This window comes from Notamacropus eugenii, chromosome 4 (genome assembly GCF_028372415.1).
Source record: "Notamacropus eugenii isolate mMacEug1 chromosome 4, mMacEug1.pri_v2, whole genome shotgun sequence".
NCBI classification, from domain to species: Eukaryota; Metazoa; Chordata; class Mammalia; order Diprotodontia; family Macropodidae; genus Notamacropus; species Notamacropus eugenii.
The window spans coordinates 77125645-77267119 of NC_092875.1; the positions used below are offsets into that span (position 1 = coordinate 77125645).

Sequence of the window (141475 nt, forward strand, 5' to 3'; positions counted from 1 at the left end):
AAGCCTTGGGTTGCCTTCCTTTCCAGGCTCATCCCCTAACACTGCCCATCCAGATGGAAGCCTCTGACCAACGCCCTTTGCTCACGATGCTCTGGACTTCTTCCCCGTCTTAGGGGTGCCAGCCCTTCCCAGCTAACATCTTTCCAGGAAGACTCCAGCCAAGGAAGACTTGATGTTTCAGTATGGTCTTATCTTAGAAATCATCTCTCAGATTACTTCCTGCTCTAAAATACCATCCTACCATACCTAACGCCCTGTAATAAGGCCTAATTCTGTAACACTTTACAATTTTCCTCATCCTAACAGTCTTTCTAAGTCTTTATTATTAACCCCATTTTTATAGATCAAGAAACCAGGCTTCCAGAGATGAAGTACCTTGTCCCATTATCCTGTTTTGGGCCATCCCATCCCATCCCTCTTTCCTCTAGCTTCCCCCTCCTCCAGCTCTGTCTCTCCTTGTCCTTGCCAGCAAGCTTGTCTATTTTGAGGGCTTTTGAACTCTCCTTGAACAGGTTTCCCTGTTTCAAGGAGGAAGGCCTCCATGGGTGAGACCTTGGGGGGAGGGAGGCTAAACTGACCACTTCCTGTCTATAGGGGGTGTTGGAGGGAAAGCAGCTCTGCATGTGGAGTCATCTTGTTTCCATTTCTATAGCATCTCTAGCATTTCCCTCCTCACCCTAACATACTAACACCTCTGACTACCCTAATTTAGGCTCTCATTTCTCATTTAGACAGGAGTCTAAATGAGTCCCAATTAGTTAGCCTCCATTCTCTTCCTTGTCTCACACATCTTCCACATGGTGGTCAACATTTTTCTAATATAGAAGTGCATGGTGGTTGTGATTATATTGGGTGGGGTCCCAAATATTACCAGGAGAAATAGCATAAAGAGTCTCTTCAGAAATGTGGCTGGATAAGGAGGTAGGCTGGTGATGCACCGAGAGAGAGGGGTGACTGGGGGGTTGCTAGAGAAAGGATTCCAAACACATTGGGTAGAACCCTATGGACAGACAAGAATCACAAAGGATGAGAAATCGTGTACCTCTACTACTGTAGACAGTACCCACCTCAGTGCAGTCACAGAGCAAGGAAGGTTTGTGTTTGACCATGTCACTACCCTACTCAAAAACCTTCAGGGGCTCCCTATTGCTGTGAATATAAAATACAAACGCCTCCTCTGCATTGCACAAAAAGCTCTCTACAACATGGTCCCAACCTACCTTTCCAGAAAGTATATATCCTCACCCTTGAGATACTCTGCTCCTGTCAAAATGACCTTTTGGCTATTTCTAGAGTGCAGTTCCTCCACTTCTGTGCCTTGGAACAGGGTGATCCCATGCTTGAAATGTCTTCCCAGTTGTTAGAAACTTTAACTTGCTTCAAGGCTCATCTTAGGTACTACACCTTACAGGAAGCCTTTCCTAATCTTCCAAATTGGGACCACTCTTTCCCTCCCCCAAGAACTTTGTGTACTTCTCTGTACACATGTTGTATCCCCAAGCAAAAGTAAGATCCTTGAAGGCAGGTGTTGTTTCATTTTCCACTTTGTAGTCCCAGGGCCTATAGCTTAGTTGAATCCAGCAACTGTTTATTAAGCACCTACTGTATGCCAGGCTCTGTATTAGGTGCTGGGGATATAAAGGCAAAAAAAAAAAGTCCCTGCCCTCAAGCAGTTTACTCTCATAGAATTATTGCACCACAGATAAATTGGTCAATAGCAAATGTGCCAGAGGCAAAACTTCCTGAATTTAAGGATGGCTACTTCTCTCTTGACCCATAGAAACAGAGGTCATCCAGCCTTAACTCCTTTGCTGATTCCAAGCCTGAGATCCCCCTGACATCATAAATCACACTCTTTTTCTCCAGACTCTGAGGAAGAGGTTGTCCTTCTCTTGGCCAAGACCAACCCCTCTACTTGTACCCTAGAGCCTCAACTTTCTCTTCTCTTGCTCTCTTCTTAACTGTCTACATTCCAGACTCATCATTCAACTGAAACTGCTCTCTCCAAAGTTACTAATGATCTTCTGGATAATCTTTTCTCTCTACGTTTCTGTGACACTATTCACTTCTGGGTCTCCTCCTACCTATCTGACTGTTCCTTCTCAGTTTCCTTTGCTGGCGTTTTATCCAGATCCCTCCACATCACTAACTGTGATGATTCCCTAGGGTTTTCCCTCTCCATTCCTTTATTTGGTGATCTCCTCAGCTTCCATGGATTCAATGATCATTTCTATGCTGATGATTCTCAAATCTCCTTATCCAGTCCTAACCGCTTTTCTGACAACCAGGCCTTCCTCTATAACTGCCTATGAAGACTTCCCCAACTGCATAATCACAGTAGACAGCTTAAACTCAACATGTCGAAAACTGAATCCATCATCTTTTCCCCAAAACACTCCCCTCCTCTTAACTTTCCTACTGTGTGAAGACTTCCACAATCTTCCTAGCCACCCAGGCTTGAAACACAGGTGTCATCCCTGACCTCCTCACTATTTCTCACTCCCAATATCCAATGTTATCAAGACCTATCATACCTTCATAACATCTATTGAATTATATATGTTCCCTTCTGTCCTTTGAAGCTGCCACCATACTCACAGTGGCAGTAGCCTGCTGGTTGGTATTCCTTCCACAAGTTCCATTCATTCAGTTCATCCTCTACTCAGGTATTAAAGTGATCTCCTGCTAACACTCTCCTCCCTACTCCAACTTCAGTGACACCTTGTCATCTCTAGGAGCAAACATAAAATCCTCTATTATTCAAAACCCTTCAGAACTTGTCCCCTTCTTAAACTATCTGTCACCCCACCCCCCACTATGTACTCTACAATCCAAGGACATTGACTTCCTTCTTGTTCCTTGAACAAAGAACTCCATCTCTTAACTGAGCCTTTTCTTTGGCTGTCCTCCATACATGGAATGTTCTCCTTCCTCACCTCTACCTCCTAGCTTCTTTCAAGTCACAGCTAAAATCCTACCTTTTACAGGAAGACTTTCCCAGTTTCCTCTTAATTCTAGCACCTTCCCTCAGCTGATTATTTCCAATTTAACCGACATATAGCTTGTTTCTACAGTTATTTGTGTCTTGTCTCCTTCACTGGACTTTGAGGTCCTTGAGAGCAGGGATTTTTTTTTTGTCTTTCTTAGCATAGCATCCGGCACATTGTTGTTGAGTCATTTTTCAGCTGTATCCAACTCTTAGTGACCCCATTTGGGGTTTTCTTAGCAAAGATACTGGAGTGATTTGCCACTTCCTTCCCTAGTTCATTTTAACGATGAGGAAACTGAGGCAAACAGGGTCAAGTGACTTGCTCAGGGGCACACAGCAAGTAGGTGTTGGATGTTCAGTTTGAACTCAGGAAAATGAGTCTTCTTGACTCCACACCTGGCACTCTATGCACTGTCACCTAGATGCCCCAGAATTCCCATTCCCAGAATACCCCAACAAGTAGTCCCCCAGACTTCGGTACATAATAGGCACTTAATAAATGCTTACTGAGTGATTAGATCCTGAACCTTCTCATCCTGCCCCACCCAAAATCTCTAATCTCTGTCAAATGATTCCTTCTCTGTTGTTTATAAATATGCAGCCTCCCACAGCAAAAAACAAAGCAAAACAAAACAAAAAACCCCAGAACCTTCACTTGCCATCAAGTTATCATTCTAGTAGCAATATATACTTTTCCCTAGCCAAACTTTAAGAGTGACTACATTCCCTGTCTTCAGTACCCAACCTCCTTCTCACTTTTCAATCCCTTGCAGTTAGACCATTGATCCCACCCTTTGTTAGAAATCCCTTTCTTCAAGATAACAACAATAATAGCTAACTTTTATACAGTGCTTTAAGATTTGCTAAGCACCTTGGAAATGTTATCTCATCTGATCTCACAATAGCCCTTGGAAGTAGGTGATATTATTATCCCTATTTTACAGATGAAGAAACTGAGACCCAAAGAAATTAAGTGACTTGCCCAGGGTCACACAGCTAGCAAGGATCTCAGGTCACATTTGAACTGAAGTCTTCCTGACTCCAGCTCCAGCTAGTTGTCAAAGGTATCTTAAACCATGAATTCTTGACCTTTTTGTGTGTGCCTCATGGAGCCCCCTTTGGCAGTCTGGTGACACCTAAGAATCCCTTTTCAGAATGTTTTAAAATGAATGAAATAAAAATATAGGCTTACAAAAGAAGCCAATAATGAAATACAGTTACCCAAATGTTTTAAAAATAAGTGCATGGACTCCAGGTTAAGATTCCCACTCTTAAATGTTAATCCAGTGAATGGCCTTTTCACAGACCTTATTCTTGTGGATTCCTTCTTCTTGTTTATCTGATGACAATGGTCACCACTCCCTCCTCCTGGATAATCTCTCCTTTCTGGGTTTTCAACTCTCCTGTCCTTCTTCTTATCTGTCTGAATACTCGTCTCCTTTGCTGGATCATCATCCATGTCCTTCTGTGTTGGGAACTGTCCAGGGTAATTTTCTCTTGTCCCTATACTTTCCTTAGGTGATGTCATCAGCTCCCATAGGTAAAACTATCATCTCTACACAAACAGCATCCCACAGTCCCTCATTACCAACTAACTGCTAGACAGACATCTCCATGTAGATGTCCCATGGGTATCTCAAACTCAACATGTCCAAAATGGAATTCATTATTTTTACCCTTACCCCTGCTTCTCTTCTTATCTTTCTTGCTTCTGTTGAGGGCACCATCATCCTTCAAGTCACCTGGGTTTACAATGTGGGCAGTCAACCTTGCCCTTCCCTTCTCGCTCACCAGTCAGTGACTGAGGCTGGTAGAACAGCACTCCCGTCTGGCACATTTCTCCACTCATCCTCATTCAGGTCCCACAAGACCTCTCTCCTGGACTGTATACTGCAAAAGCCTTTTCCATTCTCCAATCTATCATCCATGCAAGCTGCTAAATTGATACACCTAAAGCATAGGTCTGCTCATGTCACTCCTTGGATCACAAAGCTCCAGTGGCTTTCATATTGTCTCTAGGATAAAATGTAAAATCCTGTGATAGGCATTTGACTTTCTTTGAAATTTGGCTCCAACCTATCTCTCCAGACAGATTTCACACCACTGCCCTTCACCCATTAAGTAGTTTCCAGCCCAGTTTGCTTGCTTACTCTTCCCTGCTCATGAGATTTCATTTCCTGACTGTCTCTTTGTGCAGACTATTCATCTCCAGGGCCAGGAATTCTCTCCTTCCTTCTCTTCTCCCTTTTGGAGTCTCAAGGCTAGGCATATACCTCAAAGAGGTCAAAGACAGAAAGATCCTATATACACCAAAATAATCATACCATCACTTTTTGTGGTACCAAAGAACTGGAAACAAAGTAGAGATGCCCAGAGATTGGCTAAATTAATTTTAGTATATAAAAGCAATGAAATAGTATTGCATGGTTAAAAAGATGACTATGAAGAATTCAGAGAAGCATGACAAAACTTATATGAACTGATGCAAGTGGGCAGAACCTAAAGAGGCCACCCCCCCCTCCCCAAATATGTGTAACTTTAACAGCCAAATTTGGAACTGGGGAAAATATTGGAAAAGGCATTCCCCTCCCTTCTCTGCAGAAGTGGGTGACTATGGGTGTGGAACATTGCTGTCATTCTTTGTCACTGTGGTTAGTTTTGCTGGACAGCTTTTATAATCTTTTTTTATTCTTAGTTAACAAGGGATGGCTTGCTTCTGAGGTTAGGGATAGGTTTGGAAATGAACACAGCATTAAAATGCATCAATAAATTATTTTAAAAAGTATACTAAATTGTGTTGTCTTGGGCTGTGCCCCTTTCTGGACCTCTCAGTTTCCCCATCTGTACAATGAGAGGGTCAGGAGTGATCTCAAAAACCCTTTCTAGCTTGAAATTCTAGGAGCAGCACTGGGAGAGCAGCTTAGGGGCGGGGCTGGGGGGGGGGGGAAGGCTGGGGGCGGGGCCGGGGCCCGAGCGGGCCGCCTGCCAGACGGCCGGGCTCGCTGCCGGACCCTGAGTCACGCCGCCGTGACTCACTAGCCGCCCGGCCCCGCCCCCCGCCCGCGGGCCGCCGCAGCAGCCAACAAACACCGCGTTGCCTGGCAACGCGGAGGCCGCGCCGCCGGCCAGCCGGACCCCGCCCAGCCCAGCCCAGCCAGCCCGGCCCAGCCCCGCCCCGCCCCGCCCGGGCCGACCCAGCCTCGGAAGCTGGGACTCTGGGAGCAGACAGGGCGCGGAGCTGGCTCTCGCTCCGCTTCCAGCTGCAGCCCTCCAGACTGTCGGTACTCTAGCTTAAGACAGATACACGCACACAAGAGCGGCCGAGATTAACCCAGAGGGAAAGGTAGCGGGGAGGAGCGTGAGAGCCACGCGGAGACAGCCTTGTCACTAGTAGAAGGCAGAAGCCCCGCTGGGTCAGAGGCAGCCCCCAGGAGGGGGAGTTCGCAGGTACAAAGTGAGAGGAGGGCAGAGGCCGGAGAGATTTCGGGATTTCGGGCTAGAATTCAGCATGCAGTCAGCGAGCGCACACCATGGAGGGCCTGCCCTGAAAGCCACACCGGGCCCAGCATGTGTTCGGAATTCCAGTTCTGCTCTGTGTCTCTTCCCCTCCTCCGGCCTTGGTTCTTCTCCTGTAACTTAAAAATGAGAGCAGGTTGTACTAGATGATTCCTAAGGTCCCTTTCAGCCAAGTTATATTGGATAATAAATCATTGATATGTATAAAGCAGCTTAAGATTTATCTTCACAACAGTCCTGACACCTGGAGAGAAGTGATTAGCCTAAGGTGGCAAACTGAGAACTGTTAAAGACCTTAGTTTAACAGGGCCAAGGCCTCCCCCTGCATGGGGGCCATCTCCAGCGGTCCTTATCTATATCTGGCCATTGGACCCAGGTGGCCCTGGAGGAGAAAAGTGACGCTGGTGACTTGCTATAGCCCTCCCTCACAAGAGCCCAAGGTCACACAAATCTTCTGTCTCCCAGTCTCCCACCCTTTCCATTCCACCACAATCTGTGGTGCTGGGGTTGCAGTTGGGTACTTTGAGAGGAGGATTTTCTCCACCGTAACCTTGGGGTCGGAGAGATACAACAGATATGGGGACAGAAAGTTTAAGGGAGAGACCAGCCTTGGGAAGGAATGTCATATGGGAAGCATGAGGAGTGGGAAAAGAACTTTGGGCAAGGTGGAACTTGTTTCTAGGGACATGTAGTGTTCCCTAGGTGAGACTTTTTGCTCTGCACCCTTCTTTCTCACTCATTTCTGGAGGGGGGAGGGGAAAGGGGGAAAGAGAGGAGAAGGGCCAAACTATAGCAAGAAGAAGATGGGCAGAGGAATAAAAAAGGATGTTCCCTTCATGTTGGGCCCTAGCCCACCTGTTCCCCTTCCCTCTCCCCTCCCAGTGTGGCAGCAGCCACTGTGCCCTTCTGGATGGTTTGAGGAACATGGGGACCTGAGAGCACTGACCTAGAGCCGAAAATAGTGCTTCAAACATAGTGATGCTGAATAAATGGTCATTGACCATGGTATATAGCTGAAGAGCAAGTCCTGGCTGGAAGTCCCCCCTTGGATATAAACTGTGTAACCCTGGGTAAAATCATTTAACCTATGACTCCAGGCAACTTGGAAGAGAAATGCTGGCCTGCTTTGAAACTTGCTTAGCCAAGAGCTCTCTAAATCAATGAAACCATAGCTCTGGTCCTTGTGTAGCCTATCCCTTTCACTAGACAAATGGGGAAACTAAGGCCCTGAGATCACATAGGCATTGTGTGGCTTCAAGACCACATGTGGCCCTCTAGGTCCTCAAGTGTGGCCCTTTGACTGAATGCAAACGTCACAGAATAAATTCCCTTAATAAAAGGATTTGTTTTGTAAAACTTGGACTCAGTAAAAAGGCCACATCCAAGGATCTAGAGGGCAGGTTCTGTACACCTGTAACCAGTCAACTGGCATTTTTCCCATGAGGTCAGGTTGTTCCTGGGTAAGGGATACAGATGAAAAGCAGTCCTCCTAATGACTGCCTTGGGCCTTTGATGAAAGAGAAGGGCTCTGCCTTATTCTGGTGAGCTCTTATCACATTGGAGAGATGAGAGAACCATGCAGGTGAAGGAAATATGTGTATTAAGTACAGGAACAAAGGGAGGAACTTACCGAGAGGTCACAGTCAGAAAGGGAAAAGATCTTTGCTTTAGCTGGGGAGAGCAAGGAAGGGTTTGCATGAGAGACTGGCCTAGAGTTAGACCTCGCTGGAGAGGTAGAATCAAAGGAAGAGGGTTCCACAGAAGCCCGACCACAAACTTGTGCAGAAGAACGAAGATAGTGATGGGCCTGTTTAGTCACTCACTGTGCCATGGATGCTACCAGTGATATAAGTGTATGTGGGTAAAGCTCCCCTCTGAAACTCATATTGGTTGTGTGACCTCATGGAGCAAGTGAGTTCACTGCAGTGCACCAGGCAACTCATTCTCTAAGACTCTTGCAGTTCTAATCCAAGGTCTGACCCCTTTATACATATCCATATACATATCCATATAGAGTTCATAGCATATGTGCCAGCACCTGTCGGCACCCAGGTCTATGAGGAAGGTTTTGAGTGTGTTGTCTCTAGCACTTTCCTCCTCACTACATATGTCAGGAAGGTCTTTCTTTCTGGTAGGATGGGTGTCAAGTGGAGAAGAATCCCAGCAGATAAGGACTGCCACCGTTGGGTCATTCTAAAAGGGGATCCCAGTATCCCATAATAGTCAAAATAATGAGCTAGATCCACCCTTCCAGCCTTAGTCATCAGGGAGGAATGTGTCCAATGTGGGCTGGGTGTGGACTGGCCACATAGGCCCTTCAGTCTGGCTAGTGAAATCCAATTACCTAGAAAGGACAATGTTGCACTGGGAGTTGGTGACACTGGGAAGGTTAGGCAGAGTCTCAGATCCTAATGCTAAAGTAGCATTTGACCTGGCTCCATTTCCAGTCACTGAAAAATTCTTCTCTAGCTAGCTACTCTGGGAAATATTGAGGCAGTAAAATTTGAGGAGTATCTAGGGATTAGGGAAGGCAGAGAACAGAGAGGAAACCTAACATTATTGGGTCCTGCCCAATCACCCCCTTCATCATCTCTGATAATCCCAAACCCAGAGCAAATTGACCTCTGGGGTATGCCTTCCAGAATTGCTCCTGGCCCACTTTTAGGATTGACTTAAGCCTCTAAGTCATCAAGGCCAGAGCTGTTTCTTATCTCGGGACAGGGGTTCCTTGGACAGTGGTGACTGATGGGCAGAAGAATCATCTGAGGAAACTGACCTCTGAGCTTCTCAGTTAATGGTCCTCCTAATTACATACCTTCAAAACCTTTCCCTGAGTTTACAGAAGGGAGGGAAAGGAAAGGACAGAGAAGTCTGAAGTAGGAAGGAAGATGGAGAGAAGGATAGGAAAGACAGAGGGAAGAGAGAAGGGAACTCAGAGCAAAGAGCTGGGAGGAGACCTTGGCTTTTGTCACTCTCCTCATTCTGGTTTGGAGCAAGCCCTCTCTCTCTCTCTCTCTCTCTCTCTCTGTACATTTATAGTTAGTAACTGGCTGCCTGCCTTTCTAAGCTCTCCCAGTCTCTCTGTCTCTCCCCTCCACCCTCTTTGATCCCATATGGCTGGGTAGGCCTGGGAGCCGATGCTGTCTGGGTTGGGGGGGAGGGCACAAGGAAGGCTGTGATTTTTTACCTCTTCTCTCAGTTAAAGAGGCAACAGGAAGTGAGGGTACTGTCAGTAGCCAGATGTTTGGGAGCCAGGAAGCTAGAAAAAGCCACAGAGGGATCTTGGGGTGGCCAAGCCGGAGCCTTTGACTAGGGAAGCAGCAGTGGGGGAGCGAGCTTGGGGATAAGGACCGAAGCCCAATAAACCCCTTTGTTCTGGTCTGAAGCTCTGCCCCCAAATATTAGACCCTCCCCAAATCCCCTGCCCAATTCTTTTCCCCCTCCTCCAAGACTGTCCCTTCCATTACCCATCTGGCCCCTGGAGAGAACAGAGTCTGCACCCACATCTGTTCCTGTCTCTTCCCCAGCTCTGTCCCTATGGTCCTCTTTCTGTTGTCTGTCTCTGTCCTCAGCTCTCTTTCCACCTCTGTCTCTGTCAATCAATGCCCAATGCCTTAGCAGTATAGTCTCCTCACTTGGTGGGGGTGGGAGAAGGGGCTGAGGTTGGATCAGGGCCCCCTCCCGGGCCCCCCAACCCGGCCAGACTGGCCTCGCCTGCCATTGTTTACTGCTGCCTAGCTCCAAGGAAACTTAACCCGACACAGTAATTTTATTTGGGAACTTCCAGTGGTTGCTATGGTAACCCCTAGTGACGTCACAGGGGCTGAGATCCTGGGGGGAGATGGGGTAGAAGACCCCAGAAGGGCCCTTAGTTAACTCTGTATGTACCAGTCTCTGGGCTCTGCCTGAGATGGCAGCTGGGCCAACAGATGTGCTACCCAGATGTGGTTCTGGAAGTTCTATGAATCTTCATAGATTTTCCCTAACCTCCTTAACCTGGGAAGTACCTTCTGGTAGCAGCTGGGACTTCCCCCTTCTGATGGCCCCAGACCATTGCAGTGGTATCTTGGTAACTTTTGGGGCAGGAACCGTCTGTCAATGAGTATTCTGGGTGGTTGTGAGTCAGCAGGCAGGGCGGGTGGGTGGTGTGATGTGCAGGCATGGCAGGGGTGGGGGGCACTGAGCCCTATTCTCTCCTGACTCACCCTATGCCCTTGGTTAACGCCTAGCCACTGCCCTTCCTAGGAGAGTCTTTGGGCCTGACCACTGGGAATCTCATCAAAGATCCACTAGGCGCAGGACTGGGTGGGTAGGGACTGGGGCTACACTGGGGCTTACCTACTACCCCTTTATATGTCCCCTCATTACATTGAGGCTAGGTTCTGAAATTCTGTCCCAGACCACCAAGGAAGTTTGGATGAATAGGTAAAACACTAGCTATCAGTCCAAAGAAACCTCAAGGTAAGGCGGGAAGAATCTGGAGCCCTCTGCCCCTATCCAGTGCCTCTGGTTCCTAGGGGGAACAGTGAGTGAGCCAGACCCTTTTTCTTGTACTCAGAGATTCCAAGCCCAGGGGTGGGGAAGCATAGGCCCAAGCATTTCCCGGATGTGGGGAGAGGCTGGGGATCCCAGAGTAGATCCATAACATGACTGGTTACCGGGACAACAGGCAGGCATGGGCCCCTTGGCATGGAGAAAACCAAGGCTGTCAAGGCAGTGGGGGTGGCCAGGGAGGCCAGGCTGCAGTGCCTTCAGACTGGGCCACGGGCCCATTGCTGCTGCTCAGAGCAGTGATAACCACAGTGACGTAGGTCCACCAAGCTGACTTCCTAAACCCCAGTCTGTTTGATGTCTCTGTATGCAACGTTGCCATGGGGCCCGGCAGGTCTGTGTGTGGGGTGTGTGTATGTATGTGTGTGAGATGTGGTGTCTGAGTTCTGACCTGACACTCAAAGAGAGATGAGGGGATCCTTGGGACCAAGGAGTGTTGGAGTCCCCTTTGATTTATCCCTCTCTTCCTGGAGTCTCAGCTGATGGCCTAGTGATAGCCAGTATACTAAATATGGTGATTCCTGGTGATTGCCAGTATCATGGTTGGGGGTGGGCTGGGATGTAGGACAGAATGGCCACATATGGGGCACAGGGGTGGTGGGGTGGTGGTGGTGATGATGGAGGCAGAGAGGCTGTGAAGTGTTGGAAGTTATCCAGCATGGAGAGGTTCTGTAGGGTGAGCAAGGTTTAGCTAGTTTGAAGCTCAAACACCTTTGTGTTTGCAGTTTGTGCCTCTAATCTGCAGAGTTCATGCACTGGGGGAAGGAGGGTGGTTCTAGATGGGGAGTGAGGAAATGGCAATGTAGTCCATAGGGACTCCATAGGGACTCCAGGATGAAGAGGGGGATGGGGGAGAAAATAAGGGGAGCAGGTGAGAGGTGGGGCAGGTATGCCCTTGAGCCAGGACCCCACCCTGAGTTGGGGAATTCTGTGCCATTTTCATTCTTCCCTTGGGCTCCTGGAGGCTGGATCTGCTCCTCATCATGCCCCAACCTGTTGGGCACTGCCTACCAGGCATAGTCACTTGCCCTGGGCCACCATGGCAGAGAGCACATGAGGGTGTTCATCTGGACCCCAAACCATCCCATTCCAGGGCTCCCCTTTATGAAGGGGCTGCAGAATTCAGTTTGTGGGGAGGATGGAGCCTATCAGGTAGGTAGGATGCGAGTAAGCTCGATGTCATGAGAGCTCCAGAAGAAAGCCTGCATACATACGCTGGGAAAAGGGTTAGGCAGAGGTGACCAAGGCCATATCCTTCCCCACCAGGGACTATGGTGGTCTCACTCAAGGGCCATGATCTAAGTCCCCCATTTCTTACAGCGATATGGTATCTCCACCCTCCCCTCCCATACAATTTTCAATTGTTGATTCCTACAGTTTGGAGGGGAAAGGGAAAGAGAAGGGGAGTAGAATCTATATTGATCATAGCTGCCTTTCATTTCAACTTCTCTTAAGCTGTTCCCCTTCCCCCCACCATTAATCCCCAGGGTCCTCTAACCCCTCCTAGGCCACTCCTTCTGCAGGAACCACTTTGGGCACTGTTCCTAGGCTCCCAGAGATGAGTAAGGTAAGCTGATGGGTATGTGCTGTACTTCTTTTCTCTTGAGGATTCTGAATGTCCCTCCCCTGCCCTTAAGGCTCCCACCCCTACCTACCAATCACCAATCTGAGTAACTTGGCTTCCCCTAAACAATGGTCCCCCACTACCTGCAGGATAGGACACAAGGCTCTTGGAAGGCCTTCCCAGTACCAAGCTTGTGGCTTGTGAACATTCTACAGGCTCTGGGAATGAGGGGGTAGACAAACATCAGTGGGCTAACACAGAGATAGCTCTTGCTCTCCAGAAGCCAGGGTGTATAACTGGGAGAAAAGAGAGGGAGAAACTATTGAAACAGAATAAGAGGGAAAAGGGAATAATACCAGGACCAGGTCTCACCAAGGCTTAGAATGGTATCATCCAAAAAGCATTTGAAGAACTATGTTTGGAGCCAGAGGACCTGGCTCCGTTAATGACAACTTCTACAGGGCACTAAAGTTGTCCTCTGGTACCTTATGGAGACAAGGAGGTGACCCTGACCCTTGAGAGCTGAGTTGGCAGGGATATTCAGTTGTATTTCTATGAGTGAGTACAGGTCTGGTGGTGGACCATCGTCTGAAGAAAGCTTAGCTAAATATGGAGAATGTCATCCAAATGTTGGCTGGAGGATAATGACTTTCTGGGTCACGAAGCAGTTTCCATCTGCATTGGTGGAGGAAGGACAGAATCGCGGAGTTATTCAAGAAGACTTTGGCCTGAGACCACTTCATTCCTTGGGGCCTCAGTTTCCTCATCTGTAAAATGAGAGGGTTAGGACAAGCTGGCCATTAAAGTCTCTTCCACTTCTAGATTTATGATCCTCACCTTGTAAAATATCAGGTTGGATAAGAGGCTGAAGACTCATTGGGACAGGTCAATGAGGAAAGGCTCAGTTGCCCTACAAAATTTATCTATAGATCTTACAAAAGGCTTCTGTCCACCATGCCCTGGTGACCTTTGGAATCCTCAGCCCAGGACAGACAGCACCTCTTGGAAGAGCAGGGAAACATGGATTTCATAAATTGCCAGGGAAGAGTATGTCAGGGTTAAGAAAGGAGCAGCACCACCTACCCCTAGAATCAACCATACCCATCCCCAAGTGGCAGGCCCTGAGGTCCAAGGCAGTGAAAGATACAGGCTGAGGAAAAGGCGGATATGGAAAGAGTTGGGGGAAGGAGAGAGTTGGAGGCAGGGAAAGAAACAGGGAAGGTTCAAATTAAAAGAGAGTAATTGGGACGGGGATGGGCCCGGAGATAGAGTTTGTGGCATGGATAACAAAAACAGAAAGAGGCTATGGGCAGTGACAGGGGCTGCAAAGGCAGGGGAAGAGTTGGGAGTGACAGAATTATCCACAGGTGAGTGGGCAAGGAGGGCCAAGGGCAGGGCTGGTGACAGAGGTAGCCGTTGGAGTTAGGGATATGGAGGGAGCTGGCACTCAGGGACTGGGAGAGAGACATGGAGTAAAAACGGTGATAGTTTTAGAGCTGACTGAGGCGAAGGCAGAAACAGAGGCAGGGAAAAGTTGGTGCCGGGGTTGGAGTTGGATTCAGGGCAGGTGAAGACATCGACGGGGAGGGGACTGACTTCGGAAGCGAGTTAGGGATGGGCGATGAGAGCAGGACGGAGCTGGCCACAAGGCTCGAGGCGAGGGTCCGGGGTTGGGCCGTGGGCCCGAGGGCGCGGTACAGCGGAGGCAGGAGGCGGGCTCGGCTCTGGGTCCCCAGGACAGTGGCGGCGGCCCCGCCCCTGCTGTCCCGCCCCCACCCCTCCCTCCCGGCTCCCTCCTTCTCCCTCTCCCCGGCGGTAATGAGGAGGGAGGAGACGGCGAAGGTTTTAAAAAGGATTTCTCCTTCGAGCCGGACAGCCAGTGACTAGGGTGGGGACCAGGCGGTCGGCCTGCCCCCTTTTGCCCCCGGCCCGTCCGCCTGCTACTTTGTCCGTCCGCTCCCGGAGCTCGGAGGCTCGGCCCGGTAAGTGGAAGAGGGAGCGGTCGTCACTACTTTTCCCGGGACTGAGTTCTTGGCGGGAGGAGCGGGCTACAGGCCGGGTCCGGCCAGGCCAAGGAGGCCCGGTGGGGCAAAGGTGGGAATGGGAGCGGGCGGGGGGTGGCTGCCCCGGGAAGGGTGTGGGTCCCCTGGAGGGCGGCGGGCAGGGAAAGGAAGGGCGATATGTCCGGGTCGCCCTCAACTGCTTTGGGCGCTCTCCCTAGCCCAACGCCTCCGCCCCTGGCACGGTCCTCAGTCCCGGGCTGGCACGGAGACTGCGGGGGAGGAGGGCATGGGCGCGGGCGCCTGAAGCCAAGTCTCCCCCGTCTGCTTAGCGGGACAGGCTGCGTGGTCCGCCAGTCCTAGAACCCTGGCCGGGGCCCTGGAGACAGAAGAGACCCCGGCGCGGCGCGCGCCCCTCAGACAGCTTGGGGTTCTTCTGGGGGCCACCCAGGCGCCGGAAGCACTGGTCCCCTCCCCCATCCACGGCCCCAACTCCTTTCAAGTTCTTTAAGGGCCGCCCCACCCAGCCGGGACTGGTTGTGAGAAGGGGCAGACGTTGCGCAAAAGCCTTGGGGCAGGAATCTGGGGGTGGGGGGATGTGCTCGTGAGGGTGTAGGGAGATTCCATCCTGGGCATTCCTCTGGGTTCCTCTGAGGATCTGGTGTGGGGAGGGAGGGAAGGGGTGTCAGTGCTGTCCTGAGCATTCCCTCTCCCATTTCTAGCTGGAGCTCTCTTGCCACAGGACTCTCCCCCTCCCCCCAACACACACACACACACACACACACACACACACACACACACACACACACACACACACACACACACACACAACCTGGAGTTGAGTCTATCTGTGCTGTAATTCTGTCTATCTGTGTGACTAGGCACTAGGGGTCAGGTAGGGGGGCTCAAGGAATGTTGGCTCTGATACAAGCTTGAGAGGGAGGGGGCGGTGAATCTTAAGCCAAATTTCCCCTCATTCAACATGGACTTAAGATTCTGGATCACTTATACCTTGAATGGGTGTCTTGGGTTTTCCTGAGGTGGGAGTGGTAAAAATGCTCTCAGGCCACAGCTTGGGTGTGGTCTATCAAAGACCACCCATTGACACCTCCCTAGTCAACTTGACCCAAATCCTCAACTTCTAAGAGGTCAGGATTGAGAGCAATCTGCATAGTCCGGACATATTGTGATGTAGTTCTCCTCAACCCCATATGCCCGAGACAATTTGTAGAAGGAAACATTTCCTTTCAGGGTGTTGTGTAGTGATAAGAGCACTGGATTTGGAGTCCAGAGACCTGGATTCGAATCCCTATTCTGACAGTATAGCTGTCTGACCTTGAATTTAGAAACTGAACTTCTTTGAGCTCGTTTCTCCATCTGCAAAGGGAGGATGAGAATACATGTGCCACCTAAGTGTCCAAGGCCATAGGGAAGTGTAGGAGGGTGTATGCCCTAAAGGCCCCAAACTGGGGAGCGCTCTTGCCCCTGGCTCCCCTCAGCATGGTGTCTTCTATCTTGCAGGTGTCCCAATGGGGGCCAGAGACAGGGTTTAAGATGACACACCTGTGCTGTTAGGAACCTTGCTCTTCCCTCTTCTCTAGGGAGGGAAGTGACTGGTTCAAGGTCATGAAGGAAGGACCTGCCTCATATGTCCAGGAAGATGACTCTACAGCTGGAGCTCCAACACCAGCTTAGTCCTTGAGTACAGATTGTGGAGAAGCTGGGGGAGGGAAGAGGGTTGAGGCCAAGATTTCTATTCCCATGTGGTCCACTTATCTTCACATAGGAAAGAACTCTAATCCATGACCCTAAACTAGATCTTCTAACCTTGGCCCCAGACTGATTGCTAACCCTGGCACATGACAAATCCATCCTTGTTTAAAATAGGACCCTGGTGTGAGAGTCTGGATGGCTCCATTCAGTACATCACTGGAGGGGCCACCACTCTGAGCTAGTATCCTGCTGGTGAGGGTGCTGGAGGGCACTTGGGGGCAAGGACATATGGCTGTGTCTATAGGGATAAATAACTCAGCTTTGGGTCTTGAGGTGGGGGTGGAGGCCCCCAGGTTGTCTTAACTCCTCTCCCCAACCCTAGTTCCCAAGTCCCCAGATTCCCCCCCTCTGCCTGTTCTCCCAGAAGGAAAAGCAACTTTTCCTGTCTGGGCTCTGAGGCAGGGGGAGGGTGCTGGGGCACCTCTCCTTGATTTAAAGACACAGCTTTCTGGATCCCACACTGAGGATTCTCATACTTCGGAGTATGTAGGCCTGGGATCCAGGCTCGGGCCTTCCTGCTTCCCCCCTCTGCTGGCCCCCTTGAGGTTTGCTCTGCTCCCCGCTGCCCTGCTCTCACCACACCCCCAATCCCCTGTTCAGAAGCTCCCGATTTACAGGGTCAGCCCTAGGGAAACTCTGCCAGGCTCCTGACACACACAGGACATATACATGAATGGGCAAGTCCTCAGGGGTGGGGTCTGCATGGACCTAATTTCCTTTGGTGCACATTTCTCTGAACATTGACACTAAGATCATCAACCTTAGGGGGCAGCTCTGGACACCTTGGGGCCCACCCGATGCCTGTCACAACTGGAGACCAGATGTTCTGAGATGGATACAGCTGCAATGCCCGCCTCCCCCATCCCTCCCCCTCCCCAGCCTGTGGATTAATTGGCTTCTTTGGTACAGGGAGTGGAGGAGGGGATGCTGTCTACCCTTCCATCCACCCTGGGGGTAATAGACTTTTGTAGATCTCAAAGCATGCTTTGAACAAAACCACACCCCAGAGCCTTTTTTAAATGTCTTCTATAAAGTTGGTGAGATGGTGAACCCTCTCTCTTTATCAAACCCTTGTTGTGGCATGCACAAAAGGATGCTGGGTGGGAGTGGGGGAGGCATTTCTCAGGGCCATCCCAGACCTAGTGTGCCCTGAACCTTATTCTTTACTAAAGACTACACCAGGCCATCTCTTTCCCCTGAAGTTGAAATTCTCTTGCCCCACTGGGAACCACTTACCACTAACCCCATCCTTCTGATATATAGTCTTCCTTTTCCCAGGTGAATTTATCTCGATGTCCATGCTTGGCTTTGTCCTGAATTCACTATGTAATATTTTCTCGTCTTGGGGTTCTCCACCTGTAAAGTAGAAAGTATGCAGTAAGCTGATGGATGGGAAAATGCACCGAGTGCCAAGGCTCGGGTCTTCTTTAGCCTTTCTAGCCCAGGGTTTCCCCATTTTCCCTCTCTGGAGAAGCTAAATGGATTTCTAATCTTCCTACAGTCAAAGATGATGCTTCTCGAAGTCGGGAATCCTAGGTAGTAGTTAGTGGAGGTGAGAAAGGCTTGGTATCCTTGGGTAGAAGTAGAGGCTGAGGCCCTATGGACTCTAGGACCTTGGTTGGGGGCTATCACCCTAACATGATGTTGGGAACTAATATCACCTTGAGTGTGGTCATTTTAAGCAGTCTTGCGGTCATTCCTGGGCAAAGATGGCATCAGATTTCTTAAGATGTCCAGACTTAGCACTGACACTTGGAGGGTTCCCCCAGCATGTAAACGGTGGCATTCGTTCTTTAGGAAAACCTGCCTTTCCAGACAGAATTGTCCATGTATTTCTGGGAGCTGCAGAGATTTCCTGGTGGAAGGAGGCCCAAGGGATGGGGTTTTAGGGCATCAGGGTTCTGAGGAAGCTTACAGACCTGGTTTTATCTAGTGGCACAGGCTTAAGGAACTGCCCCACCCCAGGCTTGGATCTTAGAACCAAGTTCAAAAAATTGTAATTCTTGACTTAGGGAAAGCGGGAGTGGGGTGTAACTGACTACTTCTCTGGCTCAGGAAAATCCTCCTAGAGCTCCTGCCCTGAAATTTGACTGGAAAGACAGGGAATGGGACCTTTATATGACAGCAAAGCAAGAAATATGCTAGACCCTGAGATCTCCAGCTGTTTATCATAGGCTAGAGTGACAATGAAGAGGGTGGGTCAGAGGGAGAAGTCCCTCTCCCTGGGGAATCAAATTTAGGCCTGTCCTGGGCTTATCGTAGCACATAGGGATGAGGGGGTGGAGATTTGTTCGCTCTTCCAAAGGAACCTCGTTTTGTTGCCTCACCAAGAGATTAGGAGGGTGGAGTAGATGCAGTGGGAACTGTGGCTTTGCCTGGTTTTCCTATTTATACAGTGATTCAGACCCCAAGGTGACTCCCCCCCACCAAAAAAAAAAAAAAAAGACCCTCTAGTAACTGTAGCCTGGGTGCAAGCCAGCAGAGAGGCCCTCAGGTAAGCCTTCCTCTGCCTTTGACTTAGGCAGGTTTCCCTGTTGGGAGATCACCCATTCTGGCTCTTACTCTCCAGCATGACAGCCTTCTCCAGTGGAGCTGGCTAGGCCCCACCTTGGGGGAGGAGGGGGCCACTGCTTCACCAGCTGGCCAGTGGGAGGGAGGCTGAGGGGGATGATTTCCAGTCAGAGGCCCCATTCTAAAGGGAAGGGTAATGGTTGGGGAAATAGCCCCAGGAGGGTTCCCCTTGTTAGATCTGCTGTGTGGGCCCCAGCTCCTGCTTTGTGGTGTCTCTGCTGAGGATCTAAGCCCATTAGTCTGAAGCGTTAGTGACAGGCCTGGCCTTGTGGCCCAAGCCCAGGCAGCCAAGCTGAGGCGGGGTGGAGCCTGGATGGTTTGGTATTTTCCAATCCAGCCTAGGGAGTGGGTGGAAAGTATGTGGGGACAGGGTTTGGAGGCAGCGCTGGAAGCTGCCCCTGATTCATCCTTGGGAGTCTGAGTAGGGGGAACTTTGAATGTGCCTTTGTAGATATCTGTCTTGCAGTCACTCCTGTGTCCTGCCTTCTCTCTCCAGACTTTCCTGGGAGCTTCATTTAAATTGTTCTTCCTTTTAGACTGGGCTGGTCACCTCCAAGCCGTTCCCATACCCTTGCCTTGGGTCTCCACCTGCCTATTTGCTGGGCCTAGGGCCTAAACAGAGACAAGTGTCCTGTCCCTATCTCACTGGACCAGGGTCAAGGTCACTGAGGTCTAGTGAAGCAGGCCTATGTGGCGTAGGGAGCTTTGGAGGAGAAGGCTGTCTTATCTGCTGGGACAGGGTGGGCCTTGGCCAGGTTCATGGCTGTGTGCAGGGGAAACCCCACAGGAAACGGGCCGGGCCAGATGGCCGCCCTTCCCGTTCTGTTCTGTTCCCCAGGACACCAATGTGCTGCCTCACTTCCGGAGGCAGCTTGGGGCAGGGCGGGTGCTGGGAGGCAGGAGGCAGGAAGCTGGGGAGTCTCTGTTTCCAGCCCATTCCTGGCTGGACTAAACTTTGCCCACCTCCTTTAATACTCATCTTGGGTAAAGAAGTGACCTGGGTTGTTGGTGTCTTAAGGTGGAGAGTAAAGGCCACTGGGTATCTTTTCCCAAATACCAGTCCTATTTGGGACCCATTGGATCTGTTGCTCCTTGCTCTCTGGAGCTGCTCCCTAAGGGTGCCCTACTGGCTTTAGGCATGGCTAGCAAGGAGAGGACCTCTCCCAGCTGGAGAGGTTAGGAAAGGAGTATCATTGAATATGAGTCTCCCAAAAAGGACCATGCTCCACCAGGGAGAGGGTTAAGGCCCAGCCGTGGGGCCATGACAGAAGCTGGGGGGAGGCCCTGGTGGTTTCCTCCTCTTTGGGCTTCTAGGAAACGGCGCCAGCTGGTGTGAGATCACTTCCTCACCCTGCCTGCCTGCCGCCCGACTTCTCTTCCTCTCTCCCTAGCCCTGTTTGGCCTGCCCAGCTGGAGGGAGAATGTCTTCCTTCTGTTGGGGATCTTTACCCATTGAGGCTGGGGGCTAGGACTTCAGGGGAGAGTGGAAGGGAAAGCTGGTATCCAGGACTTCGGGAACTCTAGGTCCTTCCAGTCTCCCAAGGCATGACCCTTCCCCTGCCCAACTTTCATCAGAGGTCAGTGGTTTTCTGTTCTTTCCACCAGCTGCTTCTGCACATCTGATTTTCTTTGCCTGCAGAGGGGGAGCTTTATCCAGATGTGTACCTCTGGAAGAATTCCTTGGCCCCTGCTTTGGATCTTGAATTACTAGAACCAGAGGAACTTCCCACCCCTAACTGCCCAAGCTCCTGCCTAGGGAAAGGACTCCATCCCAGACTAGGGACTGGGATATTTAGGCTGGCAGAGAGCATTCCTTCTGGACCCAAGAGGGAAAGATCACAGGATCATAGAGCTATAGCTCGAAGGGACCTTAGAAGGCCTCTGGTCTAATCCTCTAATTTTACAGATGAGGAAACCGGAGCCCTGAGAGGGTGCGGAGGGCAGGAGGAAGGCTGATACTGCCCTGTATTGTGGGGATCTGAGTTGAATGGTTAATACATTTTTTCCTTCTTTTTCACTGTCTTTGTTCTCTCTTCCCTAGGTGTGAGCTTCCTCGACAGTCCTGGACCCAGCACCCCTGAGCCTTGGCCGGCTGGGGTTCCTGGGGATGGGATTTGATTACTGCCACAAATCACATTGCCAGGGATTTCCAACTGACCACTGGCCCTGCTGCTGGAGCTGCCAGATCCACTGCTAGTGTGTGCGTGTGGGTGCATGTTTGTGGGGCGATGGAGCCCAAAGGAGTGGGCACCCTGGCCCAGCCTGGCCTGAGGAGCAGGACTTAGCTGCCTTGTGAACAGAGTTAGCATCATATTGTGTTCACAGTGGCTAAGTTCCGCCCCCCTTGCCCCCCTACCCTTGGCCACTTTGCTCTTCATCCAGTCTGTCTCACTGGGCTCTGCCTCCTGTGCCTACTGAGCTGAAACACAGTTGCTTTGTATAAACTGGCTCAGTTCAGCAGGAACAGGAGTCTGGCCCTCTTCTGGAGACACCTGCCCTCTGACCCTGAGAGCGGGGGAGGCTGGAAGGGCCCCCAGGTCCAGTGTTGAGATGGAGGGTACCTCCAGCTCCTGCAGGAGTGCTGACTTTATAGCTTTGTGTCTCTGGTTTCCAAAGGGATCTGAGGACTGCCTTGGCAGCTTCGCGCCTTTGTGACCAGAAGAAGATGACTTGGCTGGAGCTAAGGGAATGCAGAGTCCTTCTCTGCAGCATTTCAGCAAGCTCACCTGTCTTCCTAATTCCTACTCTCTCCAACGCTTCCAATTTAGATGAGAGACTCTCATCCTGACCTTTCCCCTAAGCCATCAGGAAGGGACAGCACTTGCCTTAGTTTTTCTTTCCATCCCAAATCTTAGGCCTAGCACTCATCTCCTTTCCTTGCTCAGGGTTGGCAAGTCACTCAAGAAGAAATAATTCCAGACCACTGCCCCAAGACTGTTAACTTGGGCACTTAGCAACATAGAGTGAGGCTGTCCTAACCCAAATGGCCCTCCAAGTTACCTGGTCTGTGTGGAGTCGTTCCCCCCCCCCCCCCCCCCCCCCAGCAGAGGCCCTGTATGAGGTTGGAGCTCAGGAGCCCATTTCTCTGCCTCTTAAAGTAAGTGTCTGCTGGTGAGGCCCAGGGCTTCTCCCCTGACCCCTCCTCTTCTAAGGCATTTCCACCAACTTTGCCCTCTAGGGACAGAGGGGAAGGGGTAAGGTATAGGCTGTGCTCCTGGGGGTAAAGGGACAATGGTTACAAAAGCTTCTCTCTTCAACCAAGTTACTCCCAAGTTCCAAGAGCTGCAGCTCCATGGAGGCTGGGATGGATTCCTACAGCCCCACTGCCTCCCTATCCCTGCCAGTTGCAATGGAGGATGGATTTCGGACTCTCCCCTCTCTCCATCCTTGAAGTGCATATCATAATAGTACCTTCCTCTCCTCTGAGTGTGTACATGGGACAAAGGCAGGAAGGAGTCTGAGCTATTCTTCTCCGGCCAATGGTTCCTGTTGTAAGAGATGGGCTTACTTTGCCTCTCTGTAAATTGGGATTTAGACCATAATTACTGGAGTAATCAGTCTGGGATGCCAGCTGAGCCTCCTGAGTGAACCATCATTCCCATCCAAGCATGGAGGAGGGGCTGAAAATGTATGTAGGAAAGTGAGGAATGAATGAACCTTCCACTACAGGGCTCGACAACTAACAGACACACACAGGCAGGAAAGGGGAATGCTGCATCCCCTCTAAACCCAAGCTCCAATTAAAGTTGACTCAAGCTCTGGCCTGACATCTCAGGAAGGTTTGGATTCTGTCATTCCTTTGAATTCTCAGTCCTTTCTTACTGAGCTGGGGTCTCCATAACCTAGGGTTCAGTCTCCCTTCAGATATGCCCTTGGTGGGTCTGGGGGGCCGAGAGATTGAAGGCACTAGGGGATAGGGAATCTGGGGGAGCTGCATGGTATGAGGGAACCAGGAGGAGGAAGGAGCTGGTAGATTGAGGGGGCTGGGACAGGTAAGGGATTAAAGAATTGAGGGAATAAAGGGGATGAGAAAGGAGGGGGCAGGAAGTTGGAAGAAATAGGGGGACCTAGTACCTGCAGGGACAAGGGATGAGGTTGAGGAGGATGGAGAAGTATGCTGGGTGTTGCAGAGGAGTTTGCTGTTGAGGGGATGTGAGGGAGAGCTGTTGATAGAAGGGATGTGGGGGACAGGTGGAAGATGGGGCACAGAGATTGGGATAGAAGAGGTGTAGGGGGCAGGTAATAGAGGGACAGGTGATGAGGGAAGGGTGGACAGGTGACAGTGATAGAGGGGATGTGAGGACATGATAGATGGGACGGTGGATTGGGGACAGGTGACTGATGGATGGGATGAGGGGCAGGTGATAGAGGGGATGGGGGGGCAGGTGATAGAGGGACGGGGGAGGGCAGCGCTCCCCGGCCCCGCCCTCGCACTAGGGGCAGGCGCCGACGCTGGGTGAACCCTACCTGCAGCCAGCGCTCCCATAGCCGCTCGCGGAGGAGGCGGCGGCCTCCGCTCCCGGTCCTGACGGACGGCTCGGCAGGCCAATGCCAGTGCGGCCCGCACCGCCCCCCGCCTCACCCGAGGATGTGGCGGCGGCCGGCGCCTTTGCGGTCGCGGTGTCTGCGCGCCCCCTGGCGGCTTCGCACGGGAGGCACACCGACGAGGCGCCCCCTGGCGGCCACGCCCACGTGTCCCTCTCATGTTACCCCGTGACACGGCACCTCTCCTCGTGGTGCACCCCAACACCCGTACTTCCACAGCGCCCCCTGGCGACTACGTGTCCAAAGACGGATAGAGCCCCTCCTAGCGCCTCTCGGCCCTCGTCCTCTTCCCAGCTGAGTCAACTTGGTGCCCAGGGAGCTCATTGTAGGTAGGGGTGTGTGTGGAGCGTCAGAAACATGAAGTTTCCGGAAGCCCAGCCCTACAGCTCTCTTTACATGCCCCACTCTTGGGAGAGAGGTTCTGTTAAACCAGGGGCGAGGAACCTGCGGCTTCGAGGCCACACGTGGCCCTCCAAGTCCTCGGGTGCGGCCTTTGGACCAAGTCCAAGTGTTACAGAACAAATCCTTTCGTGAGGGGGATTTGTTCTGGGAAGACTGGATTCAGTCTAAGGGCCGCACTTGAGGGCCTAGAGGTCCACGTGTGGCCTCGAGTCCGCAGGTTCCCCACCTGGCGCGTTCCACCATTCCTTGGTAGGAGGTAAGACGTGGAGTCCGGGCTGCTGTGGCCCGTGGACTCCGATTCCTGCCGTCCTGCTCAGGCACCAACTGGGATGAATGAGGATGCGCTGGCCAGACCCCCTCCGGGTATCGTGTTCAGGTTGGGACCACACCTTAGGAGGAGCGTTGATGACGGGCGCCATCGAGAGAACCAGGGCAGGGAGATGCCTTGGGCTGACCCCGCTCGAGGGAGCCGGCTCCGTCCAGGGCGGAGGCTTAAGGGCTAACAGTCATCCTGCGGAAGACTGCAGTCTGCTTGGTCCTCAAGGGCGTAGCTAGGAAAGAACAGTTGCAAGTTAGCAGTTTGACTCGAGGCGGGGAAGGGGTACGGGACGTAGCCTTAGAGCTGTCATGGGCTGCGTCGGGCGTCTCCAGAGAAGGCTGGAAGAGCGCTGGTCACGGGCCAAGGCGGTGACCTAGACGGCAGCTTGGCCAGACTCGTCCAACAGCTCAGCCTCTCCCCAGCTCTTCCATCCCAGTGGTGGCCGGACCCTCCCAGTGTGCCTCCCAACACCGGGATGGACCAGGAGCGCGGCCGATCGGATTCCCGATCTCATCCAAATGGCCCTGGCTGCTTCCCAGTGCGCCCTCCTCCCCGGACTGTACTTAACAATTCCAGAACAGCCCCTGCTGTAGTCAGTGACGGGAGAAACCCACTCCTTTACTCTGGAAAATTTCCCCTCATGTATCTTTGCAGCCTGTTCACTCTCTGAAGTCAAGAGCAGATCTAATCCTTTTTCCTCATGATGGATTTAAAATATTTGATACTCATGTCTTCCCTAGGCTAGAAAGCCCCTGTGCCTTCTATGGTATTCTCTCCTCATTCTGGTATCCTTCATAGGGTCTTAGGATTGTATAATGGGAAGGAACTTTAAAAATCACTTAGTCCAAAGCCAAGAAACCAAGACCCAGAATGGGTCCCTTGCTAGCCCTGATTCTCCTTGCAAACTCCGACTCCAGGGCCAGCGTTCTGACCCCTATATGGACCTACCTCTACAGAAATGCTCCAGCTTGTCTATGTTCTTTATGGTGCCCCAAACAGAATTCACTACTCCAAACGGGGGCTAACAAGAAGGGGGCACTGTGTACCATCACCTCCCTTGTTACACAGTCCAAGATGGCTCGACCTCTTTGGGTTCAAAAAAGAACTCATGTTATTTTTATGTGAATTGTCTGCTACATGGTTGACACTCACCCTCCAGAGGCACATCTATATTGCCCTCCCCACCACTTGCCCCTAATTCCAAAAAAACAAACAAAAAACAAAACCCCCAAACCATTGTTTATGTTTGATCTTTAAAAAAAAGGAAAAATACAATAAACGGTTCAATAAATAGAAAAAAATTACAAAATTACATGATCTTTCCTCTTAATATATAAGAAAAGGTGAGGTGAGATGGGGACATGCGGAGGTAGGGGGTCTGGCTGTGCAGCTGCCTTGTCCCCTTCTCCTGCCACATGGACAGACAACAGATGGAGGGACTCACAAGGGGGCAAACACAACAAAAACACGCCCCAGTTAAGGAGAACACTTGGGGGGGAGGGGGAGAATGCCACATGACTGGAGCTTTTCCTTCCCGTATATATTAAGAATATGGGGTGAGGGAGTTTCCTGTCTCTGACAATTATCTTCCCAAAAATCGATTTAAGCAAGAGCTCTTAAGCTCTGCTTGTGTTCCTGAGTTGAGGTTGTCCAGTGATGGGCAGGTTGGGGTGGGGGGGGTTATTTGGGACTAAGTTGTCTCAGTCCTCTCCAGGGGTGGGAGCTGCAGGAAGAAGTCCCCTGGAAAGCCTCCCTTTCCCAAAGGCAAGATAGGGGACAATGCTCCATGGAAGTCCCCATGGCTGAGCAGTGAGTGGGAGTGTGCCCCCCTTTCCTACCTGGGGACCCCAGGGCCCCAGGCAGAACCAGGAGAGGTGAGGTATAATGCCCAGGCCATGGGGCTTGGTGGAGGAGGGCACTCCCCTCCTCACAGAGTCAACAAGAATCCTTCACTGGGCAGGGGTAGGAGTGGGTGTTTCTGGAGGGAGGGGAAAGCCACAGGATAATGGCTCTTCCTCCTCTCCCCCAGGGGCCAGGCAAAGGTGATAGAGCCACAGACACATGGGACAGGCCCATAATTCCACGGGAGAGTTGGAGGTGGAGAAATTCTAGGTCTGGGCCAAGGAAGATGTGTGGGTATATGTGAGGATATGTGAGGGATGAGGGTAGAGAGGATAGGGGGTGGGGTGGAATTCACATGCCATTCATGGATAATTAAAGACCTCAAGCCCAGAGTGCTTGCTTGGGTCTGCTACATTTCCTTCAAGGTCTGGTTCAAAGGGGAAAGCTGGCATGCACCCTAGCTAGTCCTAGAGGGTCCAAGAAGCCCAGCCTCCAGTCTGGGATCTGCCCTAGGGAACAACCAAGGGTTTTTCGTAATAGCCCTTCCCCTTGGCCCCTCAGCTGTCCTGGTCTTGGTTGGTTAGGCCTTGGGAGGCTGGGGTATGGCTTCTCATCCTAGGGTCCTTGCCCATGTATGCATACACATGCTGGAACCCCTGGAGACGAAGTGGCTGTTGAGAGGTGGGGTGAAGGAGAGGACAGGACTCCTTACACCTCACTGACTTCATGCCCAGTGACCATCCCCCTGTCTTATCCTTCAAAACCGCTCCAGACGGTTTCTAACCTAATACTGAAATGCTGATTGCATGGGGAGTTGTGCAAGCCCCTGCCATATAAATTAAACACTCAAATCTTCATCTTGTGCCTGGGACCCAGCCCGGCTAGGGGAGGGGAAAAGTGGGAAGTGGCTCACAGGGGAAGAAGGCCCTCCCCGGGCACCAGCAGCCCCTCAGCCAAAGCGCTCCCGGACCAGAAGCATAAGCTTTTTCTTCCCTTTGTAGGTCTGTTTGAGGTTGTCAAGGAATTGGGCAAACTGCAAATGACCATCAGGAGCCAGCAGGAAGGTCTCCCGGGCTTTGCCCAGGAACTCGATAAACTCGCCATAGTGTCGAGGGCTGATGTGTGTCAGTCGAGAGTGGGTGGTAGTGACATAGGCTGCCACAGCAGCATCCAGCAGCTGGCAGAGGGGGGCCCGGTCTGTGGCCAGGGGCTTGGTGGTGCCTGTGCCTCGGCGACTGCCCAGAGGGCCCAGGCCCGGAGAACTGAGGGTCCAGCGGTGCAGGATGTCGGCAAGCATGGGTGCACACTGCACGCTCTGGATAATCAGTGGGACGATGGCTGACAGCTCATTCCGGCCCAGTGAGTGGCTCAGTGAGCAGGCCCACAGCACATCGTTGACAGCAGGGTGGCTATCTTGGTTGAAGGCGATGCTCAGGTGGGTGAGGGCCAGTGTGGCCAGCTTGTAGGCCCTCAGGGGAAGGCCTCGGTGCTCCATGTAGCGGGCCACGGTGAAGAGGTGGGAGTGGCCCATGCCACCGGCTGCTGCATCTAGAACAATCTGGTAGGCAGCCTCAAAGGCGGCATGGTTCTTCTCACAGAGAGTCAGAGCAGGCAGGGCGCAGTTTTGGGGGTCCTTCATGGCACACTGAAGGGCCAGGGTCCTGGCGCAGCCGCAGAGCTCCTCTCGGCGGGCAAAGTCCAGGTGAAGGCGCAGAAGGGTGGCATGTGTGGTACCTGTCACAGCTACAATAGTGGTGGCCTCGATGGGCGTGAAGAGAGAGTACCAGTTCTGCATGATGTTCATTAGGGCCTGGGCACCTACGTGGAAGGCAGAGAATGTGAGGAGCTGGGACCGAAGCCTTCTCAGATGGGGCTGGGGCTGACAGGCTCTGACAGGTAGGGACCTAGTGTCAAGAGACCTGAATTCAAACACCTACTACCTACGGAACCCCAGGCAAATCACATCCAAGAAGTGGAGACGATGACACCCATGCTGTCTGTCCCACAGGCTTGGTGTGAGGAAACGGGCTTTGTAAATGTGGAAATACTCAAGAGGTGGGAATGATTGGTCTTGTTGGTTCAGAGAGGCAAGAACCAGGCCAGAGCCAGCTCAGGAGTCCAGGGATGGCTTCCTGTCCTGTCCCACTGCTGAAAGCATAGGGAGACACCTAAGAGGGGCTGGAGGGCCCCACCCACATCAGCTCAGCAGCAAGCCCGCTCAGGCTGCTCTTGACAGGGGCCTGGAGTCGTTCCCATTGGCGAGGGCGGCCCGGTTAGGCCAGGGACAGAAACCAACCCCGAAACCCATGTTTCAACAGAAAGTAAGTGAGCAAGTGAGGGCAGGACTAGGAAGTGGCTGAGTTGCCCTGGCCTCAGCTGCCCAGGGGCTGGGGTGGGGGGAAACAGGCCTGGGCGGGCTGGGGCCCAGGGGACAGGTCTGGGCTTGACAGGCTGAGGCGAGAGGTGGCAGGAATAGAGGAGGCAGCAGCCTTTCCTCTATCCTGTCCCCCCTGGCCTTATGGGACACAGAGCAATGTGTGGGACAGAAAATCCAAACTTTATGAATTCTCTCCCATACCCTTCAACCTCCCTTTCCCTTTGAGAGAAAAAAGCCACCTTGGAAACAGAAGAACACCATGTCAGAGAGGGAGTCACTAAGCTATCTCCCCACCTCTGGCACCTAAGGCCCTCTGGAACCCAGTGGGGCAGTGGATCTCTAGAGGGACCTGGAGTCAGAAGACCTGACTTCAAATCTGGCCTCAAATACTCACTAGCTGTGTGACCCTGGGCAAGTCATTTAACTCTTTTTGCCTCAGTTTTCTCATCTGAAAAATGAGCTGGAGAAGAAATGACAAACCACTCTAGTATCTTGGCTAGAAAAACCTCAAATGGGGTCACAGAGACAGACATGACTGAAACAACTGAACAACAAAACCTCCACCTACTATCACTGTCCAACACATCACCCTCCAAGGCATCCAGTCCGATGGCCTCACTCTCTGACCCACATGCAACCCTTACCTCTGGGCCTTTCCTCATGCCATTCTCCTGACTGCTACGGCCCTCCCTCCTCAGAACCCTAATCCTACTGATGTGCCGAGGCCCAGATCAGGTCCAAGCTCCTCTGGGAAGTCTCCCCCCTGTCACCCTAGGATCTCTCCACTGAAGTAGGTCACAGTCACAGGACTTAGAGCCAACAGGGTCCTTAGAGATCATCTGGTAGGCACCCTTATTTTCTAGATAAGCAAACTGACAACCAGAGCAGTAAAGTGAATTGTCTAAAATAAGACAGTCAACAAAGAACACAGGAGGGGCTCCAACTCCAATCCTCTGACTCCAAATTCCGTATCTTTTGTCTGTCTGGGTACCCATGGTCTGTCTGGGTCACTATTTTCTTGTCTTCCCAAAGGAATCTCGAGGGGCTAGGTCTCCTTTTGTTCCCAACTCCTCCCAGGTGCCAGGTCTGTTGGGCTGGGTATGAAGGAAGCATCAGGAATGATTAGCTGATTCATCACCCAGCCCCAACTTCAGGGCTGGGTCACACTGGGCTAGGGGGAAGGGAGCTGACCCTTACCAATCTCTGTGGCGCAGCTGACAAGCCAGCGTACCATCTCTCTTCGACGCCACGTCACAGTGTTCAGAGTCATCCGCATCACCTGAGCCCCGGGGACAAAAGGGGAAATGGAAGGGGAGAAAAGAAGGGTGAGGGTTATCATGAACACTTTGCTCATGTACCCTCTCAGTCTGCCAGCCCCTTACCTGCAGCCCCAGTTCCAGGGAGATGTTGAGCAAGGTGGTGTCTGGGGGTGCATTGGCTGGTGTGGCTGTCTTGCAGGCATCTTGAGCCAGCTTGAAGAGTAGAGCTGGAGAGTGGATGTTTTGCTGGATGGAGCCCAGAACTGTGTGCAGCCACTTGGGGTCCCCTGTGGGCAGGCATGAGGCAACAGGGGCTAAATCTATCACCCACCTCATATAGGCATGCAATGGTTTATGGCGTCATATCATGTGGATGCTCTTTCAGGGCATGGTTGAGTTCAGGGATAATTGCCTAGTCCCTTGCTTCCCTATGGTATGTTCCTAGCTCCTTGAAGCCCAGGCTCCTGGGTCTTACCTTTAGCGGCCGTCAGCATGGTAGAGGCTAGCTCACACTGGCGTGTTTCCAGGTGGCCCAGAATGAACCAGCGGGGAAAGCGGTTGGTCATCATAGAGTCCAGTGGGTTGTGGTGGAGAAGGTCCCCAGCAGGCAGCACTGTCTCGAGCACAGGAAGCCTGAAAGGTAGGGCAAGGTGAGAAATGAGGAGAGAGAAATCCTGGGCTGAGAGAGGAAAAGAGGGGGCACCCAAGGTTCAGTGGTTTCCACGGGTTATCGCTGTTGGCCAACACACTGTCGTAGCCTCTAGTCTCCTAGAGCTGCAATGAAATAGCAGTGTAGCCTTGGTTAAATCGAGGTGTTTGCCAAAGTCAGGAACATAACACACAGACAAGTTATGAAGGAGGGAGAGAGCCCCCACCACCAACAGGGCACAACCACCTTCCCAGAGGAAGTGACACCTGAGCTAAGCCTGAAGGGTGCTAGAGCTTCTGAGAGACGGAGAGCAGGAGGGAACGTGTTCTGGGCAATCCCATTCTGTGGGAGCCTGACCTGTACAAAGACATGAAGGAAGGAGATAGAGGGCCAAGTCTGAGGGACAGGTGGGCCAATCTGGCCAGGAAGGCTTGCATGCAAACCAAGGTCAACAAATTCTCAGGCCGGCAGTTTCACCAGAACATCACGCTGGCTTTGCCCTCCCTCATTTCTCTTACAGAGCTTGGCACATAACTGGATATACGACAGTTCGGTATAGATCTCATGGCTGAATGGTTTAGGGAGGCTGGGATAGTGAGTGAGAGAGGCTATAGGGTCTCAGCATCATGAAGTCATAGATTCTGAGCTAGAAAGAACCTCAGAGACCACCAAGTCCAATTTCCTCATTTTGCAGAGAAGAAAACTGAGGCTGAGGTTAAGCAGTTAGTCCAGCACCACATAGCTAGTAAATGTCTAAGGCAAGACTGAGGTTCAGGAGGTTGGATGGGCCAGATGACGGAGAGTCCCAGTGCCAAGCTGAGCAGACTCACACCCCGGAAACAAGGAACAGAAGCTGCTGTCAGACTGGGAAGCAGCAGGAGAGTCCTGAGTGATCAGTGGGGACAAGGACTGTTGCCTTCCTGGATAAAAGCAGCAGTAACAAGTCCCAGTCTTTGGGGGCCCTGAGACTGACCAAGTCCTTTCTTTACTCTAGCCCCAACATGGCTGTTTCTTCTTTCCTCAGACTTCTTTCCCATCATGAAATTAATCAATACTCCATCCAGCCAAACTGGCCTCCTCACTCTTCTCTGAGCCCAGGAGAGCGCCCTTCCTGTCTTGGTGCCTCCAAGAAGTAGTAAAGTCGACTAGTCTGGCTGCCCTGGTCTGGCACCCTCTTCACCCTCCTTTCCTCTGTCTCATGAAGTCGTGGCTTCAGTCAAGACTCAGCTCTTTGTCCCCCCACTCAGGAGGGCCGTTTCCCTCCTTAGGTTACCTTGTATTTATTTGTGTCCATTTATGACCGGTATTCTCCCCAGTAAAACATAACCTCCTCAAGGGCAGGGACGTTTGTTTTTCTCTTTGTAACTGAAGAGCCTAGCACATAGTAGGTGCTTAATGAAAGCCTGTAGAGTAGGGGTTCAGGCCTAGGCACATGCAGTGGCTGAACTGAACTGTCAGTATCAGTGAGATGCTGAATGGGGATGAGGTGTGGGAAATGTGGGAGCCACATCTCCGGGCCCACCCCCTTTCAGGGCAGAAAGGCAGGCCGCTCACTTGGCTATGTGACCCCAGGTGACACTTTCTGCTGTTCCCTGGTGGGGTGAAAGGGTGATCAGCATTTGGGCCATCCAGGTACCTACCTCATGGCACGGAGAGCGAGGCGGTATGCCAGGTCAGGGTCATGGGGAAGCAGGGCCGTGAAGAGGAATCGGGCAAACGTGTGCATCGGCACGCTCTCTCGGAACAACACCTCCCCAAAGCCGCTGAAGGGTCCCCCTGATGGGAGAATGCTGCTCAGCATGGGGTTGATGGAGTTGGTGATAGAGGAAAATAGGGCCCCCTCTGGCACTGGGACTTTTTTTTTCCACTCTGGGTGTTAAGGAGGGCTTAATTTTCCATTTCCCCATTTAGTGCTTTGAGATCCCTTGCCTGAGATATCTAGAGAAAGAACAGACTTCTCTGCAGCCCTCCCCACACAGCTAGCTCTGATGAGAGATGTGTTTTCTGTGGCTGCTCCCCTCCATCAAGGGCAAGTTCCCTCCTGTCTGGGGTGGAGGCTCCTCTGGAGGGTAGTGGGCCAGGATAGGCAGGTGTCCAATGCTCTCACCCTCCAGCAGCAGGGCTGCCTGCTTGCGTAGCCCCTGCACCAGTCTCTCGTCCAGCGGCACCTCGTCCAGGAGGGCCAGGAGCTGCTCCTCGCTTCGCACGACCTTGTCTTGAGCATAAAGCCCCTCAGGCATGGCCCGCTGCTGTCCAAGGCCCAGCAACGCCACTTCCAGGGCCAATGCCAAGTAGGATTCACCAAGGTTGCCAGGGACCATCACATGCTGGTAGGTGGACTTCCGCTTCTCACAGGCTGGGTCTGCAAGGAGTCAAATACTCAGCCTCCCTGACCCTATTCCTACCCCAGCAAGGGTAGGTATCTGCCCAAGGGCTCTTCCACCCCTTCCTCACCTCCCTCCTGGAGACAGGGACCTCTCTTCAAAAGGTCTCCAATACCCAGTGCGGAGAAACTAGCCTCAGAGTTGCCCCTCCTCACACCCAGTAGAACCCTCATACCGTCCACACATTCTCTGCTGCTCTCCTTACCTGGATAGAGACCAAGACCCTGGTCCTCCACACGGCAGGCCTCCAGGAAAGCTCTGCAAAGGCAGCTGATGGGCTCCAGTGGGTGGCCCACCCACCCTTCCACATTGGTGATACTGGTGGAGCCTTTTTGGAGCAGTTCTGGAGAGGAGAGGAGAGTGAGGCCAGGAGGCTGAGCTGACTCTCCCAGATCTCCAGATGCCCACGTCCCTGGCCCCTGGCCTTGGGGTAGAAGTCACCTAGAGAACCTCCTCTCTCAAAGGTGGTAACCAATGGCTTTCTCCTCTGATTCATTTCACCATCACACAGGGGATGATGCTGTACTCTCCTAGATCTCTTTCACCCCTCTAAATCACTCTTTTTCTGGGTATCTTTCTTCCTCATTATTAAATGTAGGTGCCAATGTAACTGGTATGTTTTTGGTAAGTGACTGTCTACTATCTATGCAGGGGTAGGAAATCTGCAGCCTCAAGGCCATACATGGTCTTTTGAGTCTTCAGGTACAGCCTTCTGACTGAGTCCAAGTTTTACAGAACAAATCCTTTTATGAAGGTGATTTCTTCTATGAAGTTTAGATTTGGTCAAAGGGCCATACTCGAGGACCTCGAGGGCCACTTGTGGCCTTGAGGCTGCAGGTTCCCTACCCTTGACCTATGGGATCAAGTCTAAATCCATTGACCTGGTATTCAAGGCCCCTATAATTCCAGGACCACAGATTTTAGGGATGGAATCACAGAATCTGAGTTGGCAAGGATGGGGAAGGCCATCTAGTCAGAGCCCAGATGACAAATGGTCACGTAGCTGCTATGGTGAAGGGGGACACACTGTGCTCTGGAGGCCAGCCAGCAGATGTCCTCCCTCACCCTCACATAGAGCAGAGATCCACCTCTTGGCAGCTCCCCATTACTACTCCTGGTTTGGCCTGGGGGTTCCTAATATCAAGTCTCTTCCCTTTCCCAGATGTTGACCCTTCAAATGCTTGCAAAAAAGAGGACACATTCCCCAGGCTTCTATTTTCCAGCTTCAATACCCCCTTTTATTTCCCCCCACCTTCCTCAATTGACCTTCACAGGCATCTTTTAAGACCTTCGCTGTCCTGGGGCACTCTTTCCCCCTCCACAAATGCTCTTTGGGAACCTTGTGGTCCTCTAGTCCAAGCCCCTCATTCCACAGAGGAGGAAACCGAGGCCCAGAGAAGGAAGGCCTTCCCAAGGCTGCAGAGGCAACGTAAAGCAGGAATCAAACCCAAAGCCATGTCCCTTTGCTCCCCCACTCCAGCAAATTCCCTCCGTATTCCCACCCACCCAAACCTTGTACAGTGCTAAGTGTTTCTGGGCAACTTTCTAGCTTTTCTTCAGGAGGCTGTGAGCTGTTCAAGGCCCAGGCTGCTGCCCTGCCCCCTCATCCCAGGCAGGCTATCAGAACAGGCAGATCACGGGAGGAAAGCCTGGGTGTGAAGTCTGGGCTCTGGGTCAGACAGACTATGGATAAGTTACCTCCCCTTCTAACTTTCTTTTCTGTAACATAGGATGATAGGAGAAAGCAGCAGCAATGCTTGCTAGTGTTTCCATAGCGCTGTGGGGTTAGCCAAGTCCTTTACATTCGTCCTCTCCACTGAGCCTCTGAATAGTCTGTTAGGGCTGCTGTTATCCCCATGCTATCCATGGGAAATCTGAGGCTCAGGGGGATCTCACAACTTGGGGAAAGTGGCAGAGGCAGAATCTGAACCCACTCCCTCCCAACTCCAAGTCTCACATACCTTGCCCACACCAGCCAATGTTCTAGTCCTGACACACAAACTCCCATGGCCTGTGGCCATGGGCCTGCTCGGGAATGCACTCTCCTCCGAGGATTCTTCACTTTTTTTCCACACCTCAGCTCAACTGCCACCCCCTCCACGAGGCCTTCCTTCCTCCCCTCAGTCAGCATTGGCCAGTATTTACTGCATATGCACTTCCAAGTCTACATGCTGCTGCCCCAACGGAACAAGGCAAGAGGGCTGGGCCTGTTTTACTATTGTCTCTGTATTCCCAGCACTAGACACCCAGTAGGTGCTTAACAGGTGCTTGCTGACTGATCACCTGGCTTACTCCTACCTCCTTTACTAGTCTGTGATAAGGAAAGCACCACAGATATATGCTACATTCTAGTTATCCTAAATACAAAAGTAGGAAGTAACACAATGTACTGGAAAGAGCTCTGTAGTTAGAGGTCCTGGGTTCAAATCCTGCTTCAGCTGTTTCCTAGCTCTGTGATCCTGGGCAAGTTGCTTCCCCCTCCCCAGTCCTCAGTCTCATCTATAAAAAGTCAGGTTGGGACAGCCAGCCCTTCAGCTCCCTCCCATTGTGGCAGTATGGTGGACCAAGGCCATAGGTCCCAGAGTGACAACAGTAATTCACATTGCTGTCCTGCTTTCTTCATAGATCGTGGAACTATGCCCATGGGCCCTTTTGATCAATGAGCAAACAGGATAGGGGTCTGCCCCTCCCCCTGACCTCTGCTGGGCCCTGCCCACCTTTCTTCTGCTGCTTGTAGCTCTCCAGCTGATGGCGCCGCTGAAGCCTCAAGGTGTGGACCACAGCACATGCCAGGCGCAGGGCCTCCCGGGGATAGCCGTGGGAGCGCAGGGCATCCACTCGAGCACAGGCAGTGGGGAATGGCTCACCCAGCCAGAGCGGGCGACCCTGGGGGTCAAAGCTCAGCTTGTCACTCCCACTGCCACCACTGGTCTTGAGGCCTGGTCCATAGTAGTCACTGGCCAGGATCTTCTGGAGATGAGGGTCCCCCCAGCGCAGCTCCCCAGCTTGCAGGGCACGTCCAAACACTGTGTGGCGAGTGGTTGCTGTGCCAAGAGACATGGCAAAGGTCAGACCATGGCCAAGCATAGCTGTAGCTATCCAGGGAAGCTCTGGCCCAGACAGGTCAGGAAAGGAGGTACCACTATAATGGGCTCAAGTCATAGCCTCTCTCAGAGATGGAACATGTATCGGAGGACTGGAGAAGTCAAGAGCTTGGACTCTAGACACCCAATCACCAACCCTGTGGAAGAAAACTAGGCTCTGGGAAATGGGTCAAGACTGGCCCACTTCTGGGAGGGGCCCAGCCAGCACCATGGAGGACATGCTGTACCTGGCCTGGGGGGAGAGCTGGACTGCAAGGATGGCCCAGCAACCCCCTCGAAGGAATAATTGCCCTCCTCCAGCGGGCAGACACTCAGCTCGTCCCACTGTTTCAGTTGCTGAAGCCAGCCTGTACGCTCCTCAGGTCGGCAATGGGGGCTCAGCACCACGCACACCCAGAGGGCTCCTGTTAGCAGAGGAGGAGAGGTCAGGGGTGAGCAAAGCTGAGAAGCTGCTGGGAGGAAGGCCAGGCCCCCGAGATACCCCAGGACTTACCTAACTCGTCCCACAGCTGCCGGCATTTGTCTGTCATGCCTGCACCCTGCTGCCGCCAGAGCGCCAGTCGGGGGTCCTCGAGAAATTGCTGCGTCATGAGGATAAGCATTCTGGCCCCATTAGAATCTCGCATTCGCAGCATCTCCCGGACCTGGGCCAGGATTGTGCTAAGTCAGAGGGAGGGCCCCATATGCCCCTAACTCCAGCACCAGCACAGTGCCCTCCCCTCCCAGCTGATTCCTCCCTACCCCACCAGGCCCCAACCCTAGCCCGACTGGTCACCTTATTGAACATAGACTGCAGCTGTTTGCTCGCACCGTAGTAGCCACCATTGGAGAGTAGCTGCTTGACCTGCTCCTGGATCTGATCCTCATCCAGGTGCCAGCAGTTGGCATCTTCAATGCCAGCCCCAGCTGTGGGATCAGGGGCACCTGGGACAGGGAAGGAGGGGGAAGCTGAACCAGCATCAGTCACCTGTGGGGCCCTGACTCAGCATCCCTAGGGAGGCAGGCCCATGAGTCACTCACACCCCTGACTCCTCCCCACACCCCAAATCCTCCCACATCTCACACACACCCAGAGAAGCCCAGTATCTCCCTGAAGTGGCCAAGTGGCCTCCCCTCAGTCATGCACCTAACACGTCCCCTAGCTCCTAGACAGCCACACTTCCACACCTATACCCACCTCCTCACACACTCTGTCCCTCAAAGAAACCCACAGCTTACATACCTCCCCGCTGGCCCCATCTCAGACACCCATGTCTCTCTTGTGCAGAGACTGAGCACTTTCTCGCCTCCCCCCATGCTAATGACCTAGAGTTCTGGAGGTGGAAGGAACTTTTGAGATGCCCTCAGTTGCCTCCCTCCGCCCCCTTCACCCTATATTTATCTCCATTCTAGAGAATAAAGCTCCATGACACTTGCAGCTTGTTTTCCCCGTGTCTGGTACACCATAGGCACCTAATAAACCCTTGCTGGTGGATGGGCCCTCTAATCCTAGCCCCAATACCACACCCCTCTCAAGTGGCCCTCAGAGAGGGACTCTCATCCCCTCCATTCCATGTTCTGACCCTCCTAATTCTTAGCATGTTTTTTTTCTGAAATCAAGTCTGTATCAGCCTTTTCAGCTTCTACCCAAGGCTCCTGAGAGGCACACTTGTCAGATACTTGCACACAGCTACCGGGGGCACCCTACCCCTAAGCCTTGTCTTCTCCAGGTGTGGCCATCAGCCCCTCCTCCATTCTGCCTGTCCTCTTCTAGACATTCTCCAGTCGGTCAACATCCTTGCTATGGTGTGGGCACCATGAGATGGGGGAGAGCCCCTTCTTGTCCTAGCACCGAGGTTTCTCTTTACACAGCTCACAACTGCACTGGCTTTTTTGGACTGCTACACCATAGTGCAGTGACTCACGCTAAGTGCATCAGGAGCTCTTTTTCAGACAAACTGCTGTCTACCCACACCTCCCCCTTTTTGTACTCTTGAATTTCACTTTTGAACCCAAACATAAAACTTTTTATTTGTCCCTATTGGAATTCATCGTATTAGCTGTAGCCCAACGCTCATCTGGCACACCAGCTCTTCCTCTTTGCTTTATCACCCACAACACTTACATAGAAAAACTGAACATAAAAAATGCCCCCGCTTCCTTCTAGTTTCTTTCTTCCCCCTCAACAGAACTCTTTTCCCTGCTACCCCAGCCTCCATCAGGAGACTTTCAGAGTCAGCCCTTCAGAGGGTCGTTGTCTCTGTCTCAACCTTTCTGAGACAGGAAGGGGAATGCCTCAAACCACCCTTGGGGACCTAGTTTGGGATTTCTCTGCAGCCTCCCTGGCCCCATAGGGCCCCTCACCATGTACACGGTTGATCTCAGATCCCAGGAAGAGGATCTCATCTGCTAAGCGTTGGGCAGTAGGCAGCACCTCGGTGTGGTGGGCGCTGATCAAATACTGGACAAACTTCTGCAGCTGGTCCCTGTTCATCTGGGACAATGTCTCAGAGATGGGCAGCCGAAGCTCCACCTGGCGGGCGTGGCGGATGCGGTGCAAGGACAATGCCACCACATGGGCACAGTAGAAGAGATCTCGGTTGTCACAGCCGCAGCTTACTGAAGTGATCTTGCATCGGTCAAAGCTGATGGACACGTGGTAGAGACGCTCTGGCTCACTGGGGCCTGCGGGCTCTGTCACATTCCCACTCAGGTGGAAGCCTGAGAAGAGTGAGAGTGAATAAAGAGAGATCCTGAGGAGTGATAGGCACCCAGAGGGAGAAGTGAGCACACAGAAGAGCCGGATGGACCTTCAGAGATGGGGTCTGGCCCCCTTACTTGGGAGAGGGTCAAATGGAGACCCAGGGAGGGTAAGGTACCAACTCGAGGTCACCCAGCCCTCAAAAAAATCACAGAATATTAGCATTTGAAGGAGGTAAAGAGATAATGCAGACCAGGCCCCTCACTTTACAATGAGGGGATGGAGGTCCACAGAGAGGAAAGTACACTAAGGGCTAGGTCTTCCCAATCTAAGTCCAGTGATCTTTCCACAGCATCATATCCCTATCAGGTGGGTGGCAGTGCCTAGAGTCTTTCCTCTAAAGTACATCAGCTCTCTTGATTCTCAGTCAGGAGCCAGTGGCCCCCAGGGATGGAGGAGTGGGAACAGCCCAGAGCCCTGTTTGCCTGATGTTCCAGCTGAGCCCCTTGTCTAGGTCAGGGCTGCTGGGATACTAGGACTTCCACATCTTCTTTCCCCAAGATGCTGTGGGTGGTCAGGGTGGAGGAGCTCATCTAGCAGGTTTATTCTGCCTCCTGAGAGCTCTGTTGGTCTCATTAGATTGAGCTAGGTCAGACTAATTAACTCTCATAGGGGGAAGGGAGGAGGAAGGGAAGGTCCTGTTGTGACCCTGATCCTTGGCCCAGGCCCAGTTTCCGGAGGTCACCTGAGCCAGGTCACTAATAAATGCTAATGACCCCCAGGCCCAGGCTACCCCAATGTTGTGTTCCTCTTTCGTTCCCAGATTCCCAAACACCCAGAAAATACTCATTAACTCCAAGGGCCCCGCAGCCAGCTTGGGTGGCAGGAGGAGAAGCAGCGCCTAGTTCGGTGAGTCAAGGGCACTGAGGGGGCACAGGAAGGTTGCCTGCTAGCTAGGGGTGGGGGTCTAGGCTGTCTCCTTTCCTCAGGGCTAGACTCTGACCCTGCCAGTGGGAACTCCCTTTGACACAGAGGGTAGTGACTAGAACACCAGACCTGGAACCAGAGAACCCAGGTTCAGATCTTGGCTCTGCTACTTAGCAGCTTCGTGGTCAAAGCTCTCTGTGCCTCAGTCTCCTTGTCTGACGAAGATGATCTCTTAAGGTCCCTCCCAATTCTAAGAATGTTGCGTTTCTAGGGCATAGCCCTTTCTCTGGGGGATCAGGTATTCCCACCCTGTCCAATGAAAGCGTGAGTGAGCCTCTGGTACTCATCCACACCTGGCCAAGCTGCCTGGGCTACACAAGGCTCCAGCCCCAAGTGGGGAGGGAGTTTGGGCTGTGTGGGCCAGAGGGCTCATGAACATGCTCCATGAACAGAGACGGGCTGCCCCTACCCCAAACCAGGCTTCACTCAATACTAAGGACCCAATATGAGCCCCTATGCTGTTTTTCCACCTCATGTCACGATGGCCAAGTCACTTCCCTTCTCTGGCCCTGTGTTCTCATCAGTAAAATGAGGGGATTGGGATAGATAACTTCTTTTCAACATACAAATTTTCTTTTTATTATGAACTTACCAAACATGATCATTTTCATGTACAAAGACCATATAAGAAACCAAACTGTTGTTATATGGAGAATTTGCTTTTTTTTAATGAAGAAATCTTCAGTTTCATAATGGAGTAACAGAATTGTCCTGCCCTGTCTGGGTACATACTAGATTGATTTCTGTTCTCTTCTGGGTATTTAAAAAAAATGGTTCATGAGGCTCTTCTTTCTTTTCTTGTTTTTTCTTCTATCACTAACCACCAAGTCCCCTTCTCCACAAATGGAAGCTCTCTCTTGTATCAAATGACTTGGAGCAAAGTGGACAAACTAAGCCGCTGGCCATACATGTCTCTTTCTGCACCTCTGGTCTACTGCTTCTTTGCTAAAAGGAGAGCCGCATGCTTCAGCTCCATGACTTTGAAGGCCCTCTCATCCTGAGAAAGCGGCTCCTGTGACTCAGGATCAGGGTTCCCTACACCCCAGGCCCAGCTCACTCCCAAAGGGTTACTGCCCTCTTGGATGCAGGGGAAGGTTCATACTGCCTTTGGCTCTCAGTTCCTTCACAAGGCTGCCTGACCCTACTACGCCTTTGGGAAACTGAGAAACTAGGTCCCAGGCTCAGGCTCTGGAATAGGAAGATCTCAGCTTGGACAGCTCTTCCGAGATGGGGAGGGGTGCCTGCGGTGGAGTATGCTAGAAATCAGCTATCAATCTGGAGGAGGGGGCAACACTAAGGCAGCTTCTGACAGGTCTACGTCCTGACCATAGAGTATGCCATTTCAACCTCATGTTGAAAAAGGCTAAAGGGAAGGACAGCTGTCTGACTAGGCTCTTGTTCTGATGCTAGAGGCAGATTAACCTCTCTTTCCATCTCAATTACTAGGAACTAATTGCCCAAATTCTTGGGGGAGGGGGGCAAGGGAAAGCAGGAGTGTTGAAGAAGGCTCTAGGTGAGAAAATTCCACAGCTATACCCACTGGGCTAATGTATCTCCCTTTAGGCTAAGAGGATTACAGGGCTATTGAGTACCTGATAAGGATAAGACTGGGGGGATGGCAAACTGAAAGGGATGTCAGAAATCATTCATCTTCTTTTACAGATGTGGAAGCTGAGGCCCAGAGAGGGACAGGAACTTGCTTAAGGTTTTATGTGGAGTAAACAGCCAAGCTGGGATTTGAGCCAGGCTCCAAATCCAAGGACTTTTTACTTTCTATTTTCACCCAGGTCCCCTAACCCTTCACCTGCCTTGCTTCCCCAAGCCCCCTTGGGGGCCAAACTGGCCACTTACCCACTTGCAGAACTCTGTCCACAGCTCCAGTCTGCAGGAGGTGTAGGCCACGATTGAAGGGCACTCGAGAATCATGCTCGCCTTCGGGGGGCTGGTAGCCGAGGGAAGAATACATACATATCTCCCTTTCACTTCGTGGGAAAGACCAGAAAACGATACGCTTCTGTACAGGCTCAGGTACCCGGGAGAAGCGCTCTTCCACCTGCATGGAGTGGGGGGAAGGGGAACAGAGAAGGGTGATGAAGACGAGAGCGCAGGAGGGGGGAACCTAGTGGAGTGGAAGGGCCACCAGCCTAAGAAGTCTGCCAGGGCAGCTTACTACCCATGGGCTTACCCTGGGCAAATGACTTCCCTTATGTATAGGATGAGAGAGCTGATTCAGAGTCTCCAAGGTCTCCTCCAGATCTCAATCCTATTATCTGTCCTTCCTGCCTAGGAACTCAATCTAGAACTGGCCACCAAGACATAAATTATACCTGTCACATTCCCTTCTGCTGTAATGACAAGGCAGGAACAGGCAAGCTGGCCCCTGACCCTCTGGCTCTCCAGGGTTAGAGCAATGCAGAAAAAAGAGGGTACTCAGCCCTCTCCTCCCTCCCCCCCATTATTTGTCTCTTTCTCTCAGCCTTCTCCTACATCCATTACCAGGTGGTTTCTCAAAAATGTTTTGAGACAGCCCATTTCTCCCATACATAAAAGCAGTGCGAGTTCCCAGCAGAGGTGCGGCACAGATGCACAGGCATGTGGGATGTGCACTTACACGGATGGGTCAGGGTCATTGTGGATAGATACTCCCAAATGGAGAGGGCCAGGCACCTTGTGCAGATGTACACATGCATGGGATGGTGTGTGCATCTGCGCAGGTCATATGCACAAGGGACATGGGGTCATTACACAGATGTAAATGGAATACAGGGGAGGGGCTTTACACAGATACACACATACATAGGACAAGGGGAACACATGCACGAAAGATACAGGATGCCATTGTACGGATGCATGAACAGAAGAGGGTCACATGCACAGGGGCCCCATATGGGACCGAAGAGGAGGGGCAGGGGTTGTAGGAGGGTCATGGCACAGGGCTCAGGCATTCATATCACTTTTGTCTGTTCTCTTCTGAAGATAAGGCAGAAGATGTATGAGCCTGCCTGGGGGTGGGGATTGGTCCACTCCTCTAGAGAGTGGCAGAGGACAGCTGCCCTTCAAAGGCCAACTGGGTGTAGAACTGGTGATGGGGCCAGAGCCAGGGCTGCCTTGGCTGGCTGAGGGAATGGACGAGATGACTAACTAGGTATTTTCCAGGGCTATGATTCAGAACCTGTGCTCAGACACATAAAGCCGCCAGGAAGGCTAGGCTGTTTAACTCTTCAGTGGCCCAGAAAGCAAAACAAACAGCTGCTGAAGTTGGACAAAGGTAGCACAACAGATTGAGGGGCTCTTTTCTCACAGGGGGGCTGCCCAGCCCTTCCTCTTCTTTCCCCTCCCCCACAGTCCTGTCCTGAACTCAAGAGCAAGAAAGGGCCCTCTCCAGGGGGTGGGCGGAGCAGAAGCAGGAAAGGAACTGGGCTGGGTCAGGGCCTGTGATAGCAGGAGTGTCCTGTCTCAGCCGGCCCCATGAATAGCTCCCACCTCACAGCAGAAGAAAGAGTTAGGATCTGGGGAAAGCACATTCAGTAGTCATTCAAGAGACCTGGGTTCAAATGCTAGCTCTTCTACTACTTAAACATTTGACCTTAGGGGAGTCCCCCGTTTTTCCCTCTGGCCTCAGTTTCCTCATCTAGAAAAGGAAAGGGTCAGTTCAGATGGCGGTTTTTTTCAACTTTATGAATTGTAAACTTTGATCAAGGGTCCAATGAACTTGCCCATCGCTGGGTCCCTGACTCATTTTCTCAGGTTTGATGATGGCCTGCCTCCCAGTGCACCTGCCACAGGTAAACAGTCCAGGAATAGCAGCATTCACCCAGGAGCCCTTCCCCCATCATTCCCTCCCTCTCAGGTCGGAATCAGTCTCTCAGTCGAAGAGCTCTAGTTGCATCTTTGACTAGCAAAGGGGAGTGAAAGGATAAGTTGGAAGGACCCGAGGATCCCAGAAATCCCTGCTAGAGCTAAGACCCCAAGGGGTAGGGGACTGGGGCTCGGAGAGGAGGGAGGAGAGGAGGGAGGTCAGAGCTAGGTCAGAGCTCGGGGGCTTAGTTAGCAAATGCTCTCTTAACGTAAAAGAGAACAGAGGAAACCTTAGGAGCTGGAGCTAGGGCAGAACTTGGCGAGCTACTCCCGGTCCCCCCCTGTTATAGGCAGGGAAACTGAGGCCTGGAGAGAGGAAGGGACTTGCTCAAGGTCACACCAGGAGCAAGGAGGAGAGCCTAGAGTTAATCTCCGTCCCCCAGGGCGCTCTGGTCAGGTTTGGGTTTTTTTTAGGGGGAGGTGGGAGGGTCCCTGATCCCGGCTGGGGCTGGACTCTAGGGGCGGGGGTAGCTGGGCTCAGGATGCTGGGGAGGGGAGGGGCGGGGCGGGGGAGGGGCTCGGCTCAGGATGCTCCGAGGGGGGGGCGGCAGTGCGTGAGGGTGCCAGCCCTTCCCGGGACCGGGGAAAAGGGGGGGGGGGTGTCGTCCCCGGCCCGGGGCCCCTGGGGCCTCACGGGCCTCACCTGCTCGAAGGCCCAGGTTTCAGCCACTCGCTTGGCGCTGAGGTCCAGCAGCGTCTCGACCCGGCTCCGGCCGCCGCGTCCGGCCCCGACCTCTCGCTCCTCCGACCCCCCCGGGCAGCCCCGGCTCCGCTTGGCAGCCGGAGGGTCCATCGGGCTGGGCCGGGGCCGGGGCCAGGGCCTGCGCGGGGGCCCCAATCCCCGGCCTTTCCTGGCTGTGCTGCCCGGAGCCCCCCACCCCGGGCCGCTCCTGCTGCGCTGTGCCGGGGGAGCACGCTCCGCCACCAACCCGGCACCCCGCGGGTCCCGGCCCCGCGTCGCTCTTCGCTTGGTCCCGGCCCCGAGCCCCGGCACGGGCCCGGCCGATGCGGCCCCTTTAAGACTCGCCACAACAATGAAGCTTCCTCGGCGGCCGCTTTATCCTCCGCCGTCGCCCCGCCCCCGCCGCCGGTCCCCATTGGGGCCCCCCCACTTCACTCTCTCGCCTCCGCCGTTGGTCTCCGCCCCCCGGTTCCGGGCCTCCCTACCTCATTCGCCAGTCTCCCTGCCACTCCACTCTGGGTCACCCAGCCCTGGCCCGAGGCGAACGGCAATGTCAATCACTGACCGCTGCGGGCCAATCAGATACGGAGAGTCCGGGAGGCCCCGACCATATGTGGAGTTGCGGGGCGGGCCCAAGGTTCATTCACAACATTCCGTCCCCCCTCCCCCACTACCTCTTCTTCCACCCTCCCCCACCTCCCCTCCGCCCAGGCAGACACCGGGCTAAGGCTGGGCTGACCCGCAGTGGAGTTCACACCTGGAACTGGGTTGCGTGGGTGTAGGGCACCCTGCCGGGCCGAGCCTACAGCGCGGCTTTGTTTATTGTAGATTCGCTTCCGGTCAACAGGGAAGGGAAAAAAAAAACCACACACAACCCCCCTAAAAAACACGTTCACTATTAGCTGCTGATCCTTGCTCTCTCCCCACAGCACATTTCCGATTACGTCCCTGGGATTTAACATCCCAAGATCGCAGATTTAGAGAGCTCTCTTCCAAATCCTTGTTTTACAGATGAGAAAACTGAGGCTCAGGGAGATTCAGGGTCTCGTCGTCGTCCTCCTCCCATTATTCTTCCATCCAACAACAAAACCCCCAACATTTCCCTCCAAAGGGAGACTCCTTTGTGCACCAATCCCCTCCCCTCCCCTCCCCCTACAGTGAAAGGTTCCTCACCGCCCTAAGGATTTCCATTTCTGCTCACTCACCCATTGAAAGGACACTATCAAGGGCCTTTACTTCCCTGGCCAGTGCCCACCCCCACCAACCCCAACCCAGACATCCTGTTTAGTTAATAGTATTTCCCTCTCACACATACACAAAGGGGTGAGAAAAGGGGCTGCCTCGAGGATTCCATTAAGGGACAGAGAATCCCCAAATAAGAAGGGATCAGGGAGCAACAGAAAGCCTGTGTGATAGATAAATGTGCCTGTGTATGGGTTAACAGAGAAGACCTAAGTTGCCAGGTCAAATTCAAACCAGTGCCTGAAACATCAAATGGCTTTTTTTTTCTTCTTTCATGAAGCAACTATGTGGAAGGCATATTTCCCCTTCCCCCCATGTCCCAGCATGTGCATCAGCTTCAGGGGAATGGAAGCCACATTTATTCCTGACTCCTCTGATCTCACTGTCTCGGCATTCTGTGATCCTGACCCCAAACAGATGTGTTTTTCTCTATCCACTCAGAAAGGGTGACACCCTGCAAAGGATCTAGATTCACACATTTAAGACATAAAAAGGATCTCCCTTATCATTGCCACTTCCCCTCATGCCCCAAACCCTGGCCTCCTCCAGAGGACTTCCAGTGTCCCCCTCCCAGCATTGTTTACTCTGTTTTACTCACACTGAGACCTCAGGAAACCAGCCAGGTCGGTTTCACTTCCTGGTTTCTGAGGCACTGTGGCAGACTCTCCCTGCATGCCCTCCAGTTTCGGGGCCTTTCATTTCAAGGTTTCAAAGGTTTTTTGTTGTTGTTTTGTTTTTAAACACAGTTTCATTATTGAAGTCTTGCTGCTCTGCCAGGAAAACTGGGCATTCCAGACAGAGAGGGGGAAAAGATGGAGGAGAGAAAGGAAATGGCTTGGCCAGGAACTCTTCTCTTAGGGCCAGTTTTAAACACCAGAGAATAATCTTCCTCAGGAAGAATGGACTGCATTTGAATCCTACCATCCTTTGTCCCAGGCTCAGACAAAAAAGAAATCCTTTGATATCTATCAGGGCAGGGGAGAGACAGGGTTGCTCCACCTGTTTTCCCAATTCCCTCTCTTCTCTGGAAGTCATCCTTGACTTTTCCCTCTCCCCTGCCCCCTCCCCAAATATCCTATCCGTTGACAACTTCGGTCAATTCTACCTCCACAGCATCTTTCAAAACACTGCTTTTTTCTACTTACATGGTCATTACCCTCAGCACCTTGTAAGGTAAAATGACAGTAAAACCTTGATTCAGATTCTGACACTCAGTGCAAGTTATTTAACCATTCTGTGCCTCTGTTTCCTCAACTGTAAAAGGAAGCTACTTTCCCAGATGACTTCCAAAGTCCCTTGCAGCTCTAAATCCTTGATTTTCCATGAATACAGCAATTGCCTCCTAATTGGTCTCCCTGCTTGCAAACACTTCCCTCCCCACCACTGCCAAATCAATAATCAATCCTAAAGCACAAGTCTGACCCCACTCAGAAATCTCCAGTGACTCTTTAGTTGTCTTTAGGATAAAATACAAACTCCTCTGTCTGATGTTTAAAGCCCTCCGAAGTCAGGATTCCATTTACCTTTCCAGACATTTCACATTACTCTGCTTCATACACTTGACATTCCAGGCAAACTGGACTGCCCATTAAATCTCTAAACTTCACATTCCATCTCCCATGTCTAGGCCTTTGTAGCCTCTCTCTCCTGCCAAGAAGGTAGTTCCTGGTCATTTAGTTTCCTTCAAGGAGCTGAGGCTCAGGAGTCATCTTCTTTCAAAAGTCACTTCTAATCTCATCAGTTGTTCAGTGATCTTCCCCCCTCAAATCATTTTGTCTTTACATACCTATGCAAATATTGTACCCCTCAACTGAACAAAGGGCCTTGAGGTCAGGTACTGTTATTTTTGTTTCCCCGAAGATCTGGCACACAGCAGGTGCTTAATAAATGCTGGTTGAATAGAACTGAGTAAGGATGTTGTTAACTCAGATGGGAAAACTTGCCCAGTAAGATGCCTGGAATGGCCATGGCACTCCTCTTTCTGGGAAACCCCCTGGGAAGCCCTGGTGATGACATTCTAGGCCCAGCCCTAGTTGTCAGTCAAAGCATCTGAAAGCCCTGGAGTTGCTCAAGGACTAAAAGCAAATTCTTTACTGGCACTGGGTCTAGGCCAGCAAAGGGGACTGTCAAGCAGAGGCCGGATGACCGCTCATCAGGTACACCATCCTGTGGTTCATTTACAGGCACTGGTTGGACTAGAGAGACACTGAGGTTCCTTTGAACCCTAGAAAACTTGGGGCTTCCTTCTGGCTCTAATTCTTTAGATTTCCGTGAATCATGCTCCAGTAGCCCAGGTTTTTCAAAGATGGGATTCGCCCCCTGCTGGCAACTGATCTCTGGAGGAGACTGCTGTAAGAAGTGAAAAGCATTCAGGCCATGGAGCACCAAAGCTGGGATACCCTTAGAGGTCACCCAATCCTACCCCACATTTTATATAAAGGAAACTAAGGAATTTGTCTAAGATTACACAACAAGATGGTGGCAGCAGCACACTCATCCTACTATAGCTTGACAAACTCACTTAGGGCCCAGGAACCAGATACTTTTTTTTCTCCCTGGTTTTCCAGGAAATAAATCTCAGCACATCTGGTCAGAGGCAGAAATTCTGACAGCTGATGAGCTCTCCTCGTCTCAAGTGATGACCACAGCAGGTGCAAGGGCAGCTGGGAAGCTGAACGCCACCACACTCCCCCTCCCCCCTGCAGATGGGTTTCACCACCCCCAGCTGTTTGCACTGAGAGGTCCTCCCCCTAATGTTTTGTCTTCAATGTGCCGAGTCAGCGAAGTCTAGCAAATGAGCACTGGGACTTGGAGTCTAGAGAGTTGGGTCAGGGTCTCTGCTCTGCCACTTACTGTATGACCCTGGGACAGCCTGTTTCCTTATCAATTCAAGTCAACTCAAACATTTGCTAAACACCCTCTGGGTGCAAGGCACCAGGTTAGGGTGCTCAGGCTACAAAAACCAAAGCAGAAACAAATGCTGCCTTGTGGAGAGGCTATGACATAATATATTTTTTTCAGAACAAAGTAATCTGAGGAGGGAGAGAGTAATAACAAGGGGGGAGTAGTGAAAGGAAGACAGATTAGGGAAAACTCTTGGGAGGATGTGGCTGAGCTGAGCATTAAGACTGGAGGGCCTAGAGGACGCTGGGGAGCATTCCTAGGAGAGCAGGAATGGAATGATGGTCAGAGGAACAGCCAGTAATCCAGTTAGACTGAAACTTAAAAGTGCATGAAGGGGAATACTCTGAAAAGACTCTGGAAAGGTAACTGAGGAATAAGATCCTCAAAGGGCTTGAATGCCAGCTTGCATTTTTATTCTATGCTAGAGATAACCTGGAACCTCTGAAGGTTTTTGAGGACGGAGGTACCACGGTCAGGCGTGTGCCTCAGGAAGGTTATCCTGGCAGCTGTTCAAAGGACAGACTCAGAGGGGAGAGAGTGGAAGAAAGGAGACCAATTAGTAGGCTAATAAAATAGTCCAGGGAAGAGGTTATTAGCGCCTGAACTATTTATGGCGGTAGCTTTGTGACTACAGAGGAATGAAGATGGATGTGAGAGATGTATAAGAAAAAGAGACTTGGGCTGGAGGGGTGAGGGAGAGAGAAGCAATAACAGTGAAGTTATGTATGAATTGAGGTGTCCTCAGTGGAAGGAAGTTGGGAGACGGGGGCTGTTTGTGAGGAGGAGAGCAAGATAAGTTTTGTTTTGGACATTTTCAATTTGAGATGCTGATGGGATGTTCAGTCTCTTAATCTGTAGAAAGGGGATATTCATTTCACAGGGTTCAGGGCATAGAGGTGGTTTTAGCTTGAAGCAAGGAAAAAACTAAAATGACAGAGGTCATCTCAGCACTAGATGGGATAAGTTACTATCACTTTACTAAGTCTGATCAAAAGATGATATTTGATAGTGCAGAAAGGATCCTTGGGAAACCGCCTCTGAGGTCCTTTCCAACTTTAAGATTCCGTGGTATCATTCACAGCTGAAAGAACCTTTGAGATCATCAAGTGTAACCCCAGGGATTTTACAGATGAGGAGCTGAGACTCCCTTGCCCCATGTCTGGTCTTCTCAGATCTTTCACCTGATCTTCATGTGAGCTGGTTTTTAGTTCCTTCCCTGCCCTGATAATCCTCCTGTGCATCACTATCTTTCCTAAAACATGCCACTCCAAACTGAGTGCAATGCTTTAGAATGAAGTGCCACTGGAAATTAAAATATAGTCATGGGTGAAAATCCAGCAAACCAGAATGTGGAAGCATGGTGGAGGGGAATTAGGTTGAAGACCAATGGAGGCAAGGTCCAGTACATACAAAAAGGTGTAACACCAATTTGGAAATGTTTTACATAATTGCATAGTGTCTCAAGAAGAGTGAAGGGGAGGGGAGGATAGAATTTAGAACTCAAAACTTAAAAAAGTTTTTAAATTGTTTTAATATATAATTGGGAAAAATATGGAATATTATATTAAAAAGATATAGTAGCACTTTTTGTACTAGCAAAGAACTGGAAGAAAAGTGGGTACAGATTGAAGAATGGCTAAACAAATTAGAATATTATTTTGCCAAAAGAAATGAGAAATATGAACAATTCAGAGGCATTTGGGAAGGCATGTGTAAACTGAGGCAAAGTAACCAGAACCAGGAGAGCAATTGATGAGATGATTACAATGATGTAAACAACATGGAAAGACTTTGGAATTCTTATCAGTACCGTGACAAATCATGCCTTCAGAAAAGCGATGCTCAAGTATTCTTTCTGTCTTTCAGTAGAAAGGGTGGACTAAGCGCGGAAGGAGGCTGAAGTGTTAGACGCAAACAATTTGCTGGTTTACTTTGTTTGGCTGGCTTTGTTATGAGAGAGTTCTACTGGAACGCAGGGAAGTCACTGGAAAAGAAAAGAAAATGGTTAAAAAAAAGCAACAGTCATATGTTAAAAAGGGAAAATAAAAGGTCACTAGAAGCAGAAAAAGAAGTATTATTGTGGTCAAAGAACACTACAGGTCACCCGTGTAAAAGAGATGATTTTAGCAAACATCACCAACTATACATGACATGGGGAACTGAGACTCTGCTGGGGCCCTCTAAGGAAGAGCAGCTAATAATTTCTTGACTTAATGATACTTTCATCTTTTAAAAGGTGAAGGAACCACCAAGGGAAACTTCTATTCTGACGCAGATTCTCTACTGGGGTGTATATGATGGGAAGTCACTATTCTACCTTAGAATTTTTAATGGCAGAGAGGAAGGCCAAAGCATGCACCCTAATTTTGGGGGGAAGTGATTACAAAGTGTTCAAAGAAAGGATAGGCAGGATCATGTGTTGTAAGTTTCTACATGGGAAGTCAGTCTATGATGACTGGGAAGCTCAGAAGGATGCAATTATTTTTTAATTTAAAATTTTCTTTTGAGGATGCAATTTTGAAGATGGAAGGAGGAACATTCCAAATGAGGAATAAAAGCAGTAGCCCAAAGAGACCAGCGCGGATACACAAGAACTCATTAAGTCAAATTAAATTTTAAAAGACCCTTTCAGAAGATGAAAGAGCAGACACCAGAAGGTGAATACAAAGGTGTGGCAGAATCCTCTTCATCAGGGATTCTAAACCTCTAAATGAGTTGAGCTGAGGAAAGCTAAAGACTACCAAAGGTATTTGGGGGCAAAGAATAGGATCAAAGAAGGCATAGGACCATTACTTGGCATGGATGGAAGAATAACAGAAAAGGAAAAGGAATAACTGCTCAGATCTTATTTTACTTGCTTTCTCTGTCAAGAAAAAAAATACTCAAACTGGAAAAGATCAAACAAAAATGACTAACAGGGAGTTGATACCCAGGATCTTAACCATATCTGCTGTCTTTGCCACTACAGACCATCTGTTGTCTTGGATAGTCTCTCTTCTATGAGGTTTCCATAACATTCCACTCTCCTGGTATTCCTTCACTGGCTCATATCATGCCACACTATAATTGTAGCTGTTCCCCAAAGTTCTGTCCTGGGTCCTAATCTCTACTTTCTCTATGATTTCTCCTGTGGTGACCTCATCAACTCTCAGGAGTTTAATTATCATCTCTATACAGATGACTCAAAGATTTATATATCCAACCCCAGGCTCTCCCCTGAGTTTCAGTCCCACGTCAAATTTGCCTACTCGATATTTCATAGTGGACAGAGACATGTCAAATTCAATATATACAAAACAACTCATCTTGTGCCCCGTTCCTCCTCCCCAAACCCACCTATTTTCCATATCTGCATTTCTATCAAAGGCATCATTGTTCTTCCAATTTCCCAGGTTTTTTAAATTTGGCATTATTCATGATTCCTCACCCACTTACCTTCACAAAATCTCTCCTGATACCTTCTCTCCACTTTAACAACTACCGGCTTAGTTCAGGCCCTTATCACTTCTTACCTAGATTATTATAGCAAGGTTCCTCATTAGTCTCCTGACTTTGTCCTCCCCACTTGGATTTATCCTACATACTGATCTCTGAAAGACTATGGAGAATGGAAGAGGCCCCACAGGTTTGGAGAAAGACAAATGTCCCATTTTTTCAAAAGGGGAAAGGAATATGGATTGCAAACCACATGCTGGTGAGTTTGATTTTGACTCCTGGCAAAATTCTGCCATGTCTTATAAAAGAGATGGACAGTTCCTGAATATGTAGAAAAGGAATGGGTGGTTATGGAAAACCAGTATGATTTCTAGAACAGCTCTTCTCTTTTGAAAAGGTTACCAGAGCAGGGAAATGCAGTAGATAGCCCAGTTTACCTAGATTTTAGCAAAGCACTAGACCAAGTCTTACATACTGTCCCTGTGGGGAAGAGAGAGCTGGGCTAAGTGGTATATATAGTACCAGTTGGATGGATTCAAAACTGGCTTAATGACCAGATTCAGAGAGGAGTCATTAATAGGTTGATGTCAGCTTGGAAAGAGGCCATTAGTAGAAGTGCTCCAGGGAGCTGGGCTTGGCCCTTTGCCATTTAACTTTTTTTTTCATCTTAGTGATTTGGGTAAAACCATGGGTGGTATGCTTATTACCACTTATTATTATTATAGTAGATGACAGAAAGGAGGAGGGCATAGTTATACTAGATGACAATTAGAATTCAAGAAGCTCTGGATAAGCTAAAACATTGGGCTAAATCTGACAAGATCCATTGTTAAAAGGGTAAATATCTAGTCCTACATTTAGATTCAAAAAAATCACCTTCACAAATATATGATGGGGGAGATATGATTAGATGACAGTCTGAGGGAAAAAAAGGACATAGGGGTCCTATGGGACCAGAAACTCTACATGCCAGTAGAATGATGTCAGACAAGAAAAATTAAGATGAACTTCTGAGGTCCCCTACAGCTCTTTGAATTATTAACAATTACTTGGGTTGCACCAAGATGCAAATTTCCAGGACCACAGTCCTGTGGAAGCCTGCCTTGACCAGAGCACAAATGGAGTACTGTTCTGGATGCTGTATTTTAAGAACAAGCTAAAGAACGTTTATATGAGAGTAATCAGGATGGTGAAGAACCCTGGATCAGTAACTTCAGGAATCCTCATTTGGGAGAGGAATGTTTACCCAGGAGAAAAGATTCAAGGGGAATGTTGAGCACTTTCTCAGAGGACCTCAGGGGCTGCTATTTCCAAGGGATTTGACTTGCTCTGTTAGCTCTCTAGTGCGCACACTGAGGAGCAAAGGGAGGAAGCTGAGAAGTAGAAGATGTAGGGCTGAAGTAAAGAAACATGGAGTGTTTCACCTGCAACGTAGATTTCCCCTCCCTGGAGGTCTTCAGCAAAGAATGAATGATCACTTTTCACATAGTGGAAAGGAAGGTTTCTTGTTCAGGTATGTATTGGTCTAAGTGGCTCAGAAGTCAGTCAGTCAATCAAAAAACATTTTATTAAGTGTTTAGCATGTGCAAGGGACCATACTAAGCACTGGAAATACAAAGAAAGGTCCCTAGCTCTCAAGGAACTTATAATGGAACACGTAAATAACTATGTACAACTATATACAAGAAAAATTGGAGATAATTAACCAAGGAAAGGCTTTTTATAGAAAGAAGTTGGGATTTGAATGAAGCCAGGAAAAATGCCTGGAGTTGGGAGATGGGAGTGTCCCTTCCAAACCTGAGATTCAGTGATCTGGGTAGTCCCATCAAGTTAGAGGACAACAGTACTGTCACTTCAAGTATTAGACACTAAGTGTGACACACAGTAAACAATAAACGCTTGTTGATCGATGATTAATGCCACCTAAATTGGAGACAGGTGTTTTTACATTGTATCAGTGAGGCATGCTCGACTTGTGGTCCACTAATACCCCCTGGACTCTTTCAAATGAACTTTATCTAGGCCTTTTCCTGTACCTATGCAGTTCTGAGGTTGTTTGTCCATATTGAGCTGGCCTGACTGATCTAAGAGGTAGGCTAGCCCTTACCACTGTGTGTCATCTCTAAATATAATAAGCATGCAATCTACATCTTCATCCTGATCATTAAGAAAAATGTTCAACAGAGCGTTTTGGAGCTCCCTCAATAATAAATCACTGACATTTATATGGAGTTCTTCTTAGCATAACTATGACCATTATCATCTCCATTTTACAACTGAAGAAACTGAGGCCCAGAGACACTGAAGTGACTTCCTCAAGGTTATTACAAATAGTATCAGATTTGGGGTTTGAACTCAGGTTTCTTCTGCCTTCAGGTCCAGTGCTCTAACTCAACACACTACACTGACTGATTGATCATTACTCTTTGGGATCAGTCAACCAGCTTGGGAATCCAGTAGCTATATCATCATCAGGCCTTCTCTAAGCCCTCAAAACCAGATATCAAGTTCTTCCCTCCTGTAGGAAATCCTGGAATCTTTTTAAACTTTCAAAAGCTCCTTCTACATAGTGGGAAAGCAGCCAATATAGATTCAGAAGGCAAAAAAGTTAGTGAATAATAACCTCCAAGCCTTCTTGTCTTCCTACACTGTGATTCAGTGACATGGGCCTCTGGCTGCTCCTCAAACAAGATACTCCCATCTTCTGGCTCCAGGCATCTTTTCTTCCTGTTCCCCAAGCCTGGAACGTTCTCCCTTCACCATCTCTACCTCCTGGCTCCTTTCTAGGTCCTAGCTAAAATCCCATCTTCTACAGGAAAGCCTTTCCCAACCCCTTTTAATTCTAGTGCTTTCCCTCTGGGATGGTCTCCAAGTTTATCCTTCCTATAGCTTGTTTGCACACAGATGTATTTACATGTTGTCTTCTCAAAGAAACTGTGAGCTCCTTGAGAGCAGGGGCTGTCTTACTGTCTTCCTTGTATATCCTAGAGCCTGACACATAGTAGGCACTAACGTATTTGCTGACTATGGTCATACAACTAGTAAATATATTTTTTTCTCACTCTATTCCTCTCACATATTACTGAAGCATGAGTGTGACCCATTTACTCAGGTATTTGCATTTTTACCAATATAAGGACAACAAGATGTGGTAGTGGATAGGGCACTGGTCCTGGAGTCAGGAGGACCTGAGTTCAAATCCTCAGACATTTACTAGCTGTGTGACCCTGGGCAAGTCACTTAACTCCAATTACCTAAAAAAAACTCAAACCCCAAAACTTCAGTGGTTCCCTAATGCCTTGAGGATAAAATGCAAACTCTTCTGCTTACCATCTAAATCCCATTACAAATTGGTTTCAGGTTACTCTCCTAGACTTACTTTATGTTACTCCCTTTTATATCTCCCAGGTTCCAAATAGGCCTACATGCAGTTTCTTGACCTTCTCTGCTTTTGCACAGGTTATCCTCCAGCCCAGAATGTGTTCCTTCCTCCTCTCACGCCTTGGTATCTCAGGTTTCTTCAGGGTTTACCTCAGGTGCCACCTGGGAGAAACCACTCCCCAGCCACCTGTGCTCTGCCCGTTTCTGTACTGTATTCCTCAGAGGCTGGTTTTGTAATATCTGACTCTGTATCACCAGTGTCTAGGATATGGCCTCGGTGGGCTCTTAATGCTCCTGGAAGCAGTCAGAGCTAGCATGTGACCCCAGCCAGCTCTTCTGACTCCAAACAATTTCTACTATGCCACAAAGTTCTCTTCAGGGCTACTGTGCAGGGCAAGATGTCATCTTCTCTTTCAAATCTCTTAATTCTGACATTCCTGGAATTGCTGACATTAGCCCAACATTCTTTCCACAAACGCCTGGTTTACTGAAGGGAGGAGACAGGAGATGCCCACAAGGACTCTGATTTACACGTGGCATGACATATGATGCTTGTAAACCACTGTAATTTCCACAAAGGGCATATAATAGGAGGGGAGAGGAACAGTAGAGGAATGTGATTCCTAGGAGAGCCAGGCCATAGGATCATAGATCTTGGCTTTAAAATTGAAAAGGACCTTAAAGATCTTATAGTCCAGGGCTTCTTAATCTGGAGTCTGTGACCTTGTTTTTAGGATATTTTGGTAACTGTAATGCAACAACTTGGTTTTCTTTGTAATCTTGTGTTTTATGCATTTAAATTCTACAATTTTGATACTATTCACTGGGAAATCCTATTATCCTACAAGAATGAATCTGCCTGGTACTCACATCTCATCAGTACCCTCTGATCCTCTGATTAAACCCTGACTAGAGGGCAAGGCCATGGGATCCAGGGCCTCTATTTAAGGAGGGGACTCAACAGTTTTCTTCACCTGCCCCTGTGCCAGATACTTTGTCCCCCACCCCTTCAGCTTCCTTTGGTGTATTGTTTTATTCCATTGGATTGGAAGCTTCTTGAGGGCAGGGACCATCTTTGTTTTTTTGTTATTGTACCCCAGTGTTTAGCACAGTTCCTGACACTTAATACCACAGGAAAAAAAAGTTAAGAACTCTTGATAGAAACCATTTCCTTATGAAAAAAAAAAAGAGTCCAAGGAATTTCACAAACACCATAATTATTAGATATGAGCTGGGGATGCCAGACTAGGAAGAACACCCCTCCTACTCTGTATTTCCCCTTCTACAACAGCAGATCTTGGTCAGGAATAAACAGATTCTCCCCAGGCTCCATCTAGAACTGCCCTTCATTTCTGTCCTATCCAGTTTCTTGGTGAGAAGCAAGAGGACAACTTTCAAATCAGCTGAGAGAAGCACAAAGCTTCCTGTTGGAATGGAACTCAGCAGTCATCTGGTCTAACACCAGAACACCATGACAAGTGGTCAAGGCAACTGGAACACCCTGCTGAGTGGTTATATAGCCTCTGCTTGAACACTCTCAATGAGAGGGTGTCTATTCCCTCCTAAGGCAGCTTGTTCTGCTCCTGGATAGCTGTTAGGAGGGCATCCCTAACCTCATGTCTAAAGTGGAACCTTGGCCATCCAGCTGCTCCCAGCGGCCCAAATGCATTCTTTATTTGTGTGACAGTCCTTCAAATACCTGAAGACAACTATGCTGTCCCTTTGAACCTTCTCTTTTCTAGATTAAACATCCTTCAACTAAACCTCATGTGCCACAGATGCAAGACCCTGCCTTCTCTTCATTGCCCTCTGGACAGTCTCCTTCTTAAAGATGTTAGACCCAAATCTTAATCTAAGAGTTCAGAAGCTGGGCCTCTCTTCCATTTAACCAATTTACGAATAACAATCATGCATAAAGCCCTATACTACACAAAAAATTGCATTCCCAACCCCTTCCCTGATCATTTCAGATACAGACTGAGATGTCCTTTTCTTGTTCCCAGACCAGGAAAAGGCCTTTTTTTGGTCTTCAAGGGATGAAAGGGAATCAAAATATTGGGGAGAAAAAAGTGGGGAGAAACCACTATTCCATGCCTTATGGTAAGATAGCTTCCTGCCTACTTGGTGATTTTCATTTCCTCCAGATCAGGCCTAAGCAGATAGGTCAGGCAGCCTGAACCCCAAAGCTCCAGAGGCAAGGTGCAGAGCTCTTTTCAAAGGTCTCCTCTGACTGGGAAAATGGATGAAACAGAACTCTAAAAAAATCTACCAAGTTAAGAGAATGGCAGGATCCCATTTCTAAGTGTCAAGCCAGGTGGCATAATACACAAGCCTTCTAGAAACAACAAAAAAAAGCAGCCTGTGTATACTATGCATATATCCCTTTTCTTCCCTGCAAAGTTCCTTCCTTTCCTAGCTCCCCATTCTCCTCAGGGGTTGGTAAGCTCCAGTGACCCTTGAGCTTAGAAGAGCAGCAATTTCATTCTATAATCTCTTAAGGTTTACAATACCCTATCTTCCCCTAACCCCAATAATGTCAAGTTGGGAATAAAGCTGAAACTATGGCTTTAAGTGGTTCACTGACTTTCCCAACATCACAAGGCCAGTAAGTAGGTATTAGAGTCAGCTCTGGAACCCCGGTCTCGTGTGTGGAAGTCCAATATTCTTTCCACTGTCTCCTCCTGACTCTCCCCGCAACACCAGATAGCCACAAGAAGGAAGGCAAGCTTGCCCTCATCCACAGAAGCCCAGAGAAGTACAGAGTATAAAGCAGCTGTTTCCTTTTTATTGCTTTAAGTTAGACAAGAGAATGTGGGGCTCAGGCAGGGTACAAAGAAGGAAAAATGAGAAGACAAAAGTGGGCTGAAGTGATTCTTGGGGTTGCTGCAGACACCTCCTGACAGCCAGGAAGGTCTTCTCTCCTCCTGATAGGACCCCTACTCTTTCTCATTGTATTCTTCAGGGGACTTCAGGAAGACGCTGTTTTGGTCAAACTGAGAGCTGAGAGATTGTGGTGAAAAAAAGGACAGATAACAGGACTATCCCTGACTAAAGAGAAGCCTATTTCTTTTCCCCTAATAAAGCTCTCACCACATATGTATCCACAAACATACCGGGGCATCAGAGATTTCAGGGCCACAGGGCCAGGCAGTCAAGCAATGTCTGAAATGAAGGACCTTCCCTTTCTTCTCTTGTTTCCTGTCAGGGTTAATTCTTGCCACCAGATTCCTTTTTCTTGGCCCCCTTCTCTGGGGCCTTCAGCAGGGCCAGTTTCTTGGGCAAGCTGGTGCTGGCTTTCATCATAACCTCGTGTTCAATCTTCTTTCGGATACCAATCTCCAGGCCCTGAGGAGAAATAAGCAGAATACTTAGGACAGCACTTATAATAAGGAGAATAGAGGGAAGTCAGCCCTAACTCGAAAGTCCAACCTGCTTGCCCCCTTCCCAACAAAGATAAAGGCACTGGCTTGAGCAGAGTAAACACACAATGAGGACAAGAAAAAGGGGTGAGAGCAAGTGGTTTGTGCAGGAAGGTAAATTTTTAGTTTCCAGAAGCCCTCTGTCAGTTTCAATGGACAGCACAGACTTGTGCATCAAGGTTCTCTGTGTTTATGTGCGGAGGTTGCAGAGAAGAGTGTGTGTGTGTGTGTGTGTGTGTGTGTGTGTGTGTGTGTGCGCATTTGCGCAAGAGTGCGTGAAGGGAAGAAGAGAATGGTGCTGGGCATTCTTGGTCACATGAGAATGAGAACAGTCTGTGCAGGGTATTTATATTTTATGGAGGGGGAGGAATGGAAAAGGAAGGGGTCAAAAAAATGGTGCTGGGTTGATTGTGGGAGCAGGGTCACCACTGACATCTACCTGAAAAGTGGAGAAGTAAGAAAGTGATGCTGAGCTCCACAGACATAGGGGTAAGGTTAGAGGCACCGTGTGTGTGGGGTGGAAGGATGGTCAGCACTGGGACTCGAAATAAAAATGTCAGAGAAGGTAAGATGCCGGCTTCTAGAGAGAGAGCAGGAAGACAGACTGAACCTGGACAGAGGCAGCCGGCCCTGGAAGGGGCTTAAGTTTCACAGCACAAGTGGAGTAAAGCGCGGGGATCCTTCCCAGGCACTTACCTTCTTCAGCTTCTGCTGCTGGATGACCCGGGCCTTTTTGGGGGCTATGATTCGTGCTGTGGAGGGGGGAATATAGTGAGACGGGGACTGAGGAGGGGGATAAGGAGCATGGGAGTGAGGAGACCACAGGGACAAAGGGGAGTGGGGGCGCAGGAGGGATCACGGGATAGGAGGACGAGAGTGTGAAGGCACAAGCCCAGAAGGAGGGAGAGAAGGGTCACAGGAAGGCAGGGGACAGGGTCGGGGGCCACGGGGTCACGGGGGCAGAGGGAGGAGGGGACGTGGTCGGGGCCCAAGGGGTCATGGGGCAGAGGGAGGAGGGGACGTGGTCGGGGACCACGGGGTCACGGGGGCAGAGAGCCTCGGGTAGCGTATGCGTGCAGAGCCAGGCCCTTCGCCCCGCTTCTCACCGCCTTTCTTTGGGCCCCGGCAGGCCGAAGAAGCGGACGTAGCCGATACTTTCTTGGCCGGCCTCCGAGCTTGAAACTTTTGCTTCCCCTGAGCCATGTCCCAGCCACCCGACGGCAGAAAAGAAACCCGGAAGAGGCAAGGGCTGACGGGATACTATAGCGGGAGCGGCATGCGCAAGAGCTGACGGGATACAGCGTACAGCGGGTCAACACACGCAAGGACTGGTGGGATACAGCGGGGCCGGGTCCCTGATTTAAAGGGACAGGACGGGGCGGGTTCAGTGGGATTATAGGATCGTAGGTTTAGAGCTCGAGGGAAGTTTGCGGGTCGTCCAGTGCAACCTCATCATTTTAAGTAGAAGGAAACAGGCCTGTAGAACTGCATTACCTTGCCTAAGGTCACACCTAGCATTTGAACCTATTTAAATCCTCGGACCAGGTGAAAAACGTGGACAGTCCTTCACCCAGCCACCTTATTTTACAGACTGGGAAAATTAAGGTTTAAACTGTTTCGGCAAAGTCACAGGCAGAAAGCGGCCCCACAGGGATTTGAACCAAGATTGTCGAGCTCAAGACACTCCACTAAAGGCTCCTCTGCCAAACTTAAAAAAGTTTTCTTATCATAAAACCCAAGGAATCCTCCATCCTTCTCTTTGCAGAAGGCGTGAGCTGTGTGGACTTGGGAGTCAGTGCAGAGGATTCTAATCCCAGCAGTGCCACTGACTACAAAGTAACAAGCCTATGGGAGTCAGATACTTAATCTGTGCTTCAGTTTCCTCAGCTGTAAAATGGAGAATAATCCTTGCTGTACTACACACTTATTGTAGAGTTCAAAGGATACTTTGAAACCTTTATGAGGCACCTAATAGTTGCAAAGTCCCATACTTTTTTCCTCTCTGGAACTCCTAATTCTCCAGACTCTCCACCCACCATCCCAGGGTTCTTGGCCCCTGAAGTCCCACTTCAAGAATGGTTGGTTCCTTCCAAGACTTCCATTTTTAGGAAAGTGCTCAGGCCACCCAGGTAGGCCTTCATTCCCTGTGAGGCTCCACTCCTAAAGCTGGACTTTCTTCATCATGTTCCCAGGCATCAGCAGACACCTCCTGCTCGCACCACTCCCTTCACGTTGCAGCTCATTTTTATGGGTTTGTTGTCTTTACCCATTAGAATCCAAACTCTTCCGAAGCAAGGTCTTTCTGCATATGTTTGTATTTCTAGTGCTTAGGCACATTGTAAGTGCTTACTAAATGCATATTGATTTGATTTACTCTGGGATTGAGGATAAAAATACAGTATCTACCTTCAGGAAGTATATAGTCCAATAGGGAAGACAGGATATGTGTAACCATGAGTATTTTACAACACAGATTGGGATGGGGGAAATGGGAGGATCTAGACAAAGACCTCTAGGAAAATTTGAGGATCATTTTTGGCTGGGGGAAGCTGGCTTTATCTAGGTGGGGCTTTGTAAAATGGGAAGGATTTCAAAAGTCAACTGTGAGGAGGGAGGCTGTTTTTGATCTGAAGGGGTAGCTTGTACCCATGGATAAAGTGGAGACCAGATAGTATTTCAGTTTAAATGGAGGATAAATTACAGGAAGAGTGGAGTGAAAAAAGGCCAGGAAAGTATGCTGAAGTCAGATTGAGGAGATTTTATTTTTCCTTATAGGTAATAGAAAGCCACTGAAGGTTTTTGAAGGAGGGAATCAGAGTGGCTGGGCCTGTCCATTCAGATTATTTTGGTGGTAGTACCTAGTCAATAAACATTTATTAAACATCTACTATATGACAGGGAAATGTGCTAAATTCTGGGGATACAAAAAGAGGTAAAAGACTGTTTGCCCTCAGGAAACTCACAATCTAATGGGAGAGACCACAAACAAATTAATATGTGTAAACAAACTATATTAAGGATAAATGGGAAATAATTAAGAGAGGGAAAAGAGGAAGGAATTTAGAAGGGTTGGGAAATGCTTTCTGTAGAAAATAGGGTTTGGGTTGGGATCTGAAGGAAGCTGTGGAATCCAGTGGGAAGAGATGAAGAGGGAGAACATTCCATACATGGCAGAAGGCTAGAGAAAAGGCCTGGATGGAGCCTTCTCTGAGCTGAAGAGGATGTATCTATCAGCATCAGGTATGACCTGAAAGATTAAGAAGGGCTTTGAACTTTGCACATAGAATGAAATGAGCTGGAAGCAGGGAAACCAGTCTGGAGGCTCCATTAGTCCAGGTAAGAGGTGATGAAGGCCTGATCTAGGCTGCTGGTTGTGAGAATGAGAGGGACAGGTCAGTGCCAAGAGATGTAGAAATGTGGGGACTTGACACCCAGTTGTATATAGGAAAAGATAATTTTTTGTCCTCTGGGAAGTACCACACAAATGTAAACAACTGTCGTTAATAAAATGTTTATTTTAAAAAAGGTTCAGTGATGGGAGGACATTTAATTCGACAGACACTTACGAAGCAAGGCACTGATCTTGGGGCAGGGAGCATTTAAATAGATGGACATTGGTTTCAAAGAGTTTATAATCTAATTGGGAAGTGGAAGAAGGGTGATGTAGGATGTGAGGGGTTTGCATCCCAGTCAGGAGGTCTTAGTGATCAGGGCTGTCTGCAGTTCCTTGGGGGAGAAGACGCCACGCTCTGTGATGATGCCACCAGTGATGAGCTCGTGAGGGGTCACGTCAAAGGCTGGGTTCCAAACTCCAATACCTAGATAAAGGGGAAACCTGGTGATCAAGTGTCCCTGTCTGGACTCTTGGCTTTAAGGAGAAGTTATGATCCATACCCCTATCTCCCTTGACCAGTAAAAACGGATACTGATACAGTGTTTTAAAAGTTTGCTGACACTTTCTCATCGGCTGTCCCTCCTTTCAAAACAGGGTGAAATCTCACCTCCTTCATGAAGAAGGAGCTGTATATAGCTAATTCCCACCTCCCATACGTTCCCCTGTCCCACTTCTGGAGGTCTATTATGATTATAATCAGGGTTGGAGAACCTGAGGCCTAGAGGACACAAGTGGCCCTCTAGGTCCTCAAGCATGGTCCTTCAACTGAATCCAAACTTCACAGATCTCCTGTGTTCTGTGAAGTTTGGATTCAGTCAAACGACTGTACTTGAGGACCCAGAGGCAGGTTCCCCACCCTTGATTATAATTACAACTTCCATTTCTAAAGCATTTTAAAGTTTATCAAATACCTTCCCTAGAGAACTGTGATCTAGGTAATGTGTTGTTGTTCAGTCATGTCTGATTCTTCATGACCCCATTTGGGGTTTTCTTGGCAAAGATACTGGAGTGGTTTGCCATTTCCTTCTCCAATTCATTTTACAGATGAGGAAACTGAGGCAAACAGGGTTATGTGATTTGCCCAGAGTCACACAGAAAGGATTATTAACTGATTATACCTACCTAACTCTGAAGCACACAGTAGGTACTTAATAAATGTTTATTGATAGTACAACATTGGCATGGAGTTAAGAAAACACAGGAATAAGGTCCTAGCTGGTCCTGTAACTGACCCACCTGGGGCAGCAATCCTGGTCCCACAGAGGCTGGTCAGCTCCTGGCCCGGCCGCTCCTCAATGACAATCTCCTGACCTGTCTTCAGGCTGAGATCACAAGAGGAAATAGGGGCAGCCACGTAGAAAGGGATCCCATGGTGCTTGGCAACAATCGCCAGCTGGTACGTCCCCACTTTGTTGGCAGTGTCACCATTGGCGACTACCCGGTCCGCTCCCACGATGATAGCTGCAGGGAGAAACGGAAGGACCTGTTAGCTCTTTGATCCCAGGCAAGTCACGTCACCTCTGAGGTCTAGGTTCTTTGTCTACTAGATAAATGGGGACAATGATGATTACATTGCCTTCCTTATGGGGTTGTTTTGAGGCAAGCAGTATGTAAACTTTGAAGAACCATAGGAATTGGTGGTATTATTATTATTACAAAAAGTAAGAGATGGAGGACTGATGAGAAGGTCTCTCAAGTTTTGGGTAGCTCTGCTGGGGAGGATTTACAGAAGTGATAACAAGATTGGACAGAGAAGACATAGATTTTGAGGTTCTGAGCCACCCAAGTTGGGGGAGGATATTCTAGATCTAACTGAAGTACTGACGGCCAGGTGACAAGGAAAGATCAGAAATTCTAGGAGCATGGGGAAGGGGAACCATGGCATCCATGGTGGGGGTAACAGAGATGGAGACCTGGTCACTAGTATAAAGACCACAGGAAACCGGGGTTCAAATCTGGGCTCTGCCAATTTAAATGCCTATTAAAACTTGGGGAAATCCTCCTTTTCTGAGTCTCAATTTACTTATCTGTAAAATGAGAGAGTTGTACTTTATTTTTCCAGATTCTTTCAGCTCTTATGACCCAGTACTTCCAAAGAGAGATCAGAAGGCACAGGATTCTACAGTTTTCTGCCCCCATGCAACTAGAGAGAATGAATGTTCCTTCTGATCACAGCCCACCCCTGGACACCCAGCAGACCACTGACCTCCCACCTTCTTGTGGTCTATGGCAGCAGCTACCATGCTGTCAGTGATGAGGGTGGCAGGGATCTTCTCATATACCAGCTCGTAGGCCGTCAGCCGTGCACCCTGGTTGTAGGGCCGGGTCTCCGTACAGAACACGTGCTTCAGGCGGCCCAGGGCATGCAGAGATCTGATCACACCTGTGGAGAGCCCATATTCCCCCCACCCCAAGGCAGAAAAGATATAAGAAGTCCTGTGTAGGGGAGGCAAGAGTAGAGGCCTCATGGTGTGACAGAAAGCAGCAGAGCAATCAGGAAAGGCTTCATGGAAGAGGTGGTAGCCTGAGCAAGATTAAGGTTCTGAAAGGCAGAACAAGGAGGGAAGAAGTATATTCAGGTGTGGGGTACAACCCGTGCAAATGCATGTAGGTGGGAGGTGACAAATCCCCATTTTAAAGAGACTTAGAGGACCTCTAAGGTTCCTTCTAGCTCTTCAGTTCTATAATCCCATAACCTGTCCTTTTTCCCCTACTCACCTAGGGCTGTTCCATAGCCTGCAGTGGCTAATGAGCCAGTGTTGCAGTGGGTCAGCACAGTCACCTGGCCACCCCCTGGTGCCACGCGTTCCAGAAGGTGCCGGGCTCCATGATCCCCAATGCTCTGGTTATCTTTGATGTCTTTTTCCAGCATATGTTCAGCCCAGCAGATCAACCTGGGGAGGGTACAGAAGTAGGCAGGGGAGGGCTGAAGATCTTTCACCCTGCATACCTAAGTGATCTGCCCAGGGGGTGGTCTGCTCCCAGCTGCTTCAACCTCAGGCACTTAAACAGGTGCCTGAGCTCAGATTTTGTTGCTGAAAGAATTTATTAGCCATATAACCTTGGCCAAGTCACAGTTAGTAGGCATGCTTCAGTTTTCCATTCACAAAATAAGGTGCTAATCACTGGGTTGTTCTGAGGCAAGAAACTCCCTCAATCTATGCAGAGAAGCATCTCCTCTGGAATTTGTAGTCTCACAGAGCTGCCTTGGGCATTGAGATGTGACTTGTCCAGGGTCATATGGTCAGGATCTGCCAAGAGGCAGGTGGGACTTAAACCTCAGCTCTTCCTGGCTCTTTCTCCACCACGCCATCTTGTCAGAACATGTATCAAATGTCAGCTGTTATTGTTAAGTCCTTTTTCAGTCATGTCCGACTCTTCTGTGACCCCATTTGGGGTTATCTTTGGCAAAGATACTGGAGTGGTTTGCGGTTTCCTTCTCCAGCTCATTTTTCAGATGAGGAAACTAAGCCAAACAGAGCTAAGTGACTTGCCCAGGGTCATACAGATTTGAACTCAGGAAGATATCCACTGTGCTGCTTAGCTGCTCAGGATGAGCTGAATTCAAATTCGGTCTCACATACTTACTAGCTGTATGACCTTTGGTGAGTCACTTAACCTCATTTGTAAAAAGTGGAAAATAACAGCACTTGCCTCCCAATGTTGTTGTGAGATAAAATGAAATAATATTTGTAAAGCAGTTAGTACAGGTGCTATCCAAGTGTTTGCTAGTGTTATTCTTATATGTTAATAGAATTATCAGGAAATTCCCTTATCCCTTTATCTTATATTGACTAGTTAGTACACCTGTAGGGTGGCTCAATATTTCTTCTATTGCATGAAGTGGAAACAGCACAGAATTCAGAGTAAAAGGGGCCTGGGTTTGAATCTGTCACTATTTGTATGACCTTGGGAAAGTTGCTCCCTCTCAAGCTTCAGATTCCATATCTAAAAAATGAGGTGGTCAGCCTGGGTGACCTCTGCATCCCTTTCAGTCCCAAATCCTATGATCTCCCCAGCTGACTGACTCTTTTACTTTGCCCTCCAAGTTAATGAAATGAGAAGTTTCCCAAAGGAGCTACAAACTGACAGCTTAGTGTCTGCATGGTCTCTACTCTGGGGCCCCAGAACCCTAAGAGCCCGGGAAGGGAGGACAGACCTCTTCTTACCTCTCTCGGACTGAACCTTCTGTGGCCCCTTCTCCTTCAGCCTCCTGGGTGGTTACCTCAGACATCTCCCGGGCAGCCTGAGCCATGTTGACAGCTGTTGGCCTGGCAGTCACCAGGTAGTTTAGTGAGTCCTGCACAAAGGTCACCAGAGCCTCAAGCCCAGGACCCCCTGCACCAGCGTGCAGCTCCACAGCCAAACTCAGGCAGCCCACTATGGCGATGGCTGGAGCACCCCGTACCTGTAGCCAGCAAGAGAGTATGAATCAAGGGACTTGGGTCCTTTCTTATTTCCCCAGAGGATAGAGGGTGAAACCTGGCATACTAGGGCTCAGCGTAGGGTACATATTGCCCTCAGGTCTGGCCCACTCTGTGCTAGAATCCAAACTGTACCTCAGTTTTCCTATTCTAGGTCAGCACTTATCCTTAGTACTTAGCAGTGCCTGGCACACACAGTAGGGGCTTAATAAATGTTTATTGAAAGAATTTTTGCAACTAGTGTCTGTGATAAAGTCCTCATTTCTAAAATATATAGAGAACTGAGTCAAAAGTACAAGAATATAAGTCATTACCCATTTGATAAATGGTCAAAGGATATAAACAGGCAGTTTTCAGAGGAAGAAATCAAAGCTATCTATAGTCCTATGAAAAAATGCTCTAAATCACTATTGATTAGAGAGATGCAAATCAAAACAACTCTGAGATACTATATCACACCTATCAGATTGGCTACCATGACAAAACAGGATGATGATAAATGTTGGAGAAGATGTGGGAGAGTTGGAACACTAATTCATTGTTGGTGGAGCTGTGAGCTGATCCAACCATTCTGGAGAGCAATTTGGAACTCTGCCCAAAGGGCTACAAAAATGTGCATTTTGACCCAGCAATATCTCTTCTAGGACTGTATCCCCAAGAGATCATAAAAATGGTAAAGGGTCCCACATGTACAAAAATATTTATAGCAGCACCCTTTATGGTGGCCAAAAACTGGAAATCAAGGGGATGCCCATTAATTGGGGAATGGTTGAATTGTGGTATATGAATGTAATGGAATACTATTGTGCTATAAGAAATGATGAACAAGAAGACTTCAGAAAAGCCTGGAAAAACTTATATGAACTGATGCTGAGTGAAAGGAGCAGAACCAGAAGAACTGTGTACACAGCAACAACCACAGTGTGCCAGGATTTTTTCTGGTAGACTTGGAACTTCATTGCAATGCAAGGACTTAAAAAATTCCCAATGGTCTCTTAAGGCAAAATGCCTTCCACACCCAGGGAAAGAACTATAGAATTCGATCACAGAATGTAGCAGATCATTTTCTTTTGTATTACATTTTGGTTTGTTTTATGATTTCTCCCATTCATTTTAATTCTTCTATGCAACATGACTACGGTGAAAATGTATTTAATAAGAATGTATGTGTGGAACCTATATAAAATTGTATGCCTTCGGGAGGGGGAGGGGGAGAAGGGGGAAAAAATCTAAGTTATACGAAAGTGATTGTAGAATACTGAAAACAAATAAAATTTAAAAAATGTTTATTGACTGGTTGGTTGATTGAGTGTATGGACCCTGAAGAGAATGGCTTGTACACCATTCACAGACTGTCAGAACTTGTTTAGATCAAATGTCTTATTTTCTAGACAAGGAAACTTTGAATTGGGTAAAGGAAGAGCCTTTCCCAAGATCAAACAATTATTAAGTGGCAGAGGAGAATGTGAACCCTGATACTCTGTAACCAAGTCCAAAGTTCTTTCCACTCAGTCAAGTTGCTGGACCTCGGGCTAAGGGACAGGTGCTCTAACCTCTGCTTTATTCCGGTTGTGCTGGGTACCCAAACTATGCTTCTGTTTCCCATTCTGATCTACTGTGGCTGTACAGTTCTGATAGATTAAATAGAGTTAGAGATGGAACAGACCTTAGAGAATATCTGAGCTGGAGGGCCCCAGAACAGTCCGAGCTGGGAGTGGCTGCTGGGCATGGAAGGGCCGAGCCTGGGGGTCTTTTATGGATCCTCAGGGTACACTTCTCCTCCCCCCTCCACCCCAGTCCAGGGCTCACTCCACCACTCTAGACTTCCAGCTGACTGCACGCTCCGAGTCTCCTGCCCCTCCACCGCCGTCCTGGCCCCGCGGCCCCTGTCCTCCGCCCACCTTCATGGCCCTGATGGCCTCCCAGGCCTGGCGCACGGAGGTCACGGCCTCATAATGGCTCTGTTGGGGCAGCAGCAGCTGGTTCAGAATGTGCAGGGAACCCCGGTGATACCGGATCGCCTCCAGGCTCATGGCAGCTCAGGGAAGGAGACGGGTAACCAGACCCAGGCGCCAGTCAGCCCAGCGGGAGCCAGAGAACTGGAGAGTGGCTCCACACGTGGGTACCGGCTTCCTCCCGGCCCTAAAGCGAGTCTACACTAGGGGCGGGGCCTTACAGGAGAAAGGCGGGGCAGACCCTGAGCCCCAGATAGCTCAAAGTGAGAAGGGGCTAGTACGGTAGATCCAGGGGACGTAAAGGCTACCTGATTGATGAACTAATAACTTGTATGGGATTCCTTCCCCGCCCCCTTCTCACCCTAGGTTACCTGGCGTGGACTTGGGGTCCGACGTCTACTTACCTAAGTACTCGCGGTCTTCCTTCTCTAAGAATGTGGTAGGCTGTTGCGCTCTGGTAGTAGTGTTTCTAGCCCTTTGCACAGTCCCGTAGGGACTTAATACTTGATTAATTCATGGGAGAGTCGGAATAGCCTCCTTCTCAGGGAGGTGATTGATTGACCAGTCAGAGCCCGGGGATGGTTAGGATACTGGTTCTAAGCCTGACTGTCCTCACTAACTGGCTACGTGACCTTCAGCCGGCCAGCTGCAATTATTAGGATTTGAAGTCAGTGGGCCTGGGTTTGTATGGGATACTTACTACCTAAGAAGGTAATTACTCCGTCTTTTATTACTCAGGCGTAAATTAATAGCGTCCCCTATAATCCATTCCAGCTCTAAATCTGTGCTCTTATAACTAGATAAACTTTGAGCTCTTTTCTGACTCTAAACCAATGATTCTAACATCCACTAACTGGCTAGCTAACATGGCGAAAAGCACTGGATTTGGTGTTAGAAAGCCTGAATCTGAATTCTGTTTCTCTATGGACTTTCTCCATCTTGGACCACAATTTCCTCAAACTCAAAATCCCTACAAGAACATAAGTGAAGAGAACACTGACATGAAACCTAACAGTGAAGTAACACCTTCATCCTTTGGAAAGCGGAGTGACCATGGCTATGAAATGTCCTACACACTTGAACTTTGGTCACTGTAGGGTTTCATTTTGTCTCAATTTTTGTTACAGGGATGATCATACTAGGAAATGACAAAACAAAAGACAACATAAACACATTTCTCAAAAGAAAAAAATGAGATGTACACCTAGATAATCTTTAAGAGCTCTTGCAATTCTAATAAATCTAGGACTCTGCTAATTTCACAGCTCACAGGTCCTGATCCCAGTACATCCTTCTCCATCAAGATACCAGGGGTTAGGGAATAGCTTCCCCTACAATCCCTCTTACATTTCCTTTCAAGCCTCTAACCCTAGGAGTACAGGGCCTAATAAAGGAGGGTCTGAGGAGCCCCTCAGGCAATTTCAATGACCCGCCTCCTTTAAAAGGCTTAAATTCAGGAATTCAATCAATCTTCAAATCCCTCAGGGTGCTACAACGTGAGCCAATAGCTCACCTTTCTGCCTCCTCAGCAGTAGGGCTGGGGACCATCAGGATTCAGGTAGAGCACACATGCTAGCTTTTGTTTCCCAACCAGTTCCAGCCCTCCCCCCAACGCAATGGGGAGAGGTAAGGAAAGGAGGTAATAATTCCTAGTGGCCACTTCCGGGACAGCTCTGCTCCGAATTCACCATGTTTGACCAGTTTTCAAGGAAACCAACCATGAATGCATTTTTGTTCCATCTGTGTTTGGAGAGCTAAGAGGTCAAGGATGAGTTGGCCTATGTAGGCAGTATAGTGTAATAAACAGAACACTGGACCTGGAGTAGGAAGTCCTGGGTTACTTAATCTCAGTCTCTGTTTCCCAATCTGTCTAATGAGCACAGTATTTAAACCACCTATTTTACAATTGTTGTCAGAGAAGTGCTAAGTCTTAAAATGCTACGTTTGTGAAATATTATCTTTCATGTATATGTATACATAAATTATATAAATCATTGATCTGTGTGACTGAGCAAGGCACTTAACCCTGTTTGTCTCAGTTTCCTTAGCTATAAAATGAGCTGGAGAAGAGTAAACCACTCCAGTATCTTTGCCAAGAAAATCCCAAATGGGTTCATGAAGAGTCAGAAATGACTTAACGAAATAATATGTACATATATACACACATCATTGCATACAGTATATACATACATATGTGTATGTGTTTGTTGTCTATGTATTCTTGGTCAATTCCCTTGCCTTCTCTAAGGTCCCTTCTAGGTCTAAATTTCATGACTCTTAAGTATCACTGAAGGGAGACATGGGTGGGGTCCCTAGTTTCCATATTTTAACACTGTCCACTCCACTCCAATTACACAGAAGGGACTGTGTCTATATCTAATAATCTGATGCACCAACTGGATTTAATAGGTGGAGGTTTAATAACTCATGTCAGAGATTTAAGCCAGACACTAAATATTCCCTCCTCAGTAAAATAAATAAAAACCCAATTATTTACAGAGAAATCAAGTCTTGGAAGGGGGCAGGGGGAGAATTTCTTGGTTCTTAGAAGGCGTGGTGAGAAGAAGCCTGTATACGGTTTCTTGGGTGCGTGGAAGGCTCCCTGGGAGTGAGCACACACTTTAGCTGGCAGAGGTAATCCTGAATTTCTTGGAGAGGGAGGCAAAGGTGTGAGATCGGCCTAAGATGGAGGGAATGAAATTAGTCACTCTCAGAGTCTGAATAGTCTGCAACTAGCGAAGAATTGAGGACAGAGGTGCTGCTAGGGCCTGACTGTGTCTCCACAGCTGAGGAATAATGTCTATGTGAGGAAGATCCTCCTGGGGCATTTTCTTCCTCCTCCTTTGTCCCACTTAGCTCTGGAGTTTCACCTGACTCCTGAGGGCTCTCCAGACTGTCCCTAGACTTCCGACGGACAATTCCAAGATTGCTGCTTGAGATGGAGGACCCACTAGGCATGGGTTTTCGGTTAATTGCCAGCTTCTTGAGGACACTGTTCACCTTGCTATTGCTGGCCCCAGGTACTGGGGTAGAAGGGAACCAGGAGCGGCCGAAGATTTCTGTCCGTTTCAATTTCTGTTTGTCTTCATATGCTGACAAATGGAGATGAGGTAGAGTAAAAAGTAGGGCCAGAACCAGTATTTCTTTAACCTGCTTGCTCTAAGGCTCTCAATATTAAGGGCTCCCTCCCTCTCCCCTACTCTCACATCCTCTCTCCATCCTGTCTTCCCTGTACCCATCCCCTGCTCCCACTCCTGGTTCACAACAGGTGAAAGACTAGGACATACAGTCCAGGCTGTGGTACTTGAGCAGGGCAGCAAGTTTCCGGTCCTCTTCTGTTTCAGGAACCAGGGGGATACTGAGGTTTGCCTTGGTCTGCAGGGCCAGTGTTTTTTCCTCCTCTTCTTTTATGGCCTTTTTCTTTTCCTAAAGTAAAAGATTGGCAAAGGGAGGAGGAGAGAAGGAAAAATGAAGGGGAAAGCATGGGAAAAACATGAAAAGAATTGAGTGGGGAAATGGGAGACCTCCTTCTGATCACTGCCCTCTAAGAACTTAAGGCTCTCCTATGCAGGAACGAGAGCCCCAATCAGCTCCTTTGCTTCAAGGCTGATGTGACAATCCTGAGAAATGCCTTGTTTCCTCTACCCAGTCCTGCTCATGTGATGGAAACAGTCCTGGATTTGTGTGATGATAATCACTTAAAAAACAGTACTTACTACCTTTAAAAAGTCTCATTTTTAAAAAATCTGTAAAGTGAGGGGGTTGGACAAGATGGACAAGGCTCCTTTCAGTTCTAGACCCCATAAACTTATTCATTGCCTGTGTGACCTTTGGCAAATCATGTAACCCTCCTAGGCTTCAGTTTCTGCCTCTGACAAATAAGCTGGCTGTATCAGAAAATGTGTGAGGTCTATTCTGGCTGACTTCTATAATCCTGACACAGGAGGTGCAACAGCTCTGTGCAGAGAGACTGATGGCCCCTCCCTCTGAGCAGCTCAGACCTAAAGATGCCAACCAAAGTGACTGCCCAGCATCCACCGAAGTCTCCCCTGAGCCCCAGCCCTCCTCACCCTAAACTTCCTCCTTAGCATGCTGTTAAGGGCAAAGTCATCCTTCCAGGCGCTCTGGGCTTCCTGGATGTTGGACAGGGTGGGAATGGCCTTCTGCAACTTGTTCTGGTCTGCAGTGCCATGCTCCAGGCGGAACATAGCATCCGTCTCCAGCTTCTGCTTCTTCTCCTGCTCTGGAAGGAAAATGGGGCGAGGTACTGGAAGGTCCTGCTCTCGGGCAGGGGAAGGTCTGTGGGCTGGAGGGTAGGGCTTACCTGTGGTCAGGATCTGTTCATTGTCCGCCATGTCCCAGCGCTCCTCTTTCCTCTGGGCACCACTCACAATCACATAATCACAATTGGCAGGATCTGTCTGCATCTCAATGTAGTTGACACAGAGGTGACATTTCATTCTGAACCTGGAGAGAAATTTAGAGACAGAAATCATACGATCAATGAACCATCATCCTCTAAGGATTTACTAGTGAATCTCAAAGAGCCAAAGCTGGAAGGTGGACTCAACAGGAGCGACTGTCATAGGAAGAGACTACTAGGCTAGGACCTCTTTATGTGGAGAGGGAGGCATAAAGAGCAGGGCCAATATTCATGGACTGACAACTGGAAGCGACCTCCCATCCGGGTCAAACCCCTCATCTAAGAGATGAGGAAACCTGAGGCTCAGGGAGCACAAATGGTTTGCCAGAGGGCACAAACAAGTATCAAATCCAGAGTTCCACACCACTGTACTGTCCCCTGAATAATTCTTGTTTCTCTAGTTTTAGGGGTTATAAAGTTCTCTTCACCAATCTGGGAGGTAAATATCGCCAATGTTATGACTACTTCACAAATGAAGATAGTGAGACTCTGCAGGTCACATGTCTATCAAATATCAGAGCTCGGTCATGTAACAAGGGTCAGAGCAGACAAGATGGGAAGCGGAAAGCAGAAAGCAAGGGAAAACAAGAAAGTGAACTGGTGAGACCAAAGGCAGATGCCAGAATGGCAAACTTGGCAGGGACCTCATGCTGCTCTGAAGAATCCTTCAGCTGGAGGAAGGCTGGATGCAGGCACTTACCAGGGTATTAACATTTCTGTGCTTATCACAAACTTATATGCATAAACACAAGACCCAGTTTGAACTTTGTGTCTTTTACCAGTGGGCTCTCCCTCCCCGAGAGCAAGGCCTGAGCAGATTCTGCACACCCCGACACCACACTGTCTTGGTCTGGGCACTTAGTGGGGTGTCAGTGCACACCAGAGTGGCTGAGGATGCCTGATTGGGGAAAACAGGCTTCACCCAGGGCTCCTCATTCCCGTCTCCCACTGAAAAATGTAGCTGGGCTGCTTTCATGGACTCCAGCCCACATCTCAAGGAAAAGTCTGTCATTCTCTTACCTCTCCATGGCCCCTTTACCCCACTTTCCCCCAAAGGCATCTAAGTTTTCTGCAGGCCCCTCCTCTCCTTCCCTAGACAGTACTCATGATCCCAATACAAAGCTGCACCCACCTGTAGATTGGGGTTGTGTAATAATTGCCAACCTTCTTCTTTTCAGCATTGTAACGAACGCCTGGAAAGGAAGGCAAGGAACAAAATGAATGACTTTGGAAACTTTCTGGGCATACTCTACCACCCTCCCAAATTGTTCCTATCAATGCTTTGCCAGGTCACTCATTTAGTTAACATTTATTAACCACCAAGTGAATACAAGGAAATGTGCTAGGCATTAGGGATACAAAGATGAAAATGGTATAGCTCTGGCCTCAAGGAGCTTACAATCTATAGAGGGAATAATATACACAACTATGAGACAAGGTAGAATATACAAAATACAAAGAAGAGGTTCAAAAAACTATTCTGAAAAATGAGAGGGAGAGGTCATGTTCAGTGAGGACTCAGAGGAAACTGGGCCCTGAAAGAAGTTGTACAGGCCATCCCCTATCCCAGGTAAATACAATCTGTGAATCTCCACCTATACAAGCATACAACAACAAAAAAAGCCCATACAACCCACAAAAAGGGAAAGGGAGGAGGACAAAATTGGGTGACAGAGATTGGGTAACAGGCAGCTGTCCACTTTGGCTCAAGGCAGTGTGAGTGATGGAGAGAAGGTAATTGTGAAATATGACACGGCCACAGGGCTGGAAGGGAAGTCAGAGGTCATCTAGCCCAACCTCCTCATTTTACAGATGAAACTGAGGGTGAAAAGGTATCCTGTAGGCAACAGAGAAACAATGAACATTTTTGAACTGGGAAGTGACACAGTTAGACTTTTGTATTTGGAGGATCGTAAATCTTCCAAATTACCAATGATGTGAAGGAGAATTACAGATGAGAGAAAGTAGAGGTTGGGATTCAGTTACAGGTCTAGAAAAAAGGTGATGGATGAGGGTCCCAAGTAGGATGGTGTCAGAGAGCATGCAAAGGAAAGGACAAATGTAAGAGATATTTCAGAAATGGAATCAACAGGTTGAACTGGTGTTGGAAAATGACTCACCCATGCCAATGTGATTCTTACAGCCATCACACCAGATGTTATAGGGCATCTCAAATCTACTCCAAAAAAATAAATAAGTAAGAACATTGTTTCAAAATGCCCACTTGGGATTAACAACCAAGAGGTAACCACACATTCAAAGCTTGCTTCTACCCTAATCTGCAAAGAATTAATGGCCAATTCTTGAGGAAAGCAGGGATCACATGTGTGCCCAGAAGCTTGGGGAAAGAATATAGTCCTGAGGTTGCCCCAAGGCAGTTTCACTTCTGGGGGCTATCACTACCCCCAAGCCACTATACAAAACCCTTCCCAGAAAGAATAAGAAGACAGTTACCAACAATCAGGTGCGCACTGATTTTTTTAAACTAAATCTCACAGACATATTCATTAATACATACTCAACAAACATTTATGGAGCACCTTCATATTAGGTAATGGGACACAAGTACAGTGTTGCATAATAAACATTAATACTGTCATAATAAGAACCCATAGCCCCCCGCCTATTATTTATACTAATCTAAGCAAACATCTTCATCAGCTGCTCCTCTGCTCACTCCTAACTGGTGCCAATTAAAATAACAAAGGGTTGTGGGATAAGCCCTTCCGAAGCAATGGGTGGCAAGCTTTTAAGATGATAATTGGACTCTCATATAACAAAAGTGACAAAAAAAGTACCACATCTACCGGGAAAGAAAAAACAAGGACTCCTAAGGAAACTCTACGCAGGCGAGGGTGCCAGAGAGGCTGAGGAGCGCCTCGCTGATGGGGAAGGAATGCCTCTCATTTGCTCTCCTAATACCCCAGGCTTATTATTTGAGACCTCTTCTGTGTTAGTCCCGGGGTCTAGTTTCCAGACAAACTATGGAGTCCAGGGAGGTAACATCAATGTCCAGGTCGTTCCCAAACATGATTCTCTTCCTGATGACACCAGTGGAAATTCCCATCATCTAGATTCGTAATCTCACTTATTTTGTCAATGATGGGCCTCAGATTCAAGGGCTCTAATGAAAGGATCTGTTGACCAGCCTTTACCTGATGACAAGAATGCCCTGTGAAAGTTTCCGTGCCCTCTCCCGAAGTGGGTGGCTGTGGTGGTATCGATTGAGAGAGCCATGCTGCGGGACAGAAGAGAATACAGATGCTTATCACTACCAAGTGCCAAGTCCAATGCTCTCCAATGAGCACAGCTTTTGTAGGAAACCCCCTCAAGGGTTTAGAAAAACATCATGTCAGTTCTAGTATAGAGATTACCAGTACTCTAGGAGGCTGAGGAACTTCAGTCCATCCAATGACAACTACACGCCAAGGTCAAATGTGGGGAAGAGCCCAGGAATTTGACTGCCTTTTACACATGAAGACCACTATCACCCCAAAATCCTTATGCTTGTATCATGGGATCAAAGATTCAGAACGACAGTCAGTCCAAACATTTCGTTTTATATAAGAGGAAACTGAAGCCCAGGGAGGTGAAGGGATATGCCCCAGGTCCCACAGACAGTAAACAATCAACAGCTGTCTGCTATGTATGAAACAGTGAAAAAATGAAAAGGTTTATGTTTGACATGACCTCATATTTTTAACTGATATATCACTTGCCTTCTCAAAGGGTGGAGGGTGGGTGGGAAAGGGAGAGAATTTGGAACTCAAAATGAAAAAAAAAATGTTAAAAATAAATGAAAATTTAAAAAAGAGAAAATGGTTCATGAACTAAACTTTGAAGGAAGAAAAGGATTCTAAGAGGTAGCAATTAGGAGGAAATGACAGCTACGACAAAGGTCCAGAGACAGAAGACAGTGCTGTACACTGGGAACAGCAAGAATGCCAGACTGGTTGGACCACTGTGTACATGAAGAGAATTCATGTGTAAGAGGGAGGACAGGCTGCAGCCAGGCTATAAAAGGCTTTAAAGGCCATACAGAGGAGTTTATACTTGATCTTAGAAGCAATTAAGGAGCCATGGGAATTTATTGAGCAAAGGAGTGACATCATCACACCCGAGTTTTAGGAAAATCTGTATTAGTAACTGGCAGAGCTGAGAATCAAACTCAGGCCTTGCTATTGCCTGATGCTGCCTCTTGATCCCTCAAATAACACCCATGTGAATATTAGGCCTCTGTCGGATCACAGGCCTTGTTACCATATAGATTTCTTTTTGGCCACAGTTTGAGGGAGAGGTAAAAGGATCCCTTACCTTTGCTGGATCAAAGTCTGGAGGGTAGTACTTGTTTACACCTTTTCTTTCACCCTGAAAGTTCAAAATAAGGTGTTATTGTATGTTAAACAAAACAGCTATCCCAATGCTGATTGTATGAACCAGATGAAATTCCCAAGAGGAACAAGCAAATAGCATGACATATAGTGGAAATATTTAGCCTTTTCACTGATAATTCACCGTGATCAGGACAAAATCTCCTGGCAATTAAAGTTCTATATGGCATAGATCTGTAAGCAGGTAATAAAAGGGTGAGACAATGGGGGAGGGTGGGGAAGGGTACTGCTATCTTTGGGGTGACAATTTGTGCACTCTGGGAGTTTCTTAAAAGAGGCTGAATTTGTTTCTGCAGAATTCACTCAACTCACCATCTTGGAAAATGTCGAATTCTAATCAAACTGAGTATGTCCAACCTGTATAAGACAATCAAATAATATGACTGTACATGGATCACAAACACACATAAAACACCTACACTTTTTCTATAGTTTGCAAGGAAGTTTGGGTGGTTCCACTGGGTTTCCTATTCAGATTCGGGTGGCAAGGAATTATTTTCAGCTGCCCCAAAGGGCATGGACCCATTAGATACTCTCCCCAAAGTCTATAAATGACAGACTGAAGATATGAGGTGTTATCATACTGGAAAGACAAAATACAGTCCATAATATCAGTAAAGAGGGATTGGTTCACCAATCTCTGAATGCTAGATTGAGGAAGCATTCTATGTTACAAGAAGTTCTAGGGTGAACAAAAGGAAGTACTTTACACAGATTACACAAGACAATGTTGTACCACACAAAGAAGCAACTTGGAATTCTTGTCCCTGTGATGAAGTACCTATTATTACATTGTGCATGTCTCTGAAACCTCTCTGTGATTTGGCTTTCTCCTCTTAAATAATGGCTCACATTCTATGAGGCTTCTATGTTTGCAAAGTGCTTCCCCTCACAATGATTTGAGGCAGCTAATGGGAGTATTACTATCACCCTTTAGTTTACAGACAAAGAAACTGAGTCATAACTTACCCACTGCCACAAAGCTAGTGTTAAAGCTGGGATTTCAACCCACGTTTCCTGGATCTTATGCCCAGTACTTTTTCAATGATACCATGTGGTGCCTTGGGGCTAGACTAGATGATCTTTGAGGTCTCTTCCAGCTCTGATATTCAGTAACTCCATGTTTTACACATCTACTTCAGGAAGTAGTCCAGGTGGGTGGCTGAGGATGAATTTAGACAAATTAATGGATGATGGATCCTCTAATACCGTTTTAAGTGGAAGTTATGGCTATTCAAAGGTATGATCCTAGTCTAGAGGAAAGGTTCTGCCATAAAATGTCCCTTTCAACTCCCACCAGCTGGAATCAAGAGGTCACTTAATCATGGTTTTAAGACTACCCAAGAAGCCTGTGTATAGCCCCCCAGGTCAACGGGGTGACTTTCATTCACACCTTCTACAAATTAGAATTCAGTGTCTTCACAGCACTAGAATCCTAAGATTCAGAGTTGTGAAGGTTCTTGGGAGATTATTTAGTCCATTCCCTTCAATTTACACGTGAAGGAAAAAAAGAAGGAAAATGACTTCTCCAGGATGTATGTAGTGAGTTGCAGAGAAGGGATCTGAACTCAAGTCTTCCGATTTCAAAGTGAGCTCTTACTATTACATCATGCTGAATTACAGGATTTCTGCCACTTTCAGATGTTAACCAGCAGAACCTCCGGGCAACAGCATGGTACAAAGAGCCTTGGATGTGGAATCAGAAACCCTGGGTTCAATTCTGCCTCCGCTGACTGTGGTCTGTGTAAGCCTGGAGTAGTGCCTGCTTCTCTCGGGGTCTGTTTCCGCACGGGTGGAATGTGAGGGTTGGGCTACAGGATCTCCAAGGCCCCTTCCGGGCTGAGGTGCTACATGGTTCTTGGAGCAGACCTGGCTAGAAGGGGCTGCAGGTCGCGGGGCTGGGGATGCACATTCGCAGCTGCACCGCCTTCCCCCGTCCCAAGCTTTCGGGGGCAAGAACCGCCCTCTCTCCTCGGCTCTCCCCTCCCCCCCACCCCGCTCCTTCCCTTCCGCCACCAGGGGCCGGGGCGGTTTCTTGCCCCGGTGACGCCGCGGCGGCGGGAGTAGGCCCCAGGTCGGAGGAGAGCGATCCCCGGAATCCCTGGCACTGCTCGGGCGTACGAAGCTCGAAGGCCCCGCGAAACCCGCGCCCTGCCGCCACCTCCGTTCGCCTCCCCGCCAGCGCTTACCTGCCCTCTTCCCTACGTCATCAGACAGCGCCGCCCCGAAGGCGGGTGTCCAGGCCCGCCCAACCCACGTGACGAGGGAGCAACGAGACCCGGAACGCTCCGAGTAGGCCGTCCCCGAGGCTAGGGGCGGGGCTGCGAGGCAAGATCTGACCCACGTGACGGGGACCGGCATCGAGGCCGATTCTAGCCCATGTGACCCGGACTGCTTCGCGTACGCTGGGCTCGGAGGTTGGGGGCGGGGCTGCGAGGCAAGATCTGACCCACGTGACGGGACCGCTCGGCCGAGGCTTTGAGGCAGGTTTTGTTCCACGTGACCGGGACATGCGCAACGTCTACCTCGGGAGCCCGGGGCTGTGAGACCGGGGGTGGGGAGAGGCTGCGCATGGTCCGGCTGTGGTTGTGGGGTCTGTCCTTCCGTCAGCTCCTTCTCCCGCCTCCGCTGCGTAACAGTCCGGCTTCTTGCCCCACCAAATTCCTGCGTTTCCAGGCACCGGAGAAAGGAACTTGAAGCACCGAGGGGGGAGCGGGGGAGGGCGTGGAGTTCAGTGCCAGGGCTTTGTCTTCGGGGCCCTCCTGTGCTGGGAGAACCTGGCCGGGGAACTGCTTCCTCTGCCCTCCTTCGTCTGTCTTCTTCCCCTCTCCTCCTTTTTCTTTAACTCTCTTTGTCCTGTGACTCTCAGTTCCCTCAGGTTTCCTTCCTTTTCTGCCCTCCCCCTCCATCCTCTCTATTCTCCCTTTTCCTCTCTCCCCTCCTTCTTCTCTCTCCTTAGTCCCCTTCTTTTTCTCCCTCCCTGTCTTTCTACTCATTTCCATTTCCCTTCTCTCCCCTCCCCTTCTTTCTTCCTCCCTTCTCTCTCTTCTACCCCTCTTCACTTTCCTCATCTCTTTATCCTTCTCTGTCCTCTCCCTTGTCTTCCTCCTCTTTCCTGTTTCCTCCTCTTCCTTCCCTCATCCTCTCTTATCTCTTTCCTTTGCTCCCCCCTCTTCTTCTGTCTTGTGTTTACCTTTTACTCTATCCCTTTTTCCTCCTTCTCCCTCTCTCTCTCTCTCCCTCATATTGTGACCAGTAGCACCCAAGCCTAAACCCAATATCACAGTGGAAGTTTCCTAAGGAAAAACAGGGAGGGAAGGGCTGCCCTTCACCCATTCTTGAAAGGATTCCTGACCTTCAGAACTCTGACGATCTGCTTACAGAAGTGCCAAGAACAGGAGTGGGTGTATGTGAAACCATTCCTTGAAATCGAAGGCAGGAAAGTCTTCTCACAGGTCACCTGAGTGACTTGGGAGGATCTTCTGGAAGACTGGGAGTAGGGACAGTGCAGATATGAGCTATTTATTAGCAGGCCGCTGCTTTATTTCTGATTTAATTTAGTATGTATACTTTATGATGTGAGGATGTCACTTGAAATTCAGAAGGAAGGGGGAGGATGATAGTTTTCCACTCCAGAAAGTCATTCTGCCAGATGAAATCAACTCTGAAATTCACATTTCCTCAGCAACCCCTGCCCCAGGGTTCCCTCTGCTTGGAGACGATGGGGGGTAGGATGGGGTGGGAATGGATATCTGGGAATTCCTTCCATACCCTCTGTTTGAGGAGGGCATACAGGAAATTCACCACATCATTTCTCACCTTACTGACCTCTTAGATTTCATGATCTCCAGAAACATCATTATGCAAGATCAGGGAACTCTGCAATTCACACCTCTTCAGATCATTTCCCACCTCGGTTGCAGACTTTATCAACCTCCCCACCCTCAGCTTTCTTGTATATGTGGTCCCTCCCCCACTAGACTGAGTTCTTTGAGGGCAGAGACTGTCTCTTTCTTTGTATCTTCAGTACCTGGCACTATATCTGTCACATAGTAGAGTAGGTCCTTAATAGATGTTTAGTAAAGTATGATAGTAAAATTATAAATCCGATCTTAAGAGAATAGGGGCAGTGGAACCTAATTTTGATTAATTTAAGAGTTTTACGTTATAGCTGCCTAGAAAACCAGGCAGAGACTGGGAATGTTTCAGATCCAGGCATACATTCCACAGATGCATTTGTGCAGTCGGCTTGGACCCATTGCCATCTGGTGGTTTGTGCTGAGATTGTTGAGGAAGTGAGAAATTTACCCATCAGATAAATGTATTGAGATTCCCTATTGGAAGTCAGAGCACTGACTGAGTTAGATACCGGCAGTTCATTATGATCCATCAGCATATGTATAATATATGTGTGTGTGTGAAAATTGTATCATGTTCTGGTCCCCCTGACCACTCCCTCCCCTTTCTAGTCAGTATAGGAAGTAAGATTGCAAAGAGGAACCTGGAAGTCACTTACAGACCATCCCAAAGATCAAGGCTCATAATTTACAAATTGTATCATATCTTAACTAGAAATCACATCCTGGCTGAATGTACTGAATTAGGGGGCTGTCAGGGGTTTTTGATCTTACATAAATCTCATATAAATTCCAGATTTACAAAGTAAGACCAGCAGAACACCAAATGGTGCTGATGATTTTGAGATGTTGGGGATCTTTTGACTTTAAAGTTTTACCAACAATTTTGAGATGATTTGGCTATGTTAATGTACTAACCCAAAGTTGCTCCCCAAAACCCTATAGAAAATGAGACCTCAAACTTCTGCCGCCTCCCCCTGTTCTTGCATCTCCAGTGGGTCCATGCTGCCCAGTGCTCCCAACTCTAATCTGAGATTAAGTGAATGCCTTTCTTCCTCCCCATCCTCTTTCTCATACAGCCTTCCACCTTCACCATCCCATCTCCTGTCCCATCTGTTTTTCAATGCCTTTGTTTCCTTGTTTCTGTACTTTCTATACTTTTCATTTCTGCCCTGTCTGTGACCCGTTAAAATGTGATTGCACCCTCAATTCCTGCTGCCATTGTGTTCTTTCCTGGCTAGTACCCAAAAAACTAGGCATGCCTGCCCCATTTCACAATTTCATTAATTATCACTTTGATATGTATTATTACTTTTCATAGTTTTGAAGGTTAAAATTCAGAAGTTATAGAGGTAGGACGATTGAGTACTGTTGGGGCCATGAATTTCGTAGCATGAATTAGAAAGTCATGCTCAGCATTTGTCAAGCACCTATCACGTGCTATTATGTGCACTGTGCTAAGTGGTGGAGAGACACAGACAAAAAACCAAGCACCTCATAGTTTAGTGGGGAGGCAACATGAGAACAACTATGTGTAAGTGTTATATAGAAGATAAATCAGAGGTTTATGGAAGTCACTAAGATTAAGCAGGACTTGGAAGTCTTGCAGAAGGTGGGGCTTTAGCTGAGACTGAAGGAAATCAGAGAAGCTGGGAGATGGAGAGGAGTTGGGAGAGGGTTTCAGACATGGGAGACAACCAGAAAAAATGCTTGGAGTTGGGAGGCAAGTGTGTGGTGTTCCAAGAACAATAAGAAAGACAGTATTACTGGATCGATGGATAAATGAAAGGGTGTCTGGAGAGGCAAGTTCTAATGGAATTTGAATGCCTAAGCAAGGATTTTGTATTTGATCCTAGAGGTGATGGGGAACCACTTGGAATTCATTGAGTATGGAGATTACATGGTTGGATCTGTACTTTAGGAAAATCACTTTGGCAGCTCAATAGAGGATGGACCAGAGCAGGAAAAGACTTACGGCAGGGAAACCAAACATCAGCTGGTGCAATAATCTGGATGTGAGGGAATGAGGGTTTGTACTAAGGATGTGATAGCATCAGTGTCATACCAGAGATATTACAAAGGTAGAAACGAAATAACATTTATTAACAATTGATTGGATGTGGGGGGTGAGAGTGAGTTAAGGAGTCAAGGATGACATCTAGATTTCAAGTCTTGGTGACTGGGATGTTGGTGGTACTCTTGACAGTAACAGGAAAGTTAGGAAGAGGAGAGGGTTTTTTTTGGGGGGGGCAGTAATGGTGGGTTAATGAGTTCATGTGATGGAATACTATTATGCTATAAGAAATGAGGAGTAGGTTGACTTTAGGAAAAAAAACATGGAAAGACTTGACATGAAATAATGAAGAGTAAAATGAGCAGAACCAGAGAATATAGGGGTGTGGGGGGAGAGGGAGGGATGAAAACATTTTGGAACTTAAATTATAACAAGAAAACCCCAACTTTGGCTGCATCCCATCAAAAAAAAAGAATGAGATCAGTTTTGGACACGTTGAGTTTAAAATTTCTATGAGACATACTGTTTAAGATGTTCAATAGGCGGTTGGAGATGTGAGACTGGAGGCTGAGACACATTAGGCTAGATCAGGGGTGGGGAATCTTTGGCCTCTAGGTCACATGTGGCCCCCTAGGTCTTCAAGTGAGGCCACATATAGCCTAAAGGCCTCAGGTTCCCTACTCCTGGGCTAGACAAATGTATTTGAGAGTCATTTACATAGAGATAATTGAAACCAAAGGAGCTGATGAGATCACTCAGTGAAATAGTATAGAGAAAGAAGAAAAGGGGGCCCAGGACAAAGCCTTTGGGAACTCACAGTGTTAGCCACTGTAATGGAGATGGAGGAGCCAATAGAGAAGAGGAGAAGGAGGGGAGGGCAGTGTCAGGAAAGCAGAGTCCGTGCATGGGAGGACAACCTGATTAGGTACATTAAAGGCCAGGGACAGTGGAGGAGATGGCCAGATGAAGATTGAAGCAGGAGCTCAGGAGGAATCAGGGATGGATGATATAAGAGAGAATGAGAAAAGCTGCTTTGAAAAGATAGCATTCAGGAGCTCAGCTTACTGGCAGGCTTTGCAGCTGTTTTACTGGGAAGTGTGTTGATTGTTTTATGTCTGAGTCATTGTGGTCCTGTGACTGCCTTTGTATAAATGGAAAACACTCTGATGTGTGTGGGGGTGGGGTGGGGAGGGTGGGGGGGAGTCAGGAGCTACATCAGTGAGTGGTAGGAATGTATTCCCTTCAAAACCAGGGTTACTCCTGGGCGGCTCAGAGTAAGTAAACTTGTATGTGATTCCCACTCTGCCCACTCTGGAAAAAGAACTCAAAACTGGAAGGAATGTTGGCTTGGAGAGAGTGGTGGGGGTATGGGTGCCATGTTGTGCCATGTCCAGGCTACTTAGAGAATTGGTGAGTTCAGAAATGGAAGACGAAGGAAAGAAGTGTGAGACCTGAGAAGGCTTAGAATTTGTGTGGGAGTCCTCCTGCCCAAAATATCTTTTCTTTATATCACCTGAAATTCCATAAATTAGAAATTAATTTGAAAATATCTCCTTTTAAACAAGCAAATATCTAGAAAGCCTTAAGGAACTATCAGCTGTTCACTTTTTATTTTGAATTACTAAAATAATGTGAATTCTCTTGATTTTGGTTAGTGTACTACTCCCTCTACTGACCAAGATCATAAATTTTTTCATGCCTTAATAGATTTATGCTGCCCCTACCCCATCCCCAAGTCAGAATCTTGTAGTGTATCTTCTTGTGACAAACCTCTCTGAATTTAACATTGAACAGTCAATTTGATAAATTCCTTTCCCTTCCCAATTCCAATCAATTTGATGAAATTACAGTTTAGATTTGGTCCCAAGGGGCATCCCCGTAGGTGGTTATGCCCCCTATCCCCTTGCCAAGAGGACACAGGGACTCCACTGATGGGCCCCCAGTAACTGGGGTTGCCTTCCAGAAGATTGTTCATTAAGAGTGAGGGGGCCGGACTGGTTGGAGGACCTACCCTTTCCTTGTAGTCTATAAAAATAAGCTGTGTTCTGGGGTACCTTGTTTTCTTTTACTGTACCCTTGGTTCCCAAACCAGAGTTTGGGAGTGGGGGATTAGGGGGTGAACTTCTCCCTTTCCACAGCAGTAGCACAAGATGGTGGCTTGTAATTGATACACATGTGGAGCAGCCTGTGCTTGCCATTGCAAACCTAAAAGGAGAATTCCTGGATCCCCAATTCCTGGCTTGCTGGGAGGATTACTTCCCACTTCTTCACCCCCAACATCTGGCATCTCCATCAGCCACTTCAGAAAAGGAACAAGAGTAAGACCAGCTTTATCTGCAGGCCCTAGTCTCAACCCAGACACAGCTTTGGTCCAGTGTTCTCTCTGAATAACAGTAGCAGCTAGTATCTATATAGCGCTTACTGTGTGCCAGGCGTTGTGCTAAGTGCTTTACAGCTGTTATCTCATTTGATCTTCACCATCCTGGGAGGGAGGGGCTCTTATTTCCATTTTACAGATGAGGAAACCGAGGCAAACTAAGGTTAAGTGACTTGTCCAGGGTCACACAGCCAGTAAGTATCTGAGGCTGGATTTGAACTCAGGTCTTCCTGACTCCAGGCCTGGCACTCTGCACTGCATCACCTAGTTGCCTCTTGTACACTAAGCTTCAGTATTTATCTGTCACCTACTACACTAGCTCTGTGACTTCTCTCTCTCTCTCTCTCTCTCTCTCTCTCTCTCCCCCCCTCCCTCTCTGTTAAGTGACTTGCTTAGGGTCACGCTGCTATTAAGTGTCTGAGGCTTAATTTGAGCTCAGGTCCTCCTGACTTCAGGGAAGATGTTCAAGCCACCCTGCCACTCAGCTGCCCCCCCTCCCTATTTCTGAAAAAAAAAAAAAAAACAACAAAAAACCCACCAAAACTAAACACTCATCATATAGGAAAAAACTATTCCCAATCCCCTACTTCCTGTCCTCTCATCCCCGTCTTCAACCCTAGCATACCCACGTTCTACGTCAACCTTGCCCACCTTTTCCACTGTGTCTTCTGGAATTCTCAATCTGTAATATATATGTATATAAATTCTGGAACTCTTTTTCCTGGCTCCTGCCTGATCATTCCACATTCCTGGCTGCCTTCCCCTGCAGTGGCTGTACCTTCTTGACCTCCTTATTGCCTCCCACTTCCAATACTGGTTGTGGAGGGGGAGTCAGAATACTCCTTGCTCCTTACTGTCACTTCCAAACTCTCCCTTTATCTCCATCAATCACCAGCCACTAAAGTCCACTCAATCAAAATTTTCCAACCAGTCGAAATTATGGTAGCTGCAGTATACTGAACCCCAGGTCATTCTTTCTTTCTCAAGGAGTTGAGCACCCTCAAAACCCCTTAGCCTCCTTTAATCCTATGATCTATTCCTTCACTCTACATTACACATAAGGATAGTTGAGTCTCGTTCTACATCTCAGCATTCCCCACAAGTGCTTTACTTATCTCTACTCTCACTTCACTTTCTCCTCCAACCAAATTAGCCATTTCAATTCTACAAAGTCACCTGCTTTTGAGTCAACAATCATTAAGTACTTACTTTGTGCCAGGCATTATGCTAAGTCCTAAGAATATAAATTCAAGCAGATAGTCCCTGCCCTCAAGGAGGTCACATTCAATGGTGAAAGGAACACATAAGGGTTTGGGAGGGGCGAGGGGGAAGTTACCTTTTTGGGGGCAAGGTGTGTACGTTCGTCCTTTGTTGCCGAAGAAGACCATGTTATCAGGCAGGCGTGTGCTCTGAAGAGGAAAGAAAGCATAGCTTGTCTGAGGGATGGTTCTGTGAGGAATCAGCCAGTGAGAAGAAGGGCCTGGGGGAAGGGGGTCTACTAGTGTGAGAAGTCCAGAGGTATAGTGAACTTCTAGGGTGAGGAAGCTTCTACTGAATGATAAAGTTCAGAGTTAGGAGTAGAGCTTGGAGAAATATGAAGACAAAGCTGACCTGGGGATTTCCTTAACTAATTCTAGAAATGGCCAGATAGTGCAGTGGATAGAGTACTAGGCTTGGAGTCAGGAGAGCCAGAGTCAAATCACTGCTTTGGAAACTTACTAGTTGTGTAGCCCTGGGCAAGGCACTTTAAGCTGTTTGCCTCTGTTTCCTTATCTGTAAAATGGAGATAATATTCGCTAGCATTTACATAGTGCCTTTGATGTGCCAGGCACTGTGCTAAGATCTGCATGACAGCCCTGGGCAGAGTTTGGGTTGGTTGTGGTCCTTTGTTCTGGAACAGGGAGGACCAAAATGACTTCACTATGTTAGAGTGGAGTGTCAGTGTGTTCAACTGTGGCTGAGCAGACCAGTGTGAGCTCAGACGACTCTATCACAGGTCACTGACAAATAGTGTGTGTGAACATTTGGGGTAGATACTCTAAATTTGCCGATGTTGTGTTTCTTTTGAGACCCTGGGAAGTAGATATTATTATTATTCCCATCTTGTAGTTGAGGAAACTGAAGCAAGCAGGTTAAGTGACTTGCCCAAGGTCACACAGCTATTAAGTTTCTGAGGCTAGATTTGAATTGAGGTCTTCCTGATTCCAGCTCCAGTATTCTATTCACTCTACCACCTAGATGCCTTACTGGGATCATAATGGCACCATAATAACAATAGCGCCTTCTTCCTAGAGTGTGTGTTCGTCCTTCGTTGCTGAAGACCATGCCATCAGAGAAATGATGACATGACTTGCACTTGACTTTGTTTTGAGTGAGGGAGGGCTGTGCAGGTCACCAGCCTCACTTCTCCTCCAGAGCCATCTGAATCCAGTGACCAGATATTCATCAGGATGACTGAAGATGACCCAGGATGAGGCAGTTGGGGTTAAGTGACTTGCCCAAGGTCACACAGTTAGTGAGTGTCAAGTGTCTGAGGTAAGATTTGAACTCAGGTCCTCCTGACTCCTGCACTGGTGCTCTATCCACTGCACCACCTAGCTGCTCCTTCTTCATAGAGTAGTTGTGAAAACACTATGAGATAATATTTATAAAGTGCTTGGAAAACTTGAAAGTGCTATGTAAATGCTAGCTATGATGAAGATCATGATGGTGGTAGTGGGAAAGGAACAAGTACTTCTGAATGCCTACTATATGCTTTAACAACTTTGGGAGGTAAGTGCTATTATTGTCCCCGATTTACAGTTGAGGAAACTGAGGCAGATGAGTTAAGTGCCTTGCCTGGGGTCACGAAGCTAGTAAAAGTAAATGTCTTAGGCAAGATTTGAACTCAGGACACCCAGGCCAGCGTTTTATCTGTTTCGTCACCCAGTGGCTTCCATGATTATGATAACAAGAGTTTGGAATGCTTTGCCATACCAGCTCTCCTTACCTCCACTCATATTGTGGCCAGTGAGGAAGGTAGATGGCACCTGGAGGCTTACAGAGAGCTTAACAAAATTATGTGCTTACAGCTGCAGTCATTCCTGACTTTATCAATATGGTGGATCATGTAACTCAGGCCACCAGTGAGTGTGATGCGGGACTGTTAACCTCTCTAATGCCTTTTTCTCTATTCCCTTTTCTGAAACTAGTTAGGAGCAATTTACTTTCAGCTGGGAAGAGTCAGTAAACTTTCATGGTCCTTCCTCTGGTCTAACTGAACTCTCTCCTACTGCCACAGTCTGGTGGCAGAGACTTGAAAGAGGTCACACTTCTTCAGAACACCGATGTCCACCGTAACATTAATGACATATCCAGACCAGGCAAAGCCATAGTGACACAGATCCTGTATCTGATTGTGGTTTATAGGAAGGACAAAGTATAGGAGATCACCACTAAAAAAATTCCAGGGTCCGGACTGCTAAGTCAAACTATGGGAAATACTGTGGATGGGGAGAACCCAGATGCTTCTACCCAGCCAGGAACAAGCTATACTTGATTTCTCATGGTCTAAGAAGGAAATTTCTGGGCATAGACATTTTTTGGGATTGGAGAACTCACATTCCTCTCCATTTTCTGTTACCTACAAAACTATTTTTTTAAGTATGGTAAAAAAAAAAAAAAGAGCAAAGTGGATGGGAGGGACATGCCCTGGGCAACAGTGGGGAGGAGAAATAGGCAGTGTGGGTAACAGGGGCAGTGAAAAATAGTACGATGGGCAGCAGCTCAGGCTTACTGTAGTTACTGAACTCTGGATCTGATAAGGTTCTTCTACACTGCTGATTGTAGGGTAGTACCTAGCGGTCAATTCCATACTTGCCCTCTGCCCAAGGGTCAGGGGTAGAAGAAGGACCTGGGGCTAATGCTTGAATGAACTCTTGAAGCAGCAGCTTTACATCATGCCCCTGACTACCAGGATTGAGTTTTCCACTTCCCTGAAGCCATGTCAGTGACAAATTGATGCCTAGGAGGGCAGAGAGTTCTCCAGCTCAGCATTGCAGTTTCTTGGACCCAGCCTCCAAAGAAATCTTACCCAATGGATTGCCTTTGGAGATAGTTCCAGTTGCCCCTTTCTGGCCCATTCTTATTCCAGCACTATAAAGAGTCTTCTGAGGCTTGAGTTCCCTGCCTCCTCAGAAGACTCTCTGAGAAAGTGGTCCCCTTTCTCATACTGAAAAAAATGGTTCTCTTCAACTGGCAACTCTTTCTTCCCTCAGGATGGTTCAGATAACTCGTTGGCAGGAAGGAAGTGTGGGACAAAGTGGGGAAATTTTTGGGAGGTGACTCTCTAATAACACAAGGGAGGTGAAACTGTTTTTACTTGCTTATGGTATGAATTTACCATGAATTAAGAAATCTCTTAGAGTTCCTAGATGAAGGTGAGGGAGAGTCCTTACTCAGACTACATGGGAGAATGATGCAGTTTGGAGTACACTGGAGCCAGCTCATACCTGCTCTTGAGAGATGTGTTAAATTTTCAGTGTGAAAATTCACACTTCAGAAATAGGCAAATAGCTACAAATTAGGGCTTGATTTATTGTTTTATTGATTGTCTAGACTTAAAGTGATGTATAAAATCTAATAACACATGTTCAAGTTAAAAGAGTATTTAGATACATTTTTTTTCCCTTAGAAAGCCCATCCTTAAATATTTATCAGTATACCCCTAGTGCAGTTAGTTCCTTAGTACACCACTTAAAGGTCAAAGATTTGATATAATCTTCCAGGGCAGAGGAGGCTCTGGCTGAAGGCCTAGGGAACATCTAGGGCAAGTCTCAGTGATGACTCAGGCCTCACAACCTAGTTGCATGCAACAAGGTAAGGACCTCTTACAGATGACCCTGAGCCATGAAGAGGCTCAGTCTACAATCAATCAACATACATTTTCTTTTTACTGAGTAATATTCCCCCATTACATGTAAAAAACAGTTTTTAACATTCATTTAAAAAAATTTTGAGTTCCAAATTCTCTTCCTCTCCACCCCCATCCCTCAGACAGTAAGCATTTTGATGTGGGTTATACATGTGTAGTCATGCAAAAATATTTTCATATTAGTCATGTTGTGAAAGAAAATGCAGACCAAAAAACCACACACAAAAAAAGCATCAGTTCTCTCTCTGGAGGCAGATAGCATTTTTCATCATGAGTCATTTGGAATTGTATTGTTGTATTACTGAGAACAGCTAAGTCATGCACAGCTGATCATTGCACAGTATTGCTGTTGCTATGTACAGTGTTCTCCTGGTTCTGCTCACCTCACTTTGCATCAGTTTATGTACGTCTTTCCAGGTTTTTCTGAAACCACCCTCATCATTTCTTATAGCACAATAGCATCCCCTCACAATCATACCACAACTTGTTCAGCCAATTCCCAAAATGATGGGAATCAATTGAGAATCCTCTCAATTTCCAATTCTTTGCCACCACAAAAAGAGCTGCTATAAATATTTTTGTACAAATAGATCCTTTCCCTCCTCCCTTTAAAAAAATCTTTTCAGGATATAAACCTAGTAGTGGTATTGCTGGATGAAAGGGTATACAGTTTTTATGGCCCTTTGGACACATCGACAAGCACTTCCTATGTATTAGGTACTCTCCAGATGTTCCTGATACCACTCACTATTATAGCTTTGTTTCAGGAGACTTACTGTGAACTGCCTCTAACCTCATCCTTTCCCACTCCCCACTTCACCAAGGTTGAAGACCAGAGTACAGTTCTTCCAGAGCTAAGAGGTTCTTCTCTTTTTATGGTGATCTCAGCTCCACTGTCAAAACAAAATTCATTTTCAATTCATTCGCATGCTTTTTATAGACAATAAGTAAAAACTAATCAATAATTAAAGGCTGTTTTGAAACTTTAAATTCTTAAACCTGTTTAAGTTTTAGCTATGTAATTAGAGATATATGATAGGGAGATCTCAGTGAGAAAAGGTTAAACACAATAATTTTAACTAAGCTGTTAGAGACACGCTTGACACTAATGAAAGATTTATTACAGCAGAGTTCAGAGGAATTGAACACTTTGGCCAAAGAAGACCCCCAACTCTTTTCAGGAGGAGGGAGCATTGAATACAGAAGGGAGATGAGCTATATTGGTTGTTGTTCTTCATCTTCAAAGAGGACCAAAATGACATCACCATTGTAAAGTGAAATTTCAGTGTGTCTGACTGTAGCTGATCAGACCAATACGAGCTTGGAATACTCTACCACAGGTTGGGCACAGATAGTTCATATGAGTATTTGGGGTGGATATCTCAAATTTGCTCATCCTGCAATTACTTTGTGCTGTCTCAATTCTGCTTTACTCAAAGATCACAGCACCTTTTCTTATGTGGGCACGCCATGCTGAGTAGTCCTGTGCAAGTGTCTCCCATGTTGCACAGTCAAATCCAAAGTTCTTGAGAGACACCTTGAGAGTGTCCTTGTATCATTTCTTCTGGCCACCATGTGATCTCCTGCCCCATGCAAGTTCTCCATAAAATAGTCTTTTTGGTAAGCATACGTTTTGCATTGGAATACGTGGACAGCCCAGTTGCGCTCTCTGAGGCATAGTTTGAATACTTGGCAGTTCAGCTCAAGCAAGGACTTCATTGTCTTTTACCTTATCCTGCCAGGTGATCCTCAGAATCTTCCTAAGACAGTTAAAATGGAAGCGATTCAGTTTCCTAGAATGGCACTGGTAGACTGTCTGTGTTTCACAATCATATAACAATGAGGTCGGCACAACGGCTCTGTAGACCTTCAATTTGGTAGTCAGTCTAATACCTCTTCTCTCCCAAAACTTTCTTCAAGACTGATTGTTCCACCCAGAGATGGATTGGTCCATTCTCTATTAGGTCACCATCTTTTCTACATGCCCATTAGTGTGATACCTCCTCCCAAACATGCTCCAAAATAGGACCCATGATCAGAAAATGGAGGGATGACTTTATGTAGGGTGTGTCTGCTTATATGCATGAGGTTCATTAAGCAAGCACAGTAAAGACATGCCTTCTCCAGATAACTCTAGGTAATTTTCTTGGCTAGTTCCAACTAGTTGTAGATTTGATTCCTTTATCAAGAACTTTGTAATTTTCTGAAGGCCACTGTCTGTCTCCTGATTGGTTGAGTCCACCTGTAATCTGATGCCTTCTTATTATCTGACCTATTCTCAGTGACTTCATCAACTAATAACCTCTGTGAAAACCTAACTTTTTGCTGTTTCTCACAAAGCTAAAAGATGAGTGATTTCTTTGGATTCACTGTATCTTCAAACTCAAGCCCTCACACTTTTGCAAAGCTAAAATTCCATCATAATATTAAATGGGCACATTTCATCACAATGACTAATCATTTTCTTTTCAAATATTCTTATAAATATCTTATATTTAATAAAGATCTAGATTTCAATAATTTAGGAGGAAAAAAGCATAATGTGACAATGACTGTCTAAGATAATTTACTTCATTTTCTGTCAGTCTCTGTCACTGATGATAATTCTATTTGGAGATATATATTTATATGTATGTACATTATATGTGTATGTGTGTATGTATGTATGTATATATGTGTGTATATATATGTATGTGCGTATATATGTTTTTAATATATATATACTGTACATTTTCAAAACTTGCATGGGAAGCATCTACTAATAAGAGCTACAGTTAACATTTGTATACCACTTCTGGGCCAGGCACCATGCTAAGCCCTTCACAATTATTCTCTCATTTGATTCTCTCAACAGTCCTAGGGGGTAGGTGCTGTGTAATGAGTTGGCAAAACCACTATGAATTTGTCCTAAGGCTATCTTACTGTGTCTATGAAAAACTGCCCCCTGCAGACAACTGGTTGACTGCACTCTGTAAACACGATATTTGCTGAAATACCATTCACATTCATTTTCTCCTTTTCAAATTGAGCAAATTCTTTTCTATCATAAATTTTCAACAGGAGTTTCCAGTGGGCACACTGGTGTCTCCACTACATAGAAAGTGGCTTCATTTCCCCCCTGGAATGAATACGTGAAATAGAACCAGCAATCATCCACATCTTTCTCTTCACAGTGAGTTAGAGATACATGCTAGCCAGGCTGGGGCAGGTCACGCCAAATTTTGACCAGAGTAATATTGAAATCTGTACACTCCTGGGCACGTGTCTTTTTTTCTCCCTTATCAAACACTTTGCACCGAATCTATTTTTTTGTGCTCGGCACAGACTGCAGAGTAGGTCTGACATCTCACAAGTGGGCCCTTGGTATTGGGGATCTGAGCGTTTACAAGAAAGAGCCACACTTGCAGATTCTTTGCTCATTACCGATTGTCCCATGCCATAGAGGAACAAGTATCTAAAGAGCAATCACGAGTACTCCCAGTAAATCCAGGTTAGAGTCACATACTCCACCCTTGTCAACACCATTTAATCCACAAAGAAATATATTGGATCAGTCACAATTGAAATTGTCACCTTGATGGAACTGGCAAGAATGAATTTCATTTTCACTCTCTTCTTACACTTACAATGTCCGCAGATACAGTATCCATTGTTGTTGCAGATTTCACATCCATTTCCTTTCCTGCAGGAAGCATCTGTGTCTTTGATGTTTCTTCATTTACACTAAATTCACAATACCTACCAGCATATCTCTCATTGTACCATCAGGCTCCACACGTAAATGTCCTGACTTCAGACAGTTCTTGCTTTATGTAAATTCACATGAACACAAATTTAACTTTATGTGAAGAATTCTGAAAGAAATCTACATTCTAAAAAACCACCAAGGTTAATTTTACCGTATAGGGCTTCTGCCTCTCATTCTGGCACTCCATGTCTTTCACTGCTCCCCCTCTCCACCAAAAAGAAAACCTAAAAAAACCCTCTAAGTGAAAGCAGAAGAAATAATGGGGAGGAGTGGTCTTCAGGAAACTTGGCTTGAGACCTCCAGAGAGAGGAGATCTTTGTCCTACTTTGACTACTTACCTTCATGTCCAGCCCTGAAGTCTTACATCTGTCCATACTCAGGTACCATATGTCTTTCCCGAGCCTATGTCTCTTGCTTGGCCTCTCTGATCTGTGTCTGTATCTGGCCCCCATGTGTCTGCTTCCCTCCCACCATGTTCTTCCTCTTGGGTCCAGCCAGGCCCCTTTGTGGCTGGCTGGTCCTAGCCCCTGCATGTTCCTCCTCCTGCTCTTATTCTCTGTCCTTGGTCCCCACATGTCCTTGAACCCTGGGCAAGCCATTTCTCTATGGGCGTGTGTGGCCTTTTTCCTCCCTCCTTTCCCTTCCCCACATCTGTAGGCTAATTTCCCATTATGTCAAAAGAGGTCTGTAGAATGATCCACTTACTTAAAGGGAGAACTGTCTGTATTCAGATAGGATTCAATTTGGCACCCATATTCACAGATAAACTGAAGAGTAATTAACGCTCCTTCAGTGAGACCCAGAGGCTTAATCTTGATGGTTTCTTTGTCCTTACTGGGACATTTATTAGAAGTTATGTTAATCTCAAACTGAATTTCAGCCCCTGTGGAAACATTAGAACACTTCCTTCCATTTTCTCTTGTTCCAGTCACTCCATTCTTGCAGTAAGATTTGTAATTTATTGTTACTCCCTCTGGCAACATGCTGTTTTCCAAAATGACTTCTGAAGATAGGGAATGGGACGCATCAATGATCAACTGAATTATGTTGCTGGAATTGGCAGTCAGTGTTCCTACTGCTGACTTCGGGATTGAATTTTTCAGTTCCTTGTAAACAGCTCGAGACTCTTCTGTAACTGCAAAAATTATCTGGATGTTATTTTCATTGAGGTTCTGGTCAAGATGAGCCATAGAGGGATGGTTATATGGAGGGTTCATTGTGTACTTGTTGTTTCCTAGGTGACATTGTCTTTTAATTGGAAAAAGAATTCCACCAAATTTACTGTCTCCAGCAAAATGAAACCCAGCATCACTGAAATAAAAACCCAAATAATTTTGTAATAGTTCTCTAGCCAATTAATCACCCACAGACTGCAATTTACCTGATTGCATTAAACCCACCTTCTGGAGAATCCAGAGGACCAATAAATCATGTGCTGCATCCCTCTAAGCTTATCAAACACTTCCCCTTTATTTCTTTGATGGAGTACGTTTCTGTAGTAAAAGGACTGGTGCATGTTTGATCATCAGTGCAAGGGTTACTGAATTTAGCTGTTGTACTGTTAAAAAATATCAGCCTTTCTCCCCCAAATGAACCAAATGCAATTTAGAAATCCGAGGGGCTTCTATTCATTTTGATCACTAGATCTGTTCCAAGACTTTCCCCATATTCCGTTCTTCAGAGACCCATAAGATGTTAGAGGTCCATGGGGTGATTTTTGGCTCTCCTGAATTTTAAGATAAATATCTCTGGTTCCCCTGATCTGACTTTAAGCATTAATTGCTGTGGCTGGATCTAGGTAACATCTTCTGACAGCAGCTTCTTTGTTGTATCTTTACTGCAATTTGTTACCTTTTTATTTCTTCTGATGTCTTTGTGGCTTTCAGGATCATGCTGTGGATTGCAGCCCCTCCCTTCCAATGCCTCCACACCATTACATAGGGCAGAAATAGGCGTTTCTTTGTTTAGAAATGAACTCATGCAGCATCCAGTGTGGCCCTGCTTGTATACAGTCTCCACATGGGTTTGTATTTGCTTTTAAACAATCATTTCCACCCATTTGGCCAAATACTTGACAACTTGACCAACTGACTTGACCACAGATGTGGCCAAGGGAGGGAGGGAGAGAGGGTGGGGTTCCAGGACATGTGGGGATCAGGACAGAGAAAAGAGAGGCAGGAGGATAGCATGTGGGGCCGGGGTCAGGGTCAACAACGTTGAGACCTGACCAAACTGAAGGAGGTGGGAGGAGGCCAGAACCAGACACAGAGAGAAGAGGGTTGGCCACAGGGGGTAAAACACTTGGTACCCAAGGGTGAACCCATGGAAGACAGACACACTGAGTGGACACACTAGCAGGTAAGCTGAGCTGGGCAAGACTGGATTTCTCAAGCCTAGACCCCAGCTGGCAGTGGTGGTGATAATCTCTCTAGACACCCATTCTTCTGTTTTCTCTTGGAGGATTTCTTCTTTTTTTTAAGCTTTATAGTTATCCCTCCCATATCACAACTTTCTGATATATCGGGTTGGCATGAGAAATTAAATGGGAATTGTTGGGGAGTTTTGGGAAGTTGCAGATGACACAAAAAGGCCAACAGACAACAGAGAAAAAGTTCATAAACTCAGAAATGCATAAAATATATGTATAGTATTATATAACATTAACATATTTTATGTTTTAATATCACAATAATTCAGACTTCTTCTCTGGTACGAAGGGAGGGCCGAAAATATTTTATGCAGATTTTCCAGAATGAGGGGGCACTGCACTCCTAACCCCTGTGATGTGGAAGAGATAACTATTTTTTGGCAGGGGGGTTGGGAGGCTCTGGCATGCCAGGGGAGAGGCAGGAGAGAGAGAGAGAGAGAGAGAGGGAGAGGAAGAGGGAGAGGGAGAGGGAGAGGGAGAGGGAGAGGGAGAGAAATCACAGTACTGTACAGTAAAATTAACATAGGTGGTTTTTTGGCTTATGGGATTTCTTTAGAATTATTGTAAAGTCAAATTTGCACAATGTGAATTTATGCGAAGAGAGAACTATGTGTAGTTGTGAGTTCATCTCTGAGTGGGGCAAGCTCACTGGCTCACTGACTGTGGGCTTCTTCCTCCTGTGTAGACTGGCTCGCTCAGCAGCAGCTCCTCGTCCAGGGTGGGCAGCTTGGGCTCTCCCTCAGATTAGCCCTCCGGTAGCTGGATGCTCTCTTTCCCCCTGATGTTCTCCTCATTTCCAACAGCCTGATGATGTTTTATGACATTCAAGTACCACACTAGGTGCAGCCGTTCCTTAATCGCTAGGCGTGTCCCTACTTCTTTTCCTTCAACAAAAAGTGCTGCTCTGGGGGAGTGGCTGAACCAAGTGTGGTATTTGAATGTCCTGGAATATTACCAACAAGCTGCAAGAAATGATGTTTATGATGACTACAGACAAGCATGGAAGGGCTTAATGTGAAGAGACCACACTTGTTCTGTTTGGCTCCAGGGGGCAGAGCTGGGGACAGCAGGGATAAATTGCAATGAGACAATTTTAGGTTGTACTCCCAGAGCTTAGCACAATGCCTGGTACGTAAGAAATGCTTGTTGACTGACTGACTTCGTTCAGTTCTGACCTAGACCTAAACCATTACCCCCGGTAAATTCAAGTGGCAGTTGGAGGAGCCCAGTAGGCTTTCCCTGCTCCTGTGCATGGGAATGAATATCTGTGTCCTTGTGAATTTGTAGATTTGTGTGACTTAGTGTTTGTACATGTGTGGAACAGACTTGGTTCCCCCTTCAGGTTGATGCAGTCACATGATGTAATTACAGATAAAGAGAAGTTGTTAATACTTACGCCTTTGCAAAATTTCTCTTTTCTCATGTTGTAGCTAGGGGAGGCAGTGAATGGAATATTGCCTTAGAGTCAAAAAGATTTAAATTAAAATCCTGCCTCACTCAGTTATTAGCTGTGTGACCTCAGGCAAGTCTCTTAGTGGTCCTGTGCCTGAGTTTTCTCATCTGTTAAATGGGGAAAATGAGAACACCTACCTCCCACAGTTATTGTGAAGATAAAATGAGATTTTGTAAAATGCTTTGTAAGACTTAAATATACAAATGCTAGCTATTTATAGATATGCTATACATATATATGGATATATGATATGAATATATACATATGTCTGTATATAGTGTATACACATACATGTATGCATATACATATACTTACACAACACATACATATGCATACACATATGAAATTGTTTCAGAAAGGAGCAATACCAGTGGATGAACACTGATAGGCAAATCTCCCAGTGTAACTCTTAAAAGACCCAGATGCAGTGGGTTTGAGGTGGTTCTGGTAGGAATAGGTATGCATTTTTAAAATGCCTGCTAAATTCCAGGTACTGGAATTGGGTGTTGGGTGGTGGTCTGTTGTCCTTCATTCTGGAAAAGGACCAAATTGACATCCCTATGTTAGAGATCAGTTCAGATGCGTCTAGTTGTGGCTGGTCAGATCAATATGAGCTCCCAGTGCTCTAACATAGGTAAGGTACAAATAATCCTTGTGAACCTTTGGGATGGGTTCTCTAAATTTGCACATCTCAGTTTTCTTTTGAGCTACTTCAATTCTGCTTTGCTTATAGAGCATAGCACCTTCTCTGATATGGCCACAATGCTGGTCAGTTCTGTGCCAGTGTCTCCCATGTCACACAGTCAATTCCAAAATTCTTCAGACAGACGTGGAGAGTGTCTTATCATTTCCTGTGACCACCATGGGAATTCTTGCCTTGTGTGAGTTCTCCATAAAATAATCTTTTAGGCAAGCGTAAGTTTGGCATTTGAACAACATGGCCAACCCATCAGAATTGCATTCTCTGTAGTAGAGTTTGAATGCTTGGCAGTTCAGTTGGAGAAAGGACCAGGTGATCTTCAGAATCTTCCCAAGACAATTCGAATGGAAGCGATTCAGTTTACTAGCATGGTGCTGGCTGGCTGTCCAGGTTTCACAGACTATGTACGAAGGGAACCCTGGGAGAGGAGGGAGGAACTAGCAACAGAGGCTTCCAGTAGGGGCATTACACTTGAGGGCATTAAGCAGTGGAGGAAGCTAGGAGTTCCATGAGGGGGTGCATTCCAGGCATAAGAGGAAGCCCATGCAAAGGCTTTATGCCAGGAGCTGGAAAGTGAAGTCAGAGGAGAGAAGGTGGCCCAAGTAAGCAGGGAAGGAGAAGTGGAGAAACTGGAGGCCAGAATTTTATCAGAGCTATTTGCAGCTAAGATTTCCTTCCTCCTTTGTTAGGCTTTAAAAGTCAATTGCTCTTCTTCCACTCACAACCTCATCCCTTCCTGACTTTCCTGCCGCCTTTTACCCCCCCACCCCAGCTATCATCTAGTGACATTAGCCAGCTGGCAGTTCTTTGCACAATATACTCTATCTCCTGACTCTGTGATTTTTCTTAAAAAAAAAAATTAATTTTTCTAATTATCAAGCATCATTTTTGTTTTTATTGTTAAATAATATTTTATTTTTCCTAATTATATGAATTATGTATTCTTAATTATACAATTTATTTTTAATTATATTATATAAAACAATTTATTTTCCTAATTATATGAAATTATATAAATATATTTATATAAAATTATAATTTTTAACATTCTTTTTTTTTGTGGGGGAGGCAATTGAGTTTAAGTGACTTGCCCAGGATTACATAGCTAGTAAGTATTTGATGGTGGATTTGAACTCAGGTCCTCCTGACTCCAGGGCTGGTGCTCTATCCATTAACATTTGTTTTAAAAAATTTTTAGTTTCAAATTCTCTCCCTCCTTTTCTATCCCCCTTCCTGAGATGCCATGCAATTTGACATGGGTTATACATGTGCAATTAAAGCATCTTTAAAAAAATTAATTTGTTGCTTCCTTTGCTCCTCCTCCCCACTGGGCAAATTTTAAAAACAAAAAATAAATCCCCCAGTACATAGCTGGATGGTCCAGCAAAATAAATTCCCACATTAGTCACATATGAAAACATATATTTCTTCCTGTATTTTAAGTTCCTCACCTCGCTGTTGGGGTGAGTGGTATGTTTCATTTTTGTTCTTTTGAAGTAATGATTTCTTGTTGTATTGATCAGAGTTCTAAAGTCTTTCAAAGTTGTTTTTCTTTATGTTATTGTATAGATTGTTCTAGTTCTTGTTACACTCTGCATCTTTTGAGGTCTTCCCAGTTTCCTCTGAAATTATCCATTTCACAATTTCTTATGGTATAGTAATATCTCATAACCTTCCACAATTCGTTTAGCCATTCTCCAAAAGGAAGACACTCCCTTAGTTTCCAGTTTTGGACTTTTGTGAAAAGAGGTGCTACAAATCTTTTTCCTCCTTTTCTTCTTTTTTTGATTTCCTTGGGGTATAGGTCTTGTAGTGGTATATCTGGGTCCAAGGTTATGCACAGTTTGATAACTTTCTGATCCAAAGTATTTTCCAGAATGATTGGACCAATTCACAGCTCCACTGAAAGTGTACTAGTATACTTGTTTTCCCATAGCCCCTCCAATATTTGTTTGGCTTTTTCCTCATTTGTCATCTTTGCTAGTCGCAAGGGTATGAGGTAAAACCTCAAATTTGCATTAATTTGTATTTCTGTATTAGTGATTTAGAGCATTTTTTTCCACATGATTATTGATAGTTTAGATTTCTTCCTTTGAAAACTACCTGTCCATGTCTTTGACCATTTATTCACTCGCTCAGGGAATTGGCTCTCCCTTTCATGCCTTGATTTCTTTATACTCCTAAACTTAAATATATATATATGTAAAATTTATATGTATATATATATATAAATATAACTTAAATATAGCTCTAGCTCCAATCTCTCACCGAAGCTCCAGTCTTGAATTTTCAACTGCTTACTGGACATCTCTAGTATAAATTCATTCATTTATTAATTTAATAATGCCCATACTTCCAACTTAATGTGATCAAAACTGAACTCATCTTCTCTCCTATTTCTGTTTTTGGCACCATTATTCTCTCATTTACCAAGGCTTGAAAACTAGGAGTCTTCTGTGATTTCCCATTCCTTTATCCCTTCGTAGGGGGTGTTGATTATACTGCTGTTACCTTCAGATTTGTTCCCTCCATTCTAGAACCACAGCTACTACCTCATGTTCAGGTAATCATTATCTCTCTTATTTGGGCTATATATTGGAGGAGCCTCATAGGTGATCCTTTTGTCTGCATTCTGAGATGGTTAGGTGGCTCACTGGATAAAGGGCTGAGCCTGGAATCAGGAAGACCTGAGTTCAAATCCAGCTTCAGGTTCTTACTAGCTATGTGGCCTTGGGAAAATCACTTAACCTCTGTCTGCCTTAGTTTCCTCAACTATAAAATAGGGATGATAATAATAGCACCTACCTTGCAGGCTTGTGAAGATTAAATTAGATAATATTTCTAAAACTCTTAGCATGGCACTTAATAAATGCCCATTCCCTTCCCTTCCCTTCCCCCTCCAGTCTCTCCCCTCTTCATCCATCCTGCCCGCCGCTGCCCAGATCACCTTTCTGCTCACACATCATCAGTGATTACCTGTTGCCTACAGTACAACGTATAAACTTCTTGACCTAGCCTAGCATTCATGGGTCTTCATGATCTGGATCAGTCTTATGTTTCCAGCTTTATCTCACTGCTCTTCACATACTCTACATTCTAGGCAAGCTAGACTGCCTGCTTCCATGTTCTTGTGCAACTAATACTTAGGTTTAAATCATATTCCTTCCAACTCTCTGCCTTTTGGAATTCTTCCCTGTCTTTAAGGGCTATCCCCAGGACCTCCTCCCCCAAGAGGACTCTAGCTAGGGGTGAACTCTTTCTTCTCACTACATGTTTCATGCCTCTGTGTAAATGTAAATTTATTTCATTGTAACTCATTATTTGTGTACATACCTCATCCTCCCACCATGTTGTAACTTTTCTTGAGGTCTTCCTGACTCTAGGTCCAGAGCTCTATCCATCACGTACCTAGTTGCCTCTGATATGAAGAGTACTAAACAATGTGATTAGATATGGAGACTATAAGAAATAAGAAATCTGGTAAGAGCTTTATGAAAGTATTTGGAGTGAAGAGCTAGAATCATGAATATACACAAGGAAAAATTTATATGAATTCATGGTACTGTTTCCACTGTTATTTGCTGTTATTTGCTCATGTCAGATCTCATCTGAAATACTGTGACATTATGGTTTAAGATAGACTTTGACTAGTTGGAAAGTGTTCAGAAGAGGACCCCCAGGAAGGTTAAAGGGCCTTGAATACATGACATAAAAGGATTAAGTGAAAGAAGTGGGTATGTAGGGTCTAGATATGATAGTTTTCTTTGCCAGTATTTAATTTTTAATAGTATTTTATTCTTTCCAATTATATGTAAAGTCAATTTAAACATTCACTTAAAAAAATTTAAATAGTATTTTATTTTTTCCCAAATTTCATATCAAGAAAAAATTTTTTTAGTTTTCATTTTTACAAGATTTTGAATTCCAAATTTTTCTCCCTCCCTCCTTCCCCTCTCCTCTTCTGAATGAAGTAGGCAGTTTGGTATCATTTATACCTGTGCTGTCATGGAAAATATATTTTTATGTTAGTCACAGTTGTAGAAGAAGAAACAGATCAAAAGGAAACAGAACCATGAGAAAGAATAAAGTGAAAAAAATATGCTTTGATCTGCATTCTGAGTCCATCAGTTTTTTATCTGGATATGGATAGCATTTTCCTTCATGAGTCTTGTACTCGTCTTGGAGCATTGTGTTGCTGAGAAGAGCTGAGTCATTTATAGTTAATCATCACGCAATGTTGCTGATACTGTGTACTGATTCCTGGTTCTGCTTATTTCACTTTTTATCTATTTGTACAAGTATTTCCAGGTTTTTGTGAAATCTGCCTGTTCATCATTTCTTATTGCACAATGGTATTCCATTACATTCATATACCACAACTTGTTCAGCCGTTCCTCAAGTGATGGGCATCCCTTCAATTTCTAATATTTTGCCACCATGAAAAGGGCTGTGATAAATATTTGTGATCTCTCTGGGATACAGCCCTACCAGTGATATTGCTGGATCAAAGAATATACACCTTTGCCAGTATTTGAAAGGCTGTCATGAGGAAAAGGGACTGGATTTGTTCTCTTTGGTTCCAGAAGGTAGAACTGGGAGCAAGCGGTAGAAGTTACAAAAGAGGCAAATTTACATTAGATGTGATGTCAGGAAGAGCTTCCCAAAATTAGAGCTGTCTAAAAGCTGAATGAGTTCTTTCTCCTTGGAGGTCTACACTGGACAAGTACTTGTTGGGCATGTTATGGAAGGAATCCCATTGGTGTATTAATTGGACAAGGTGACCATGGAGCTACCTTCTAATTCTTTAATTCTGTGATTCGGAAATACTTTGCTTAGTGAATGAACTATGTACAAAAAATTCACTAATCATTTTGCTAATATGGAATGTTGTAATATACAGTGCACAAGCTAAACTGATTTACCATTACTTATGTATTAATTAGTGTAACAGAAACATTCATCAGAGTTATACTTCTCAATACTAACAATCAAACTTTATTAATCTAATTCATGCAAATAGTTTATATTATCTATTAGGCAATACAAACATTAGCCCCATTAGGAACCACCAATCTGATTTCACGGGGTTAGCCACTATGTCTCCGACTGAAACTCTGTGAGAAGGTTCCCTCTTTGCTCAGCTGGAGACTTGTGGTCTTCTCTGAGGTAGTGTTCTGGAAAGATGTCAAACTTCAGTTAATCAGTATCACCCTCAAGCAAAAATGGGGTCTTGAGTCTTAAGTTCTGGGGGAAGGCAGATGCTCACCTTTCTCTGGACCCAAGGTCAAGTTGAAAGCTAGTGTCTGGTGAGTTTCTTATAGTTCTAGTAATTAGCATTAGCTGGTTATACCCTAATTCTGATTGTTGATCAATGACCTAATTTGTTTACTGACTAATTTGATGCTTGATGTCATAAATTAATGATGAGATTATTTACCAAATGTTCTCACTGGTGGTCTGTCCTATCTTGGCATCCCATAGGTTGACTAGTTGCTTATGAAGACAAACATATTGTTTACCAACCTCTATCACACACATGATTATCTTATACTGAAAAACAAGTTATGAAAAACAAATATCAGAAAACCACAAAATGTTGGTCTAATGCAAAATGGAGTCAGTTAGGTCAGGGCAACAAACTTATTTTCATTACAAGTATAGATCTAAATCACATAAGTTTTTCCCAGCACAAGAGAAGTTCTTTGTAAAAGAAGCATGTACAATATAGGAGTGGCCCAAAATAGGGTTTCCTAGAAGGTGGTCTTGGGATCTTAGAATTTAGAATATTTCACGTAGGTATTCTTAGACCTAGAGGGGCTAGAAGGAAAAGATGAGAGAATCCTGTCCCAGGTGTTGTTTTTTTTTTTTTAAACACCATTCAGAAAGTGTTCAAAGTGTACTTTTGGAAAACAGGCAAGAATTTCAAAGTACACAATGAAAAGGAGAAATTGATCTAGGTGAGTTTTCACTCCTAGACTTTAAAATAGATTACAAAGCAGTTTTTAAAACTATCTGGCACTGGGGAAAAATTTTAAAAATGGATCAATGGTACAGATCAAAGATCAAAGGCAAGAAACCAAAATAAATACAGAACTTTAATGTTTGATGAAATCTACAAAATTAAAAATTGGGGCAATGATTTATTGTTTAGTAAATTGGGCTGAAAAAACTGGTTAACAATATGGCAGAAAATAAATTTAGTTCCATGTCTCAGATGACATGTAATGTATTCTAGTTGGATTATAGGCAAAAATGTAAAGGAACTTTAAAAATATGGGCAATAGAAGAGATTCACCTCATATATTAAGGGCAAATAAACATTTGGCCAATGTTTCCTTTTATCCAAAAGGGGAAAACAAAGGAGAGTTATCCGTTTGATATTTGTATATGGCCGTATTCTTAGTAATTGCAAAAAAATGGCATAAAAGTCCAACAACTGGAGAATGACTGAATAGGGTTTGATATAATAATAATCACAAGCATTTATATAGTACATTTAAGGTTTGTAAATTGCTTTACAAATATCTGATTTTATCCTCATAACAGCCTGGGGAGGTAGGTTCTCCTATTATCCCCATTTTACAGATGAGGAAATGCCAATAGAGGTTAAATGACTTGTCCAGGGCCACACAGCTAGTAATATTTATTTGAGGCAGGATTTGAACTCAGGTTCCTGACTCTAGATCAAGAGCGCTATCTACTGCGCTACCTAGTTGCCTTAGATAATGTAAACTACTATGCAATATGTTTAAGTTTGGAAGCTATCAAGAAATCTGGTAAGATCTTTGTGAAATTATTTGAAGTGAAGAATTAGAATCATGAATACATTTACTATGAATATATAAAAGAAAACATTTGTAGGGATTCATGTTGAAAATATGTAGATTGTTTCAATAGTGTCTGACTCTTTGTGACCCTATTTGGGGGATTTTCTTGTCAAAGATACTGTGTGTGTAACTTTGGTGTGGTTTGCCCTTTCCTTCTCTAGCTCATTTTACAGATGAGGAAACTGAGGCAAAGAAGGTTAAGTGACTTGCTTAGGGTCTGGTAAATATCTGAGGCCAGATTTGAATTCAAGAAGATGAATCTTCTCAACTGCAGGCTATCCACTGTTCCACCTAGCTCCTAAGCCTATAGGAGGCTACCAATGGGGGTTCAATCCAGCAGAACAAAGCTGCCTTACAAATAAAACCACCAGCATCTGTGCACTTGGAATTGGAAGACTTTGAGTAGAGATTGTATCACCCACCAATTAGAACATTGTGCATTTAACCCAAATAGAAAGCTAAAGGTGTTTCAGAAGGAGTGACTGACAAATTGTTAAAGACATTTAGTGTAATTTATTTGTTCAATTAGAAATAACTTTTACAGCAAGTTTATTATACATTTACTTAAAGGGAAAATAAGTATCTCAAATAAGAAGCTTCCCTTTTATACCCTTATACTTTTCATTCAGATGTTTGAAAACAACAAATGCCTGGGGGGCATAGAACAGATGGGCATTCTTAAGTATAACATTTTTTAAAAAATAGCTTATTAATTTCTAAAGTTCTTTACCTCTAGGAGCACATTTGAGGCTCATCACAACCCTATGAAGGAGGCACTATTGCATTAATAATAAAGCTCTAATAATATCTCATTTTCTCCTCACAACAGTCCTGCTAGGTAGGTGCTATTATGATCCCCATTTTACAGATAAGAAAACTGAAACTCAGAGAGATTAAATGGTTTGCTCAGGGTCGCATAGCTAGTAGGCGTCAGAGGCAGGAATCAAACACAGATTTTCCTGACACCATATCTTGCATTCGACCCACTACTAAACTAATCTGCTTCTCCTCCATATACAATGTGTTTCCAGGTGGCAGCCTTTATGGAAGTGCTTAACTCTGGCCTTGAACATAGCAGCTAAATCTTCCATTTCTGATTTAAACCAAGACAGGTATTATTCTTTTTGTACTAATGGCCTTAGAGAAATCAACACCATAGACCACAGGGAGAAACTCATTGTCTTGTAGTCACACTAGATTATAAATTAAACTACTCTGACAACTTCTGAAAGCAGAAGACAGGGCATGTTGCCAGATGCACCCCCTGTACCCCAAGGTTCAAAGGGGACTTTTATTCCTATTCGAAGAGGAGGGTAGCTACTTTACTTTCAATTCCCAAAGACTTCAAATTCTTTAATGTTGAAAACCCTCTTGACCTATCGTTTAGGAGGATATCAAAGAGAGTTCAATCTAGTATAAGAAGTCAGCTTACAAAGATAACCACCACAATTGGATACTGGAAGACTTTGGAAAGGGATGAGATTATCTGCCAGTTGGTGAGAGTATTGTGCGTTTGGCCCAAAGTTCTGACCTGGACCCTCTTTCATTTTTCTCTGCACTCTTTCACCTGATGATCTCATCAGGGGCAGGAGAGAAGGACACAAGCATTTATTAAATGCCTGCTATGTGTGAGGCTCTTGTGCTAAGTGATTTTGTAAATAATCTTTGATCCTTACAACAACCCTGCAATGTAGGGTTAAGTGATTTGGTCAGAGTCAAATTGCTTAGTAAGTGTCTGACACTGGATTTGAACTCAGGTTTTCTTGACTCTAAGTCTGGAGCTCTATCTATTGTGTCATCTAGCTGCTCCCCTGGGTTCAATTATGTAAATGTCTTCCTTCCAGATCTCTATATCCAGCCCTAGCTTTGAGGTCCATTCCAGTATCACCAGTTGTCTACAGGACATTTTGAACTGGAGATCCTATAGGTATCCCAAATAGAACTCATTAGTCTGCCCCCATCCCCAATCTACCCCCCTTTTGAAGTTCCTTATTGCTGTTGAGGGCACTATCATCTTTCCAATCATTCAGGTTCTTAACCGCAGTATTATATTTCACTACTCACTCTCTCTTAACCTACATATCTAATCATGTCAGAGCTAATCTCAGCCAAATCTTGTTTCCTCCAGACTTGACTCCCTTGACCACCTGTTACCATTCCCTTCACATTAATTCTCAGGCCTGAATCACTGTCACTGTCTCCCTTCTCTGTTTCTACTTGTGTGCTTCTAACTGAATCAAATCCAGATTCCATGTTTGGAGATCATCTATGTCTCACCCGATTAACAGGGTGTCGCTCAAGGTTTTTTAATCTCCACTTGATCTTTGCTGTGGTGTGGCAAAACTTTTATATCCTTTTCTCAATAGCTGTTCCAAACTTTATGTCTGTCTCCCAATGCCTCACCTTTCCCTCTCAGTAAATGTCCTCAATTTCTATTTTACTGAGAAAAATCATGAGGGCCCTCTTCATCTTCATTCATTCTTTCCCCTGTGTATCTTTTCCTCACCAATGTTAATCCCTCTGTCTGTGCCCTCCAGTCCCTTCTATTTCCTCCAGTAATGATCTCTTGCCTTCATCTTCAGTCTCTTCAATCTGCTGTCTGTTATGGAGGTCAGAAGAAGCAACACAAGGACACTCTCAAGGTTTCTCTTAAGAAACTGTGGAATTGATTGTGTGACATGGGAGACACTGGCACAGGACTACTCGACATGGCATAGAGATATCAGAGAAGGTGCTGTGCTCTGTAAGCAAAGCAGAATTGAGATAGCTCAAAGGAAATGCAATATGCGCAAATTTGGACTATCCACCCCAAATGTTTACATGGACTATTTGTGCCTGACTTGTGGTAGAGCATTCTGAGCTTGTATTGATCTGATCAGCCACAGTTGGACACAGTGAAACTTGACTCCAGCATAATGATGTCATTTTGGCCCTCTTTGAGAACGAGGACAGCAACCAATCAGCTTAGGTCTATCCTCATCCTTAAAAAAACCTTCATTTAACTCTGATATTCATTCAGTCTATCACTCTGTGTGTTCCCATTCACTGCCAAATTCCTAAGAACAATTCTGTATTCTGCCTGTCTTCATGATCAACTCACTCACTTCCCTTACGATCTGGTGTACACTTTCACCACTCTCCAGAACTGCTTTCTCCAAGGTTACCAACATTTCCTTCAACTGTTTAATCCAATGGCATGTTCCAAGTCCTCATCCTCCTTGACCTCCCTGCAGCCTTTGGGACTATTTCCCATCCCTTCCCCTCAACTCATGTACACTCTTTCCTTAGCTTTTGCAGCACTGCTCTCATATGGTTGTCCTGACTATTTCTTCTTCTCCTTTAGTGAATCATCATCCATATCCTATAATCTTCCTCAAGGTTTTGTCCTGGGTCCTCTTCTCCTCTGTCTCTATACCCTGCCCTTGTCTTAGGTCTTCTTCTTATCTATACGCTCTCCTTGATGATCTCATCTGTTCCCATATGTGTTCAAGAATCATCTCAATGCAGATTACTCCCAGTTATCTAGCCTTAATCTTTCTCCTGAAATCCAGTCATACATAGTATTTCACAAATAACACATGGGAGGCCCTGGAGTTTTTGGACTCCATCCTCTAACAGGTTCACTCTTGATCTGGTCGGACAGGAAGGACAGGAAGAAAGCTTTGGAGGGGTTAATAATCTTACTTTATTATGGTCTAATCTTCTCAAAGGGATGATAATGGGAGCACCAACTCCTACAGGATTCCTTAATCACCATTCTCAGAAAGGCCAGCAAGAAAGCAGGGCAACTACTCCTATGTCTTGATGGGGTCAATCAAGACAGGCAGAGCATTCTAGCTTGTGTGTACCCCTAAATCTCCTCAAACTTCAATGGAGAGGGCTGGTTGAGGCAGGCACATGCATTCTTCTATGCATTACTCAAATCTCAAATCCCTGTGTGTTCCCTCCAAGTCTTGATAGGGGCTGATCAAGGCACACACTGCATTACACTGTCATATTCCTCTATGGGTCCCCCATTCACTGACCAGTGCCCACTTGCTTTATAGGGCAACAGACAAAGAAGACATATTGCCAGCAATAGTCTCACAGTTTCACATTACCTCATTCCTATATCTCACTGCACAAGTGTGGGAACTGTTTTGAACCATGATCGTGAGAATTAGAGATTGTTATGGCCTTGGATCCTGAGAAACTAAACTCTAAAATGGGTAACAAAATCCTCCTTACTTATATGTTGTCAACTGCCTATTGGATATCATCTGGAATTTTTATGGTGCAGCAGATGGAGTGCTAGACCTGGAGTCAGGAAGACCTGAGTTCAAATCTGACTTTAGTTCCTATTTGTTTGACCTTGAGAAAGTCACAACTTCTGTCTGTCTCACTTTCTTCAACTGTAAAGTGAGGATCATAATAGCACCTATCTCCTAAGATTGTTGTGAAGATAAGTGAGATAATATTTGTAAAGTGTTTTCAATTCCTTAAAGTGCTATATAAAAGGAAGAGAAGGAAACAAGCATTTACTAAGCACCTACTGTGTACCATGCATTGTGTTAAGCATTATAAATGCTAGCTATTATTAAGCTCTCCATGTCTAAAATGGAACTCATCATTTCTCCTCCTAAAGCTATCTTTCCTCTAAACTTCCCTATTTGTGATGAATGACTAGCCATTTTTAACCCTCTATATTTGCCTGTTAATCTTTCTCAGAGACAAGATCACATATGAAATACTGAGCAAAAGTGAATGTTAGCTTGTTTACTGCTTCTGGATAGCATGCTTAATATGAGTTTATGATACTGAATGGTTAGACCTCCCTGCCAATGAGCCGGAGACCGCCTTTCTTGACAGTAGGCTTATATGAAACAGGCTTATAAATGTACACACATATGTACAATAACTGCTTTACATAGTCAACTAGGACTTATAAAGTACCCACTATGTGCTAAGCAATATAGAAAACTCCGTATGCTGCTTTCAAAGGAAATCTGATCCTTAACTGTTAAAAACACACTTTGAGACATGATAACTGAATCCATACAGAAAAGCTTTTGGGTCCAGACCTCTGATGCCCCTTCACCCACCCCTTCCCATGAGAAGCTTCTTATTCCTACAGGTCCCTTGAAGTCTTTCCATTTGGGCAGAGCAGAGGTCAGAACAAAAGTCAGCTCATTGGATCTTTAGTGGATAATGAGGCAGTTGGGGATCTGCTGTGGCTGGGATACCCTGATCTGTTCAGTGGCTAATAACAAGTGGCTATGTGACTTATGCAAATGAAAATGAGGTAACCTAAGTCTGGACAATTTGGGGGTAACTGTGAAGGAAAGCTTTATGGGGGATAAGGGAGGGGAAAGAGTCTCATACTGATGCAGAGCCCTGTAAAATGCACTAATTGGTACCAAAGGATGTAGATTGTGCTGGAATAGTGTTTTCAACAATGATATCCAGAAAGGGATCACCATACTAGCTCTATGACTGACAGAAACTAGATTCCACCAAGTGAGCCAAAAAGGAGGCCCCCAGACATAGGGTTCCAAAGAAAACAAGGAAAATGATGGCCCCAATGGCTATATACCCAACCCTGCTAACACATAATTTGGGTGCCTATGGTACAATCAGTTCTTTTAAGTTCACAAAGTGGAATGAAGACTGAGCATCTCCTTGTGGCCCAGGTGAGCATGTAGAGCTCTCACAATACCATGAAATTAACAAAATTTCTTGTTTAAAGTCCCAGTACAAGATGACAAAGGGCCAGACTGCTCCTTTACTGAATCATCATCCATATCCCAGAATCTTCCCCAAGGGGAAGAATTTGTTCTGGGTCCTCTTCTCTTCTGTCTCTATACCCTCTTTTTGATGATCTCATCTGTTGAGAACTTTCTCAGTGCAGATGACTCCCAGATATCTACTTTATACATGTCTCTGTCTAGCCCAGGGAAAGAAACAAAAACTACTCTACTGGGGCAGCAGACAATCATAAGAGATGTTTGGAAAACATATGGGTAGACAGGGGACCATACTCTCCTCTGCTCCCCAAAAAGGAAGTTAAACGTCAAGAAGGCAATAAGCCCATCTCTTTCATTCCTCTCTATCTTTTACTGTGATATTTACCACTTCTGGTGTTCATCCATTGAAACTCCCCCAGGTTCAAGGGTTACCACCAAGAGAAGGCCTCCTATTACCAACATAGTGTGGAAAAAGTCATACTTCATAAAATCATGGAGGGGGCTATTGATGGGGAGGGTCCAAAAAGGGTTCTCTAACAGGTTGATAAAGAGCAGCTAAATCACAAGAGTGAAGGAAGCAAGTTTTGTTTTGAATCCAGTGGCCACCAGGATGATAAGAGCCATGTTGAAGACATCTTGGAAGATCTAACAGCAAGATAGGAAAGGACATGAAAGAAACGTAATCAGCCTAATGGCTCCTTGAGTGTGTTCCCACCTTCCCAAAGCTGAGTCTACTTAAAAGATGGTAGTGCGTTCGGCTTTACTTCTCAGATGCACAGAGGACAGTGATGCTGTAATTAAGTTGTGAGCTGACTGAGATAGAGAAGAGAAATTGATTCACAGAATAAAGATCTGATTGATTGACTAACTGGCTGATTTTAGACTGTATTGTAAGTTCTGGGACAGATCAGCCCCACAGGGTAAACAAAGAAGCCCCATAACTGGAAAGACTCAATGGACTATGTTGTTAAATGGCCCAAGTCTGCATGGCACCCATGAATATCTATGGCCTGAAATAAACAAGACCAAAGAACATGGGCTACAGGCCTCAATGGCTTGTAGTGTGATCTCTGGAAGATGTGACAGTTGTACATTTATGAGGGGTGCAACATAACTTGTGTTAAACTGGTACTTGGGCTAATTTAAGTATGGGTGAGCTACTGGCCAATCTTCCTTTTCATGGTGAGGGGCACTGACCATGTTAGGAACAGGAGACAAATCATTCTGATCAGTCTTCTGAAGAGAATTTCCCAAAAATCTTATAACCCTAATGGACTTTTCTAAATGAGTGCTTTCCTAATATGGATAAGACAGACAAAAGGGATGAGCTGAACTAAAGAGTGAAACAAATAATATCAATATGTCAGGAGAAGGGAAGTAATTGGAAAAGTCAAGGGGACAGAGAGGAAACAGGAACCTGTTTGACTACTGTGCGGGTAGGGGAAGGCTCTGAAATGCTGAAAAAAAAAATGGATAAATGGTCATGGCAAAGGGAATGAAGAAGAAGTGTGCAGGTCACTTACAGTGAACATGTTCAATTCAAAGTATAGGAGTTATATGAACATGAGGAAGAGAAAAATTCTTCCTCCCAGATGGGGGAGATGCAATCCAAGGTGGGGGCACCAGCAAACATGGACTTCCCTTCTGCCTGGCTCTCTGCTAAGAGGAATAGCAGACTAGCACCCAAAGCGACATTCCTAGGAAGACAAAGGAGCAGAGAGAGTGAAAAAAAAGGAGATCAAGCTGTCATGCGACTCAAATCCAGCAAAGCAGAAACATGCGGCAAATGAAAATGTCTAAAAAAATTAAGCAAATTCTTGGTAGAAAGATCTATACCAGTCTCATTCCTAATCTTAGACAGGAGGACAGTTGGTTAGATGCACTGTTTCTTGACCACCCAATCTTCTCCAATTTAAGAGTGGGTAGGTGTTGGAAAAATGAATCAGTTTATTTTCATTGTACCGGAAAGAGGTGATTATTTGGTGTTACTTAACCTTTCTAAGCATCACTTCCTCATCTGTAAAATAAACAGAAAGGGCTAGATAAGCTTTAAGATCTCTTTTTGCTGTTATTGGGATCACTTGTTAAACTAAATCTGAGGCCTTCTAGAAATTGTAATGACAGAGACAAGAAAGGTCTATATGACCCAAACCCCAATTTGTTCCCCTTCTAGAGCTAGAAGTGATCACCCCGAGGCTAGACAGTGCACAGCTTTGCAATAGTCCCTAGGGCAAGTTCATTGTGCATCCATACACATGGTTACCTTCTGGTGAAAGGAGCATCACATGAAGTGTGCCCAGGCTCAGGTATCCATGCAGCAACTGCTTCCCCCTTCTACCTCTGCTCCCCAAAGGTCAGGCCTTCTGCTCTTCAGTGACTGAGCACTGAGTACACTAGACAGTCCCCAACAATTAATCTCACTCACCTCAGCAGAAATCTGAGGTTCTACAAAAGGCCATAGGCCATGACGTACAGAAAGATGGGAAAAATTAACTCAAGAACAGATTCCCACTTGATACTGGCTACATGTGACCATCCTTTACAAAAATTCTCTGATAAAGCAGGGACTTTAAGAAACAAAACAAAATGATCTGAGCCTCTAATACATGATGCCAGTATGCTGATGAGATGCTGGTATGAACTGCATAGGTGATCTCAAAGGAAGGGTGGGAGAGCAGCTGTTCAGCATGGGCTGAGGTGGGATTCTCCTGACTGAGTTTCCCCACAGACACCTGGCAGACTTTAAGCCTGACAATGTAAGTGGATAATCTAATCCTGCCTGGAATTGACATGAAGTTGGGGAGATATTGTTTCCCTGCAATGTCCCTACTCTTGGTGGCAATTTCCTATAATCAAAAGGTTTGTAAGTAATCAATTATAGATTATGGGTAGGGAAACATCCAAGGTTGTCTAAAATTAAGCTATTAGGCACAGGAATTTAGACCAACAACAATAAGTTAGGGTCCTTTAATTCTTAGTAATACTGTGGAGACAATTAGGTCAAGAACTTGTGAAGTTAGCAACATAAATATTATCTGTGTCTCGGTTAATGTTTAAAAAAATTTTTTTTTGTGGTCCATATTGTAAATGCCTTAAAAAGATGTATCACCTGATCAAAAGTTTGAATTGCTTTATCTGTTATAAACTGTGTTAAAAATAAATAATAAAAAAAAGAAATAAAACAAAAATCTGCCCACAATTACTCATTCACATGCTGCCTGTGAGGTACCATAGGAAGCTTCAAGGATTTTTTTATCCCACTAATTGTCCAATAGAAACATATCCAATAATACAATTCATTTTTCCCACAATACAATTCATTTTAACAAATACTTGTTAAGCAATAAAGCAGAAAAACTAAGAGAGGGCTAAGGAAAATAAGAGAAGGGGAACTCCTCCCCTTCCATTGATAACAGGGGATCCTTTGAGGTCAACCAGAAGCCATCCCAATGCCATATGGCCCTGAAGCCCAAAGAAAGGATGTCAAGATATCTTTAGCCCGGGAGCTCCAGTCAATTCAAGTGCTTCTGCTCACCATTGCAACTTCATGATTTTTACTTAAGATGCTGCCTTTCTTCTGAAGATTCCAAGGGTTTTAAAGTAAAGAAGCCACTTGGGAACCAGATGAATTTTCTGCCACTTAACTGATGAGATGCTGGTCGATATACTGGGCACTCTATAAAGAGAAGTATGATCTGACTATTCCTGAAGTGTAAAAATTAGGTTTGGAGGCAAAGATACCTACCCTGTTTTGGATTGGTCACAAAGCATAGGTTTTCTTCTTCTAATTGGACACAAAGAATCAACTTCCTTTTTCTGATTGGACACAAAGAATCAGTTTCTTTTCCCTGATTGGACACAGTGAACTATTATCTTTTTTGGTCACAAAGTATCATTTTCTTTTGGATACAAAGAATCAGTTATCTTTTTGGGGGGAGGCTTGGCTACAAAGTATCGGTTTTCTTTTCTTTCTTTACCTTTTTTTAATGTTTTATTAACTCTTAAAAAAACACCATCACTTCCCAGTGACTTTGCACCCTCAACAGAACCTCTTTTCTGTAATGAATAAGAAAAATAAGAAATTTGTTTTACAAAATCGAGAAATCGACACGCTAGGTGGGTCCTACACCAGCTGTCCACCACCTCTTTGTTATGGGGAGCAGCATGTTTCATCATCAAGTGTCTGTGGTTTTCCTAGGTCTTGGAATAGGGTTATGGGTAAGAGTTGAGAAGGTGGGGTCTGTTATTACCTTGGCAAAAGCAAAGAAGATACAGGGAAAGGAGTTCTTCAATTCTGCTTTCCTGGTTCAGTAGTGGTGTTTTATTCACCAAATCACTGTTGCTTTTAAAAAAATTTTTAAATGTTTTATTGATAACTTGTTTTTCATTGTAGTAATTTCCTGATGTGCCAAACATCCTCCTCGTGCCCACCTCTGGCCTTGCAACAGAAAAATGGTTAATGAAGTCAATGGACACAATGACTCTATCTGACTGTATAGGCAATGTTTTGCACTGGTAGCCCCTACCTCTCTAGAGAGGAGGGAGCTGCATTTCCCAATCTTGCCTCCAAAGCTAAGATTGGTTATTACCATTATGTAGTGTGTGCTTTTGTTTTAGTGGGTTTTTTAACAGTCCTTGTATATATTGTTTTCCTGGTTTTGCTTACTTTGTTCCAGATCAATCATGTAAATCTTTTTAGGTAAAATCTTTCCAGATCTTTGAATTCCTCAGAATGATGACCTTGAGGGTTGTATTGACATACCTCAATTTGTTTAACCATTTCCCAGTTGATGGGCACATACTTTGTTCTCAGTATTTTGCTACCATAAAAAGTGCTTCTGTGAATATAATGCAAATTCTTTCCATCTTTGACTTTCTTGGAACATATGCCTAGCAATGGATTTGTGGGTCAAAAGGTGTGGACTGCTGATTTCCCCCAAAGGTTTTCCAAAATTATTTCCTTGACTAGTCAGACCAATTCTAGTTCCACCAGCCGTATGTGAGTGATGATGATGATGATGATGATGATTCATAGCTTGCATGTATATAGCATGTTAAAATTTGCAAAATGCTTTATAAATATCTTATTTTATCCTCACAACAACCATGAGAGGTAGGTGCTATTATTATCCCTATTTTACAGATGAAGAAACTGAGGCAGACAGGTGAATTGCCCAAAAGTCACACAGCTAGTAAGTGTCTGAGGCCAGATTTAAACTCAGATCTTCCTGACTGTAATTCCACCACTCTATCCACTGAGGCACTTAACTTCCCCAAGAATAAAATACCCATGAATTTTCCATTCCTGGCAGATGGAGTTTAAGTGACTTTCTTAGGGCAAGTGTGTAAACCCTTCCAGCTAAGAACCATCTAAGACTGAATTTGAATTCAGGTCTTCTTGACCCTAGATTCATTGGAATTCTATCTACTGCACTACCTAGAAGCCTTAGTGTATATATTAGGGAGCCTGTTACCCCCACAGCCCCTCTCACATTTTTACCTTTTATTATCTTTGTCAGTTTTGCTGAGTGTGAGGTGAAACCTCAGAGTTGTTTTGATTCACATTTCTTTTAGCGATTTGGAACATTCTTTCTTGTAGTTGTTAATAGTTTGTGATTCTCCTTTTGAAAATTGTTCTTTCATTTCCTTTGACCACTTATCCAATGGGGAATTGGGGTTTCTATATTTGTGCTAGTTTCCTTATTGCGTGTGATGCTCTGAACCAGCTCTGAACAAGCCAGTACAGCCAGCAGTACCTTTGATGGCTGGAGTCAGGAGCAGGGAATAGAAGGCACAGGAAGAGCTGGAGGGAAATACAGGATTCTTGTCCTACTGGCCCTTATTCTTCTAGAAACATGATTGGGATGAAAGCCAGCTTTGGAACATGGCTCTTCTCTCATTTTAATTCACTGATGTTTATAAACACGGAAAGGAAAAGAGGAATACTTTGTATATCCATGAGATCTCAGGATCTCAATTTGGAACGGCCCTTATAAGCCAATTAGTCCAATGTCCTTATTTTATAGATGAGAAAACTGAAGTCTGGATGGGGGAAGGGACTTTCCCAAGTTATGGTAAATGGCAAAACAAGGACCCAAACTTTTCTGATTCAAAGTCCAGTGTTCTTTCCATTAAACTGTCCCCTGAAAGAATAGAGGGTTTTGCTGGTGACCTTTGAGATACAGGAAGAGACTCCTGGATGCAGCTCAAGAGACCTGCCAGCTTCTATGCTAAGAATATGTTGGTATCAGGGAAGTCAATATTTGTAATGCAAATATTCTGGAAGCAGAAAGGTCAGGCAAGCAGTCTGAGTGCAAAGTACATTGCTAAGCAAAGGTCAGTTTCTCAGAGATTTCAAGGAAGGTCTGCTTAAGGGAGATGGCCAATATTTTCAGCAGTGTCACAGGTTTCATAGGATTTAAAATGGTGAGGCAGGGCCTCATTTCATCCTCTTCTCACAGAGGATGAAACCAAGGTCCAGAGAATGCAAGTGACTTGACTAAAGTCACAAAGAGTGTGATAACTGGCAGAATTGGCACCTGAACCCAGGCTATTTTTACTCCAAGTACATCACTATCCTTGGGGATCAGCATCTTTACTGAGACAGTTGCCTATTAACTTACCTGTATGAAAATGATTTCAAACAGCACAAAACAGGCACAAGGAACACACTTCTGGACTAAAATCAACACACACTATACTGCAATAGAAAGAATGAAGAACCAGTCTAAAGGGTGATAGCCTTCACTCTGCTCACTCCATTTCTCAGTCCCATCTCCTCCTCCCCAAGCTGTATCCACTGAGACTTTTACCCACATACTGACCCCACCCACTTTTCTGTCTCCAACCTCTAGCAGCCTTTCTGCATTGAGATAAGCCCTAGATTAGCAAGAAGTCTTACCCAACTGCCCAAATGTATTGGTCATCCCCAAAATTAATGCCAGAAAAGGGCTGCTAATCCAGGATTTCTTCATGAACTCTTTCTGTTTATTCCACTGCCACCAGGTATGAATGCCATCTTCTAGGAAGGTGCTGATCAGACAGGGGTGAGCCAGATGAGGCAGGAATCTCTTTGTGAGGTGAAGGAACTGGTAAGTGCAAAGGTCAAGAGGAAAATGAGGAGGCAAGAAATGCAGAGTTGAGGGACAGGGAAAAGGGAGATATCTCTAAGATACTAATGTCAGATAGGTGAAGGGATCTGCCTTCAAAAGTAGTTTCATTCATAAATTCTTAGACCTATTTTGGGGGTGGGGGAGGCAGGGAATTATCTCTTTGGATTCTTAGAACACTTTGCATACTCCTGGCATTCTGGTTCTAGAATCCTGGTGTATTGGTAGAGAAAGTGATACAAATGGCTAATTCAAAGATGCCATGGCCAGACAGTTGCAGACCCAGGGATTTTACCTCACTTCTGAGTTTGAGGCGGCTGCTGGCTCAGTGAATAGAGTGCCAGACTTGGAGTCAGGAAGACCTGAATGCAAATCCTGCCTCAGATTAGTTGTGTGGTCTTGGGCAAGTCATGTAACCTCTAAGTCACATAGCCTCAGTTTCTCCACCTATAAAATGGGAATAATAATACTTTCCAGGGTTGTCGTGAGGATCAAATGAGATCATAATTTTCAAGTGCACAATGCCTGGCACATAGCGAGTGCTATATAAATGTTGGCTGTCACCATAATCATTATTTTTGTTAGTTCCTTATTCTTAAGATTCCTTAGGGAACAGAACCCTGGAATTCCTACTTTGGATTCGGTTCTTCTGAAACTTCTACAGACTAGGTCTTTAAGAGGGCTCTTAAAGAGAGGCTGATGCTAAAGAGTAGAATGAAAATAATAATTAGCATTTATATAGCTTAAGTTTGGCAAAGCCTTTACAAAGTATTTTATTTGAACCTCAAAACAACCCCAGGGGAATCAGAATTATTATTATTTCCATTTTACAGATGAGAAAACTAAGGCAAATGGAGGTTAAGGGATTTGCCCAGGGGTCACACAGCTAGTAAGTCTCTGAGAGGCCAGGCCTGAACACAGGTCTTCCTGACTCCTGGTCTAGAAGTCTATCCACTGAGTCACCTAGCTGCCCCTAAGCTATTGTAAAACTTCTTCAAAGAACATCACTATGCTTGTGTAATAGTTTATGGTTTAGTTCTCTAGGTAGAACATGTCCCCTCTCTCTGCCATCATTGCCTCTCAAAATCCTACCAGTCCTGGCCCAGCTTAAATCTTCCCTCATTTATGGTGCCTTCCTCAATCCCAACTCATTGTGATTGCCCCTATTGATGAACTCCTCGGGTATTTTCTTGTTTTCTCCTGGCATTCATCATATTCTGCTTTGCATTCTGGTCATTTATCTGACTGAGGCTGCTATGTAGTGCAGTGACTACAAGGTTTAGGGTCAGGAAGACCTGAATTTGAGACCTGCCCCTCAACTCTGCATTTCTTGTCTCCTCATTTTCCTCCTGACCCTTGAACTTACCAGTTCTTTCACCTCACAAAAAGATTCCTGCCTCATCTGGCTCACCTCTGTCTGATCTAATCTCAGAAACTGGCTATCTGTGTGACCCTAGGCCAGTCACTTAACCATCTCTCATTTGAAAAAGGGGGGTAGCAACTACCAACTCCCAGGGTTGTTGTAAGGATCAAATGAGATATAAGGAGGTCTTTTTGAACCTTAAAGCACTGTAAAAGTGCTAGCTAACTCCAAATGGGGTTGTGAAGAGTCAGATATGACTGAATAACAACTGGATTTTCAAGCCCGAGAAGGAAATGGCAAACCCTTTGCCAAGAAAATCCCAAATGGGGTCATGAAGAGTTGATCATGACTGAAACAACTGAATGAAAAATTGGAAAAGCAAAGATTATTAGTTGTCTTACCTTTCCTAAGAAGATATAAGCTTCTTAAAGGCAGGAGCTACATAGAATTCATTTCTGCATCTATGCTAAGCACTGGTAGTGCTTAGCATAGGGTGCTGCACACCATTTAATACTATATAAATATCTTACTGAATTAGTAAATTTAAATGCATCTTTTTTCATTTTTGGATTCTACTGTCATTTATTAAGTATCTAATACATGGAACAGCTACGTGGTATAGTGGATAGAGCAGGAGTCAGGAGGACCTGAGTTCAAATCTCACCTCAGATACTTGACGCTCACTAGCTGTGTGATCTTGGGCAAGTCACTTAACCCCAATTGCCTCATCCTGGGTCATCTCCAGTCATCCTGATGAATATCTGGTCACTGGATTCTGATGGCTCTGGAGGAGAAGTGAGGCTGGTGACCTGCACAGCCCTCCCTCCCTCAAAACAAAATCAAGTGCAAGTCATGTCATTATTTCTCTGATGGCATGGTCTTCTTCGGCAACGAAGGACGAACACACATCTAATACATTCAAAGGACTGTTGGCACTCGGGGAGACACAAAGGTAATTCAATCAAGGTCCCTTCTCGCATAGTCCTTATGATCTAGCATGTATATATATATATGTATATATATGGCATATATATTCTTATGAATATGCAATAATTGTACAATGACCATAAGATAGAAAAGGACATGATAAAGACATAATAAGCATTATGTAAGGTCCAAGGAAGAGATGATCATTTTCAATGGTGGTTGGGAAGGAGGGGAAGAAAACAGAGCAAAGTTTTCAGGAATAGGTGACTTCTAAGCCATCTCGAAGGATGGGTGATACAGAAATCTCATGTAGTGTCAACCATGGAAGTTTCTAAATCATATAACATGGCAATGCCAGCCAAACTACAAGTCCTGTTCCCCCTCCCCATTTCCATATATGTGGCTATGAGATATATCACTAGGGTGTCTCGTGCTTAAACACCATAATTCCCTACAAACAAGCTCCTGCTGCTGCTGTCTTCACCACCACCCTAATTTACTTGTTAGAGTTAGGATTAATGAGCACAGCTGATTGGTAACAATAGTTTGAGAAGATCCTCCACTGGAGGAAGTGTTTGTGGGGCCAGCAGCAGAGGCTGGAGGCAGAGCAAGAGCCAAGAAATGACATCCGAGACAAATAATGCAGCTAACCCCTTACCAAAGAATTAGAGGTGTCACAGCTGGATGGGATGGCCCTAGAAGATTACCTAGTCCAGATCCTTCATTTTACAGACAGAGGACCTCATTTTACATGTTATCCCATTTGATTCTCAGAACAAACCTAAGATATGGTCGATGCTATTGCCTCCTTTAGGATGGCTAGGTGGCTCAGTGAGTGGAGCTGTGGGCCTGAAGTCAGGAAGACCTACATTCAAATCCAGCCTCAGACACTTACTAGCTGTGTGACCATGGGCAAGTCCCTTAAGCCTGTTTGCCTCAGTTTTCTCATCTGTAAAATGAACTGGAGAAGGAAATGGCAAATCATTTCAGTATCTTTGCCAAAAAAACCCCAAATGGGTCACAAAGAGTCTGATGGAACTGAACAACAAAATCCCTCTTTTATAGATGAGAGAGGTTAAATGGCTGAAACCCCAGGATAATGAAGGGACTGTTTCAGGATTACACAGTGGTCCAATAGGATCAGGATCTAGGTCTTTGACTCCCATTTCAATGCCCTTATCATTATACCTATTGTGCCCCAATAATCAAAACAGATCAACTAGTTTTGGCAATCAAATGCAAAACCCACCAATCTCGGCATTGGAGAGACTTTAGTTCTCTGGCTAAAGACAATATTCCTTGAGAGTAGGGATTGGCTTTTGCCTTTCCTTGTGACCCCAGTGCTTAGCACAGTGCCCGGCACCTAGTAGTCACGTAGTAAATGCTAGTTAATAGAAAATAACACAACAAATCTAGACCAATGTACTACAGTTTCTGATCTTCAATTTCTGGTAATAATTATTATATGTTCACATCCACTTGTAAAATGGTCATCAAAAAGGTTTATGATCTGCAGCATCATAGAATTAAGAACTGGAAGGGACTTTCAGAGATCACTTAATCCAATATCCTCATTTTACAGATGGGCAAACTGAGACCCAGAGAAGGGAGGTAACTTACCCAAGGTTAAGTAGTACAACTGGGATCTATCTATCTTGCTAATGAGTGGTCATCTAGGTGGCTTCTACAGCTATTACTCAGCCTATTACTTTGGGCTCTCTACTCCCAAATCTATGAGTATAATTCATGAGGGAATGGATTTCAAATAGAAGCAGTCAGTTTTATTTAAAGAAAGGATTAATTCTGGGATCATAATGCCAAATGGACAGTCATGCTTGGAAAGAATACTGAGGTTGGAGTCAGAAGATCTGAATTTGAGTCTCTGTGTGATTCTGGAATCTGGACAGCTCTGGAGAGTTGAGGATCAACTCTCTGATCTTCAGTTTCATCTTTAATGGGAATAATTATGTTTGTACCACCTACTTCACAGGGTTATTATAAGGAATGTACTTTGTAATCTTTAAAGCATTGTAGAAATAAGAGCTAAGTAATAAAGTATATCAGACCCTTTGGATTTGGCACATTGGCTCATAAGACTTTGACCTAGGAAGAACCTTGGATAACATCTAATCCAAGTCTCACTTTACAGATGAAGATACAGTTTTAGTGACTTGCCCCAAATCACACAGGTAATAAATAGCAATGAAGGAATACATTTCAAGGTGGAGGCATATCTCCATTTTTAGGTCTCATCAGCTCTATCTTTGTTGTAATCTTGAAGAATTATACATGGGACTCAATGTTATTAAAGAGATGCTTGTTTGCACTACTCAAAATAGCCTATATTGCAGTTGGCAGATTAAAACCCCCCACTAAACTACTGTTTTCTTCTAAGTCAGTCAACTAGAATTTCTTAAATTTTGTGCTAGAAGCTGGGGATACAGAGAAAGACAAAAACAGTTGCTAAGAGTGGCAGAAATGGAATAGGGCCTGAAATCACAAAGCTAGATAAGGAGCAAGATTATACAGAAATTTAAGAAGATACTGGAAAATTTCTTAGCATCCCTTGAAAATACCTGGAATTAAGACTAAATGAGATGCTCGTTCTGGCTCTTACTACCTTAAGATAATTGATTTTAAAACTGCAAAGGAACCTTAGGGACCGATTTCCTTCTCTCCCCCATCCTTGACCCTCCCTCATCCTCTAGACAAAAAAAAAAAAAAAAAAAAAAAAGGAAAGAAAGAAAGAAAGAGGAAACTGAGGTCTAGGAAGGGAAAATTAATTGCCCAAGCTCAAATACCTAGTAAATACCAGAGTCTGCAATCAAATTAAGGTCTTCTGCCTCAAAATCTAGTGCTAGAGTAAAGCTCAAATTGTACAGATCAAACAATGCAACAATTCTATTTGTGGATTGGGGAGCAGTATACACTCAAGTCCCTTGTACCTTCTAAGGGGCATCTTCTACTTTATTACCTGTATAAACCTGGGCACATCTCAACTCATTTGGTCCTCGATTTCACCATCTCTTTACCCTGTTTATAGCTTGCTTTGTATATATTTGTCTATCTCCTCCTTTTGTTTCCCCAGGCTTAGCACAGTGCCTGGCCTACAGAAGGAGCTCCATAAATGTTTATTGAATGATAGAGGTACTACGAAGGGATTGAACTTGACAGTTCCTTCCAACTTCAAATCCAATAAGTTTGAAATTTTTTTAAAAGTCTCCAGGGGCGCACAAGACCCACGCAGCTGTCAGGATTAGTCTTTCCCGCTTCACACCAACCCTCCCGCTAGCCTCTGTCTGCATTCCCCTCAAGCACAACCCATCCGACAACAGAAAAAACTATACAGAGCACCCACCCTTTTACCGCACAAAAGTCTCCCTGCTCTCCATATCCCTCCAAACCTAGTACCGCCCTCTATAGCTCCTGCCCTCCCCGCGCTCCCAAGAGTGAGTGGTATAATCCAGTCTCCCCTCTCGTAGAGGGCTGTTGAAAGGGCTGGGAGGTACCACTGCAACGCAGGAATAGGGGCGGGTGAGCTGGGGATGGGAACGTCGCTCACCTGGTCCGGCAGCTCTTCCGCGGCTTCCATCATGTTGAAACCTCTGGGTGCCATGGTCGGAATCCCAATTACTTGCTGACTGATCTCTTCTCCCACCGACTGTGCCTTAGGGCCATCCGGGCTTCCCCATCACCCTATAAAGAACGGCAAATACAATCCCTGCTTGCAAGAAAGTCAGTCTAAGGGAGAGAGAACATGCAAACCACCATGTACAAATAAATTTTATGTAAGATAAATTGGGTATAATCACTGTATGCAGAGCATTATTCTAGGTGCTGGGCGAGGAGCAAAGGTTAGATAGAATGTAGCATTTGCACGCATGTTCGTGATCTCTTGGTTGAGACATAAATACAAATTAAACTCCTCAAGTATATTGTTATACTATATGTGTATCTTCCACCGTTTGTTAATGCTTCAATTGCATCATCTGTAATCTCCGTATCCCATGATAGAATATATCAGGACAATCGTCACCAGCCTTGGTGTTGGATCAGAATTCTTGAGGTCCCTGCTCTTAAACATCTCCTTCCCTCCTCCCTTTCCCACCCCCAGGCTTCCTGGGTCTCTGAGGCAGTGGGGAAAACCTCTGGTTGGAATGAGAAGCAACCTTCAGGTTCTCTCCTCAAAAATCAGGCCAAGGTCCCAGATTGAACCAGTTCTCCTTGCTAAAGTGAGCCTGGTTTATCTTTATGGACCTTTCCAGTTCAACCCATTAGCAGAGGTGACCTGGGCAGGGGGAGAGGCCTTGAGGAATACCCTCCCTCTCCACCTAAGGTGTCAAAGACAGGAAAAGGAAGATTCAGGGAGAGGTATTAATAAGGGATGGGGAGCCCCAAAGCTACATATACTGGTACCTATGAAGTATTGAAAGTATCAGAGGGAGGCTTATAGCCCTGGTGTAGCTCCTCTGGAAGGATTTATGGGAAAAATGAGGACTTTTTTTTAAAAAGGATGAGAAGACTAAATGGATTATGATTGGCACCTCTGGGGAGAGCACCCACATTTGTGGTGACAAAATACTTAAACCCAAGACTAGTTGGAGGGACCTTGGAGATGATTTGGTAATAACTCATCATTATACAGATGAGAAATCTGGAGTACAGAAAAGGAAAATGACTTTAAATCACTTGACAGAGCAGCTCTGCTGACATCTAGGCTAGGGCCTTTCCTACTAATTTCATTGCCTCCTCAGGAAGAATTGGAATTTTCTTGCCCAGCTAAGATTTCATCAAGAACATTCTCCCCTGGCAAGCAGAAAACTGACCTAGCACAGACAGGTCTAGCCTGGAAACTGCCCACCACAATAACCACTAAAGTATGTCATCTCCAGTGAATAATATCCCATAAAATGTGAGATTAAAAAAGGCAGGATCTCTGCCTTTGCAATGTTGATTATCCTTTCCCACCAATTCCCCGAACTTATCGAAAGAGGGAAGAGAACATAAGGAAGGGAGGATGATGAGAAGGTAAAATGGAAGGGGCCAGGCACTACTGAAGTCATCTGGGAGTTTTTGTTAGCTCAGAAACAATGAAATAAAGCCTTCTAAGAAGAACTACATAGTCCTTTTAACCAAGGTAAAAATGAGGCTAAAAGGAAAACCTTCCTAACTCTTAAAGCTATCTCAAAGTGGAATGGGCGACCACAAGAAGTCATAGGGTCACTGGAGAGCCTCGTGGAAAGGCTGGATGACAACTCGTCAGCTGAGTGAGGGTTCTTTTTAGGGTTTAGTTAGACTAGATAGTTGCTGAGATTCCAACAGTGATATTTTGTGATTCTCTAAGACCACTTTTGGGGATTACTTTTCTGCTTATATGGGCTCAGGTCTGCACCTAGAACCTTGCGAAAAAACAAAACCAAATGCATACAAAACATCCTGAAAGCTGCAACCCACTGCACTTTGGAAAGCTGATTTTGATAGGATCATTTTTAGCTGAGAGGGACCTTTAAGATCACTTAGTCTAACCCCTGCATTTTACAGGTGAAGAAACTGAGGCCCAGAGAGGTTAAATTATTTCCTGAGGGCCACACAGATTGTAAGTAGCAAAGCCAGGATTGGACTCTAGGTCTTCGGACTCCAAAAAATACCATATCATCTATCTCTCTGCATACGAAGATGGGTAAAACAAAAACAAAAAGCAAAACCCAAAAACTCACATATAGACAGATCCTTTGGCAACGTGTTCTCATCTTTTTATTGGATGTCATTCCTTGCACTCCCTGTGGGTGGGTTGTAGGTTTAATCTTTTTTATTACCCATTCCCTCATCACTCTCATAAGTCCAAACAATCATCCAAACCGATTTGTAATTTATCCAATATCTGAGATATAAAGGCTCACACTGAAACCTTAATGATTAACGTTGGCAAGCATGTTGGAGCTAGCTCCAACACATTCCTGGCTGTTTCCCTGTTGTTTCTTTGTTAGGACTCTTGACACCTTGTTATGATTAATTCAGGAACAAACTCTTGATACACATCTTTTGGGGGCATGCTATGTAAGTGGAGCTCATGACAACATTTTTTGTTGTTCAGTTGTTTTCAGTCCCACCTGACTCTTCGAATTCCATTTGGGATTTTGTTGGCAAAGATACTGAAGTGACTTGCCATTTTTCTTTTCCAGCACATTTTCCAGAAGATAAAACTGAGGCAAACAGGGTTAAGTGACTTGCAATGTAGTAAGCATGGAGTCATTTGGGTCATACATAGAGGTCCAAGGATATTTTATAGGTCTGAAACCCTGATGATTGAGGAAAAATTGCATGGAAGATAGATCTCTGGGGGCTGGACTCATAACTCCTACCATCTTGAGATGAGGTATAACCTAAAAATTACTTGTAAAGGGACCCCATATGGATTCAGCTTCTAATTTATGAGTCTCTAGAACAGGGATGGGGAACCTGCCGCCTCAAGGTCACATGTGGCCTTCTAGGTTCTTGGGTGCAGCCTTTTGACTGAGTCCAAATTTTACAGAACAAATCCTTTTGTTAAGGGGATTTGTTCTGTGAAGTTGGATTTAGCCAAAGGGCTACACTTGAGGACCTAGAGGGCCACATGTGACCTTGAAACAGCATGTTCCCCAACCCTGCTATATAAGCAATGTCCCACCTCCCTTCCCAGTTCCCTTTGAACTGGGAGTTGGGATCTGTGATGGCTTAGTGTATCTTTTGGAGTCAGTTTGATAAAGGTGCTATCTTGATTTTTATTCAAAAACATTTTTATCCAAAACATTGACAAAAATTTTAAGCATCATAGGCCCAAGCACAGACTCCTGGGAAATTGTTTGGACTGTACTAATATTTTTTCATCTTTCCCGAAAGAAAAGTATAAGAAACTTTGCTCACCTCTGCAGATTAGATGGTAGCTTCCAATCCAATCCAATCAATAGTTATAAAGCGGCAACTTGGTGGCTTAATGGATAGAGCCCTGGGCCTGGAATCAGGAAAATCTGAGTTCAAATCTAGCCTCAGACACCTAATAGCTATGAGATCCTGGACAAGTTATTTACCCTCTTAGTCTCAGTTTCTGCATCTGAAAAATGAAGATAATAATAGCACCTACTCTCAGGGCTGTTATGAGGATCAAATGAGATACTATTTGTAAAGCACTTTGCAAATCTTAAAGCTGCTATATAAATGCTGAATATTATTATTACTTTTTAATAGTATTTTGTTTTTCCGGTTACATGTAAAGACAATTTAAACATTCTTTTTTCAAATTTTGATTCCCAAATTCTCTCCCTCTCCCCCCCATTAAGAAGGCAAGCAATTTGACACAGGGTTATACATGGATAGTCTTGCAAAACACATTCCATTAAATCTTCTTTTTTTATAAAATTTTGAGTTCCAAATTTTCTCCTCTCCTTTCCTCATCCCTAAGACGGTAAGCAGTTTGATATAGATTATACATATGCATAGATATTGTTATTATAAGGGATCTATTATGTTCAAAATAATGTCTTAAGTGTTGGGGATACTAAACATTCTGTATCATTAAAGGCGTTACAAAGATTCATGAGTTGAACAAATAAGTCTAACCACTAGGGGGAGTGCCAGTCAGTGAATTCAGAGGCTGTTAGTCATCGGGTTTCTATGGTGGCATCACTATGGTGACCACACATGCCCAATTGATGCTTTGCAGCTAGGCTACTGTGTCTGCTCCACTCGCACTCTACTCTTCTCTAGAGGTTATTATTTTGGAAAGAAGGGGAAAAGTTGGCTGCTTCAAACCTTCAGGCTGAAGCAGTAGTAGGCTCTCTTTTCTTGATAGCTTGCTGCTTCTGGATCCTTCCCCACCCCCCACCTCCTTAAAGGAAGGTAAATAGATGGTTCTGGATTCCGTCTATTGGATGCTTTTGAGAGATTTGTGAAAGATACCACTGGCTCTGTCTCATTTCCTCTGTAGATCCAGCTCCCAGTCTAACCTTACTGGGCAGAAATGTAATTTTCATCTCTCAAAGGGGAAACATGGATCTTTTGTTGGTCAACAGACTTTATTTCAGAGTTAGTAACTTAAGAAAGCAAGTCATCATTAGGGAGAAAAATAGAACTTCCAAAATGCAGCTGCCTCTCCAACAGCCTAGTAGGATTAAATGGAAAGAGGGAGTCTGGTTGTTGTCCTTTGTGCTCAGAGATGACCAAATGACATCACTATGTTGAGGTCAAGGTTCAGTGTGTCTGACTGTGGCTGATCAGACCAATAGGAGTTCAGGAGGCTCTACCACAGGTCGGGCACAAATAGTTCATATGAACATATGGAGTGGAGAAGTCTAGATTTGCAAAGAATGGAACAGGTGATTTCTTTCAACTTGCACATGAATTCGATTTAAGTGAAGTAGAAGTGTGCACAGTCTCTCTTCCAGTGTCATTGGAGTCCAAAGTTAAAATGACTTGTGATAACTCGGTATGTAGTAGATGACCTTGGTGTCTTCAATGTCTAACCAAACTCTAAGAGTTCTGCAGCACCTGCTTTCAGCTGCCTTATTGACTGTTGGAACAAATTGTTACACCCGGGGGAGTGTTCACATTCTTGGGGTAGACACCCCCCTAACTCAATGATGGTTTGAGAACTCTTGTTTCCCTACAACCTGGTTTAGCTCATCTGCTGAAATGGTTTACCAGGGTGTGGCCACTGTGCATTCTATAACTTCTTGGAGCCACATGTAAGAGTTGGGTGAATCAGGTGGACACCAAAGGTGAAAAGCAGTCCTGAAAAGGGGACTAGTCAGAGGAACTAGTCTTCTCTGAATATCCATACATCCCAAAGAGGAAGTAAGAGAGAGCTAATAGTGCACATAGACATTCAGTTTTTTCCTGGAGAGGGAGAAAGCCACAAAGATTCACTCCACACATTCCAAAGGTCTCCATTTTCTCTCTTCCTTCACCTCTCATGGCTCTTGGCATCCTCTCTCTCCTTTTTTACTTCCCACAAGTTTCTTCATTTCAAGGTCAAGACTCAGCCCTGGAAATTAAGAATGATGGGTAAATGGCTCAGTCAGTAAAGTAGTTCTCTCCTCCAACCTTCTCCGGTTACTGATCCCTGTGAGTGAGTTCAAAGACGGGCTATATAAGAATATACAAAATAATTTGAAGAGGGAGAGATCGTTAACAAACTAGGGGCTCAGGAAGGAAGCTTGGGAGCCTAAGAGATGGAGATGAGGAGAGAGTATTCCAGACATCAGAACAAAGGCAAGAAGAGGGGTGTGTGTGTGATGAAATGCCAGGAGTCCAATTTGGAGGTTGTAACAATAGTCTGGGCAAGAGGTCATGAGAACCTGAGCTGGGGTGTTGCCTGAGTGGAGAGAAGTAGATGTTTGTGAGATGGATTCTGGAGGTAAAATCATTAAGATTTGGCAGCCGATTGGATATAGGAGGTGAGGGAGAGGGAATCATTGAGAATGATACTGAGGTCATCAAACTGGATGACTAGAAGGATGGTGTTGTCTTCAACAAAAAAGGGAAAGTTTGGAAGAGGGATTTGGCTTGGGGGAAAGATATTGATTTCTATTTTGTACATATGAAGTGTGATCCATTTGAAATTATCTAACTGGAATTGGATCTCAGGAGAGGGACTAGTTCTATATAGATCAGGGAGCTATCTGCAAAGAAATAATTGAACTATTGGATTTATGGAAGCCAATGCAATGACAGAGAGACAGAGACAGAGACAGAGGTCAGAGCACGGAAGATGATCCAGAAAAGCAGGTTGAGAAAGAATAGTCAGACAGGCAGGAGAACTAAGGGAACAATGTCAGGAAAGCTGAGGGAAGAGAAAGCATCTAGATGGAGGGGATGGTTAAACAGTGTCAAAAGCTGTAAAGAGGTAGAGAAGGATGAGGACTGAGAAAAGCCTTTTGGATTTAACAATTAGGAGGGGTGTGTGTGTGTGTGTGTGTGTGTGTGTGTGTGTGTGTGTGTGTGTGTGTGTGTGTGTGTATGTAGGCTCCCCCTCCCAGCTTAGTGCTGTATCTCACAGAAGACATTTCATCTCCCAATTCCATACATTTTTACTGTCTCCCTTACCCATAATTCTCTCCGTCCTCATCTCCATCTCCAGGCTTCATTGTTTTTTTCCAAGTCCAGCTAAAATCCCTCTTTTTATAAGAAGTCTTTCTTGATCCCCCATAATGCCAGTGCCTTCCCTCTGTGATTATCTCTAACTTATCCTATCTATATCTTTTTTGCACATTATTGTTTGCATTAGAATGGAAAGATCATCAATTACCTTTTTTACCTTTTGGAGAAATTAATATTTTGCGATTATATAAAAAAACCAGTTATTAAATTAGGATTAAGACTTTTTTCTTCATTATTTCCTCATTTAGGAACCAGCCCCTGTAGGTCAGTCAGTCAGTCTCTGAAGAACATGGTTTGATAACTGCTTGAAAAAACTTCATATAAATGTTAACACGTTAAAGTAAACTACCCCCTGCTATCCCTTTATGAAGTATGAAGGGGCTTTCCCTGATGGAATCAGGATAGGTGACAACTGGTCAAGTCAAATGGCCTTTAAAAAAGGTAAGCCTGCAACTTTTTGAGGGAGAAAGGGACACAGAGAGATACACAGAAAGACACAGAGGCAAGAACCCTCTGACAACTCAGAAAAGAGAAACTTGAAGGAAGAGAAGCAGTCAGGAGCTGAGCTGTAGAGAAGGGCACGGTCAGGAAGTCCAGCTGAGTAACCTGCCCAGCAGAGACACAGGCCTAGGGAGGAGAAATGGTAGGAACACCGCCCCTAAGAGAGGTGCTTTAGTTACGCGTGTTCCCTGTATATGTGCCTTACTACCCGCGTAAATGTGGGCTCACTCTTCCACAAATAGCCCCAGCATTCATGAGAATGGAGACAAACTTAGAGCATATGGCTTTACATTTCTCTCTGGTTTATCATTCAGAGGCTCAGCTTTCTAAATGGTGGCAGAGGGGTGGACAATCTTTAGATAGCCAATGGCTACACTGTCCTATTTCTTTCAGGAAGAATTTCACATTCATAAAGAGATAATAAAAGGTAACCATATCTTTACACTTTGTTCCAGAGCAGGGAATCTGTGACTTCAAGGTCACCTGTGGTCCTCGAGGTCCTCAAGTGTGGCCCTTTGACTAAGTCTAAACTTCACAGAACAAATCCCCGTCATAAAAGGATTTGTTCTGTAAAACTCGGACTCAGTCAAACGGCTGCACCCAAGAACCTAAAAGGCCACATGTGGCCTTGAGGCTGCAGGTTCCCCTCCCCTGGTAACATATTAATACTTTGTCACCTCTGTTGCTGGGCAACTAGGCAGTGAAGTGCATAGAGGACCCAAATGGAGTCAAGAAGACTCATCTTCATGAATTCAAAACTCATCTACTAGCTGTGTGACCTTGTGCTAGTCATTTAACCCTGTTTGCCTCAATTTTCTCATCTGTCAAATGGGCTGGAGAAGGAAATGGAAAATCACTTCAGTGTCTTTGCCAAGAAAACCCTAAATGGAGTTACAAGGCTGAAATGACACAATAGCGACAAAACCTGCTACCTTCTCTTTATTTTCTGTGATTACATGAATCAGGCTGGGCACATGTGTGTGTATGGGGGGTGGGGTAGAGGGGACATTATGTGTCCTTTGAGAAAGCAATTTCACTTGAGTGGTGAAGATGGGTTGAGAAGCAAATTGAGACAGAGGAGAGGAAATGGAGGCAAGGAGTATAGAAGGTTTCTCTGGGAGTTTGGCTTAGGGGAAATATGTGAAGATAGTTTAACAAATTGTCTTCATTAGTGATGATCAGGGTATACCTGGTCAGGATGCCAGGATGAAAGGCAATGGTGTATGACACAACTGTGTCCAGTTGTATATAGTGGCCAATTTAGATCTTGTTTTCACTTTGTCCCTTGCCATCTGTGTTAGGACAGATATAGATTTATGCTTATGTAAATTTTATTTGTATAACTATAAATGATTTTCACAAATAAATTACTTGTGATTGTTTTTCTGTATTGGGCATTAAATGACTCTGTAAAGATGTAATTTTAAATAAGTGAGAGATGTCTGATAACTTTCAATAATCCACTAGCTTTTCCCCTCTCCTCTTATCATCTCTGCTTTTTAAAAATAGTATTTTATTTTTTAATTAACTGTAAAGACAATTTTTAAAATTCATTTTTAAATAAAATTTTGAGTTCCAAATTTTCTCCCTTCCCTTCCTTTCCCTAAGATGGTAAGCAATTTGATATAAGCTACATATGTGCAATAATGTAAAATATACTTCCATATTTGTCATATCATCTCTACCCATTTCTTTCTGTTCTTCTTGTGGGTGAGGTTCACCCCTGGACAATGGGTAGCAAGAGACGAGGACCTTCCATAGAGTCATAGGACTAGGGCTGGCAGAGACTTCAGAAACCATCTGGTCAAATCCCCTCCTTTTACACAGATAAACTGAGGTTAAATGACTTGTCCACCCTCACATGGGTTACATACCATGTAATGCAGTGGTAGAGTCTGAATCCAGATCTTCTGATTTCAAAGTCGATTGTGTTTTCCATTGTATGAATGAATAAATAAAAATCATTTATTAAGGGCTTATTGAATTCCAAACATTGTGTTTAGTTCTGTGGATATAAATAGAAAAAGAGAATAGTACTGTGTGTATTCTCTATAATACATTCAGCCACTAGAAATTTATGTGAATGTGTTTTTAATTTGTAAGGATCATAAAGATGGTGCAGATGAAGGTGGTAATGCTAATGGGGCAGGGGCTGATACACTGCAGGTAGGAAGAGTGGTTGGTCTCACTGGAAAATGTGTTGAATCCTGTTGAAGTCAGGTGAGTAAAGGAGGAAATAGGAGGAGTAAAGATGAAAACAGGGAACTTGTCATGGTTAGAGAGAGAGCCTCAGGGCTGGAAGGGACATGGTTTCCTCTAGAGGTTGGGCAGACTTCCACCACCCAAAACTTGAGAGACTGCAGCAATTTAAAGAAAAACAACCCAATGAGTCACTGGGACAATGGTTGCTTAGGGTGTGGTTCAACGGGGCCAAAGCTGATCTTTTCCTTTCAAAGATTTCTTAGGCTTTGGGCATTTCACAGATTTACTTTTGTGAAACCTGTTTAATCAATCAGAGACCACGAATGAGAAAAATTCTTTGTCTCTTTGGTGACTGAGACGGGTAATAGTGTCTGCTAGATCCCATGAAGACCAGTGGGGATAAAGCACCAGACTTAAAGTCAGTAAGACCTGAGTTTGAATTCTGCCTTGGGTCCTCTGGGCAAGTCACTTAACTTCTCCATGCCTCAGTTTCCTCATCTGTAAAATGGAGATAATAGCATTTACCTCAGGGTTGTTGTAGGGATAAAATGAGTTAACGTATGTAAAGAGCTTTGCAAACCTTAAAATGCTATACAAATTCTAGCTATTATTATTATTAAAGACGAATGCAAACTAAATTTATCTTTAATAGGAATAATATCTTCCTGTTCATTGAATTGGGAGATCCACTGCGAATACAACTCTCATTATAAAGGCTGTACTTTCTCAGGGCATTTTTATAGTGTGTTCTCTCTATTTATCCATCTATCATCTTTGCACTAAGGTCTTCCAATGCTACCTGTTCCAGGCTTTTTACATCCCTGAGGTCACCAAGATTTTTTGGAACCTTTACACCAAAGAGTGGGATATGGTAGGAATACCATCTATTTCCATAGGCTGGGCTGTTTTTTATTTAAGGGAGCAAGAACTTGATTGATCTCAGAGACCACGGCTGGAAACTTTGGTGAAGCTTTCTGGTTGCACGAGGCATAAAATGCCCAGCTTTGGGGCAGTTGATATTCCTTAGGTTTGATGGCGAGTTGATATAATTTTCTGATGAGTGCTGCTGTGGCAAACTCAGATGGAACAGAGTTGTACACATCTGAATCCTGTAAACATTTTTTATTAAGTAAATTCCTTTTCATTGAATTTTCCATGGATATCTCATTGCATTCCATTCCTGAGTGTGAATCATTAGACTTACTTGAACTAGTCCTAGTCCATAATAGCTTTCCATTCCCATAACCCTCTTTTGACCTTCACTTGGGTGGGAGGTGCCTAGGCTATTGGAGCCATGAGAAGTGGAGACTTTGACTTCTTTGCATCATAGTAGCTGGGAGGTGGTGGACACATTATATTCTCCAGAGAACTTCTGAGATTCTGTGCTTTTCTTCCTTGAAGTTTCCAAATTTTCTCCTCCTTAAAATTTTAATCTCTTCACAGTTGCAAAACTCTCCAAAAGTCTTCTTCACAATTCCTCCTTTTTTTCTCCTTCATAGTTAATTAATATTGACTATTTTATAGAAAAGTTACAAAAAGTTAACCTATTACTAGCCATCAAGTCTAAATAGGAAAGGTCTCCTCAGGGTTATTTTTTTTTAGTCTCTGTTCTTCATGTGTAGGGGGAGGAAAGACTATGTCCTTATATTATTGATTGCTAGGTTTTCTGTACAAAATTGAACTGCCATTTCTATTTCAATCTTCTTGTTGGCCACATGATGGCATAACAATTCTAGAAACACTACTATTACAGAATCACAAAATTTGAAAGGTGCTTCAGGGGACATCTAGTGCAATGGATACTTGAAAAAAAGAATCCCATCTTGAGCACACCTAGCAAATGGTCATCCAGCCTTTGCTTGAAGGTCTCCAGTGGAAAATGAGGCCACACTAACATGGTACCACCTCCCCCGCCTAGGACTTCCCTCACCCATCAATCTCCAGATGACTCATCTTGCTTTTCCTTCATTCTTTGACCTGCTTCATGCATACGTCCAATAGAAGGTCCTTCTGGACAATTCCAGTAACATGTGCTAGTAGCATCACTAGTGGCAGGGAAATGAGAAGACATCTGTGTTCCCCCTTGGGCAATGGGAATGATATTTCCTCAGATATTTCGAGACATAAGGTGCAAAGATTCCATGTCACTAGTTTCTGTTTGACAGTTCTTCATTTACAGTTTAAAATTATTATTATTCTCTTGATAAAATTTAGAAGCCTGGGTTTTCATTTACATGAATAGCTCTTAATATTACAAGAAGATCTCAACAATTTGAAAAGGTAACAAACTAAATGGAAAAAAAAAGATTCACAACATCCAAACCATGTGCTTCATCTTCCATGAATGCATAGGACTTCATTGTCTCCAAGGCAACCTACTCCAGCATCAGACTTGCTCTCGTTATTGATATTTTAGTTACTGGAAACCTACATTTTTATCTTTCTGACTTCTATCCATTGTTCCTGATTTTAACCTCTGGGGCTAAATAGAACACAGAGTCTTTCCACAAGCCTTTCGAAGACTCAAAGACAGTTATAATGTGTATCTTTCCTGCCCCATCCCCATTCCTCATTCCCCAGCCCTCTTTCTCCCAAGATGAGAACCCTTACTTCCTTCAGGCAATCCTATCCTATGTGGTATAGGCTTGAGGCCTTTCACCATCCTGGTGGCCAACCTTTGGATGCTCCCTATCTTATCAATGTCTTCGCTAAGATTGAGTGCTCAGAACTAAACCCAATACTCCTGAAGTATCACCTTTTTATTCTTGATTGCTGTGCCTCTTAAAGTAGATCAGCATTCGATAACCTTTCTTCCTGGCCTGCCACATCACACTACTGAGGGCAACTGGGAGGATAGAGTGCTGGACTTGAACTCATCCAGCCTCAGATACTTACCAGTTGTGTGACCCTGGGCAAGTGATTTAACCTTGTTTGCCTCAGTTTCCTCATATGTAAAATAAATTGGAGAAGGAAATGGCAAACCATTCCAGTATCTTCACCAAGAAAACCCAAATGGGGTCATGAAGAACATGATAGAAATGACTGAATAACAAAATCACACTGTTGACTTGGGCTTTGTCCATGAAAAGGTACAATTTCTTATTTTAGAGAAATTTCTGTCTCAACATGACTCTCCCAACTTTTGCTTGTGAAGTTGATTTTTTGAACCTGTGTTCCGCTTTACATTTATCTTTTTAAAAATTTCATTTTATTAGACTCAGACCAATTTTTTAACTTGTCAAGATTTTTTTGGATCCTGATTCTATCAGATAATATTAGATATTCCTTCAAACTTTGTGTCATCTGAAAACTTGATAAAGATAGCTATTCCTTTGTAGGAATGCGTGTGTTGTATATTGTGTATTTTGCCTTTGTAGGTTATGGATGTCCACATGGATATTTAGATGTGGTCAGAACAATAGACAAGAATAGACATCTTTAGCATCTCCTCCCCTGCCCTTCTCCAAGGGAGACTTAGATTCCTGCCAGTAAGAAAAGCAGGAGGTTGTGGCCAAGACTGGCCAGAGTGCTCTCCTCAGAGAGGGGAAGTACTGGACTGGAATTATATCTATTTGTTCCCTTTAATGTTGTTAGTTTAAAAATGATTTTTAGGTTGAAGCTGAGTTGCTTAGGCTACGTAGCCAAGTCTCGACACCCTTTCTACCAAATGCCAGCTCTACAATGAACATTTGCAGCAAATAGTGAATAAACTCATTTATCTAAATAGATAACAAAATAGAAAGTTGATTAAGTATAGGTAGGAGAGTGTATAGGTATACAAAAGTATATAAACGTAAAAGTATACATAGGATACCAGACAATTCAGAGTAATGAGCTTTCCCTTTGGGAGCAAGCTAACTCATTTCAACCAGGAGAGAGTCTCAGATGTCTCCCAAGTGGAAATTCCTCCAAGTCTCTAGCAAGCTGGGGAGAGGGACACATTTGAGATTGCCAGCTCCTTTCATATTGGCTTCTTCTGAGAATCTTTCCCTCCCTTCAGGGACCTGAAGAGGATGTGGAACCATGTCTCTTTTCTCTCAAAGCTGGAAGTCAGAAGACCAGGATCTCTCTTCTCTTGAGCTCTCACCATTTGTGCCTTTTATGCTGGTGCATCTCTGCCAATGAGAATAGTTCCAAGTAAAATGACCCTTTGAGCCAAGAGTTACACCTTTATCTAATTCACTGATAAAAATGTTAAATAACACAGGACCAAACAAGTTCTGTTTGGTGGAGGTAGTGCCATCTTGGACTAATGTAATCAGGAAGTAGTACTATTAGCCACATCAATATGATCTCATTTAATAGTAAGAGAAGCTGGCCCCCAGTGTTCCAACTTAGTATCTTTGACTTCGAGGCCTTCCATTAAGTTTGTAGTATGTTACACTTGCTTTTTCCCTCTGAGTGTTAGATTTTCCCCTTCTGGGTGCCTTGTCTCATCACTTCCACTTTCACACCTCTTTCTTGCTCCCTGCCAGTTCACCGAAGCCCAACTGCACTGTATGGGTCAAGGATAGGGAGGGCTGCTCACTAGCAAAGAGACAACTTGATGAAGTGTTCTTGTGTAAATGGTGGGAGTATCAGACTATCCAAGGATCTTTTCAAAAGGGTTTGTAATAGGGTTGCTCTGGTGACATTTTTGACAGTTAAAATTTAAATTCAGATCCTGGAAATATATCCTTGAAAATACCAGTAGTGTGGAACAAAAGTAGAATTCTTTTTTTTTTTTTTGCTTTTGCTCAAAAATCTTTCCATATTGACTCTTAAGCTGCTCAAGTTGACATTAAAACAATAATGGAACTTTAGATTACTTGTGATTTGAAATTTTAAGGTAAAATTCAACTTCTTGGCTTGACATTGAGGACTCTCAAGAATATGGTTTTAAACTACCTTTAAAAAAATTAAATTTTCTTTTTGACTGTGAGCTTAATCATCAACAAACATAGACATTTCCATTTACAAAAACCCCACAAAAAAAACAACCCCAAAAGAGGATTGTTTAAGAAATTATGAACTTTTATGTATAATTTTAAGAAAAAAGAAATTTTAAAAATTTTAACAAAGTAGTAATAAAATTCCTCTGTTCCTTTGAGTTCCTTTTTTTCCCCTTGTGTGCTTTTAAAAAACATTTGGTTCATGCTCTTTTTCCCTGTTTCTTATCACTATTTCCTAATTTGCTCCCTTCCAAAAAGAAGGCTTCTCTTGTAACATATGTACAGTCAAGAAAAACAAACCAACCCAATGATTGTGTTGGAGTTCATGCTTCCTTTTTCATCTTTAGTTAGTCACCTCTCCACTAAGGGCTGGAAGGTTTGGTTCTTCTTCTTATTTCACTCTGCAGCAATGCACATAAGCCTTTCCATGTCTCTTTGAATAGCTCATGTTCCTCATTTCCTCATTACAATAATATTCCATTACATTCATATACCACAATTTGTTCCAGCATTCCTCAAACTACCTTTCCAATTTTTTCTCTCACTATTCCCCAACAGAAATCTTTGGCTTCATCCGGACTGGTTTCCTCAGAGCCATTGCTAGGAATTTGGTGGGAAGGCAAATTCAGCCAGGAAAGGCTAAAGAGGCCTCCAAAATAAGAATCCCTGTGAACTTCAGAATTGGCCCCAGGGGTGGAGACACTAGGACAAACTGCTGGGGGAAGAAAGAATAGGATAGAATAGGTCCAGAGAAAGTGAAGTGTGGGTAGAGCACAGGATCACACTCTGGCTGGCTAACCATCCTTCACTTACATTAACCATGTGTGAACTCATAGTTGCTTGCGTATCATGATGGTAGAGGGGTGTGGTAGGCTGAGACTCTTTCTGTGGAGGCCTGAAGCTAAGCAAAGATGGTTATACTTTACAGGGAGGGGCTAGTAGGTCATAGGGCTGCTTCTGCATCTCTACCTTGTTGGTGTTCTGGGGCAAAGCCCTCTCTAGTTATGATTTTGAGTTCATATACTTTACTCTGAAAATACTCTGATTATAAGTATGATTACAGATTTAGGGTGAGATCGTTGGTACCTGCTTGACTTTTTTTATGTCAGTTTCCCCATTTGTTGTGTTCTGCCCTGCCTCTCTCTTTTCACTAACCATCCTTCAAATCCCAGATTCTTTCATGAGTCTTTGACTGCTCTAGTGCTCAGTGATGCTTCCTCATTAGAACTTGTTACTGCATTGGCTGCTATGCCATCTTTTATTATTATTAAACTTTTCACTAAACAAAACATTTAATAAAAAATGTTTAATTAAATTGATTAAAACCTTTAATAAAACATGAATAAAGATATGTTGAACTGGGCTGAAAGGAATGACTGCTACATGTAAAGGGCCTCATGTATGTCTTGTTTCTCCCGTGTCATGATAATCAGTGGATAATAATAATAAAAATAGCTAACATTTTTATATAGCGCCTACCATATACCAGGCACTGTGCTAAGCATAAATATTGCCGTAATTGTCCCTCATTACAATTCTGGGAGATAGGTGCTGATGCCATTTTTACAAATGAGGAAACCAAGGCAGGCTGCAGTTAAGTGACTTGCCCAGGGTCACATAGCTTTTAAGTTTCAGGTCACCACCTAAACCTGGGAGCTGTGAGCATGCAATGAAATATTCTCTAGTAGGGTAGTAGAGGGTGCTGTGGAAAGAGCACTAGACTTGGAATCAGGAAGATCAGAGGTCAAGACCTCACTTACTAGCTGTGTGATCCTGGGCAAGTCACTTAACTGCAGCCTGCCTCAGTTTCCTCATTTGTAAAAATGTCTATAATAATAGTGCTAACCTATCTCCACAGCTTGTTATGAAGATAAATGTGAAATAATATTTGGTGCTTTGCAAATCATGAAGTGCTATGTAAATGCTATCAGCATTATTATTGTTTATTTATGTGTATAATATTATATCCTAGGCACATAATTTTGTATTGGATTTCATTCTTTCTGTAAATATTTTATTTAGCATCTACTGTGTATAAGATACCGTGTTAGGCACTCTAGGGGATACAGAAGAGGAAGACAGCCACTCTTTTATTTCCTTTCCTTTTCCAACCCACTTTTTATTATACACGCTGAGGAGGCTGTTACTCAAATCAAGAAAGCATTTGTTTTTTTATGTCATGCTGTTTCCCCTCAATACTCCCACATTCTCTCTATGTGATCCAGTGATTATAACAAAGCCGCATCTCAGGCATCTCACCAACTGGACTCATTTATATTAGGCTGCTCTGTTATCCACTTTAAGAAGAAACTTTGCCCCTTTCCCATCTTATGTGTTGATGAGAAAGAGAGAAATGCAGGTTAAGATCCATGAGTCCTTAACTTTGGAATTCCCCTAGATTTCAGGATATGACTTTTAAAATTGGTCCAGATACCATGGTAAAAAAATATTTCATCCTGTCATTCTGACTGACCTTTGGCTAAGGACATACTTTATTAAGAACAGTCCAGGTTTTGTTTTTTTTTTTCCTCTTGTATGAATAAACATTCTGTATTTATCCTGCATTAGTCACTTACCAGGGAGGAATGCTAATGGTTCCCACATTTGACTTAGTATGTCACCATGTGCTATGAAAAACTCGGTCCTAAACTAGAAATAAGTATGTTTGCCATCCCTATACCCCTGTACTTTTTATAGTCCCTTTCGCCCCATCTCTCTCCTCCCACTCTCTTGACTTTGGGGTTTGCTGAATTCAACAGATACTTGAAGTGTTCATGTGCTCTTCTGAATTCTGCTTATCTTACCCTTGATGTCTAGATTTTGTCTATGGAAAGAAGAATTAGCTCCAAGATTGGAGTCAAAGACTTTTTGCAGATATGTGCAATAAAGGCAGGAATTTAGAAAAAAAGATATAAGCACGAGGTCTTATTCTTGTCCTCTTCTTGATTTGTTTGGCAACTGGAAGCATTTTGAGAGCTGAGAGTTGAGGTCCCCTTCTCTCCATACATCTCCTTTGTAATTTTGTTGAGCAGAGTTGCTGGAATGGGCCAAAGGGACACAGATTGGCCATTGGGGATTTGACAGGAATGAATAAGGTGGCTAGGTGGCACAGTGGATAGAGCACCAGCCTTGGAATTTACTAACTGTAAGTCATAGAGGGCTGGAGCCAGGATTTGTGAACAGAGCTAATACTTACCTGAGGGCTTCTGCTTGCTTTTGCTAGATGCCAGGTCAGATATAGCAGCATAC

At 45.6% G+C, this 141475-nt stretch overlaps 5 protein-coding genes and 3 pseudogenes across 9 annotated transcripts; all 8 read right to left on the reverse strand.

Annotated features, from left to right (window-relative positions):
- Positions 1–6030: 6030 nt before the first annotated feature.
- Positions 6031–24330, reverse strand: LOC140502252 (uncharacterized). Its single transcript, XM_072606541.1, has 5 exons — positions 24301–24330; positions 24089–24235; positions 23432–23741; positions 17630–17749; positions 6031–6624 (listed from the first exon to the last, which is right to left on the reverse strand). Exons 1-5 carry the CDS (start codon positions 24328–24330, stop codon positions 6404–6406), a joined length of 828 nt encoding a protein of 275 aa, XP_072462642.1. The 3' UTR covers positions 6031–6403.
- A 1134-nt stretch (positions 24331–25464) lies between these two features.
- Positions 25465–44413, reverse strand: ZSWIM4 (zinc finger SWIM-type containing 4). Its single transcript, XM_072602156.1, has 14 exons — positions 44014–44413; positions 41364–41565; positions 38189–38545; positions 36621–36769; positions 36339–36489; positions 36073–36249; positions 35459–35785; positions 32947–33084; positions 32465–32719; positions 31998–32133; positions 30184–30341; positions 29832–29995; positions 29647–29728; positions 25465–27890 (listed from the first exon to the last, which is right to left on the reverse strand). The coding sequence occupies exons 1-14, from the start codon at positions 44161–44163 to the stop codon at positions 27022–27024; spliced, it is 3315 nt and encodes a 1104-aa protein (XP_072458257.1). The 5' UTR covers positions 44164–44413; the 3' UTR covers positions 25465–27021.
- A 5297-nt stretch (positions 44414–49710) lies between these two features.
- C4H19orf53 (chromosome 4 C19orf53 homolog) lies at positions 49711–59801 on the reverse strand. Of its 2 annotated transcripts, XR_011965608.1 has the most exons (4): positions 59540–59801; positions 59130–59185; positions 58128–58359; positions 49711–50182 (listed from the first exon to the last, which is right to left on the reverse strand). XR_011965608.1 is itself a non-coding variant. In XM_072602163.1 (3 exons), exons 1-3 carry the CDS (start codon positions 59634–59636, stop codon positions 58222–58224), a joined length of 291 nt encoding a protein of 96 aa, XP_072458264.1. In that variant the 5' UTR covers positions 59637–59766; the 3' UTR covers positions 57780–58221. The 2 variants fall into 2 exon arrangements, 1 of the variants encoding a protein (XP_072458264.1); XM_072602163.1 differs by lacking the exon at positions 49711–50182 and having other exon boundaries at positions 57780–58359; positions 59540–59766.
- A 2127-nt stretch (positions 59802–61928) lies between these two features.
- On the reverse strand, positions 61929–68411 carry MRI1 (methylthioribose-1-phosphate isomerase 1). Of its 2 annotated transcripts, none has more exons than XM_072602161.1 (6): positions 68153–68411; positions 65997–66235; positions 64546–64721; positions 64034–64210; positions 63064–63288; positions 61929–62251 (listed from the first exon to the last, which is right to left on the reverse strand). In XM_072602161.1, the coding sequence occupies exons 1-6, from the start codon at positions 68282–68284 to the stop codon at positions 62124–62126; spliced, it is 1077 nt and encodes a 358-aa protein (XP_072458262.1). In that variant the 5' UTR covers positions 68285–68411; the 3' UTR covers positions 61929–62123. The 2 variants fall into 2 exon arrangements, with proteins under 2 accessions (XP_072458262.1, XP_072458263.1); XM_072602162.1 differs by lacking the exon at positions 68153–68411 and adding an exon at positions 67918–68069.
- A 2192-nt stretch (positions 68412–70603) lies between these two features.
- On the reverse strand, positions 70604–79471 carry YJU2B (YJU2 splicing factor homolog B). 3 transcript variants are annotated; one of them, XM_072602158.1, is made up of 11 exons: positions 79210–79471; positions 77990–78182; positions 77333–77377; positions 76944–76997; positions 75785–75867; positions 74750–74805; positions 73762–73822; positions 72531–72673; positions 72277–72449; positions 71494–71632; positions 70604–71298 (listed from the first exon to the last, which is right to left on the reverse strand). In XM_072602158.1, the coding sequence occupies exons 3-11, from the start codon at positions 77333–77335 to the stop codon at positions 70907–70909; spliced, it is 1104 nt and encodes a 367-aa protein (XP_072458259.1). In that variant the 5' UTR covers positions 77336–77377; positions 77990–78182; positions 79210–79471; the 3' UTR covers positions 70604–70906. The 3 variants fall into 3 exon arrangements, with proteins under 3 accessions (XP_072458259.1, XP_072458260.1, XP_072458261.1); XM_072602159.1 differs by having other exon boundaries at positions 79060–79215; XM_072602160.1 differs by lacking the exon at positions 79210–79471 and adding an exon at positions 78890–79203.
- A 13622-nt stretch (positions 79472–93093) lies between these two features.
- LOC140502253 (integrin beta-1 pseudogene) lies at positions 93094–94302 on the reverse strand (annotated as a pseudogene).
- Positions 94303–94572: 270 nt separating this feature from the next.
- LOC140502254 (integrin beta-1 pseudogene) lies at positions 94573–100817 on the reverse strand (annotated as a pseudogene).
- A 10589-nt stretch (positions 100818–111406) lies between these two features.
- On the reverse strand, positions 111407–124113 carry LOC140500020 (surfeit locus protein 4-like; annotated as a pseudogene).
- Between the last annotated feature and the right edge of the window lie 17362 nt (positions 124114–141475).

What these genes read in the sequence shown, in the direction of transcription:
- ZSWIM4 (XM_072602156.1), bottom strand. Translation starts at nt 44,163, where the DNA reads ATGGACCCTCCGGCTGCCAAGCGGAGCCGGGGCTGCCCGGGGGGGTCG. An exon ending in CAGCTCTCCCCCCAGGCCAG is followed by an intron (nt 35,786 to 36,072) that starts GTACAGCATGTC and finishes CTCTTGGCACAG; the next exon opens with CAACCACTCGCCACACAGTG. An exon ending in GGGTCTTGGTCTCTATCCAG is followed by an intron (nt 32,720 to 32,946) that starts GTAAGGAGAGCA and finishes GACTCCTTGCAG; the next exon opens with ACCCAGCCTGTGAGAAGCGG.
- YJU2B (XM_072602158.1), bottom strand. An exon ending in CAGGGCATTCTTGTCATCAG is followed by an intron (nt 74,806 to 75,784) that starts GTAAAGGCTGGT and finishes TTTTTGGAGTAG; the next exon opens with ATTTGAGATGCCCTATAACA. An exon ending in TGAACAGATCCTGACCACAG is followed by an intron (nt 72,450 to 72,530) that starts GTAAGCCCTACC and finishes TTTTCCTTCCAG; the next exon opens with AGCAGGAGAAGAAGCAGAAG.
- C4H19orf53 (XM_072602163.1), bottom strand. Translation starts at nt 59,636, where the DNA reads ATGGCTCAGGGGAAGCAAAAGTTTCAAGCTCGGAGGCCGGCCAAGAAA. An exon ending in CCGGGGCCCAAAGAAAGGCG is followed by an intron (nt 59,186 to 59,539) that starts GTGAGAAGCGGG and finishes CCCCCTCCACAG; the next exon opens with CACGAATCATAGCCCCCAAA. An exon ending in AGCAGCAGAAGCTGAAGAAG is followed by an intron (nt 58,360 to 59,129) that starts GTAAGTGCCTGG and finishes ATTTCTCCTCAG; the next exon opens with GGCCTGGAGATTGGTATCCG.
- LOC140502252 (XM_072606541.1), bottom strand. Translation starts at nt 24,330, where the DNA reads ATGGCGCCCGTCATCAACGCTCCTCCTAAG. An exon ending in GTGGACCTCTAGGCCCTCAA is followed by an intron (nt 23,742 to 24,088) that starts GTGCGGCCCTTA and finishes TTGGACACGTAG; the next exon opens with TCGCCAGGGGGCGCTGTGGA. An exon ending in TCAGAAGGATGGGGTTAGTG is followed by an intron (nt 6,625 to 17,629) that starts GTAAGTGGTTCC and finishes CTCATTTTTAAG; the next exon opens with TTACAGGAGAAGAACCAAGG.
- MRI1 (XM_072602161.1), bottom strand. Translation starts at nt 68,284, where the DNA reads ATGAGCCTGGAGGCGATCCGGTATCACCGGGGTTCCCTGCACATTCTG. An exon ending in GAAGGTTCAGTCCGAGAGAG is followed by an intron (nt 64,722 to 65,996) that starts GTAAGAAGAGGT and finishes TACCCTCCCCAG; the next exon opens with GTTGATCTGCTGGGCTGAAC. An exon ending in AGACCACAAGAAGGTGGGAG is followed by an intron (nt 63,289 to 64,033) that starts GTCAGTGGTCTG and finishes TTCTCCCTGCAG; the next exon opens with CTATCATCGTGGGAGCGGAC.